Source organism: Brachycentrus maculatus, unplaced genomic scaffold, assembly GCF_059751285.1.
Source record: "Brachycentrus maculatus isolate JH-2025_06_01 unplaced genomic scaffold, ASM5975128v1 h1tg000357l, whole genome shotgun sequence".
NCBI lineage: Eukaryota > Metazoa > Arthropoda > Insecta > Trichoptera > Brachycentridae > Brachycentrus > Brachycentrus maculatus.
Window position 1 is genome coordinate 432,890 of NW_028281106.1, and position 121,685 is coordinate 554,574.

The 121,685-nt window shown below is 34.4% G+C and overlaps 7 protein-coding genes and 1 long non-coding RNA gene across 20 annotated transcripts; 5 read left to right on the forward strand and 3 right to left on the reverse strand.

The window, feature by feature from the left end:
- Positions 1 to 1,027: 1,027 nt before the first annotated feature.
- On the forward strand, positions 1,028 to 31,452 carry LOC148303684 (uncharacterized). The gene is made up of 5 exons (XM_088269566.1): positions 1,028 to 1,326; positions 3,580 to 3,703; positions 24,596 to 24,875; positions 27,513 to 27,638; positions 30,365 to 31,452. Exons 1-5 carry the CDS (start codon positions 1,209 to 1,211, stop codon positions 31,043 to 31,045), a joined length of 1,329 nt encoding a protein of 442 aa, XP_088125692.1. The 5' UTR covers positions 1,028 to 1,208; the 3' UTR covers positions 31,046 to 31,452.
- LOC148303685 (uncharacterized) lies at positions 4,171 to 5,322 on the forward strand. The gene is made up of 2 exons (XR_015838440.1): positions 4,171 to 5,047; positions 5,136 to 5,322. It is a non-coding gene; the product is annotated as an uncharacterized LOC148303685 (long non-coding RNA).
- Positions 31,453 to 32,932: 1,480 nt separating the features above from the next.
- Positions 32,933 to 37,310, reverse strand: LOC148303686 (solute carrier family 25 member 35-like). Of its 7 annotated transcripts, none has more exons than XM_088269574.1 (5): positions 36,478 to 37,310; positions 35,625 to 35,907; positions 34,952 to 35,278; positions 34,185 to 34,327; positions 32,933 to 33,562 (listed from the first exon to the last, which is right to left on the reverse strand). In XM_088269574.1, exons 2-5 carry the CDS (start codon positions 35,861 to 35,863, stop codon positions 33,363 to 33,365), a joined length of 909 nt encoding a protein of 302 aa, XP_088125700.1. In that variant the 5' UTR covers positions 35,864 to 35,907; positions 36,478 to 37,310; the 3' UTR covers positions 32,933 to 33,362. The 7 variants fall into 7 exon arrangements, with proteins under 7 accessions (XP_088125700.1, XP_088125699.1, XP_088125698.1 ...); XM_088269573.1 differs by having other exon boundaries at positions 36,439 to 37,310; XM_088269572.1 differs by having other exon boundaries at positions 36,293 to 37,310.
- Positions 37,311 to 44,430: 7,120 nt separating this feature from the next.
- On the reverse strand, positions 44,431 to 60,128 carry LOC148303687 (solute carrier family 25 member 35-like). 4 transcript variants are annotated; one of them, XM_088269564.1, is made up of 5 exons: positions 59,839 to 60,128; positions 48,706 to 48,955; positions 47,851 to 48,101; positions 46,996 to 47,214; positions 44,431 to 44,572 (listed from the first exon to the last, which is right to left on the reverse strand). In XM_088269564.1, exons 2-5 carry the CDS (start codon positions 48,942 to 48,944, stop codon positions 44,433 to 44,435), a joined length of 849 nt encoding a protein of 282 aa, XP_088125690.1. In that variant the 5' UTR covers positions 48,945 to 48,955; positions 59,839 to 60,128; the 3' UTR covers positions 44,431 to 44,432. The 4 variants fall into 4 exon arrangements, with proteins under 4 accessions (XP_088125690.1, XP_088125689.1, XP_088125688.1 ...); XM_088269563.1 differs by having other exon boundaries at positions 44,433 to 46,246; XM_088269562.1 differs by lacking the exons at positions 44,431 to 44,572; positions 46,996 to 47,214; positions 47,851 to 48,101; positions 48,706 to 48,955 and adding exons at positions 50,801 to 53,925; positions 55,445 to 55,587; positions 56,120 to 56,446; positions 57,705 to 57,957.
- A 1,707-nt stretch (positions 60,129 to 61,835) lies between these two features.
- LOC148303688 (solute carrier family 25 member 35-like) lies at positions 61,836 to 68,839 on the reverse strand. The gene is made up of 6 exons (XM_088269556.1): positions 68,703 to 68,839; positions 66,672 to 66,872; positions 63,338 to 63,616; positions 62,735 to 63,061; positions 62,500 to 62,636; positions 61,836 to 62,125 (listed from the first exon to the last, which is right to left on the reverse strand). The coding sequence occupies exons 3-6, from the start codon at positions 63,577 to 63,579 to the stop codon at positions 61,929 to 61,931; spliced, it is 903 nt and encodes a 300-aa protein (XP_088125682.1). The 5' UTR covers positions 63,580 to 63,616; positions 66,672 to 66,872; positions 68,703 to 68,839; the 3' UTR covers positions 61,836 to 61,928.
- Rad51D (Rad51 recombinase D) lies at positions 63,867 to 70,894 on the forward strand. Its single transcript, XM_088269558.1, has 5 exons — positions 63,867 to 64,334; positions 64,783 to 64,993; positions 66,858 to 67,035; positions 67,146 to 67,268; positions 68,481 to 70,894. Exons 1-5 carry the CDS (start codon positions 64,072 to 64,074, stop codon positions 68,675 to 68,677), a joined length of 972 nt encoding a protein of 323 aa, XP_088125684.1. The 5' UTR covers positions 63,867 to 64,071; the 3' UTR covers positions 68,678 to 70,894.
- On the forward strand, positions 69,682 to 70,894 carry LOC148303690 (uncharacterized). Its single transcript, XM_088269554.1, has one exon. It carries the CDS (start codon positions 69,682 to 69,684, stop codon positions 70,882 to 70,884), a length of 1,203 nt encoding a protein of 400 aa, XP_088125680.1. The 3' UTR covers positions 70,885 to 70,894.
- Positions 70,895 to 72,706: 1,812 nt separating this feature from the next.
- LOC148303691 (TRPL translocation defect protein 14-like) lies at positions 72,707 to 120,943 on the forward strand. Of its 4 annotated transcripts, XM_088269550.1 has the most exons (10): positions 72,707 to 72,927; positions 73,346 to 73,413; positions 73,662 to 73,699; positions 74,656 to 74,693; positions 92,985 to 93,053; positions 116,752 to 116,880; positions 117,906 to 118,042; positions 118,132 to 118,676; positions 119,054 to 119,241; positions 120,164 to 120,943. In XM_088269550.1, the coding sequence occupies exons 1-10, from the start codon at positions 72,879 to 72,881 to the stop codon at positions 120,394 to 120,396; spliced, it is 1,494 nt and encodes a 497-aa protein (XP_088125676.1). In that variant the 5' UTR covers positions 72,707 to 72,878; the 3' UTR covers positions 120,397 to 120,943. The 4 variants fall into 4 exon arrangements, with proteins under 4 accessions (XP_088125676.1, XP_088125677.1, XP_088125679.1 ...); XM_088269551.1 differs by lacking the exon at positions 92,985 to 93,053; XM_088269553.1 differs by lacking the exon at positions 73,662 to 73,699.
- Positions 120,944 to 121,685: the final 742 nt, after the last annotated feature.

The window sequence follows — 121,685 nt, forward strand, 5'->3', positions numbered from 1 at the left end:
GGAAGTGCATTTTCAATATGTTATTAGATTAAAACCAATATTTTTAGCTTTTCCACTTTATTTTTATTTGACCAGCGACCGGGTTTCGTCGTTACCGACATCATCAGACTGGTCTGTCACCACCAGTCTGATGATGTCGGTAACGACGAAACCCGGTCGCTGGTCAAATAAAAATAAAGTGGAAAAGCTAAAAATATTGGTTTTAATCTAATAACATATCAGATTCAGTGTGTTTGTGTCCGCAAAACTCAAAAAGTAGTCGATGGATTGAAATGTTTTTTTTTTACAAATGCGGCCTTATGTTGAATTAAATAAATGAATGTGGCCTTTAGAAATAAACGTTCTTTAACTTTGATCTGGGGGCGTCGGTAATCTACTAGAGAATATGGTATTATTATTTTGGCTATATGAGGGTAGGTTATAGGAAGTTCAAATCTATTTTTCTTTTCTTCGTTGCTATGTCAAATTTCAAAGAAAATTGTGATAAACGTTGTTATATAGCAAAAATGTAGGTATTCTGAATAATAATAATTTAAAAAATGACACGGAGTGGGGAAGACTTTTTAGTACATTTATTTTCATTTTTTTGAGTTTTAAAGTACTTTTAGGACTCCTTAGTAACGGAGGATTCATGCTCTTCTGTTTTCAAATATTAGAAAAATGGTCGGGATACCACTGTCACTACAATCAATGCATGTTACTTAAAATCAAGTACCTATTTAATAATTTAAAGTGGGTTAGGTAGGTAAGTACCTTACTACTTACAAAATGAAATCATAAATCAATGTGTGGTCTGTAAAGAATGTGTATAAAAAAATAATACACTTGAATATTTCGGTACCAATCTACATATTGAAAACCTCTTGTATTTACCGACGGCGCCTCTTTTCCGGCATCAGGTGTCGAAGGGTGTGATGAACGCCACTACCCCCACCCCGGGGGCGTGGCCTCGAGGGGGCGGAGCCTCGCCACGGAGGCTGTATAGTTCCGAAGGATTGTTTGTTTAACACAAACACTTGTCGCGCGCTCTTGGTCACTCGTTACCCATTTATCCTCGTAAAACCTAACGTAGTTATTTTTAAACCTCGAAATCTATAGTACCTAATAATTTGACAATATTAATCAGTGATTTGGACCGCAACAGTTTGGTGCACGATGGTGCTTTGATACTTGAACTTCAGTTTGTGTTTTTTTTTATTTGTTGTGAAATGAACATAGCGAAAATGAGTGCTTTCATGATGAGTGAACAAATGTTGATGCAGTCGCAGCATTTTAATGGATACCATCAGCAGATGCTGATGAATGCGGCAATGTGTAATTATCAAGGTAATTATTTAAACATCATGTATTCTGTATCCATATTTTGTAGATTATTGATTAATTGCAAATTTTTCTAGACGGTCAAGGCCAAATAACTAAAACAATTTGGATATTTATCTTAACATTCAATACTTAATTTCGGATAAAACTAAATACATTTTTAATTAAATAACATACTAATATTGTTTCAGCATGTACATATTTCTAATTAGGTAGAGATACACATACATTATTTTAGTACCTCTCAATTTAGTAAAGTACATTTTAAACAAAAATATCACTCTTGAAAAAAATATAATTATCGTAATATCGACGTTTAGATGTTCATTAAAACAAAACTTACATATAATAATATTTTATAGTTTGGTATGGTTCATAAAACTAAACAAGGATAGGATTTGAAGATGATAAAGCGATTTAACAGGATAATTGTCTCGTAAATTGGATTGGAATGTAATCAATTGAAGGAATTTACATAATTTAGTAACGATAAGTTACTAACCAGCTAGACTAACTTGTAACTAACGGATTAATTGTATGTATTATTTATTCAAAGCATGTGTTTATGTATGTTTATTTGTTTTATTAAAAATAAGTAAAACCATTTACTAATTTTACATATATATATATATATATATATATATATATATATATATATATATATATATATATATATATATATATATATATATATATTTATATATATATATATATATATATATATATATATTTATTTATATATATATATTTATTTATATATATATATATATATATATATATATATATATATATATATATATATATATATATATATATATATATATATATATATATATATATATATATATATATATATATATATATATATATATATATATATATATATATTTATATATATATATATATATATACATATATATATATATATATATATATATATATATATATATATATATATATATATATATATATATATATATATATATATACATATATATATATATATATATATATATATACATATATATATATATATATATATATATATATATATATATATATATATATATATATATATATATATATAATTAGTTTTGTGTCTTAATGACTAATAAGCTGGATTACTTTCTACGTAAAAATTATTTAACATAATATAATTCGAAATACCTATTTCAATTGATGATCTTCGTAAAGAATTGTAAATAACCAAAAATATTAAATACCGGTTTTTACCTAATTCCCGAAAAAAGTCAGAACGGCAAAACCTTTTGAAGATTGTTTGGCCTTGCATCCGGATATCCTGTAAAAATGATGTGTATTTTAACAATTTATCTTTACGAACAGTTTTTACGATCTCTACATAAAATCATTTTAAAATCGAACTAACCGTTTTTCACACGTAATAAACAGAAACACGGATATTTCAATGGCTTGCTTTTTTTCTTAGTTTAGACAAAATAAAACTTCCACTTGCTTAGAAAATATTTCAACGCGCGGTCGTATTGAAACCCATACAACACTACCCTTTAAAAAATGAATGATAAAATTAAAAAAATATATTGTTTAAACGACATGTTTTATATTGATTAATATTAATATATATTAAAATGAAAGAGTCAGGATGATCGCGGATTTATTACTAAGAAGAAAAACAAATATGAATAAATTGATCATGCTGTTTTCATTGCAGTCTTCGGCAATGAATATGTGTCAGGTTATATGAACTTAACAAATTTCAACCATGTACATATTTTGCGGATGAGATTATTCTTAAAATTACCGATGGTGTGTTTAATTGACGTTTACCATACATAAAACTTTAAATTTCCAAAATATGGTTGTCATAAATCATCAAAATCCAATATCCCAAAATCCATTTAAAATCGACCTATTTTTTACCTTCATTGTTTAATAACAAATTGTTTTATGTATTTATCGGATAATTTACATGGCACCTTATCGCGAGAAATCACCTCAAATGCACTTTATAATTTACAGTAATATTAACATTTAAAATCGACCTATTTTTTTACCTTCATTGTTTAATCACACAGTGTTTTTATTTATTTATCGGACAATTTATATGGCGCCTTTTTCGCGAGAGATCATCTCAAGTGCACTTTACCATATACAATAATTTTAACATTTAAAAACGACATATTTATAGATACTCGCGATACAATATTTTTCTTTAGGTGATACGTTTAGATAAAATGAGTCCTGTAAAAGAACTCTAGCTGAATGTCACGCTTATTTCAGAGCCTCAGGCCTCGATGCCGACCCCTCCCGAAGACTTGGAGTGCGAGATGGAACTCTTGAACGGTGATATGTGGAGGCAATTCCACGCTCTCGGGACGGAAATGATCATCACCAAGAATGGCAGGTTAGTGTGGATGCATCACCCCTTATTATACTTACCCAACAGGTGCAGAATGTAGCCCCCATTTTGCGGGCCTTTTAAAAAAAATACGAATTTTGCAATCGTTTGAAATGATTAATCAGTTTCTGCCTTGTATCAACATGTAATTTATTGCATTTATTTATTTACAAAAAACACTCAAAATCACAAGAACAAAGATGTACTATTATACGTTTTTTATTTTTTTTATTTTTTTATTTTTATTTTTTTTTTTTATTTATTGACTTGGCGTTTAATTTGTTAATAAAATACAACTTAGTAGACTCAAAAAATCTGTGTTTGATTTAAAATTAATACTATTATACGGCCTACCTTCGTAACGATTAGAAATATTTTGAAGTTCATACATCACACACATATGTATATATATATATATATATATATATATATATATATATATATATATATATATATATATATATATATATATATATATATATATATACAGTATCTACTCAATGAATTAGGGCCACCCATTATTTTTTTGAATACTCTGAAATCTTTTGGATTATTATATTTATTTTACATAAATACTTTAAGTTTTCTATTGACATCTAATGTCATGTGTATTACCTTCAATAATATGTAAAATATACCTGGATTTTTTAAGCCTTTACAAAATTTCAAACCCTTTTTCTGAGAAAGGTCCCTAATTAGCACAGGTAGACTGAGAGTTGAAAGTTCAAAAAATAGTCCTATCTCATTTATTAGTGAAGTTTCTTGAGTTCTGGTTGTTGTTTTGTTCAGAGAGGTTATATAGTTATCGTGTCTTGTGAAAAAAACTTAATTTTTAATTTTAGTTCATAAAGTATAAATTTTTTTTGCAAACACAAGTGTTTTTTTTGAAAAGGCAAAATGGGAAAAAGTAAAGACATTTCTGAGGAAAAAAAGTCTAGTGTTATAGTGATACTGAAATTAGGAATACTATCTAATAGAGAAATTTCAAAACAAGAAAACGTTTCTCGTCAAACAGTGGACAGAATTTCAAAATCAATAAAAAATCAGTCACCCGCCACCAGCAATCGGCGAAAGAACTGTCGTAGGATTAGAAAAACAACACCGAGGACTGATCGAAAAATCGTTCAAAGTGCCTTAGAAAACCGTAGTGCATCAGCAAAAACATTAAAAATAAAATTGGAAGAAGAGGGTTTAAATATATCGGTATCAACACTGAGGCGACGTCTTTGCGAAGTAAATCTGAAATGCAGGCGCCCTGTAAAAGTACCAAAATTGACACCACGAATGAAAGCGGATCGATTAAAATGGGCCAGGCTACATCGAAATTACTCGGTGGATGATTGGAAAAAGGTATTTATTTAAATTTAATTTTCAACATATCATTTTAGTAAATAAACTTATATATTTGAATTAAACTTAAATTTTCATTATTTTTCAGGTCATCTTTAGTGATGAGTGCCGGTTAGAAGCCGTGACAGAGAGCCGTCGATTCGTCAGGAGAACACCAATGGAACGTTACAATGAGGCATGTGTGGTAAAAGTTATCAAACACCCCCCTGCAACAATGATATGGTCATGTATTATTAACAATTTACCTGGGCCGTTGTTTTTCGTGGAAGGAACAATGAACCAAAATTCCCATAAGCAGGTCCTCGAACGAATTTTATTGCCCTTCTACCATACACTCGACCCAACAGAAGGTCCATACACCTTCATGCAGGATGGGGCACCTTGCCACCGGGCTAAATCAATAATAAAATTTTTGTCTAACAAAAATCTGCCTTTGCTCCCCTGACCTGGAAATTCTCCGGACCTTAATCCTATGGAAAACGTATGGAGCATGTTAAAAAATAAGGTATACTCATTTCCAAATCCGACAGAAGACTGTCTAAAAAAAAATATTCAAAAAATTTGGTCAGAAGACGAAGAAATAAAAAACATGATAAAACAGTGCATTTTAAGTATGCCAAAAAGAATTGAGGCAGTTATTTCTGCCAAAGGTGGAAATACTAAATACTAACTATATTTATATGAAAATATATGCATTATTTAAGCGTAATAAAGTGTTCATGTGTAAATAAAATTCAATGTTGTTTAATTCAAGGTTTTCTCTGAGTTATTCCTGATTGAATTGAGAAATTGCGCGAAATTCTGGGTGGCCCTAATTCATTGAGTAGATACTGTATATATATATATGTATATATATATATATATATATATATATATATATATATATATATATATATACATACATGATGAAGAATACGGAATTCTGGGCATTTACCACATAGGCTGTTTTAATCTATCATGGGCCAGTATAAATTTATCACTTTATCCAGCCTATGACAGGTCGTAAGCCCTGTAAATGACCAGATTCCCATATTTCTCAATATTTAAATATTAATAAAAAATCTTGTTTTAAATATGACTGGAGTGGAGCAAAATTCTGAAATTGCGGACTAAAATTTGGACACACTAAAAATGTTGTGAAAATAAATAGTTTGGACGTGTGGAACGAAAAAGTGAGGAATGAGCGATAAAATAATAAAATAAGATAATATGAGGTGACTGTTGACATGATCAAGAATCAGCGGGTATATTTGGGTAGATGCATGAATGTGGAACAGGCGAAAATGTTTGCAAAGATAGAGTAATGAGGCGTTCTATTTTCTCACCCTACTTCCGGAGGGAAACGGCGTTATTTTTAGTTTGATATACATACATAAGTCGTTCAAATATTTTGTGTGTTTCAACTATTATTTTATAAAATAATTTTCGGAACCTTGTACCTACAATATACGAGCACAGTAGGTACGTACGTAAATGGCGAATACCGAGAATTCCCCGTGGGTTTTACCTTCCTAAAACGATATATTGTTTAATAATAATAATATCTTACCTTCTGTAAAGTTACAAATGCATTAATCCCTCCGAGAAATAGCTCCCTAAAATGCGCTCACCGTTGATACATTAAATTTCATATAATAACCCGCAGAAATATATATATTTTTTTTAATATTCTATTTAGTATAGTTACAGAAAATAAAGCACAGGGAATTTTAGTTGATATGAATAACAAATTGGAAAAATGTGAATCGGTGTTAGGAAGAAAAACATAGTTTTTCAGGAGGGAAAGAAAGAGAGAACGTATCCAAAACGAATGGAATCGTATGATAAACTTGTGTGTATGTAGACTTAAATATATATGGTAAATGACATTATATGTCGCTCACTCCTTTCAAGAACGTCATAAATCAAAAAACTTGATTTTTCAGGAGAACGTTTTTAAAGTTTAAAAATATAATACAATGTATTAAAAATAAATATCAAGCCACTCACTGAACTTTTTACTATGCAACATATCTGTTTAAGTAAAACCTGAAGGTTTTTTCTCCATTTGAAAAATATTTAGTTTATTTAAAAAATAATTACACAATACCTTTTCTTCAAAATGCAAAAACAACACGTTTTGCCCTGCAGCGGGTAAATATTAAGTAAAAAATATGCGTCTTTTGCTGGGATATAGTACATTTTTTGGGCATTCCGAAAACATGCACACCTGAAAATTGACGATTTTTGATTTATCACGTTCTTGAAAGGAGTGAGCGATGTATCTTCAGTATGTACATCCCTTTTTATCGACAAAATTACAAATATATAGAACTCTAAACTTTTACTTTAGGTTTTTATGTCCGGATATCTAAATAAAACAAAAACTCTTCCAAACAATAAACAAAGAGTAAACTTTCATAATGTTATTATTATAGTCTGCGTCTGCCCGTAATGATTTTACAACCTGTTAAAAGCTCTAAGACGATAAAGATGAAGACGAAAATTGTATTGGTACTAAAACGCCAGACACCCATATTTTGTAGTCTTTTTTATCACTATTATTATGATATTTCAGTTTTAGGCACATATATGTATTTATTGTTTTCATCGTGTGTCTATACCATACAAATAATAATAGTAATATTTTACTTATTTATATAGCGCCATTTTTACAAAATTTTGTCTCAAGAGCGCTTTATATTTTTTTTATTTACTACATCTTATGCTCTGTTCTATAAACAACTTAATTAATTATAATTCATATATGAGATAGAAGAAAAAAATAGGAAAGAAATATTGCTTGCAGAAATAAGGCTTTGAATTTACAATAAGTACTGGAAATCGAATTTACAATAAGTACTTACTCACTTCTTTGGAAAATAATTTAAATCTCCATTAACTTTAATTAGCGTACTTAGAATTAGAATTAGAATTTTGGCGTTATTTTATAAATCTTGTTTTTTTCATGTCTTCTTTTTCCATCTTCTCTAATATATACGTAGACAATGTTTAAAAATAGAGGCTCTACTGTATTAAACTAAACTAAACTAAACATGTTTTAAAAATACATATAAATATGGCGTTGCCTTTCTGTATATTATTGTTTCGAAACCCACATTTTATAACATATTCGAATGTTGAATTAGGTAATCACCTAATGCAAGTTCCAATGCCTGATGGAGAAATTCTTAGTCAGGTTTCCCATTGTAAGACGAGATCCCATCATCCCCTGTATTGTATAGTTTGTGAGAGCACTTGTCTGCTCATTATCCCCCCTATACAAATGTTTATGTAGGGCTGTTGGCTGCGCGGCGCCTGCTCAAGTGCTTTGGGTAAAAAAACGACCTACAAATTTTACGACCCATAATGAATTGTCGTAAAAATTAGCCAACCTACTGTTGTTCTAGTTTCTCGCCCTCTTCATCATTCAACATCCAAGAGAAGAGTGAGGCATTTAAGTAAACATTAAGATAATATAAACCACACGCAGTTTCTCAGTTTGTCTCACACAATGAAATATATATATACATAATGAAAAATATCTGTGATTTCATTATGACATATGCTATTTTTTGTATAAAGGAAGGTTCCTTTTAAAACTATTGCCAAATTATTTTCTATACCTCCGCCCAAGCGCTGCATACCGTGCATATTTTAGTTTGAACATAATTCTCTACTATGATAATATGGGAATCTTTGCATTCTTTGGGACGGTGATATGAGTAAGACAGACTGCGGTCGAGGGACGAATCATGCGTTAGATCAATGAAGATAATATATCTCCGTGCATTACCGGCGCATGCGTAAACGTTTATTTGCAAAGGTTACTTTAAACCTTCGTTATGTAATCTATAATGCGTACGAAATGCATTATTGAATTTAATAAAAGTAATGTACACTGTTAGCTCTACTAACATGAACACTACACACCCACACGCATCAATGTAACAAGTTAAAGCGGCTATCTTAGGCAATACAAAAGTAAATGTGTGTGTGTGTTTTTTTAAGTGGAATTGATAATATTGCAAAAACGTTGATTTAAGTGTAAGAAAACATAATGAAGAGGAGCGTTCGATACATTTTGTTATTGAAATTGATTGATCTATGAAGAAACGTCTTTAGAAAGCAGCTGTTTTCGGAGAAGTTTCTAAGACAGTGCAAAATTATTGACTGGATGCAATTTTACATGTTCATCACGAGAGAATTTTAAAGTTAAATTTTTAATCAAACCTATTTCGTATACATATTATTATTTTTTAAACTGAAATACACAGCCGACAATTTCAGTCACTGGCAGCCTCTGGTACGGGTATTAATTACCATTGAAAATCTCGTTAAACATAACGAATGGCAACTACGTTCGCTGTCGGTTTTTGACACATGGTTCGGTAAATTACTAGAAATTTCTATAAATGTTCATTATTGTTTCATATTCTCTAGTAAACATGATGAGTATATGAGAAACTGGACAGGATAAAGTGGTAAATATGTTTATTGTAATATAGATTTTTCTTTACAAGCTCAATATTTAAAGTCAATTTTAAGTGCTGGCATCAGAGTGTTAATAACTATTTAGTGCCCACTTGTGCGAAAAGATTTTGTCCATGGTAAAAATGCATTACATTGAGGACATAAGCCATGTAAAATAAAATTATTATTTTACGGATTTTAAAGGATCCCGAAATACGGACAGTATAGATCCAACAGTAAATCAATTCTCAATGGAAAATATTTTTGCAGTATAATGGGTTTTGTCATTAAAATGTAAATGAAGGGCGTTATACAATGCTAGCCGCAAGGGTTTGGGCTGGGGTTAGGGCAATGTTTGTCCACTTTAAATTAGCGCTATACGACTTCTTGGAATGCGTCCGAAAATGTACTCTTACTCTGTAAAGGTTAATGGGATTATCTATTGCTACCCATAGTGTTTTCTTACACAGGTAGATTATTCAATTGTCATTTATTTATAGCCTTACTCGTCCTGAGAAATTATCGCTTTGGCTGGTAACAAATGACGTTCTAGGTTTTGTTTATTATCCCTTCTAAAGTTATCTAATTTCGACAACTATTATTACGTTTTTGAGTTTTTTTTAAAAATATGTTTGAGTTTATGTTATTATTTTATAAGTCTTGTACATACATACAAGGCTTTTTATGTTCAGTAAAATTATTTTAGAAAGCGGTCAAGCCAGAAGCCGAAATAATCGGCGGAAATGTATGAAGTGATTCATGAATGTGAAAGAGGCTAAGAATGTTTGCGAATACAGAGTGGTGTGGCATTCTATTATATCTGTCTGTCCCTATGGGGAGCGGCGTGATGGTTAGTTAGTTAATTTTACTAAAATTAACCAACTAAGTCTTTGCAAACATTCTTCGCCCCTTCTATTTAGATTTATGCATCTCCTCATACGTATCCGGCGATTATTCCGACTTCTGACTTGACCACTTTTAAGTATTTGACATACTTGATTATGACAAGTTTTTTCTCGGTCTCTTCTGCTGCTAATTCCAAGTACATTCGCCTCATAAATTTGTTTTTACCGTTCTTTCTTCACTCAGTCATTCCACATGCCTAAATCACCTAATATTTTCTTGAAAGTTTATCGCAGATACTTTGTGGCACATTTTATAAACTTTATAAAAACATTTTAAGCCCTGATGATAATAAGGTTCTTGTCAAAACCGGTTGGAGAAAAAATGTACCAATAATAAAGTGGTTAAAAACAAAGTTGGTTTATTTTATAAAGCACCTAATATTTGTTTTTAAATCGGATTAAAAAAAGTTTTATGGTTAGGCATATACAATTAACAATTGAGTCTACAAAAAATGATACGGGTAGATATCATGGATCATAATTACATTTCACTATGGATCGTGAGAGTCCCTTCCAGGACCCATTCCTTAGCCTGGGCGGCGGGGCGCTCTGCTGCTGCTCTGGGTCCGCAGTCTTGGGGAATCTGAGGAATGTATGACGTAATCCAATTGTAAGAATTCCCTCGGTGTGTTTCCGTGTACTGTGCAGAGGCGCCTGCGCCCCTCCAGGCAACCAGGGCTGGACTAACAATGTTTAAGATATTATTATAAGATTTTGAGAAATAAAAAGACTTTGTTTTTTGATCCACTCACATTTCTAGTTTCACTAGGCAACAACCTGTTGCCCTCTTCAGGGTTTATTTTATGACTATAAACCCTGAAGAGGGCAACAGGTTGTTACTGAAACTAGTTGGTTTTTAATAAAAATATGAGTGGATCAAAAAACAAAGTCTTTTTATATCTCAAAATAATATATCACTATGATCCACAAAGTTAATGCTTTCTGTATTCAAAATATAGATTAATTAACACTCATTTTTACTTACATTGTTTGTTTTGTCGTTAAATGCTAAAATTACTTACTGTAAATTGGAATTGTAAAGCGCTCTTGAGGTGATTTCTCACGTAAACATTTTTAATCATCGATTTTTTTTTCATCGAAACACGCGTCGCAATAGCTTTTAAGAAATATTAGTATTTGCCAAGTAAGAATTAAATCAAATAATATTTTTTTGCTTATTTTTTTTTACAAAAATGTTAATATAAGTAATATTAGTACTTATAGTACTTATATAAACACTCACAGGACATTTTTGTAAAAAAACATAACATTTTTGTAAAAAAAAAGTGTAAAAATGACTAACCACAAAGTAAATGGTTTAAATATTAATAATATTGAGAATATTTTTTTTTTCATAAATATATGTATAGTGAATATTTGTTATCTTGTTAATGAAGACCCCACATGGTCCCACCCTGTAGTGATCTACCGTTATCCCAGCTTGTGTCCGCGCTCACTTCTACTCGATGAAACAAGGGATTCAATTTGGACTCGAGGAAAAAAAGGCGGAAAAAATCGGCCTAACAAGACGTGAGCTTGTTTGTGTCTGGCGCTACCCGCTCCGGAGTGGGGCCCAGCCGGGACGCCCGATCTGCCTTTGTTTTATGGATCGTTTGTCGCCTTCACTGACAATAAGCCTTCAACCAGAACCACACAACAATGCTCACACTTCAGCTCCCACAATCGCAGTGAAAATCCACTCGAATCCGTATGATAGGGTTGAAAAACCCTTTACACCGCTGTTCTGTAATTCAAATCATTTTCACAAAATATATTTTAATGCTGGGAACAAAGTGAATGGTGCACTGAAATCAGTTATAGCAAATAAAAACCTATTAGCGGAAGCTAAACTGGCAGTGCACAACGGAGTCCTGGTTCCAACTCTAATGTATGGAAGTGAAACATGGAGTTGGCAAAAGAAGGATGAAAGTAGACTGAATGCAGTCAAAATGCGATCTCTCAGAAGAATGTGTGATAAAACGATGTATGATAGATGTGCGAATAGTGAAATAAGGAAGGAATGCAAAGCTGAGATAAGCATTATCGATAAAATTAAGAAAGGTGTGTTGAGATGGTTTGGACATGTAGAACGAATGAGTGAGGAAAGAACGGTAAAACAAATTTATGAGGCGAACGTTAGCGGGAAAAGAAGCAGAGGAAGACCGAGAAAAACATGGCACGATCAAGTATGCCAAATACTTGAAAGTGGTCAGGTTAGGAGTCGTAACAATCGGCGGGTATGTATGAGGAGATGCATGAACGTGGAAGAGGCGAAGAATGTTTGCAAGGACAGAGTGGTGTGGCGCTCTATTCTCTCTGCCTACCCCTGCGGGGAAGCGGCGTGATGGTTAGTTAGTTAGTTAGTTTATATTTTTTCAAATGTACAGCTCTTTTGTTCATAAACGCTGTATTTTGCTCACTTCTTCTGCTCGTAGCATGTTTTTTAAGAGGCTGTTGCGAAGCTAACGTATACATTTATATCGAAATTTTTATTTTAACAGTTTTACTTTGCTAAAAACATTTTTGGTATTACTTCGTAAATACGTATGTATTTGTATAATTATTCATTTACTTGGTAAAAACTTTTTTGGTGTAACTTAAATACAATTAAAATATTTTTTAGAAGTGTATATATGGGTATATGGAAATCTAGATATTCGCAGGGCTAACTACCCGTCAATGGTTACTTCGAATGTTGTTAAGAGTATAAAATAATTTAGATAACTTATATAGCGCCATTTTCATGGGCGCTTCTATATTCCCATCTAAATAAAAGTTTCTTCATCTCTGTTAAGATATCTGTAAAAAATCTTAACAAATCATTTACTTTTCTCTTTTGATGTCGCCACAAGCCTTGAACAAATACGAGTTCTATATAACAATTGATTGCTGATTTATTAAATGTAAAAACTGAAGATGTTTAACGATTTGAACATTTTTGTGAAGTGCCCTAATTATTCGAATAAAATATTGTAATAAACATAAAAAGTAATCAGGCGCCGCGCGCTTGGACGGAACATTACGAGTGATCTCGTTAAGATAGCCTCCCTTAATAAAAAGATCGACGCCATCCTTAGATCCGAAAGCTCCGAAATACTAGATATTGAATCTTTTCTACTACTTCCTACTGTTGTAGAAAAAAAGAGAATGTAGATGAATAGTTACCTCGTCTGGGAATCTTCACCGCGGGGAGTCTTTTGTTTTATGGTCGGTTTGTCGCCTCGGTATAGAAGATAAGTTAACATGGCTCTGGGCTTCTAGGGTCGGGTCCCTTGAATCGGTGTATTCCCATACTAAATGGAGACTGGGAGCATTCAGGAATTCGATACGGCTACGAATACCGACCTTATACACACACACGAGAATTAATTAATACTCGTATAGCCAAATTTATTTCTGTCTTTCTGGCGATACGAATCTCCGAGAGAGACTCGTATTAGTTTAAGCTTCGGTTTTGTAATTTGAAAAAGGTCGACATCAATTTGCCCGCAATAATCGTAAAAAATAATATTCACCCCAATAAAGCGGCTTTTGTGTACAGTGACATAAAAGAAATCCCTCAAAATGATATTAAAAATAACCTCCATTAAAAACTTAATTAAAAACGAAACGTAGAATACGTCGGTCGTATTTACTTAAGTCAACAAAGAACAATTCTTCAGATTCTTTTTCGAAATGTTAATTACTTTACTGTGATTTATTATAATGTATGTTATATTGTTGTTTGATATATATTCAAGTTATTAAAAAATGTATATACTTATACAAAAATTAGATAGTTAAAAATATTAAGAAAAGTTCTGTAAGGTGATATAAACATGTGGAGCGAATGGATAGGGGGAGAAAGTTTATTTGAGAAATGTGAACGGAAGAACAGAACGAGGATGGCCAAAAAAGACTTGGCACGACCAGATCAATCAGAACCTAAAATCTGGTGGTGTCAAAAGTCTACGTAATCAGAGGGCATGTATGACTAGATGTATGGACGTAAATGTATTTGAAAGTGCATTCAATTCACAATTTGATAGTTACTGAAAAAAAGTGCCATGCTAATATTTTTAATTTAATTTAATTAAAGTACCAATATTTTTTACTTGCTAGTAATAGCTTATGAATGATTTCTTAAAAAATCATTTAATACTATAAAAGTCTTCAAGTTTCACATTTTACATTTTTAATAAACATTTCACTTGGTAAACGCTTTTATTTTTGAAAATCTATTTTGAGTTTCAATACTTTCCGTACCATTTTCAAGCACTATTTGAAAAATGACGCTGAGTGCACAGAAACACATGTCACAATAGATTTAAGAAAAAGTGGTATTTCCAAGTGAAATTTAATTCGAAAATGGATAGATATTATTACCACAAAGTGACCGCCGAAGATTAATGAAGTAATTTTTTACGTTCATATTTATGGACAACGTTCAAACGAATTAGCAGCCTCATAGATTGAATATGTAACGGACACATGTTTTAAAATATTCTCACTACGACATCGATAAAAAAATTATCAAAATATATGAACAAACTTACGACACGCAACAAAATTATTTTGGATTCCTTCTAGCAACCTTAAGGTTGTGTTCAAGTTATTGTCCAGCGATATGTATCTCATCCCTTCGTTGTTTATTTTATAATTAGTTTATACGATGGCACCAATTTATTTTCTTTTTTTATAATTTACGAAATAACTTTATGAAAATACAAAAAACCATAAATCATCACATAATTTGGTACAAATATTTCCTTTAACATTCAGGGTTGAACACTCCCCATTCTAAATCAGACGAAATTAAGTTTTTTGATACAAATAAGCATTTTATTAAAACATCGTGGAATAAATAGAAAATATATTTTCAATGTTAGGTTTTTGAATTACAGGAATATTTACAGTTTATAAAATATATTATTTGTTAAATCATTTTTTTTTAAATAATATGAAAATAGCTCTTGTAATTGGAGATAATCCAGATTTTGTGAACAAGTATTTGGACACACTCAAAATGTTGTTAAATCACGTTAAATTAAACGTCAAATTTTATTATACGTAAAGCTTAATTAAATTGAGTTAAGGTAGATTTTTTGTAAAATCTATCCCTTTTTAATTACATTTTATGCATTCACATGCATCGTTATTTTTAAAAATTATTACTTAAGTAAAAATATACCTAAATGGAAAATAAAAATTCGTAAAAAATAATTGTTAGAATTGTAAAAATTTAAAGAATAAATACGTGTAAAATTTTTTTGAAGTTTGATTTTATTTTATGTTTACAAGGATAAATATATGTGTTTTTATTATATATTCAAATATTTCAATTTCATACTATTTTTCGTAGACCTGTCATTAAAAATATGTATCAAGTTGTAATAGAATCGGATTCGAACCCAGAAACTCTGACTTCGAGTCCGCGACACTAACCACTGCTATCAATCCACTATTGCTTCGTTTAAATATTTCCGATAATCTACGATAAGGTTTCTAAAAATAATTAAAAAGTCAGGCAATCTAAATAATATATACATGACATGACAACCCTTAGATTGGAACGCCAAAGGGTATACCACGCCCCTCTGGCTGTAGACAACCCTCCCTCCCCCCAGTGACGCCTCTGCCAATTATCTAACCACCCAGAACGACGTCGATAAAAAATCTTTAAAATGTTTTAACAAATTTACGGCACGTAACAAAATTATGTTGGATTTCTTCTAGCATCATTAAGGTTGTGTTTAAGTGAATCTTCCCTTTTTATAAATGAACACAAAGAAACCTGCGAGACACTTACGATCCTGAAGTAGAAAATTTATTAAGTAGTATAGGTTGATGAGTCAGAAACGAACAGGAAGACCGTTTAAAAATATCGGTTCGAGACGTCCTTTTTACACCAACCCGTTAAAATGCTCGATATTTTACGAAACAGGACACAGCTTTAAAGCTCACAATAGAAACAATCTATAATAAAGCTTTTACAAGATTTTGGTAGACAGATTAGCATGCGCACAAAAAAAACCTCGTTAGGCCTTTGTTATTGAGTTAAATGGATATACATTTTAGATAACCGAGTAACACTTAGCTCTTTGTGTCTGGCATTTTTTCTCCTTTTGCCATTTGTTGTTTGTGTTATTTGAACAGAATATAGAAGGCCTACCGAGAGTTTTATGATGTGTTTCAACAACTAGCTACGCTTAATTTATGACATAAAACATTTATACTTATTATTATCAATTCATCATAATATAAAGATTTTTTTTAATGAGTGGTTGTGATATTTTGTAGTTACGAAACTAAAGTTTTTCCGTACGCAACTACAGACGTTTGCAATAATATATTTTTTTTAATATTGATTTATTTTATTGTAAAAATATATAAATAAATGACTGAAATAATATATTTTTGCAAAGGTCAGTAGTAGCGTACGGAAAAAACTTAATTATCATAAAAATAATTTATAAAGAATAAAATTTCAACGCTTTCTAAAATAGATTTGAACGCGTGGATAAGACAAAATGAACCATTTTTAACGTTTTTAATAAATAAAAATAAACCCCCCGCGGTGTCGAAACTATTCGCATTTAAATCGATTATAATTTCCGAAATCTTTTTTGCCCAAACCATCCGAAATAATGGAAAAACTATAAAATCGTCAAAACGTAAAATATGATAATGAATTCACGGCCGTCGTCAGATTTCTAATATGCCCGTGTCCGAGTCGAGGTTTTTGATTATTTTCATTTGACGTGTCTAATATTTCAGAGGATAGAACGCAGCGGGCAGCAGGTTGCCCCCGGGCCCGGCACTGGGGGCTGGCGCCATCTCCGAATAAAACAAACATCATTAATCTACCGCAACTACCTTGTTTGGTTTTTTAATGCCTTCGGCCACCGCGGCCCGGATTTAATGAACGACCCGGCCCTTTCACGGCTGGCTGTCTGTACTCTGTATCGGAGATCACTCGTGGTGTTTGTTTTGTTCTTGTAGTGTCCGTGTGAAAATTGGATGATTTACTAGTCGGGCGCTAGGGATGCCCGTACGCGCTGGACCGCCTTCTGCCTCGGTCTCCGATATTATTATCCACTCTCCTATATTATAAGGTACCACATCACTCGTCTTATCTCCTACGATCTGACGCACGTTAAAAATCTTTGTTTCATCGCCAGTGTTACTACATTTTATGCTGTCTACAAATCGGATCTTTTAAAACTCGGCTACTAAATAGGCAAACGAATAATAATTTAATATTAACTTTTGATAAATTTTATAGCTCCGTTGTCATAAAATACTATCTCTAGAGAGCTTATATCGCTCATTTACGAATAGAATCTCATAATTCATAACTCAGAGATTTTTTTGGGTCTTATTAAAATTATTATTAAATCATATATTACATAAATGGATATTTTTTTTGCATTGCGAATCGAAAGTAATGCTACAGAGTATCGATTACATAGTTAAGTTATGATTTTATCTATATAGTGTAGATACATAATTTTAACTTTACTTCTGGACTTTAAATTCTAGTATTTTTTTAAACCAGTTATCGGTTTGATTAATATTGATAAATATTGTTCAATTAGCCGAAAGAATAAGAAACAAACAACATAGAAGTAATTTTAATGTTATCTTCCCTACGTGCTTAACACGGTAACTTATGTATATAATCGATTCCCTGGTATTTTTATTTAACGATTAAGCTTGGAAAAAATATTATCAAATTTAACCAACTAATTTCCTTTACAGACACATTTCCGACAACCTGTAATAAATTTTCGTCGCGTTCAAATCAGTTACGGTGATTGATGAACTACAAATACGTAACTAACACTCACAAATAGTTACATCGAACAAAAATAGTAGCAGATCAAAAGGTCGGTCGTAAAACACTCGATGGTGACACATCTTGATCGGATCGTTTAATACCCCGACAATCGTGTTGTCCCTATTAACAGCAGTGGGACAAGTGTCATCGTGTTCATGGCGGCCCTTTGATAATTAAAATCTTTTAAAGACTTGTTTAGCTTTTTCACTGTGAACGGAGAACGGCTACTTGTTGTTTTATTACACCAGTTGGTGTTCCGAGTTCATCAAGTTAATTAAGTGCATTTAAATTAACTGCAAGACTCGCTAATCGAGAGAATGGGCTATTTATAATTTGGGTGCATTTCTCGGGATTCGGTATTAATGGTACTAATTAAGTGATTGCCGACTTTGTAAGACCATCATTTAGCTTCTTTAAATATGCACAGCTATACCGATTTCTATTATTTATTGATTTGGCATTAATTTCGCGGAAAAACAGGATGACAAAAGTATAAATACACTCGAATAACACTACATTTTGATTTTATGCGATAATCCCCAACCTTATTTTCTTTAAATCTACGTAACATTTAGCGTAATGGATTTTTTTGATAAAAAGATAAGTTCTTCTTCGAAATAAATATACCTATGGTTTTGAATAGAAAAGACTTATTGAGAGGTAAGGAGTTAAAAAATATACAAAGAATATTTATTCCCCAAATTCCAATATACATATATTCTTTGTCATTTCAAGCCTAGACTTGATACTGAAAAATATCATAAAAAATGAACGAACAAGCTTTCCTTTCCCATAATTATAAAAATGAATACTACCGCAACAAAAACCCAACTTTAAGATTTGATACTAAATTATTTCAAATACATTTTTTGCGTTTCGTATCCATATTCCCAGCGCGGTGAGGGTGTTTCAGCTTCGTTGCCTATAAAGATACGAATCTCCTTAGCGGCTTTGTATCACAATAACCTGGCGACAAGTTTAGTGGACCCCGATAGCGTCACATCTCGGCGGGCGGTCCCGGGTCCTGGGTCTACTCTCCTCGGGCCCTCTGCTACCCTGGTGCTCCGCCCCCGACTGTTTGCACTAAGGGGCTCACGCATATACGATAATTGGTCCCAAAAGTGTTATCAAAGCAAAATATTTATCCAGCTCGCTAAACTGTACCTATTTCAGCCTGTGCACTCAAATCTACGCGAGACTTCGTCCTTTTTAATATGAACCATATTTTGCCGCGTCTTTTCCGACACTGTCTGAATTTTTCCGTATTATGTATTCAGTTGTTATACAACTTCCCCGGTGTTCAATTTTTTTTAGACGTGGAATTTTTAGCTCTTCTGGTGTTTGTTTTGCTCGTTTGTGTGAGAAAAAACCCATATATAATAATTTGATCCATAAACATGATGCCTCTCAAACATAAATATGTGAATTTATTATTATTTATTATGTCAGACACTGGATTATTCACCCTGCAGAAGATATATCGATATTTTAGGTGTCTCAACTCGAAATGAAACAACTATCGTTTTTATACGAAAGAATATAGAAGTCTGAGGATCCCAGGGTGTTCAACTTAGAATTTGTCTGGCTATGTGTGACGATCACTTTATAACTTGTGTAACCTTCACCATCCAGCCCATTATTGGACAGCCATATTGCATTATTTTTTAACGAATCATACCTTCATATCTTCAATTGGAATAAGTTATATGCTTCACAAGTTTCTCACTTGAAGGCGCCACCATCAGCCAAAACTTCCAAATCTATCGAAAAACAACTCACATACAAAATTAATACAGCTGCAGTACTAATACTATATTTTACGTCTTAAAAATGCAATATGGATGTTCAATAATGGGCAGAATGGCTAACGTTACACAAGCGATTACTTAAACCAGCCAAATGCCAGGTCGTAAGCCCTGAGATGCACAGACTTCGGTCTTCTTACGTATAAGAACGATAGATGTTTCATCTCAAGCGAAGACACCTATAATATAAATAAAATAATGTAATTTCTTTCTTTATCTATCTTCTCCTTTTCTGGTTCTCTAAATAAGATTTTATATTATATTAGCGAATTTTGCATTCCTTGGAAAAAATTGTCCATATTTCTATTATCTATTCTCATGTTTTAATCTATATAAATACGTATCTAAAAAGGCTTTTAGGCTTTTAACTCTATGTGTAAGTACCTTTATATATAAAAACAAATATGGCCATTACCTCTGTGTCCGTTCATTCATCCATCAGGATATTGTTTTAACATTCTTTAAAATGCCCCGAGTGCTTTTGGCCTTTTTAACTTTAGAATTATTTTACATTTCCATACGACGTCCTTGCGATTTCCGTTAGGACACTAATGCTTTTTAGTGGTCAATATTTTAGGCTCGGGGCCATTATCACTTTAGAAACAATGGACAAAACTCGGCAGATAACCATTATTTTCTTATGAGTAACGCGTCTACCCGAAATATTTTAAAATAACCTCAAATATGGTATTCCAGGCGTGCTTAAAGTTATACTAAAACGAACCCTTTTCGAAAACAAAATTTAAAAAAATATTTAATACACATTTTAACAAGAGAAAATGGCTGAAGTATATTAGGTAGGAAAAGGAGAATACCGCATTCGTATTTGTATGTTTGTATGGATCTGAAGCACGGAGTTGGCAAAAGAAGGATGAAAGTCGACTGAGTGCAGTTGAAGTGAGTTCTCTCAGACGAATGTCAGGCAAAACGTCCGTATGTTAGATATTCGAATGGCGATATAAGGAAAGTATGCAAGGCTGAGATAAGCACTATCGATAAAATTAAGAAAGATGTGTTAAGATGGTTTGGACATGTGGAACGAATGAGTGAAGAAATCACAGAAAAAACATATGAGGCGAATGTAGATGGATGTAGCAGCAGAGGAAGACCAAGAAACAATTGACATGATCAAGTGTTTAAAATACTTGAATGTGGTCAGGTCAGGAGTCGAAATAATCGGCGAGTATGTGTGAGGTGATGCATGAATATGGAAGAGGCGAGATTGTTTGCAAAGACAGATTAGTGTAACTTTTCAATTCAATTTCAATTCAATTCAATTTGTTTATTTTAATTAATATATACATTACAAACTTTAAATCTTTAAATCGGATACATTAATAATAATAATAATAATAAAACCCTTATCCGCACCCCAATGGTGCATCGGGCACTGCGTCATATAAACGCAGTGTTATCTTGATCGTTTACACATGAAGGAAAGGTGATCAGACCTCCGCTTCAGGTACCAGTCCAGGGTAATATTGAATAAATATGACAGTGAAAAAATCACTTATATTTATTTTACCCCCCTTGGGAATCGAACCCGGGACCTCCAGAACGGTAGCCGAACGTGCTGACCATTACACTACTACTTAAAATACATTAAAATAAAATATATGCAAGAACTATTGCTAAAGGTGTAGAAGAATCCCGCTTCGGAAAACTCCTTCAGACACATGGAACAGATCGATATCCAATGAGATTTTTATTCTCTCTGCCTACCCCTGCGTGAACACACTTAATACACCCATAAAAATTGCAAAACTTCATAATGCATTTGTGAATGAGAATCCACAAGGTATTGTTTATCTTGTCACATTGAAGTGGGCCCGTAAAATTAGCCGGCAGAATGAGCGAGGCCGAGTCTGGCGCGCTGGTCGCCGCTCGCATTAGTCCGTCTGCGGCGATATCTCATCTTCCCCGTGCATTCCGTCGCCCGGATGTCAAGTCGGCAGAGTCAACAATGTCGTTCGGTCGCTGCACAGGTCTGGAGAGGGATCTAATAGTTTTATTGGTGTCGGCGGTCCGCCCCGACAGGTGGATAGGCCCTATTTGTTTAGCTGTTCACACGGAATGCGGTGACCATCGCTCTACTATTGGCACAACTCTGCGATCAATAAATGCGAGCTAATCGAGTACCAAATGTCGTGGATCATATCGTAGTCGTACAGGAGAAAGTGACCAACTAACGAAATATAAATAATTCAGGAGGACCATTTAAGTCACATTTGTTTGGCAAGAAAATAAACATCAATGCAGTTTGTCATTTTGAACAAGTCAATATATTATACTTACTTCCAAGATTAAAATCGCTTTGGGATTTTTTCAGGGCAATATTAAGCTAGTAAGATGTCAAATAGTCAATGATCACGTTTTTGTAAACAAATGCACTTGGTCACTTTCTCCTGTACGACTACGATATAATTCATTCATTCGAACCCTTATCCGCACCCCAATGGTGCATAGGGCACTGCATCATATAAACGCAGAGTTATCTTGATCGTTAACATACGAAGGAAAGGCGATCAGCCCTCCGCTTCAGGTACCAGTCCAGGGTAATATTGAATAAATATTAGAGTGAAAAAATCATTTATATTTATTAGACCCCCCTCTGGTAATCGAACCCGGGTCCTCCGGAACGGAAGCCGAGCGTGCTGACCATTACACTACGGAGGCGGACAAGGATCATATAATAATATGATAAAATATTATCATAAAAATAATGGTAATAAATGCAAGCTAATCAAGTACCTAATTTCATGAACATTAAAATAATGGGATTTACATTTTATTACGCAGACAAGCTAGTAAATATAATTCTTTTTTTAACCCTTATCCGCACCAATGGTACATAGGGCACTGCATCGTATTGACACGAAGGCAAGGTGATCACTCCTGCGCTTCAGGGATCAGTCCAGGGTAATATTAAATAAATACTACAGTGAAAAAGCAGCAATAAAATAATTAGAATTGATTTGGGTTATTTATATAATGCCATTTTCGTAAAAAAAAAATACGTCAAGTGCACTTCACTGTGATTTAATTGGGGAAAAGGAGATAGTGGAGATGATTAACAAACAAATGAGTTTTTTTTCTTCTATAGATTATCTCACTCACTACCAAAAAAAAGTATAATACCAGTATCTATTCTAAATTAAAGAAAACAATATTTTAAAATATACGTAAATGGATTTAAAAAAATGTTTAACTTAGTAAATACCACTCTTTCTTAAAACCTACCGTGACACGTGATTCTTGGTGGATTCGGATCGAATCCCAGAAGCCCGCCGAGCTTTGGTCGCAGCAATTTCACAAAAAGCAAACATGGTCTTTTTTCTGCCAGCTATTACGGAAGGATTCCTCGGCCACTTGTGAAGTGAGGTCTAATTGCTCGTATTTCACTGGTCCGCAATCAATCATCCTCCAGCCACCATCGGCGAGCCCCGATACTTAGCGGGCCAGAGTACCTACCCGGAGTACCTACCCGGGATACCTACGCGGCCAGATAGGTGGCCCGGGACAGGTGGAAGGTTATTCTGCTATCTCCCCATCCCTAAATACTAAACAGGCATCAAGTAATTGGAAAGCGTTTACAAACTCAAACAGATTAAATTTTGATGGGCTTGAATTTATGATCAATGATCACTCTGAGGATTAAGGGGATAAAAATAGGTTTTTTTAAAAATATTTTCTTAGATTTTGATTAGGATCTTAGTTTTTTACGAACTTACATCTTTTTAATTGGTTTTATATACCTTTCTGATCGTGTACTATATTTTAAATTTTTTCATGCAAGAATACTTTCCATACCTCCGTAATTCCTGTTTTGTCTAAGCGACCACGTTAAGGCATGATCTGTCCTTAGTATCTTCCCTTTATCGGATTCTCCTCTTCTCACCCGATCCTAGTTCCTTTGTCATCCTTATTCTCAGTTGTATATACAATAGTATTTTAATTATGTCGGGTTGTGGTCCCGTGGTTAGTGTCGCGGACTCTTAAGTCAGAGTTTCTCGGTTCGAACCCACTCTACTACAATTTGATATCTATTTCTAATAATGAGCCGCTTAGGCTCACAGAAATACTATAAAATTGAAATATTTGCGTAAGTAATAAAAACAAAATAAATATTTATTTTTAAAAAAAAATATAATATTTGATCATTCACACTGCACACACCTCCTTATATTTTTTCCGTGTTCACTTATATGAGTATGTGCTACATACTTATACGAGTATGTACTACATCTGCCTACTCATTTATTATATTAACGAATTGTAACTGTAACATTTAAGTACAGGAATTAAGAAAATAAAATAAAATAAAACTTTCAAAAGCATTCGAATTCATAAACATATGAAAGAAAATTCAAAATTTGAAAGAAAATTTGAAAGAAAACATTCGAATTCAAATACATCCGAAAGGTATGGTATATCTATGAAATGCTTTCATAGATATACCATAGATAGACATACATCGACAAAACATTATACTGTATATAGATATACCATAGACACACCTACTTCGATTTTATATGGAGCTTTCAGTAAAAAAAAACTTTTTTTCTAGACGCATGTTCCCGTCGCTGAGCGTGTCGGTGAAGGGCCTCCGACCAGGCGAGCAATACGCCGTGGCGGTGGAGCTGTGGCCCGTGGGCGGCGCGCGCTGGCGCAGGGCGGGCGGCGTGTGGACGGCGGGCGCGGGGGGCGCGCAGGCGGGAGGCGCGGGGGGCGCGCCGCACGGCCTGGCGCTGCACCCCGACGGGCCCGCGCCCGCCTCGCGCTGGGCGCAGCCCGTCAACTTCAACAGGCTGAAGCTCACCAACAACGTGCACGACGCCGCGGGAAACGTAAGTGAAACCTTCAACCAACTTTAAACAGGATTTCAAACCTCCAGTAATCTAATTCATATCTTACATATCGTAGTCATACAGGAGAAGTGACCAAGTGCGTTGTTTTTCAAAAACGTGATCATTGACTATTTGATATCTTACTAGCTTAATATTACCTTGAAAAAATCCCAAAGGATTTTAAACTTGGAAGTATAACATATTGACTTGGTAAAAATGACTAACTGCATTGATGTTTATTGTCTTGCCAAGCAAAAGTGACTTAAATGGCCCTCCTGAACATTTTACGTTTTGGTAGTTGGTCACTTTCTCCTGTACGACTACGATATATTGTAGCAATATGGCACTTGTCTTTGCAAACAATCTTCGCTTCCTTTCTATATTCATGCAACTCCTCATACATATCCGCCAATTATTCCGACTCCTGACTCTTCTTCACTCATTCGTTCCACATGTCCAAACCATCTCAACAAAACTTTCGTAATTTTGCGATAATGCCTTGCATTCTTTCCTTATATCACCATTCGTACATCTACCATGCATCGTTTTATCGTTCATATGATAATACATAACAAATATACAATTACAATATATCTGTTACTTTCAAAGGGATCGACAACCTGTTAAAAAATGCCAAAGCCATTACAAATAAAAGTTCAAATGTAGAATTAAAGTTATCTTTACTAAGTCGTCAAACCATTATTGTACGTAAATAATTCCAGTCTGGAAATTCTAAACGCGAGTTTGTTGAGGTGTATAGTACTAAATCAATGAGATTTTATGCAACATCAACAAAAATGTTTCGATATAATAACAATTAAGATTTTTCAATGTAACGCAGAATACTCGTGTTTTAAATAGCTTAAGATTTCTATAATATGGTTTGTCTATTATACAAATTTTAATACACTAAACCTAATGGTATCCGTACAATTTTAACATGTGTCACTTATGGTCATGGAAATGCGAGCAAAATTGATAAAGCACGTTCGCCTGTGCCCGTGTCGGGTCTTGAATTTAATGCATAGTCTAATGGGTGTATGACGACCGCGGCAGTTCGTTGTCGGAGATAACATAAATAATTAAACTGGCGTCTGTCGCAGGAGCCGGATCGCCCAAATGTTCGCCAAACTTTTCAAAGACAGGGAGCAGACAGACGCACGTTACCGATTGCGCCATTGAAGGTTCAGAGGGTGTAACTAAACACTTGTAAGAGAATGGCGAGAGCAATAATTGGTGAGGCGCCAAACGGGGTCCGTCTCCGCCAAGATCAGGCGCCTCCCCTGGGCAGGCTGCGTGCTTGAAAACCCTGTCTTGCAATCTTCCACTGTCTGACAATTATCTCATCGCAAGCGGCGCGACTGTCACCCAAGCCATAGAAAAAACACCGAACATCTATTTAGTTCCTTTTGACGCTGGGGCGCGGCACTCGAGAACGAATCACAAATGTCTCGACGAGGCAAAGTGACTTATCTACAGAGAGTCCCAGATAAGGATAAGTAAACAAACCTGCCGCAATTAAACAGATTTTAGTTGGCGCCTTTCAAAGTACGATATACGACGGCATTTGTCTGCATTGTGACAAGTGTAAATAAAAAGGAGCCATTACCACGCAATAAACGTTGTGCACAGATCGTTCGGGAAGTCAATAATGAAAGGGATGCAAATTAAGGTTGAGGTCTCGAACGTTCAAATTCCAAACGCGAACGGCCACACTTTAGACGTCTTTCCGCGCACAATTGTTTTTTTTAGAACACATATATTTTTCTTCAAATATACGAGCAGGTATATTAAAAAAATAACTCTCTTCTTTTCGAACCCATACACATAGGTTAGAAGTAAATAAATATTTATTTGGAAGAAAAACTTATGTTTTCAATACAAAAACGGTGTTGTAAGGAAAAAAATTTAATTACGTCAAATGTCACAAGGATTTGAAGAAAATTAAATTGCGATTTACCGTATATTGGTCTTAAACCATTTTGAATATTGGCTTTGCGTTTATACTGAACCCAGTATAGACTGCCAAAATTTAGGGTTTGAATTACAGTGAAAAGACAATGAGTTACCTACGTATGTTAGATAACTTAATACGTTAGGTGCGGCGTACGCGTCAGGCACACACATTTAACATTTCTCCGGAAAACGCGCTAGGCGCGTATGGCTGATAATAATGAGTCAAATTGCTTAAAAGTATCATTGCGGTATTGAATATACACCCTTATAGTCGTGACAAGTGTTTTATTTTTATTTTTCAAAGTTGACAATTGAAGGAATACAAATTATACCATTTCGTTTATTGGCTTCACTTTTTTATATTCAACCAGCACTTGACTGACTGACTTACAAGAGTACGTTTTCTTCTTTCATTTTTTTTAATCATTTAAGATAAGACTGAAGAGCTTTGTGACATATTATGAGACATGTGTAGACGATCCAACCGATGATAAATAAATAATCAACGCGAAACCACTTGCTACCGAAGTGAAGAGATAAACGTTTTGCCCGATACATGCGCAGACACCGTCTGAAATATCGGAGCTTTAAAAGCTTTCGCGAGTTATTTGACACGTACTCCATTTTGAACATTTTAAATAAATATATTCTCGTTGCTCATATTTATTTTACTTGTTTCAGATTGTCTTAACGTCAATGTGCAAGTACCAGCCCAGGATACGCGTCATGCGAGTGGGCGGGGGATGGCCAGCTGAAAAATGTTTCACGTTTCCTGAAACTGAATTTATAGCTGTGACAGCGTATCAGGTATGCAGAATTACTTTATATTAAAACTAATTATATCGATATTCCTATTTGTAAATAAGGTTTTAGTTTTCTACGGCTCTTTTTACACAAATATGTAACTAATCAAAATATTATAACACAACGTCTATGATTTGTTTCTATGTCGTCTATGTTTGAAATTATAGTAACTTTAAACATAAAGAGTAAATCCACTCACGAGTAGGCATAGGCTATGAAACTTATAAAGTTGAAGCCTGAGTAGGGACACGATAAACGGTGTTGCATCTGCCGTAGCTAGATTTCAGAGTCACTTGGACGATAGGTAAAAAAAAAAAAAAAATTTTTGCAATAACTTGCCATTTCAAATTACCCTCGAAATCGTGCGATCGGTTAAGTATTTCAAATAATTGATATTATAGTTTCATTATTTTTCGCACTTTTTACTGTGTATATCAGAAATATAAAACACCTGTTCTCTACTTGAATTCATACAAATAAGGTCTTCTGTATAAGAATATATATTACACTATCCAACTTTATTCGTAGAATAGGTTGATATGACGGTATATAATCTTATAATTCAAATAGTGTGGGTGTATAGGATATGTAGGTACTAGTACACGATCGTAAATAAATATAATAAAAAAATAAAAGCCTGTGGTAGACGAAATTAGCCGGAGCGTGAAATCTCAACAACAGTAGCCTCATTGTCGGCACAATTTGCAGTCTAGGTGTTGCCAAAAAGCACTCGATGCGAGATCGGTTCCCATGGCCGGCGCGCTCAAAGAGCGCCGAATAAATTATTCCGCCGGTGGTTTCCTTAGCGTCTCTTCAGGATGCGAGGGAGTACAAAGGGTCCCCGTTAGCGAGAGGGGATTATCCTGGTCGGCGCGTTACACTTTACACAGGAGTGAATTTTGCGCATGAGATGATCCTGTCTCGGCCCTGGGCGGCCTGTTGCGCCTGCAAAGACAGGGGCGCAGAACAATCGCCTACAAATGCGTTTGTTACTATAACAAACATGGATATGTCTTATGTTTTGATTGTCACAACTTTTTAATAAGCAGAGCGAGAGTTATTTATCGAAAGAGCAATGCAGACTGATAAAAATTGTAATATACGGAAGTAAAGTGTGATGTTAGCAAAAGAAGGATGAATTAGAATGAATACAAACGAATGTGCGGCAAAATGATGTTCAAATCCTAAATTATATGGAATAAATTATAAAGCTGAGTTAAGCTTTAAGGGTGTGTTGTAAGATGGTTTGGATATAAGGAAAAACGACATACGACAGTTAGACATAAAAGTGAAAGATGAAAATTTGGCATTATCAACTACTTTTAATACAGATCAGAATAATTTATACGTATGAGTAGATGTGTGGATGTGGAGATGGCAGAGTGTAAAATGTGTTAATTAGTTTTTTTTTTCAAATATACCTTTAGGATACTACGAATTCTGATCAATGATGTTGAAAAAAAGGGCAGGTTTTGTGAAACTAATTCTCTTATTTTAATACTACTCTGTTCCATTCAAGTTAAAGGTTTATTTTTTTATGATTAAAAAATTTCATTTAGAACTATTGAGAAGACATTGTAAGTTCTTTTAATTAGATTATATCAATCAAATTTGATTTCTCCCTAATTTTGGTCAAGACAATTTATAAGATAAGAATTAGAGATACTTATATATTTCTGAGCCACTGATATTTGCATATAGTAGAATGTATAGTAGAGACCTATTTTTTTTGTACCAGTCAGTCAAATGATGGCGCCATCAATGGGACATGGATAACAAAAATTCGTAATATATATGTTCGAACTTACTATCACAATGAATGGATAGTAAGATTTAGTTCAATCAGAAAACAACGATCGACTTCCTGTTCATTTTGGCACATAATAATACTATATTACTATTATCAGCTTTTAAGATAACATTGTAAATCTCTTCATAAAAAGTCATTGTGCGTAATATTTACAACGGTAAGAGTATTTATGGCTCTCAAGGAGTGAATGAAATTGTAGATTGTAGTACCTGGTTTACGACTCCTGCGAGCGCCGGCGACAGTATGCCACGGCGCCGTCCCCCTTGGTAAATGGTCCTGCAAAAAATCCACACTTGTTTTAAGCCAACATAGTTCCACAAGTCGCAGTCGGCCGGGAACATGAAAGCATTACACCGTTTTAGTTTTAATTGCCTCGGCTGGGCCCTTTGTTTTCTCTGTTGTCTGTTGTCTGTTCCGTTCGCCAGACGTCGCGCCCTCAATGAAACCTGACACTCTCTTCCTTCATTTGTATGACGGAAATCTTTTTTACTATTTCACGTTACTTTTACACATTTAATGGTAATTTGAAAAGTATGCATTATATAGTTACTTTGAACCAGTGCTTAATAGGGATTTTTATTAATTTTATTTTAACCCTTACTGACACTCTTTTCCTTCATTTGTATGGCGAAAATTTAATATTTCACGTTACTTTTACACATTTAATGGTAATTTAAAAAGTACGCATTATAAAGTAACTTTGAACCAGTGCTTACTGGGGATTTTCATTTATTTTATTTATTATTTATCATTTATTTTATATATTATTTTATTAATTAGTTAGTTAGTCAAGATTATTCTTAAAGCATTTGCCCATTTCGTTTACAAACTTACATGTCGTTGAAAAATCATAAAATTTAACTAACGCTAGTAACTTTTTTCAATGTATACTAATGACTTATTTTTATTTTGTCCACAGAACGAAGAGATCACCCAACTCAAAATCAACAACAACCCGTTTGCCAAGGGATTCAGGAAATGCGGCCAGGGAAAGTGCAAAAGGAAGTTGAGGTCCTTGTCTCCAGATTCTGAGAACGGATCCGACGGACAGTCGTCGCCGAAGCTCAGGGTGACAGAATCCCCCAACAGAACCCGCGATTCTTGCGACAGGACAGTCACGAGTTCTCCGTCGTCACAAAAATCAGACGAAAGCATAAGTATAAGTATAGAAGATGAATCTCGCGTCCTAGACTTGGCTAGAAGAACGTCAGTAGAAGATGGGAAAGTGATGAGTTTCGAAGAAGCCCCAAACGAAGGGTCATCTGTTCAGTCTCCGCTAAGATCTCCCTGCTCCAGCGAGTCCTCGTTCCATCAAAGTACCAGCTCTCGGCTTGAAGAGACGCGCTTTGTGAGTCAAGATATGAGATACGCCCAGCTAGCCGAATGGGCTCATTACCTGATGTACAGCAATCCGATGTGGATGGGTCACAGTTACGCGGTGCATCCCCAACTGATGACCCAGACGTGGCACCAACCCTTGTCGTCCTCACCCCTCTACCCTTCCCCGCCGCCTCGAGTACCTCCTCCACCAGCCTGCCGCCCTAGAGATCAGCCGAAGGGTAGTTCCTTTACAATACGCGCGTTGATTGGAGAACATTAACAATGAAACTGTAAAAAATACGACGAACCTTCTTCTTTGTACACTACTTGCACCCACATGGTACATAAAACACTTTATCAAATTTTCGTTAACACTGCATCGATCTACTGCAGTGCCCTATGCACCATTTGGGGGCGGATGGGGGCCAGATTTAGATACTTATAAGTAAGCTTTAGCCCATTTCCAGAATCATCTACCTCTGATTTATATATTTTGTAAAAAAATACAAGTAAAGTATTACGCGTTTACCAAACATTGTTATATGTAATGAATTTATAGATTTAAATATGACACAGAAATTAAATGAATATATTATGTAGATATTAGATTTATTTTTATATCGGATGAGGTGAAGAATGTGTATATTTTGAGAGTACATAATAATGTACCGTCTGTTATAAAACGGGTGTCTTCTGGTGATAAATGATTTTTAAAAATTATGAAGTTGTTAGTAAATATGTACATACATATATTTGTGTGTATATATATATATATATATATATATATATATATATATATATATATATATATATATATATATATATATATATATATATATATATATATATATATATATATATATATATATATATATATATATATATATATAATTGATACTACTTATAAAAATACTCAACTTACGTAGATTTTAAATATATGTAAAAGAATAAGATATCAAATATTTAATAAAAATTATTCAATTAAATTTCCATCGATTCTTCTTCATAAAATATTTGTTTGTTTGTTTATTGAACTCACATAAAACGCAAGAATTTAACTTTTTTATCGATGAAAGAAACACAGTAAAATATAATATAGAGCCTTTATCAAAATGCCGTCATGTTTTACTCATGTGAACTATAATATACATTTTATTTGATTTTTAATGGATACTTGCTGTACTCAGACAAGCGTTGATATGGCTCAGTCTGGTTTGTTGGAAAAGAAAAAAAATATTCTCTTTTACACACATTTCTCGTATGTTTAATTTCACAATGCTTGTGGGGATACAATATTTAAGCAGCAGTCAAGAAACGCGCTGTCCGCCACAAGCAAAGTTTGGTATTGTGAGTGTTGCTGTTACGTTTAAAAATTGCTGTTGTGGTAAAAAACTGTTTTTTTTTTTTTAAAAATTTTAAACATGAAAAAAAAACAATATTAAAACACACATTTTAGTACAACATTGTTTTTAAAAAAAATCAAAGTAATCGGTGAATAACTTTAGAATGTTCATGATTTTGAACAAATGAACGTTTTATTGATTAGATAACAATAATGCGGAGCATACAAAAAGTAAGCTCGCTGATAATTTTTTTTCAATATTTTGCATTTTTTAAATGATTTGTAGATTAACACTGATATTTTTAATCAGTAAAGATGCCATGAAATGTAAATATTTTTTTTAGATAAATTTTTATTTTTATTAGGTCAGGCAATATTTTCAGTAGGTACCTAATAACTGAAAATAAGAAAAAGTGCAAATATAGGTGTATCTATTTATTTTAAGATGTAAATAATATTATATAAGTATGAATAAAAATTATATCGAAGTTCCTAGATCTTGTGACTGCTCATTTTATATGTTTATATGTTAAATGACAATTAAAACATTTGTAAAAATAAATCATTATTTTCATTTTTACTTCCTCTGAAAACCCTTATCCTGTTTATTATATCGCTCACTCCTTTCAACAACGTTATATATCAAAAATCGCCAATTTTCAGTTGTGCATGTTTTCGGAATGCCCAGAAAATGTAGTATATCCCAGCAAAAGCGGCATATTTTAAACTTAATATTTACCCGCTACAGGGCAGAAAGTGTTGTCTTTGCATCTCGAAGAAAAGGTATTGTTTAATTTTTTTTTTAATATTCTAAATATTTTTTAAATGGAGAAAAAACATTCAGGTTTTACCTAAAAAGATCTGTTGCACAGTAAAAAGTTCAATAAGTGGCTTGATATTTATTTTTAATACATTTTATCATATTCTTAAACTTTAAAAACGATTTTCTGAAAAATTAGTTTTTTTTATATTTGACGTTGTTGAAAGGAGTGAGCAATATGTGAGATTTTTAAAAATAATATCTTATACTAGAAAAAGCCAAAGATTTTTTAATTGTATGCAGTATTATTTGAAAATATATTTAAATTGCATAAATTTTGTCTAGCCTCCCACCAGTATGATGATATCGATAACGACGAAACGCTGTCTCTCGTCAAATAAAATAAATGTGTAAATATTTTACATAGTTGTTATTTTATTAAATCAACAAATATTCATTGTAATTGATAAATTATGTCGGTAAATAGATTAGGATTCATTTACTACTTAAGAAATAATTGTGCAAGTCTTTGAGGGTATCCCAAAATACAAGCAGGAGGACAGAATGTGGCCCTTGTCGCAGAAAAGACGGCCCAAAACCTTTATAGAAAGCTAGCAGCCCTTCAGCTTGTGTGATCTTCCATCCGCAGTCCACTAGACCCTTGTAAAGTAGCCCTTCTCCCTTTTTATTAACTCCTGAAATATGAAAACAACGAACATTACTCTAAACCTAAACCACTTTAAAAAAAATGAATTCCAAATTCTGTTCTGCCCTTGTAAAAGGGGTCTGATACAATCACACGAAGCGCTGTACGGTCGACGTCACGTCCGTCCGATAAATACGATAAAACGCAGGGTCAAAGTTCAGGGATTTCCCTAATAATACTGACAGAAAAATTGTTGCCATATGAATAAATATTTCATGAAGTTATTTGAGATGCAATAAAAATAAAATAATTTGCACTAAATAAATTTTGCATAAGAAAAAATCATCATTTGCCATAGATCAAAAATACGGCATTGGACAGTCCTACTCTAAACTATAAAGAGCATTTTGAGAAGTATATGATAGAAGGACCTACAAACTGAGAATGAGGAAAGCTGACCCCGATAGTCTACAAAGACGATAAGTTGGGATGGAGCAAGGAAGAAGACGAGTTTTTGATTATCACGAAAAATGTAAATGTCATTATGAAGTATGAATAATGGACGTATGACGGTTTTAACAGAGGGGAGTGCAAAGTTGATAACAAATGAAAGGCGAATGAAAAATTAAACAAAAATATTGGTGATGGGTAAATATTACATATAAATTAACCTTGATTGTAAAGTCGTGTAACTATAACATCCAAGGGAGTCATCACAAGAGCTTTAACAAAGCCGCTTAGCAAACTGGCTATAAAAACCAATGTCAGTGGATTTTCGGAGAGCCACCCATGTTCCTTTAACAATTCTTTGGATCTGTTAACAAAAATACAATTTGATCAACTATGACAACAAATATAAAGGCGGTTTCCAACTACGTATGTTTTAGAAAAAAATCGTTCTAAAAAAAGTCACTTCTCAATGTTTGAAACGGTTTTTAAATAGTTTTAATACCACTTTTGTATGTTTTAAAAAGCTTCAAATCACTTTCGGTCTTCGTTGCACTGATGGTGCAACTATGATAATCGCATGCATATGCAGAAGCTTCTAAGACCATTGGACATGTACATATTTCAAAAATTAATGCAATATGAATGTTCAATAATGGACAGAATGGTGAACGTTACAGAAGTGTATAAAGATCGGTTAAGCGAGCCAAATGCTAGGTTGTGAGCCCTGAGATGCTCAACTTCCATCTTCTTTCATATAACGAAGAACGATAGATATTTCATATCGAGTTGAAACACCTATTAAAAGATGTATAATATTTCATTAAGGCAGCAGCAGCACCTCGGTGGTTGGAGCGCTACGTGCAGCGCAGTCAAGGGATAACTGGAGAAGAGTCATTGCTTCCACAAGGGTCACAACCCTCAAAAATGAGGAATAAGACGGAGAAGAATATTTAAATATTAAATAAATACGATAAAAAATATAAATGACCTGCTAAAAGTTACGATCTGTGCCGGAGATCCGAACGCGTTTCTGATCATGGTAGAAGTACATCCTCTCCAAAGTCCCTTCAACCCATGCTTCTCGTATATACTCCTGAGGGCTCTTAAGCTTCCATCATGGCCATGTTGGTGCCCAACCGCAATACTGATGTGGGAATAGGACATGAGCTGTGTCTTAACCAACATGAAGGGGCTTCCAACTGCTGCGCCGGCAGCACCAGATAGTGCACCGAAAAAGATGCTGCTTAAAATGTTGGCACTACCGTCTTCATTTCTTAGTAACTTATAATCGTCCGCTGCCTGATAAATGCCAAGTCTAAAAATGGTAATATAACTTCAAAGTGTCATTAATTGATCGTCAGTCACTTTGACGTAGTATCTATCCATTTTTAATTTTAGTTTTACTTGGTAAATACCACTATTTCTTAAAATCTATTGTGACGCGTGTTTCGATGCATTCCGCATCATTTTCAAATACCGTACGTTGTTTGAAAATGATGCCAATTATCCAAACAATATTCTCATTTAGTGGACTTCTTCATCCAAGACAAAACATCAATAAAATAAAATCTTATTATTTTTTCAGGTTCACATCGAATTTTCGATGACGGGTGGTCTGATCTACCCTTAATATAAATTTAAAAAATAAAATTAAAACTTACCTCGCTCCATTAGCGACAAACTGAAACAACAATGCCGGTACAAGGCCTTTCTGGAGGGCTGTCAACCCGTCAGCTTTGATTATAGCGAATGTTGCGTGCACTACATTTCTGTAATGTATGGCGTGCTTTCCGCGAGCTTTAAGTTCACCTTGCAGCTGCATCCTAGTTCGTATGACGTCGAAAGGATTGCTGAAAAACCCCGCGCCTACACCGGCTACTCCGCCTATCAAGCAGTCCATTATCCGGGCACGATAAATGCGGCCACAAAATTAAATTCATTCATCTATTTTGTATTTTAAAAAGCACTGTTAACTTTGTGGTATGGTAATGTACTACTCTCATTATCATTCATCGTTCACTTTGAGTAGTACCACTTCTACTTCACGACTACCGGATTCGGAATAGCCATTCCATCATCAGTCTACAGTTGACCTGATTATGAAATGGTAGTCGTGAAGTAGTTTTTAATTGGTATTATTAAATTTAAGTTTTGTACTGACATTTCTTGGTCGAACTGCATTTTCGGTTCTGGTTCGATTAACATGTATAAAAGGTATATAATTTATTTTTTAGAATTTATATATGTTTTCTTTATATACTTATCTGTAGGAAATTTATTTAAAAATTTGGGAACCAAATATTTCAATAAATGTGAAAAAAATATATACTTGTTATTTTATTATACTCGTGTAAGTGGCATTACACAAAGTAAAGATGAATTGACAAGGAGTGTTTTCATTTATTCGTCTAAATTTTCGTAGATTTGTCACTGAATTCAAAAATTAAAAAAATCTTCCATGACAATTGTACACACTTCAGATTATTTTATAGGTTTTTGAGGGCTATTATCTACTTATTTCGCAATATGCCCTCGTAAACCACGAATTTGTGGTGAATCCAACAAGGCGCAGGATAAAATGATACTCGATTTGGCTCGATTTTGACATTTCGACACGTCAAAATTCAGCCGAAAATCAACACTGTCACAGTAAAAAAAAAGGTTCGTTTTTTTTAATTGTTTATAAAAATCTAGCTTCCAAATATCGCATGTATTTTTTTTTCAAATGAGCAAATGGTACTTCCGTAATAGAATAATATCGGCCAAATAAATTTTTGGACACACTCCTGTGAATAAACTGTCAAAATATAGGTTTGATACAAATTTGAAATGATGTTTTCAAGAGTTTCCTAGTGTGTAAAATAATTCGGAAAAATTCTTTCGTACATAGAGGTCTCTGCTAATCAAAAAACTTGCTGAACTCAACCATAGATGGTGCGGATAAGTAGAAAATAAGCATAAATATTGCTTCCGAAATTTGGATAGAGTGGTTATCAATCGTAGGTAGAATGGTGAATGTTACGCATGTATATGAAGTGATTATTTAAACCAGCCTATGGCAGATCGTAAGCCCTGTAAATAACCAGACATCGTTCATGTATGTTGAGATATCAGTACTCTCATGAATAATATCTCTCTTATGAATAATTAGAGTGCGCTATAGACCTCTATTGTATAATAATGAAAGTTCCTTTGACATGTGGTATTTGTTTGGTATGTTTCTGAATTAATATTTCACAATAAATTATATAACTTTAAAATTGAAGTTTTATTTTGACTGATGAATTTTAATGAAGATTTAATTTGGAAAAGGGAAGATTTTCTATTATTTTATATCTGATGATGAAATACGCAATATTGTAAGGCATTAAATAAAAATATTTTAACATTTTTATGATTTTTAATGAATGTTGAAACTAAGATTTTTTAACTACTTTTAAAACTGATTTAGTTAAACAAAGGTCTAGTATTTCTAGCCCATAACTCCATTAAAGTCTACTATTACCACCGTGACTATGTTAAAATCAGTTTAAGCTACTTCATACGGACAAACCCGCAAAGATCTAATTTTTTTACATTTATGTGGCAGGGAAAAATTGGGTAAAGGGCTAAAGTCATCTTTGCTAATTGGCCTTTTAAGTGAATTAAAGTCATCTCTCATAATTGGCCTGTTACTTTTCAGACATATACACTTACTTGCGTAATCTGAGTTGTCTGTCTCGGCCTGGATTGCGATTGTGAGCGGCATGTATCCCCACAGCTCTGTACTTACCCACAGCCAAATGATACAAAATGATACAAGTCTACTAGAAAGCGCCAGAGTAGCTAAGTCAACCTCACTAGCCCTTTTAAAAGGCTTTTTAACACCCCTTGTTGGTTCAGCAAGACAAAGAGTAGTTAGAGCAGCAAAACAGGGTAGTTAGAGTAGATCAGGGTGGAGAAATGAAATACACAAATGTCTTGATGATGCTAATTTATTAAACCACAAGGCGCCCACTATATAGTATGTCACCATACCTACGTCTTCTCTTCACTGGGGACAGTTGACTTGTCCCCTGTGATAAGTCAACTGTCCGTAGTGAAGGACAGTTGACTTATCACAGCCCGCAAGAACGAGACAGTGCTATTTCTGTCTCGCTCTAGACACCTTAAACAGTTTCGTACTGTACCGTAGACACACAAAGAATTATGGAGTTTATCCAGTAAAATATAAAATACATGGCCCTGTTTATAAATTATATTGCAAAAGCTGATCCCATATGTGGAAGATCATTCTTTCATTGGGGAAACAGTCCTTCGTTTACATAAGTATTAACATTCGTAAAGTATTATTTAATCCGGCATAATCTCTGAAGCAACTGAAATGTAGTCTCTGAAGCAGGTGCTATCTAGTAAATTTATTCACTATTATTAATATACTAATGCATTACCTGGTCTAAATTAAAAATTAAGAATAATTTCCAACATTTAACAAATACATACCAATTTTCACAATTCAGTTTAAAAATATAAACAATGGTGTAACCGGCGTGGGTTACGTGCGATGACTCTCAAAAATGTACACGCCTGGCCTTCTTCGGAATCTCCCAACTATGCCACCGTTGTAAGGGGTGACGTTCCAGACGGCCCCGCCGTACCGAGTTACCGAGTAAGCTGGATACGGACGGAGGTGAATGGATGTATGAGCCGGGAAGAGCGGCACTGGACCGACAAGTCAACCTCAATAGCCCTGATAAGGGCTTTCCGAAACTGGTCCGTGAATCGGTATAATGAGGCGAAGCGGTCCAGGCTGGCGGCGCGGCGAGTAGTCCAAGGAGCGGGAGCGGAGAAATGAAACACAGGTTTCAACAGTCACACCAGAACTAGTTTATTCTCTCAAAATGCGCCCTCTATATACCCGGCCGTGATCGCGTACCGCCCGACAGTGGGAAAGTACAGCCAATCAGCGGCCGGGGGAGAGAGACAGCCATATCTCTGTCTCTCTCTAATGGGCACCGGACGGGCTACACTTTTATACCGTACCGGTGCCGTTCCAACAGTTCAACAATTACAAGTCATATTTATGCTATATAATATCCGTAATATCTATTTATTCTACATATTTATTTACTCATCCTTACTTATATCTAATACATTCCTAAAATACATGTAAAATCGGTAGAATCCATAGAGGCCCTTCTTCGGGCCGCATTCCGACGGGCGACCGTTTCGCTCGCCGCCAGGCGCCTGGAATTCTTTTTCAGGGCCGCCGCACGGGGTGTGCGATCTGTCCGTAACACTCCCCCCGTGCAGCTAGTCTGCACCAAATTTCCTGGGACGGATTGCACGTTCTTCTCCCTTATCACGCCGATGGTGATGATTGTGGCCCGTTCAGCGTGGTCTCTCGGCAGCATCCTCGCGTCACCAGAGACACCAGGCCGCGACTCGCCCTGATGGAGTCGCCTTCCGGGTCACAACGCCAGACTGGAGAAGTCTGGGCTTGAGGTGATGCTTCGCGTCACGTCCAGTGATCAGCATCCTTGTCATCCTTCCAGAGTCATCCGGCCGCATCCATACTCGGGCGGAGACATCTGGCTGCGACTTGTCATCTAAGTCGCCTTGGTTTCCATATTACATTTGCCAGGCTGGCATCGCCTGGGCTTGAGTTGATGCTCCGCGTCACATCATGTGATCACCCGGCAGCATCCTTGTACGGCCAAAGTCATCCGGCCACATCCATAATCGGGCGGAGACGTTTGGCTGCGACTCGTCCTTCGTGAAGTCGCCTTGATTCCCCAGCATCCTTACCAGAGTCATCCGGCCGCAACCTTGTTCGGGCGGAGACGTCCGGCTACGACTTGTCCTAAGTCGCCTAAGTTCCGGAATTCTCACCGGAACCGCATGTGCCAGGCTGGCGTCGCCTGGGCTTCAATTGATGCTCCGCGTCACATCCTTGTGATCACCCGGCAGCATCTTCGTACGACCAGAGTCGTCCAGCCGCAATCGTTCGGGTGGAGACGTCTGGCTGCGACTTATCCTGAGTTTCCTAAGTCGCCTAAGCTCCGGTATTCCCACCGGAACCGCAGGGGCCAGGCTGGCGTCGCCTGGACTTTGAAGTGATGCTCCGCGTCACGTACATATAGTGATCGCCCGGCAGCATCCATGCCAGAGTCATCCGGCCGCAACCTCGTTTGGGCGGAGACGTCTGGCTGCGACTTATCTTAGTTTCCTAAGTCGCCTAAGTTCCAGAATCCTCACCGGAACCGCGAGTGCCAGGCAAGCGTCACCTGGGCTTGAATTGATGCTCCGCGTCACATCCTTGTGATCACCCGGCAGCATCCTTGTACTGCCAGAGTCATCCAGCCGCAATCATTCGGGTGGAGACGTCTGGCTGCGACTTATCCTGAGTTTCCTAAGTCGCCTAAGCTCCGGTATTCTCACCAGAACCGCAGGTGCCAAGCAAGCGTCGCTTGGGCTTGAAATGATGCTCCGCGTCACGTGCATAGTGATCACCCGGCAGCATCCTTGTTCGGCCAGAGTTGCCAGCCGCAATCGTTCGGGTGGAGACGTCTGGCTGCGACTTATCTTAGTTTCCTAAGTCGCCTAAGTTCCGGAATCCTCACCGGAACCGCAAGTGCCAGGCAAGCGTCGCCTGGGCTTGAATTGATGCTCCGCGTCACATCCTTGTGATCACCCGGCAGCATCCTTGCCAGAGTCATCCGGCCGCAACCATTCGGGCGGAGACATCTGGCTGCGACTTGTCTTAAGTTTCCTAAGTCGCCTAAATTCCGCATCGGAACCGCGTCAATTGCCAGGCAAGCGTCGCCTGGGCTTGAGTTGATGCTCCGCGTCACATCCTGTGATCACCCGGCAGCATCCATGTACGACCAGAGTCGTCCAGCCGCAATCGTTCGGGTGGAGACGTCTGGCTGCGACTTATCTTAGTTTCCTAAGTCGCCTAAGTTCCGGAACTCTCATCGGAACCGCGTCAATTGCCAGGCAAGCGTCGCCTGGGCTTGAGTTGATGCTCCGTGTCACATCCTGTGATCACCCGGCAGCATCCATGTACGACCAGAGTCGTCCAGCCGCAATCATTCGGGCGGAGACATCTGGCTGCGACTTGTCTTGAGTTTCCTAAGTCGCCTAAGCTCCGAACTTCCCGTCGGAACCGCATTACATATGCCAGGCTAGAATCGCCTGGGCTTGAAGTGATGCTCCGCGTCACGTGCTTATGATCACCCGGCAGCATCCATGTGTGGCCATGAGTCATCCAGCCACAATCATTCAGGTGGAGACGTCTGGCCGCGACTTTCCCTTAATGTCGCCTTGGTTCCGAATTTCCCATCGGAACCGCATTAAGCGGGCTACAAGGCCGCGACTCTTCCGAGAGTCGCATTGGTTCCAAACTACCTGTTGGAACCGCATAAGTTTCCTGGCCGTCAGGCCACGACCCCTCTGTGAGTCGCCTTAGTTCCGAACTTTCCGTCGGAACCGTATGAATTTCCGGGCCCTCAGGCCGCGACCCCTCCGTGAGTCGCCTTAGTTCCGGATTTTCCGTCGGAACCGTATGAAGTGTGCTACCGGGCCGCGACTTGTCCGAGAGTCGCTCCGGATTTCCCATCGGAACCGCATCAGGCGGCAAATCGTCTCGGGCCCGCAGCGTCCCCGCCTTCCCATGATTAGGCGGTCGCTGCGTGGTAGCCTTCGCTGTTCTTGCACGCGTATTCGCCGCGCGGCTTCTTTCCTTTGATACTCCCAAGGAGTCGATTGCGCACATTTGCGCCTGTAGTACTCCGCTCGCGGAGTCATTCCCCTTCACTTTGGGGCGTCCGTACGTGACCGGTCCCAGTGCGGTCACTATAGTCAGCTGACCGTCCCTTTGAAGCACTGGGGTGTCGATCGGGAACATTAGAGACGCGTTGTCGAGGCCGATAAGCAACTGCGGCTTGATAACGCCTCCGGTCTGCGCGAGCGCGCCACCTTCACGAACAAGATCCAAGTCCTTAATGGTCCTCGCCCTGATCTCGAATTCCCCGTTTTGTTCATTTTCCAAAGTCACCGTTACACGCTGTGACCTGTATGTGTTGCCTCGTCCACACGCGCCTTTGATCGTCAGATTCCTTGCTATCCCCGTAGCACCTATCGCGCGGGCGACACCCTCCTCGAGGAGGGTCACAGACGCAGCCTCGTCCAACAAGGCGAACACTTTTGCGGTCCCCCGCGGTCCCTTCAAAGTAACCGGCAGCACTTTGAATGTGACCGGGACCTCACAGTCATTTGTCCACAGCACCTGCGCACTGTCCACAGCGTCCTCACTTTCATCTTCCACAACACTGTCCGTGCGGAAGGAGTGCAGGATCCTATTGTGGTGTTTTCCGCATACATCACAACTTCTCGCTTCACAATTTGGCACCTTGTGCCCTGATTCCAAACACTGGTAACACAGTTTGGACGACCGCACAAAGTCCCAGCGGTCATCCACGGTTTTCTTCTCGAACCGTTTGCATCGGCGTATGTTATGCCCGTTGGCCTTACAAAATACGCATTCCTTATCACTTGTTGTGTCGCGCGTCGCAAACACGTGATACCTCGGCTCGACGCGTCGAGCGTTCTCGCGGCGGGCGGGCTCGGCGCACTTGTCGCGCTGACCCGCGCGCTCCTTGTCTCTGTTCCTCGCCACCATTCTGAACAGACCTCCGTGGCGCGTGATGCCGGCGGTGATCTCGTCAAGCCAAGCGGCGAGATCGTAGATACTGCTCCTCGTCTCGCGGCGGCGATCGCGGAACCAATCCCACCGGAGTTGCGTCGGCATCTTGGCAACCATCTCCGCTAGCAGCTGCGGGTTGTCGAGATAGCAAGCGTCCATCCCGTCCACGGTGGTGATGACGTTGCGTATCGAAACCGCAAAATTCACGACTGCTTCGTCCGCGGGGTGGTCGGCGAGACTCGGCATCCTCCGGGCGTCTTCCAGTATCTGCGCGATGATGAGTGTCGGGCTGCCGAAGGCGTCCTCCAGCGTCCGCAATATTTCCGACACGTTGCGCGGATACAGTAGCAGGCCTGCTACCATGTGACGCGCACGCCCTTCCAGTGCGCGCGCCAATCTTCCGATGTTGTCAGCGTCCCCTATCCCCCATCTCTCAGTAGATTGGAGATATGCCGCGTTGAAGCGGCGCCATTCCCTCGGGTCTCCGCTGAACTTAGGCAACTCCGGCGGCTGCCCCGACCATCGAAAGTAGTCCCCGCCTCGGGGTGAGGGCTCCGCGTAGATTCCTCTTCCGTCATCTCTGCGGTGCCGTTCGTCCGGTCGAGCTCTGTCGACCCATTCGCGTACCGGGTAGCGATCGCGTTCGTCCGGTGCGCGCCAACGCAAGCCAGAGGTTTCCATACGCCTCGGCTCCGCGTTGCCAGTAGGCGCCGGGCCATGTCCCCCGGGCGCTTCTCCTCTGTGGCCGGTCAGTTCGTCCCGCGATTCCCCAGCGAATCGCGTAGGTTCCGGATCCAACACCGGAACCGGTAGAGCTGCGGCCGATGTCCTGAATCCTGTTCTGGGCTGATTGGCGGCGTCGTCCTGCCGCGTTCGTAGGTGGGTGGATTGTTCGACACCCGGTATAACCTCCCCCCCTGGGGAGCTTACGTTAGCTGCTGTCCACTGTGACAGGAGCTCACGGAGTTGCTGGAACTGCCTCTCGCTGCTAGCGGCTAGCTCCGCCATCTGGCGGCGCAAGTCGCTACTCGCATCAGTTCAGACTGAACTGACCGAGTCCCGACCCTCCTCACGGCGCTGCTCTTCGGGCTCCATGGCGACGTTGCGTCCCGACCTCAGGGATGCAGGCATCGTAGCTGGAGACTGCGTTGAAGGATCCGGCTCGAAGGACCAAAATGTAACCGGCGTGGGTTACGTGCGATGACTCTCAAAAATGTACACGCCTGGCCTTCTTCGGAATCTCCCAACTATGCCACCGTTGTAAGGGGTGACGTTCCAGACGGCCCCGCCGTACCGAGTTACCGAGTAAGCTGGATACGGACGGAGGTGAATGGATGTATGAGCCGGGAAGAGCGGCACTGGACCGACAAGTCAACCTCAATAGCCCTGATAAGGGCTTTCCGAAACTGGTCCGTGAATCGGTATAATGAGGCGAAGCGGTCCAGGCTGGCGGCGCGGCGAGTAGTCCAAGGAGCGGGAGCGGAGAAATGAAACACAGGTTTCAACAGTCACACCAGAACTAGTTTATTCTCTCAAAATGCGCCCTCTATATACCCGGCCGTGATCGCGTACCGCCCGACAGTGGGAAAGTACAGCCAATCAGCGGCCGGGGGAGAGAGACAGCCATATCTCTGTCTCTCTCTAATGGGCACCGGACGGGCTACACTTTTATACCGTACCGGTGCCGTTCCAACAGTTCAACAATTACAAGTCATATTTATGCTATATAATATCCGTAATATCTATTTATTCTACATATTTATTTACTCATCCTTACTTATATCTAATACATTCCTAAAATACATGTAAAATCGGTAGAATCCATAGAGGCCCTTCTTCGGGCCGCATTCCGACGGGCGACCGTTTCGCTCGCCGCCAGGCGCCTGGAATTCTTTTTCAGGGCCGCCGCACGGGGTGTGCGATCTGTCCGTAACAAATGGAATTATTATTGCTATACACAATAAATAACAATGGAACTATTATTATTAGTATACACAATATTTAACAATTATAAAATATTAACTAATAAAAAAATTCAACTATAAAATAAATTACATCACACAAACTCTCTCAATAATATTATTTAATCAATAAACTTTGAGCGACAATTTAAGTGCAAACAAATATTCTAACACACCCAAAATATTGTTTTTATCTGTTATGTTGGAGTCTGGACTCTAGACTTTTTTAATAACAAACCCATTTGTAAAATAGAGGCTCACTCGCACTAAAGTGCAGTCGATAAGTGCGAGTGAGAACTTCACCTGTCTCACAATGTCTCCTTTTCACATTTATCAATTCGCAATTTGTAAGGTCTGAATTGTAAAATAAGTGTTCAAATAATACTGCAAATCAAAAATCTTTGGCTTTTTCTAGTCTAAGAAATTATTTTTAAAAAATCTCACATATGTATGTAACTTAGAAGCACTGAAATTTTACCTATGTGAAAATGTGAAATATTTCTGTCAAATGGAAAGTATTATCATATGTACACAAGTCTCAAAATGTATTCAGTATTATAATTGTTAGATCACAGGAATGGAGGATATATACGTAGCGTATAAAGTAACCAAGTAAATAAACTCTCGACAGGTTGTAAGCCCTGTTAACACTTCAGACTTGCATATTCCCACACCAATTACTTATTCGTTCCTGTCAAGATATTTATTAAAATCTTAATAAACCTTTTTCTTTACATGTGATCAAATGATCAATTCTATATATATATATATATTGTGGGTTTGCGCCATTTTCGTAAAATACTACCTCAAAGGTACTTTTATTTTACATGGTAAATAGTGGTATTCACCAAGTAAAACTTGAATAAAAAAATCCCAGTGAGCACTGGTTCAAAGTTACTATATCGTTGTTATACTGGCAAAAAACATTAACTCTAAAATCTGTTTGAATAATTCCTGTTATTTAAAGCTTTTAGCCTGAATAAAATACCGGCTATTAAACACAAAGTTGAAATTACTTTTGAAACCACATGTGTATGACATTTCAAACTACTTAGTGTATTTTGCCAGTTTATAAAACGTTGAAAACTTTATAATATGCATCATTAAGTCAAAAATGCATATTTTGAGTTAACATTTTTTGCCAGTACACTCACAATATGTAGGTACTTTGTATAACTATATTTGTATAAAGTAAACTCGTAAACTAAATCTCAGCAGGTTGTAAGCCCTGTAAAAATACCCAGACTTCCATAATCCCATCTCAATTACTTTTGCGTTCCTGTTAAGATATCTATTAAAATCTCAATAAACTTTTTTTTAAATGAGGTCAAATGTATTGAGGTATTGTTTCTATATATTAATACTTTGTATTTTACAATTACATATGATGATATAAAATTATTCTTGCCTATACTCTTTGGTGATCAATAAGATAATCAGACTTCATTTTTAATATAATCTCGGAGTGCTTTTAACTGATCCCAAAACACGAGAACGAGGACTGTATGCGGTCCGAGTCTGAGGTAGGAAGGGCCAATCCCTTTATAGAATCCTAAGAAGCCTTCTGTTCTGCCCATCTTGATGAAACAATCGATCACACCGTTGTAGAGAAGACCTTTCCCTTTTGCATCAGTGCCTTAAAAATAATGAAGGTAATTAGGTAAACGATGTTGTAGAAAAGGTCTAAAGTTTAAGTGCTTCCAGGTTTGATTAGTCAATCCTAGGAGAGACTTAATCAGTCAGTCAATGTTCAAATTTCAGGACTTAAATGATACCGGGCTTTGACTAGTGAGATCAGTTTTCCTTTTTGGATAGGTGCCCTAACAGAGAAAAACTTTTTTAAAACGATTTTAAAGTAATTTCTCAGCTACACAACCGATTTGACCATGTGTAGCAACTGCTTGAATCACTTTAAAAACACTCTTTCATTTTAAAAATAACAACGTAGGTGTAGGTTATCTCAAAAACAATTTTTTCCCATTGTTAACGGCTTTGTTAGTACATACTTAAATACTATACACACACACACTTCTTCCTGGCTCCATCCCAACTTATCATCTTTGTAAACTGTCGGGGTCAGCTCTCCTCGTCCTCAGCTTGTAGGTCCTTCTATCATTGACAACATCACCTAGGCCATGCCTTCGAATCATGTTATATTTCTGTAGCGTCTATGAATACTTTGGTCTCCCTCTAGATGTCTTTTGAGGATGATCCGTGGCAATTTATTTACACACATACAAAAATCATCCATAATAACATTTGGACTGACTTATATTGGCAATCATTTACAAGTAATTAGAAAAACCATTACTCATCTTAAAAAACAACACAAAGGTTATACCAAACAGAGAGTTACACCATTAAATTAAGTATGACATTTTATACCTTGGTTATACAATCTTGTAGCCACAACATCAAAGGGGGTCATGCATAGTGTCATGACAACGCCACCCAAGTTAGCCGCCACAAAGGTTGTCAAAAGAGGAGAGTTGGGAAAAACATTGTTATCCAATAGATATTCTTTACATCGAGTAAAAGATGCCATTTGGGATGCCGACCCGACTGCCGCACGCGGAATTGACGAAGACACACCCCTGTACAATCCTAAAGAGTGAAAAAAAACATATTGAAAAGAGCTAAATTTATGAGATGCACAAATGGAACCAATTTTAACTAAATACTTCACTGAACATTCCTTTTAAATGTTTGCAAAATAAGCACACTGCCTTTGCAGCGTAGAGTAAGCGCATTTGGCTTCCATGCTGAAGGTCCTGGGATCCATAAAATGCAATTTCTGTTATTTTAACTACTAACACTAATATCACAATTTTTTAAAATATAATAGCTCCACAAAACGAAAAAATATGGTCCCAAAAAGTGGGAGTATCCTTGGAGAACCATCATAAATGAAGGATAACGACTGACTGTCCCAAAAAATATTAGCGTATGACACATATTCTATCACCCAAAATGATAATTTATTTTTCCTAGATTATATCTAAGTAATGGAAGGTTTTATTGAAAAAATGTTGGTTAATTCAATATGTTGCGATGATTAACCGCATTTATCTCAAATATTTTTTGGTAGAATATACTTGGGTGATAGAAAAATCAATGATTAAACTTATACCTGTGCTGGACCAGACATTGTGGCTGACGGAGCTGCCTACTAGAATCACACTGGCTAGAATGTCTGGCCTACAGAGTGGTAAGACTTAATGTAAACTTTTTACAACACACCTTTGATTCCGTCACTTTTGAATATCTTGACTAAGGCATTAGTCATGCCAGCGTGCTTGTGCTGGTATCCCACTGCTATCTCAGAGGCGCCTTGAGCTTGCATTTGCGTTTTTATCAAATAAAATGGGCTTCCTGATGCAGCTCCCAGGGTGCCACCTAAAGCGCCAAAAAACAGACTAGGGAGGACCATAGTTTCGCCGGTCGATTTTCTTATCAGTCCACAGTTATCGGCCACTTGATAAGTACCCAGTCTGCAAAAAAAATATTTATGTGTTAAAATTTTATAAAGTCATTAAAACAAATGTTGATGCTAAAAGATTTGAATTTATTGTTATACATTTGTGTATACTTTTTTTTTTTATACAAACATGAGTTAAAATAATTAGCAGTCTTATTGTGAATGAAAGAAGTAATATTTTACATGTTTTAGTATATTATAAGCAACGTACCCTTTTGCAGTATGTAAGTTGAATGTATATGAATTTAGATTCATATACATTCAACTTCATTGAGTGAAGAATGAATAGTACAACAAATTTACGAGGGGAATGAATAAATGGTAATAGAAGCGAAGGAAGACCAAGGAAAACTTGGCATGATCAAGTATTTCAAATACTTGAGTGTGATCAAGTAAGGAGTCGGAATAATTGGCGGGTATGTAAGAAGAGATGCATGAATGTTGAAGAGGCGAAATTTGTTTGCAAAGCCGTCACACCCGTGTGTGGCATTCAGTTCTCTTGCAGAGAAGTGGTGTAATCGTTAGTTAGTTAGTTAATACTATGATGGATAGCATGATGATATGATGGATAGCATGGAAAGAAAAGAAAAATTTACAAAATTATTTCGAATCCTTACCGGAAGCCGTTGAGGAAAAGTTGGAACCACAAAGCAGGTATTAGTCCCTTCTGAAGTGCCAATATACCATCGGAACGAGCTACGGCCCAGATAGCATGAGGTACATTCCGGTAGTGCACTGTGTACTGTCCCCGGGCTTCCAGCTCACCTTGAAGTTGCATTCTAGTCTTCACAACTTCCAAGGGATTTGTGAACACACAGGCGCACATGGCAGCTCCCCCTCCGATTGCGAAATCCATTATGCTCTAATCTACAATACAAATTAATACATAGATTTGATAATTTATCTATGCTTATAATCCGTCCATCGTATATTGTATCAGAGATGGACAGTGACTGAAATTATAAGCAGTTCATTTCATTTAAAAAATGATAGTACAGTTCTATCTCGCTAATTCAAACGCTCCGTAATACGAAACGCGCAGTAATACAAACGATGCCAGTTACACCATTAAAAATGCCACCTTCTGAAGCCGTGACAGCTTTTAATATAGCTATCAAGTGGGTTCAAGAAACGTCAGAACACAGATGAATTTATGGTTTTGAGACATGATTTAGCCCTTGAACACCACATAGGTTCGATGGTTTAAAAGAAAATATCTGATTTTTTCGCGCTAAATAAAAAAGTTTTAAATTATTCATTCAGTACCACAAATTATTATTTTTTTAAATAATGAGCATTTTCGTAAACTGAAATTTACTTTTTTTCTCAAAATACACAGTAATCCGAACAACCCACGATTTACATTCAGATTAGCAAGCTGGCACTGTATATAAAATAGGTCTGCTTCAAATTTTCACTATACAATTCTCTCATTACAAACATTTAAACTTGCATTCAATTGAAAAAAACTGAAATTATTTGTGAAGTAGAACATGGCCCGAAAAATGTTGAAAAAGTTTTCATCATTCTGAGTGTCAATATTGTATTTTTATCTGCATTTTAAAAGAACATCACGGATTCGAAAAAAAATAGGGACTGTGATCGTACGAATTTTGATGAAACTGCTACAATGGTTTTGTACTCAAGCAGCACAGGATTTTCCAACTTTTTTAGGAAAACAGATTTTTTTTTTTAGATTTACAGAAAAATATGACATGTCGCTCACTCCTTTCAAGAACGTCATAAATCAAAATACTTGATTTCTCAGGAGAACGATTTTAAAGTTTAAAAATATAACACAATGTATTAAAAATAAATATCAAGCCACTTATTGAACTTTTTACTGTACAACAAATCTTTTTAGGTAAAACCTGAAGGTTTTTTCTACATTTAAAATTTTTTAATTTATTTATAAAAATAATTAAACATAACATTTTCTTCAAAATGCAAAAACAACATTTTCTGCCCTGTAGCGGGTAAATATTAAGTTAAAAATATGCCTCTTTTGCTGGGATATAGTACATTTTCTGGGCATTCTGAAAACATGCACAACTGAAAATTGACGATTTTTGATTTATGACGTTCTTGAAAGGAGTGAGCGATGTGTGTAATGGGTGAATTGTATGAATTTTATTTCAATTGCGACATATTGTGTTATGTGACCATTCCAGATAACATACTTCATGTGATAGGTATGTTTTTAAAAAATATCGATTCTCGAATATAATGAGTAACGGTTATAACGAGAAAATTCAGTCGGTCCCTTCATCCTCGCTATAACCGAGTTTGAGTTTATTTATTTATTATCACATTTTAAAAGGTATTTGTCAATTTTTCACTGGGTGGGCATCAATTACGCTAATCTAAGTATTTACTTTATTGCATTTTAAATATTTATATAAGTATGTAAAATGTAACTACTGTAAGTAGTGGTGAATAAACTACAGAAAATATATGGAAACTGGCTGTGGAAATTATCACCCTCCTATCTATTCTCTTATGTTTTTTTTAAGCAGTACTTTGAAAAAAAAAATAATGCAGTTATTTTTCAAGATTTATTTTACTATAAAATGGTTCATAACAAATGTTACAATAAATATTGTAAACCCAAATTATATGTTTAAAACCCAAATCATATGTTTCAAGATGTATTGTAACATTCAGTTGTATTGTATGACTACAACTACGATATTAATAAATAAAAGAAATTTACTATTTCACGAACAAAATGATTTATTTATATAAATACAAATTAACTTAATACAAGTAATTTAATTTGAACATTCAAAATATTTTTAAAACATTAGGTATATAGGAAAATGAGTATTGACTACTAGGGGGAGAATTGCACAAAGTAAAAATATAATATCTTCATAGCCTAAAATATTTTAAAAATAAAATCGGAAATTCACTGGAGAACAAAAGGAAATAAATAAAGGAACCATAATTATACTATTTTATTGCCTGCGGTATGAGTGATCAATTTTTTTTTAAAATCTTTATGAGGAACAAAAAATAAAATATGCATGAAAATCTCATCCACCAAATAAAATACTTCATAGTGAAAAAAAAACATGATACATTTACAAGATTTAGTTATGGACACACATTACTTCAACAATTATTATGATTATATAATTCAATATTAGATCTTAATACAATACTACGAGTACACAAATACATTCGAGAAGGAATGAATATAAAAATGAAAAATTTCGCACACATACAACTTCAAACTTCCATACACATTGTCAATTGGTAAAAATCTTAGTAAGACTTTAGTTACTAATAATACTAAAAATTTCATATTAATGGCATTTTTTTTTCTCTCAAAATATCACATATTGCGTTATGATTGTCTGAAATAAAAAATTTCTGGCCAAGTATTTCAAATACCAAATACTTAAAAGTGGTCAGACCGAGATCGGAATAATAAACGGGTATATAAAAGAAGACGCATGAATGTGAAAGATGCGAAGAATGTTCGCAAAGACAGATTAGTGTGGCATTTTATTATCTTTGTCTACTCCTTTGGAGAAGCAGCTTGACGGTTAGTTAGTTAGTACACATTAAGATTATAATACCGTATTTTAAAACATTTTTTATTTATCAAAATAGCAGAATAAATTATGGTGTTGACGATGGTGACAATCCGGTCAGCGGGAGACGGGATGATCCCCTAAGGGATATTAGGGGATAGGCGGGCTACAATTTATGTATATTTATGTTTTTATTAATAAAAACATAATTTTTTTACATTTACTCAGTTTTCTTCTCAAACTTCAGTTTTTCGGACATATCGCAAGAAGAAATAGCTTTAGTTAATGGTCATGAGATGGTTCGAAGGTAGTAGAAGAGGAAGACCGCCCCACTAGAAAGATAGGGAAAATCAAGGATTCCGTAAGTTCACAGTGGTTGGAATGATTTGGATGGAGAATGTTATGAAAACAAGGAGAGAGGATAGTGACTATACGCTTAGTAAAGTGGACAACAATGCAGAAGAAGAAGTAACATTAAAATCGAAATGATATGTAAAATATTCAACATTAAAACCTGATTATGTATTTGAAAGACCCCATTGATATAAACTTTTTTCATTACTTCAAAATTTGAACATATTTCATGGTCATTTTTATGAACGATTTTTACAATGGAATGGAGACTAGCATAAAAGCGCTAGTTTACTAAATATTATTTGAAATTAAAATAACATTACACTGAATTAATTAACTCTAGTTTTATCAACTCCATTGTGCGCATTCTACGGTTTGTAAGGCACCTCTGTATATTGCTTAAGTATTAGGCACATATCGCATATTTTTGTCTATGGGAATACATGATATATTGCGGCTTCTTTGGCCTAAAAAAATTGTAAAGCAAGAAATCACAAAAGACAAAATAAATAAATAAACTTTTTGGCGGTTTAATTGCTCACTTGTGGCATAAAAAATCTTTGGTTTCTAGCAACAATTGCGTAATGGTGGGGACTGACGTTACGATGCAAGCATTTGCAGTCAGTACAGCGAGCCGAGCTCGTTTCGAGTACTCTATGCCATGTTCAGATGCTCGCCGCAAATGTTACGTTGTAACGAAATGCTCCGGTCAGTCCCTAGCTTTAGATATTATTTTTTAACCAGATATATTATTCGAGTTATGTAGGGATATACATTTAAGTACTTATCGTTGACTTAATGTCCAACTTAGGGGCAAGGAACCTGTGACCTTTTGGCTACTCTAATACAGCCTTTTGATAAGGCCAATTAAAAAAAAAACTGAATATCTTTATATTATATATATTTTTAAAAAATCAGCTTCCGTATGTTTGTGTCAGCAAAACTTAAAAAGTACTCAATTGATTGTACATATGTATAATGTACATTTACATATTCTTTTTTTTTAACAATAAATATTAAATTTCATTTGCAAACATGTATTTATTCTTAACACATTTTTTTTTTAAATTTGGTTTTGACTAATTTACATTGTGAATTAAAAATATTTGGTTTGTGGGGGAAAGTCGAGGTTTTCTTTACTGCAGCTCAGCCATATGTTGAATCAGATAAATGAATGTGGCCTTTAAAAATGAAAAGGTTCCCACCCCTGGTCTAACTTCATCAGGGCATACTTTACAGAAAACTGTAAAAACATCATAATGTAAAATATAGAATGTATATACATATTTGTGTAAGAATACAATAATGTAGAATATTTGATGGTTGAATCTCTATTGAACATAAAAATTAGGTTAAAAGATATGTATTGAATTTATTGTTTGATTCAACTAATAAGAATTTTAAGGGGTTTATATTTGAAAAATGAAATAATACAATTAATACATAAAATTTAAAAAAAAAACAGGAACAAATCATATACCTATATAATTACATATACATATATAGTCTATTGTAAAAAAAATATTGCAACTAAATAATTCTACATAAAAAGTTAAAATGTAGTTTTTATATAATAATTTATAATTTGTAATATCATAGCCAGTAAAATAAACTGAAACAAATAATTTAATCTACTACATATCACAAGCAAAAAAAATATAACACAATAAAGTACACTAACTAAAATTAATAATCTCTATCAGATAATGCAATAAATAATTTTCTCCTAAAATCACGATTGTTTTGATTTAATATCCAGGTAATAATCCTGCAGATCTTTGAGGGCGTCCCAAAACACGAGTAGAAGTACAGAATGCGGTCCTTGACGAAGAAAAGATGGCCCAAAACCTTTATAGAAAGCCAATAAGCCTTCAGCTTTCGTTATTTTCCATCCGCAATCCACTAACCCTTTATATAATAGACCTTGGCCTTGTGCGTCAATTTCTGGAATAATAAAATAATGGCTATCAATAAATAAATCATACCTTTAATAAGAACAAAATGCTATCATGCGAATTGAAGTATTTACAAAAATCTTTGTTGAGATGTCAAAATGATAAAATAATTACTTTATCGATAATTATAACATGTCACGTTTAATAATTTATTTTTTATTTTTAAAAGAGTAATATTTGTGTTTTTTATTTTATTTACAAAAATAATTCAAATTCATACTATTTCTGTGAGCCTTAGCGGCTCGTTATTTCGAAATAGGTATCAAATTGTGGTGGAGTAGGTTCAAACCGAGAAACTCTGATTCGAGAGTCTGCGACACTAACCACGGGACCCAACCTGACACATATCGCTCACTCCTTTCAAGAACGTCATATTTTTAACTTAATATTTACCCGCTACAAGGCAGAAAGTGTTCTTTTTGCATTTTGAAGAAAAGGTATTGTTTAATTATTTTTTGAAATATACTAAATATTTTTCAAATGGAGAAAGAACCTTCAGTTTTTGCCTAAAAAGATCTGTTGCACAGTAAAAAGTTCAATAAATGGCTTCATATTTATTTTTACATTGTATTATATTTTTAAACTTTAAAAACCTTCTCCTGAAAAATCAAGTTTTTTGATTTATGACGTTCTTGAAAGGAGTGAGCGATATGATATATATGATAAAATATAATGTTTTAATATATTCATATTAGAACATTACAGAAATAACTAGAGCCAAAATGTCAATTTGTATTTCACATTAAGATTAAAAATCTCCAAGTACTTGAGAGATTTTTGATCTCGTATTTTTAAAACAACTTAAAATTGACATAATATTTGAAAAATAAAGCGCCTTACAGAAAATAAACAAAATTTAATGATGCTTATTGATGCCACAAATTAATGGACTTCAAACGTACTAAATATCTTTAAGTATTAATATAATAAATCTATGTTACAAATGATACATGTATAGTTTATTATTCTATTGGATGTCTACATGTAAAGTTGTCAGTATACAATAAGAACGTACTAAGTCAAGAAAACATTGATTGCTTCTAAAATAATTTATTTAGTAGGCAGAGTTAAAAAAAATTGTATTAAGGTGGAGACTGACCAGAGCATTTTGTCGCAACGTAAAACGTTATGAAGCGAGCATTCGTATAGTCAGTACAGCGAGCCGAGCGCTCCATCCATAGTTTCAGATGCTCACTGATGCTCGCCGTGAGCGATTTTACGACATTATGTTACGACAAAATGATCCGGTCAGTCTCCACCTTTAATTTCTATGTTCTGCTAAAACATAGAACTCGAATCTTTATACGGGGAAAAAATAATAAGCGCATTCTGGCTGTGCACTGACAATATTTTGTACACATTTCTATTTAAAACAAAACAACAAACACATTGAAAAACCAAGCATTATTACAACAAAACAAAAAATCTAAGTTAGTTACTCAAACTATAAGGAAAGAAAGGAGAATGAAAGACACATATGAATGGAAAAGAGAAATATTAAAGTAAACCTTGATTGTAAAGTCGTGTAACTATAACATCTAAAGGAGTCATGACGAGAGCTTTGACGAAGCCACCTAGCAAACTGGCAACAAAAACCAGAGTCAAAGGAGACTCAGAAAACCATCCATTTTCCTTTAATAATTCTTTGGATCTGTTAACAAACATAATTGTAAGATAAACAACCATCTATTTTCATTGTTGTAATAGAGACAATTCATTATTATTTAATCCTATCACACACTGGATTATTCACCCAACAGATGATATTCTCTTACCCTTACCTGCACCCAATGGTGCATAGGGCACTGTATCATATTGATAAAGTGTTATCTTGATCGTTACTTACACAAAGGTAAGGTGATCACTCCTGCGCTTCAGGGATCAGTCCGGGGTAATATTAAATCAATATTAGAGTGTAAAATCACTAATATTTATTTTCACCCCCCCTGGGACTCAAACCCAGGACCTCCAGCACGGTAGCTAAACACGCTAACCATTACACCACGGAGGCGGATTAAAATCTAATAATTAATAACTTCATTAATTGATTCGGCAGTCACTTTGTGGTAAAATCTATCCATTTTTAATTACAAATAAATACCACTATTTCTTAAAATCTACTGTATGTAAAATCTTAAAATCACAGTAGAATTAATAACTTATAATCAAAATGTATAAAATACCTGCTAAAGGTTACAATCTGTGCCGGAGAACCGATAGAGTTTCTGATCATGGTCGAAGTTGATCCTCTCCACAGTCCCTTCAATCCGTGCTTCTCATATATACCCCTGAGGGCCCTGAAACTCCCGTGATGGCCGTGTTGGTGCCCAACCGCAATACTGATGTGGGAATAGGACATGAGCTGGGTCTTAACCAACATGAAGGGGCTTCCGACTGCCGCGCCGGCAGCGCCAGATAGTGCGCCGAAGAAAATACTGCTTAAAACATTTGTACTGCCATTTTCGTTACGTATTAGACTATAGTTGTCGGCTGTCTGGTAAATGCCAAGTCTGAAAAAGACAAACAATTCAATAGAGTAAGAAATTTGAGTACATACCATGTTTACCTTATATAAGAATATGACCGAGATTTTTTTTCAGTAAAATATCAGTAAATTGTTAAAAAGGCATTATAATTCAAATAAAAAGTGAATATCCGAATAGTCCGCCTCCGTGGTGTAATGGTCAGCACGCTCGGCTACCGTACTGGAGGTCCCGGGTTTGATTCCCAGGGGGGTAAAATAAATATAAGTGATTTTTTCACCCTAATACTTATTCAATATTACCCTGGACTGGTACCTGAAGCGGAGGGCTGATCACCTTTCCTTCGTGTGTTAACGATCAAGATAACACTGCGTTTATATAATGCAGTGCCCTATGCACCATTGGGGAGCGGATAAGGGTTTGAATGAATATATAATTCATCATTTGTGGATGATATACTGTGTATATGTATGTTTAATACTTATCATTTCTTTAGAATGGTAAGGTACTTCGGCCTATATTTATTTTATAAAGACAGTTTTTCAACAGAAATATTTATTTACATTGCTCAAGTTGGTAATTGAAATAAATTTAAAAAATTAAAACATATTTAAAATTAAATTACAACCCAAAAAAGACGTTTGATGTTATTAAAAGTTGATATGGTAAAATATTTATCAGTTATATTTAATTATTTATATTAAAGTTTTAGATAAAATGTATATTTAATTATTTTTTAACCAAACATCTGCCCGTAAAGTTAACTTTCCTGGTTCTTAAAATACAGTTCAGAAAAAAAATCGACGCTATGACAAATATAAGATATCATGGTGTTAATTCACATATGCAAAATCAACACACTTCGGACGGGAAAGGTATTTCTACCCGTTCGGCCATTGATGCTTAAGGACGGGAAGGGTATTTCTACCTTCTGCGCCAGCCTCATTTCGAAAGAAGGAATTATATTTTTAATGTTTTTATAAAGATATTATGTACCAACCTTTTTGTTAAGGTCTCAAGGTGGAGACTGACCGGAGCATTTCGTCGTAACATCGCTCGCGGCGAGCATCACCGAGCATCCGAAACTATGGATGGAGCGCTCGGCTCGGTGTACTGACTGCCTGAATGCTCGCATCGTAACGTGTTACGTTACGACGAAATGCTCCGGTCAGTCTCCACCTTTAACTATATGAACATAATTGTCGAATCCTGTCGCCAGCGGTCCGCAGGCTTAAAAGACACCCGTCCGAAATGTGTTAATATTATGATAATAATTCAATCTTACCTTGTTCCATTGACAACAAGTTGAAACCACAACGCCGGCACGAGACCTTTCTGAAGTGCGGTTATTCCGTCAGCTTTGACTATGGCATATGTTGCGTGAATCACATTTCTGTAATGTATGGCGTGCTTTCCGCGAGCTTTTAATTCCCCTTGCAATTGCATTCTAGTTCGTATAACATCGAAAGGATTGCTAAAGAATCCCGCGCCCACTCCAGCTATCCCGCCTATCAAGCAGTCCATTATCCGGGATACCGCTAATATGCCAACAAAAATCAAGTTATATAAATTTATCAATCTAAACATTGATAGTTTTAAAATGAGACGCTGATGTTAGCATATGTGAATATTAGTAAACAAATATATATATAAACTAACGATTAAAAAGCGTGAATACCATGCAAAACTATAAATATTGGCATTGAACATTTCTTTCAATTTAACAATAATAATAAAATCGGTTCTATTATCAAAAACGTATTAACCTTTAGACGTTCATGTACCATGTGCAAGACGGGTAGCACTCTCCCAAGCATTTATGTGAAATATTCGCGCGACTTGCTACCTACGCGTAGCTGTTATAAAAATAATTATACCTCTAAAATTAGTCACCCTATTTAGGTTAAATAGATTGTTTATAATCTACCGTAATAAAGCAGCTTTGTTATATTACGGTCTGTTTAATAAAACACAACGCATCTCCCAAGAGTCAATCTCGTAATGCAGGTATAAACACTAATATAATATTAAGCATCATGACTAAAATATTTATCAGAACCAAAAATAAAATGATGGATCGGTATCTCAGACATTATTTACGTGAGTTAATATTAATATTTTGAATACTTTTGTCATAAATCAGTGTAATCCAATAGCGAAATGCATCACATCCTGTATGGAACCGGTGGGCATAGAACGACTCAAATCCACGGTCCCTTAAAGGACCACTGGGCGGATAAAGGTTAATAAAAATTAATATTGTTTAAAACAATAAAATAGTTTACCGCACTAATTATTTGTTTCTGTTAGTTGGTCACAATAAATTCGAGAAATACATCTTACTTTGTTACCCTTTTTTACTACTGAATGTATGATTTTGATCATTCTATATTGATCATTCTTCGCCACCAAAATTTCAACCTTTATTGCATGAGTCTTAAGTTATTTTAAGGGTAACAGGGAAACAGAGACACGAAGATGACATCTGCAGCGGAGATCGCATAGATATGTAAGTTACTAAAATAGAATTATCAAAAACTCAGACCTAACAAACGGACAAACTAAATTATGCAAAGTTACTTATGTTGGAGTACTTGTTTGTGCATTCTAATATGGGCACAAAATCAGTGCCTACCATGGATTATTGGCGTTCTATGTAGGAACATGACCAGTGCCTACAATGCCTTATCCTTACCCAACCCTACTGGCTACCCTGATTAAAAGTTCTGTGCACGCCACTGATTTACAGTATTATCCGGACAATGAGACGCATTGTAATATAAGACGCATCCCAAAATATATCAACTTTTTTTTAAAAATATTTTTTGGACTACACACTTCATTCCGTGATACACCCCAATTTTTCGTTGAATATTTACAGCAAAAAAGTGCATTTTATGATCTGAAATTTTACAGTATAAGTTATATCCATAGATAGGCTTATCAGACATCCCGGTTTGACTGGAACATTCCCGGTTTTCAGACGAAATCCCGGTATCCCTGAAATTTTACTTTACGTCCCGGTAAAAATTAATTTGACTTTAGAAGACAAAAAAGTCTAAAAATAATTAATTGCGAAGAATAATTACTTCATCATTTATTTCACTGTACTGTACGCTGGGGGCATTCCGGTGTCCCGGTTGAACATTTCAGAAATCTGGCAACCCTACCTATAGAATATAAAGTGTGTGGTCCATTGATGTGCAAATTGTCATGTCATTCTAGATATAATAAAGCATGCAGTGTCGCGGTAGGTATTATATTACATAATATTCAAGGGTATATAATGGTTTTAATAATCTAAACCAAAACTAATATTGTTAATTAATATTATAATTCATTGTAATGGATAAAGGTACTTTCAGGGAGTTGACGGAAAATCTTATTACGCATACATTAATTAAAGAAATTATACATACCTTCGGTGTATCTAAAAAAGAAATAAGTCCGGGACCAAATTCAAAGGAATTTATGAAATTCACTTATTTCTTCCGGGTGATTTACTCAATAAAAGATCAACCATTACAACATATAATTATAATGTCTCTTATTGGAGTCATATTTTAAATGGCACTTAATACTGTATGAATATCTATAACATTTATAGATGACATTGAAATGAAAATATTATAAAATAAATACAAAATACACATAACCTAGACGTGTCATATGATTTTCCGGGTTTTTCCACGGTTTGACGTAAAATTGACCATAGACCATGATAACTTATTATTTTGACTAGATGATTTGTCTGTGGGTTTCTTAACCGGTTTGGTACCACGAGCGCGTTAACGCGCTCTCCATTAGGGTATTATCACTCGGGAGGAATATATAATTTAACATACTCAACCTATAAAGGACTGTGCAATACTTGTTTTGTGTTTATAACAGCCGATATAATCAATATTTTCATTCATCATTTTCTTTTACAAAATTCACCTTCGTAAAAACATTGTTTTCGTATGTTGGTAACGGATGACGTCACAGAAACGAATCCACACTTCTACTATTACAGCTCTATAAAGCAGATACATAAAGGGATACGCCCCATAACAGACCCGATGACGTAAAATTTGATGACGTATAGTGGTGTCCGTTTTTCGTTTTATTCAAATATCTTAAGTTTAAACCTTCACATCTCCCTTAGTTCTCTATAGATTTCAATAAGAACGTTACCGATAGTCTTGTGATTTATTAATTTATTATTGATTTACTAGCCAATGATCATAAGGATGATCTATTCCGACCAGACAAAATGAGCGCGTCAACCCACTCTCGTTTGAGCTTGTCGCAAGCCAATATATAATACGATTGCAATATTTTTTAAATTAGATTATATAAGAAAGATTAAGAAATACTAATTCATCGATATTATCAAATTACAGTCATCATTCTAAAAAAGCTTTCACATTTTTGTTGAAAAAATCACGACCTGCTGGGTACAGCCATATTAATACCTTCCGACATCAAAAGAGTAAAATGGATACCTAATAACAACTACATCTATTGCCCTCTCGAAGACGAGTATAGTGGAACACCTCTTATAACGAACATAATTCGTTCCAGCATCTTACTCAGTTGAAGTTAAAGAATGCTCAATTTTTTATGTTTTTATTAAGATTTTTTTTAATACTTTATTTGATCATTTTATTAATTGTTAAGGGGTGTAACAACTTGGATGTTAAAAACAATTTGGATTTGAAAAAAAAAACTTAATAAAAATATGAATTTGTGATAATCAATCCTTTTAAACTAGAAAACTGTCTTAAGACATTCGTTTTTGACGACGCTTCAAAATTGGGTGTAAATGTGTCACAGCATTATCATTAAATAAAATTGTAGCACGAATAGCCACCCCCTTATTATGGTGATGTACGATGCAACAATTTCCCACGCTTTCAGTATTTCTCTTATTGTGCTATAATATTGTTGATCTACTACTTTCTCTTCCTCCATTAACATGCTCTCCTGCATATTTTTTTGCTGTGAAACACGATGCAACTCCAAAAGGTCTTCGGTTTTTCATTCGACAACTCTCTCTGGCCAAAGTTTTTTCCAAGCAGAAGTGAAGGTTCTCTTGATAACTCCTTCCTAAAAAGCTACGGAAGTACTGGCTTATATGAGAATGTCGTGAAAAAGAGACTTGTCCTTTCTCTGTAACTCGTTATGCGAAATAAACGCTAGTTAAAGGAGCAACTTTTAACCTTTTTTCTCGCTATGCGAATCACTCGTTATAAGAGGTTCCACTGTATCTATGTTCCTAGTTACAAAAAAAGCATGTTGTTCTTATCGAATACATCACATTCATCAAATAAGATATATCGCATTTAGGACAATAAATCATGACATTGCTTGGAAGTCTATTTTTTAAATTCCTATTTTAGAAATAACAAATTACAATAAATACAAATTCATATCTGCTATAAATTTTATTCTAAAAACATACCATTACTATGCAATAATATAATGGAATATTCCTTAATACTAACGATTATAGTAAATCTGTTTACTATAAGGCAATTTTAAAGTCTACATAATTTTTGAGAGTGTCGAAAAAATAAAAACATAAAATACTATGTGGAAACGCTCTTAAATAATAAGGAACAACTCCTTTGTAAATTGCGAAAAATCCTTCAGTTTTAACTATTTTCACACCGCAGTCTCTAATTCCACTGTAATTTTTTCCTTTTCCGTATTCGTCGATTTCTATAAGAAAAATAAATAAATTTTTAACTCCATTTTTCAAATCAATATTTTAAATAAAGTCTTAAAATGTATTTTTACGTATGGTTTTCAAAATTGAACAAAAAATTTAAAACCTACTTAAGGCTCATCGACAAAATTAAAAATGAAATATTTTTAAATGAAAAATTCTTTGATATGCATCAAGGGATGCTTAAGATGTTATGATTTAATAATCCTCTAAATTTATCCTGAATAAATATGATGATATTAATAGTAAACTTTAAGAATTATGCACCAGTATCGTTTGAGTATTATTACTAAAATGAAGTAAATATATGGTACATAATAAATAACATAAGTACTTTTCATAAAAATAAGTATTGGCAAAAGTTTACCTTGATTGTACAGTCTAGTTGAAATTACATCGAATGGACACATAAATACAGCAAGTAGCAGCGCACTGATATTACTAGCTACAAATGCTGACGCCAAATATTTATCCGTAAGTACATCATTTGCTTTCATAACTTCTCTGGAAAACTGTTAGCACGTTAGGCAAAATATAAAACAACATTCCATTAATATTTTCCACAAAAAAGGGAAAAATTACTAAAAAGAATATCACACTACCTCACAAATGTAGCTATCTGAATAGAGCTCCCGAAACCAACCCTCGTTGCAGCGCTTTCCCACCCTCTCCATAAGCCCCTAATTCCTCCTTTTGAATAAATTTCTCGAAAGGCGTGCATCGTTCCATTATAATGATATTGGTATCCAACGGCAATATTTTCAGTTGTACTGGACTGAATATGGGTTTTTACTAAATAAAATGGGCTTGCTACAAAAGCGCCAACCATCCCTGATATCGCACCGAAAAATATAGAATTAATTACATTTGGCTTCCCATTTTCATTAATAGTCAACATCCGGTTTTCAGCCATTTCATAAAGACCTAACCTTGAAAAAAAACGATTGTTAATGTTTATGTGCTATGGGATGAACTATAAAAAGCGGACCAATAATATTATTATGTAATAAAGTTTCGTAAATTCTATTCTTGAATGCCAACAGAACAGGAATCATTATGTCCGGTAGGCAAATAGGTTGCGATATGCAAATAAATAAATATATCTTCGAATTATTTTAGATAATATGTCACTATAATAAAACTGAACATAATATAAACTGTTGAATCTACATATGTTATGTGATAAAATAAATAGATTTAGTTACCTTGCGCTGTTGAATATTACATGAAACCCCAATGCAGGAACAAGCCCTTTCTGAAGACCAGCTAAGCCATCAGTCTTGATTATCAAATATATGGCGTGAGAGACACTTCGATATACATCTTTAACGTCATTTTTTAATTCTCCTTGAAGTTGCATGCGAGTTTTAATGACGTCTAATGGATTACTAAAAATTGACGCACATCCCGCTGCAACTCCCCCAATTAGAAAATCAATGTTGAGCATGTTAATTTCACTTCCAATACAAATTTACTCCTGAAATCTATACACGAAAAATGTAAGCAATTAACTTAATTGGCAAGGTAATGAAATAGATAGATATAAGAACAATGTAATAAATGATAAAGACATATTTTTTTCCATTATTAATTACTTATTAATTATCATACATATTTTAAGATAACTTTTCGCTCAAGATGTTTGAGGATATCTGTTCAATGTGCAAGTACCTAAATAATATTTGTTGCCAGACTTTAAAAAAAAAACGACAGATTTTATTCGTTTGCTTTTGTACAACGATCTGCAAGTGTTACCAATCGAACCGAGTTGAATTTTGAATTCTAAAAAAACAAACGTCAAGTGGGACCGCGCGAAATGTACATTTTGAGTTAATTTTGATAATATTCTTACTTGAAAACCATTACATACTTTATTATTTGAATACCATGATTACATTTGTAGCTGTACCAAGAGTCATCGATTAGAATTTTACACACAATGTCACTTCTTAGTTCAGTAGGAAATAATTTACTTGATGATGTGGTAGTGAAAACGTTAAAAAATAACAATATATTTAATACTTTGGACTTTTTGAAAGAAGATTCTGCAAGATTAGTAAATATAACAAAACTATCCTATAAAAATGTGTTCCATATACGTCGGCAAATATTTGAAAAATATGGGGCTCATCTTATCAATGGAGCCAATTATCATAAGAAACTTATTAGTTCTTTTGCAATACTTCCAACCAGTATCACCAAGTTAGTAAAGTGATTTTTTTATTATTATTTCTTCAGTTAGCTTATATTACATTTAATACAAACTATTTTTCACACTTAATTTACATCTTACAGTAAACAAAACATTAATTTTTAAATTCTTTCAGACTCTTTTCATTCTTCATACATTCAGGCATTTCATCATATATTTTGAAACCCTTATACATTTTACAATTTTGCGACTCTTTTTTCAAAATTGGCAGCTTTATTTAATGCTTATTTCTAGTGCTATGTTTATGAAAGATAAGCATATTATATATTACTCTTTTTTTTATAGGAAACCATTTATAAATCTCTTTTTATATCTATTTTTCTCAAATACTATTCCCATAGCTTTATGTTATTTTTTGTACTTATGAGACGTTAATAACATTATTCATTTTATTTAAAAGGTAACTAATATACCAATATTTTTTGTTATCTTTTACAGCTTAGATGAAATTCTGCAAGGTGGTTTAAGATGTGGAAGAATAACAGAAATTTGTGGACTACCTGATTCGGGCAAGACGCAACTGGGACTCAGTATAGCGTCAAATGTGTCGTGTGAATTGAAACAAAGTGTACTCTATATAGACACAAAATGTGATTTTTGTCCGAAAAGGGCACATCAGATAATATCGGAGAAGTGCAGTAAGGATGATGTGTGTAAACTTTTAATTAATATTTTGCACTAGTACTTCTCTGTTAACCTTCCCTTCCCGGTGTTGTGTATCTAGTACACATTGCTTCTAATAACCATAATATCTCTATAAATATCATAAATACAAGGCTAACATTTTAGGTATTCCTCCATAACTTGTTTACGCATTGATTTAAAAAATAATATTAATAATAATCAGAATTTGTCAGGTACATCGGAAGTATTTTGTGAATATCAGGAACAAATTTGCGTATAAACAGTGCGTGAAGAGTGTACGGGAACTGCGACACTATATTCGCATCTCACTCTTGCATACTTGCACTGTGTAAGCGTGAGAAGCTCAAAGCTCAATGTTCTCTGGTTAGCGGCCATTAGCTCTTGAGCTTCCGATAAGAGTAGACCTATGTTTGTTCCGTGAGCGTTGCCAGGTGGTAATTTTTAATGTTTTCAGCAAATAAATCTTAATGATTGTAATTTTTTACTTCATTTATAATTAATTAAGGGGATTAGCTATGAATGTCCGCATTTTTCCCATTTAAAATCGCTAATTTTTTTTATTGTGTATTGACTACCTAACACCGGGACGTGCGTTTTATTTTAGCACTGGAAGGGAAAGGTATAATCTTAACTAAAAAATAAACCGTCACAATACATTCAACATTTTGCGCTATTTAGAACTCCCATGTGTGTAGCTTGTTTTTTTTTTGTTTGTTTGACACGCATGAATGAAACTAGTGTTGCGGGTTCAATTCCCATCAATTATAAAATGAATTCAAGAATGTATTTTCAATTAGTCTGGTTATTTGTGATGTATTTTTTATATCTACCTTCCCTCGTCTTATTATCCTACCAGCAGATAAAACTCTTATATAGGGTTTAATATAGGGTAATAAATGGATTATTCATGTAATAATAGAAAATTCCTGTATAATAATTTAAACACAAAAGCTGTGGAAAATTATTGCAAAATATGGCACTGTAATATGCAATATAATTATTGCCATGGCTGGGCTATTTGCCAAATAATTTTATTAAAATAATAGATTTAGTATATTTTACATGACTAGAAAACCTATATAACACTTATGATAAAAAAGATATTGGCAAATTCTTAACAATCATCAAACCTTTAAAAATTCCAAACCAAAGTAGTAATTTAGAAAGGGCTTGGTAATATTTTTATTCACTAAAATCTAAGAAGTTTGAAACTAAATATTTAGAAAGAAAAGACAATTATGCTATATTTATGCATTCTTAAACCTTACATTAGTTTTTCTAATAAATAAAAAATCTTGTAATTTGTTAGAGGTACACTATGACAACTACTTCTAAATAATAATAATAATAAAACCCTTATCTGCACCCCAATGGTGCATAGGGCACTGCTTCATATAAACGCAGTGTTATCTTGATCGTTTACATATGAAGGAAAGGTGATCAGCTGTCCGCTTCAGGTACCAGTCCAGGGTATTATTAAATAAATATTAGAGTGAAAAAATCACTTCTATTTATTTGACCACCCCTGGGAATCAAACCCGGGACCTCCAGAACGGTAGCCGAGCATGCTGACCATTACACTACGGAGGCGGACTATAATATAAATAATAACATAAAGTATTTATTTAATCTCTAGGTTGCTAGCAAATAAATAATATTTGTTAATAATAATATCTTCTAACCTTTATAAATAATAAGCCTGGCATTTACATCCCCCGCTTAAACTCCAAGTTTATTTATTGATCATGGGATTCCACATTTCTCATAGCTAATTTGTTAATATCATATATTTATTGTTATCTCTGTAGATTCATGTAAAATTTCATTATTTTTTTTTAATTTTGTGACAATATTTTGCTCTTTTGTAGGAAATAGCTGTAAATCTGGAAAGATTAAAAGTGGTAAGATTATTTGATATGCACCATCTCATATCATTTCTGCATGAGCTTCAATCAAATGAAAGTTTTATGGACACTATCAGACTCATAGTTGTAGACTCTCTACCGGCGCTGATGCTCCAGTTCCAAGGAGATACATCCAAAGATAGTAAGGGCCTGCTTCATATTATGAGTTTAAAAAAAAAACAATAAAAATATATAAAATTTGGAGTTTAGCGATGCGAGAATATCTAATTTTAATTTTTTTTTTTTTTTTAGGTTTAGGACTTCTAAATCATTTTGTAAATATTGTTCGATGTATTGGTGTTGAATTTAACATTCCAATCATAGTTATAAATCTTTTAACCCGTTGGGTCGATGTAACAACGATTGAAATAGATGGTAAGCAATTGTGTTTAAATATTATTTATTTGATCGAAATCAAATTTAATTTCATTAAACGTTTTCAGATTTGAATCTTCGTAAATACCGTATATAATCTAGAGCAAGTTTAGAGGTATAAGTGTATTAACTGTGATTTTCAAGTGATGTTATTGGTCCATGTAAGATCCACAGACTTATCTTAGTAGTAGATAGTTATCCCGGATTTAATTTTGGGATTCATAAACATCACTTTAATATATTATTAGACTGGTCAGTCAGTCTGATGATGTCGGTAACGACGAAACCCGGTCGCTGGTCAAATAAAAATAAAGTGGAAAAGCTAAAAATATTGGTTTTAATCTAATAATATATTAAAAATGCAATTCCATCACGAAGTGTCAGTGGATAATATAAATCTTTTATAAACATCACTCTTAACTCTTTAATTTTAAAATTGCTCAACATAGCCAAAAGTGGAGCTAGGATGTTTTTGTTTATGTTCTTTTCAACTTTTGTATAGAATATAATAAATTTGCTTGCAAAATTTGTTTTCAATGATCAGTCACCAATGTTACAAGAAAAGTCAATTCAAATTATTGTAGAAACTTGCATTATGTATAGACAAATTCTCTTTCTTTATAACTAACTAACTAACTAACTAACCATCACGCCGCTTAGGCAGAGAGAATCGAACGCCACATCACTCTGTCTTTGCAAACATTCTTTGCCTCTTCTACATTCATGCATCTCCTCATACATACCCGACGATTATTACGACTCCTGACCCGGCCGCTTTCAAGTATTTGACATACCTGATTGTGCCAAGTTTTCCTCGGTCACCCTCTGCTTCTTTTTCCAACTACATTCGCCTCATAAATTTGTTTAACCGTTCTTTCTTCACTCATACGCTCCACATGTCCAAACCATCTCAACACACCTTTCTTAATTTTATCGATAATGCTTACTTTTGCCACACATTCGTCTGAGGGATCGCATTTTGACTGCATTCAGTCTGCTTTCATCCTTCTTTTGTCCAACTCCATGCTTCGCTTCCATACATAAGGGTTGGAACCAGAACTCCATTGTGTACTGCCAGTTTAGCTTCCGCTGATAGATTTTTATTTGCTAAAACTGATTTTAGTGCCCCATTCACTCTGTTCCCAGCATTCACTCTCCTTTCTATGTCTTTATCAATCTTTCCGTTGTTATTAAATGTTTTTGAAATTTCAGGTGAATCCGTAGCTTCTCAAACTATAGAAGTGAAGCCTTCTTTAGGAAAGTATTGGAAACACATTCCTTACACAAGTATTCATATTGAAAAATCAACTATCCATCCTCAAGATGTTCACATTTCCGTAAAAGTGTTCAACATTTTACCTAATATTAAAACTACCACGCTCAAACTGACTTCAAAAGGAATTACTTAAAATAAAGATTTATTTATTAACTTACACAGTTCAAGATACTCAAGATACGCCCTTGAGGTAGTATTTTAAGAAAGTGGTGCTCTATGAACCCAAAATTATTATTATTTACTAATGACGATGTGCCATGTAAAGAAATAAAATCCGTTATGTATACAAATAGGATAAGAATCAGTTAGGTCTGAGAAAATAGTTCCCCCCTGGCCAATGTACATCTGTTGGTCCTTTTAAATACCTGTTGTGTTATTCTTAAACCTTTAACGGTCTCTTACAGCCTCAAGTGACTAAAAAAAAATTACTGCGTACGTAATACCTTCGGCTGACAAATTACTCATAATAAATGAATTGACATTTGTTTGGCAATCGTTTAAAAAAAATGTTCTTATTGTGTTTCTTATATGAAGTACCTTACTTACTTACTTATAACCCTTATCCGCACCCAATGGTGCATAGGGCTCTGCATCGAATTGACGCAGTGTTATCTTGATCACGAAGGCAAGGTGATCACTCTTGCGCTTCAGGAACCAGTCCGTGGTAATATTAAATAAATATTACAGTGTATGAAGTACCTACACAGTATAAACTGTTTTTGTTAAGTACCGACTAGTTATTTCGACCCTTACGTGAGCTATTTCAAACCACAACTTGCAATTTAAAGAATATGTAATTTGATGCTAGCTACCTTCAAAAATCATCAAATATTTTTGAGAAAACTCAATACTTGTGGATTACTATAGTTTACGTAGCAGGGGTAATTTTTTTGTTATTACAATTTAATTATTTTGATTTATTTGCCATTTTAAACAGAGCCAAAATAAAATGTATTGTAATTTATTTAATGCACATACATTTAACGTTTTTTTTCGTTATGTCAATGGCTTTTTATGAAGAATTATGTATATTTTGATTTGAAAGAAGGAACTTGTTTTATTTGTATTGGTTCCGAATTTTGAAATTCCATAAAAGTAGTTAAAAATTTTTTTTATCCTAAACTTAAATCTAAAATTATGATTCAAATTCATTTTATTTTTTTAACCATTACCTTATTTATAGAAAGTTCGCAGTGCCTAAAGTATTGTTTCAACGAAGAAAGAATGGCAATGTCCAGTATGATTATTGAGACCTTACTCAATACTAGAATAGTGCTTCAGTGTAGCTCTTGCAGTACAAGTTACGCATCCTTTAAGACGCATTGGTTTAGAAAAGTCATGTTTAACAATTCCATTGTTGAAATATCCCCTAATTACAATGATACTAATTTATATGTCAACATTTGGAACGAAATAGTAATAGAAAAGGTGCAAGTTTCGGATGGCGGATTTTATTTCTGCCAAAAAGAAGAAAATAGTGCAGAAGAGAAACGTGTTGTGTATTTTATTGATGTTGTGGACAGCATACAGTTTGAAAATGGTAATTCAACTGTCTGGTTTGATTATCATAGCAGTATCCAAAAAATAAATGAGAAGTTTGGAGACATGGGAAATTACTTTGAAGCCTTTTACAAGTGGAATACATGGTCTCTGTGTGCACATTTAGTTGGCTATGGTAGTATCCGCACAATACAAGGGTATTGTTATGTAAAATTAAAGCAGTCATATGCATCAATGGATATAACAAACCCATATAAAAACATTCAGCTGTTTTTTCAACCCTACACCTTACGGCTACCTTGTCGTTCAGTAATCTTAAAAACTCATTTTCCAGTCATCTCAAAGGTTGTTATCAATATTCCAAATTTTAACTTATCCGAAAGTTGTAATATTACAAGTAGAGGTTACAATAGTAATGACAGTAATGTTTATAGTAATAATTTCACGTTAAATGTACATGATAACATAGAAATTGGCTGTTTGGGTGCATCTTTGAATTCAAATATAACATGGTTAAAAGATCGCAAAATTATTTCGCACGTAAAAAAACAACATAGCAGTCATCAAAATCATTACATTGATCTTTTTAAGTCTCTGCATCTCTCAAATGTAATGCTGAGTGATGAAGGCATGTATTACTGCTTTGTCAATGGGCACAAGACTCAGATTACAACCATATATGTGTTACCTGACATTAGAATCTTCATACATGATCTAATTACCCATTTGATATATTTAAGTTTTGTTTTCTTCCTGTGCTTTGTTAGTTACTGTTGTGGATTATTTGTAACATGGCGAAAACGAGAGTTACTTAGAATTATTGATCATCAAATAAACTAATAGTTATAAAGTGTGAAGCTTTTAATTTCTGTAAAATATTATCAACTCTTATACAAATTGATTTCATTCGCATCCATCTTCTTCAACTTCCTTTGAAGGATTGCATTTAAGAGTAAATTTTCCCATATCTTTTGTAGAGGTGTTCCTAGTATATCAGTCACAGGCACAAATACTATGATACATCAAGAGATCATTATATCATGATACTTGTATGGAGCCGTAATATGTACAATATACTAGCCACTAGCCACTAGTCAAATCTCACAAATCTGTTTCAAACGAATATAACCAGCGATAACATTGTCACTCATAAAACAAAAAAATAATTTTAGCTTTTCAATGAATTGCCGGTCAGACATTTTGCATTGTATAGTTATCTCTTTCTTAGTTTATTATATTATTAGATATGAATGATGAAAAGAGACAAATATACATGTCGATGTCAGTCATGTCATGTCATGTTAAATATAGCTCGGCTCAGAACTCACTGGGTTCGGAAATACGCGAAGATACGAAGTATCACAGATATTCCGATATCGTTTAGTAAACAGATATATTTTTTAACATTTTTCTTATTTTCCGCTATGTCAAAATGAAACGCTTACAAGTGAAGTTTGGAGATATTGTTATGTGCTTTCTGAAGCAAACAAATTAGCAGCGCGCAAATAATATGCAAACGAAACTATCCTTCAAAACAAGTGTTTCTAATTTAAAGAAACATTTGAAATGTAAGTGTACCGCGCACCGCGGCGGCGCATAGTACGAGATACGAGGAGTATAGTTACCCGACTAGTAACAGGTAGCGTATCCTAGTATGTTGACATGGTAATAGCGATATCGCTAAGTAGCAGTCTAAACACACTACTAATCCCTTTTTAGTGGTGGTATCAATAACGCCATATGGAAACTCAATATGAATGAGTCAATAATAATCCCATTGTTCTTGTGCAAAACATGGTGAGTAATCTTAACGAGTATTTGAGAGGAAAAAAAGAGTCACCATGGAAAGCAGCACGATTTAAAAAACTTGGAGATTCAAATGTATTGAGTAGTGGCAGAACAAAAGAAGAGGGAGCAGGTGTCCAGGGCGTGTAGAATTCTTTCAATGTACAAAAAAGAAAACAAGAGAAAAGTTATTTAAAAAATCTTATAGTCATGAAACAGTGATAATTCAGTTTTAAGTGCCAGTGTTTTAGAAATTAGTATTATTGCCATTTTTTATGCTCTAAGCCACGGGTTGCCAAAACTTGGTCTAGCGCCTCCACCAAAATTCTCGTTAATGAACGAGACCGGGGTTGGGGGGGGGGGGGGGGTAGGAAATTACCAAAATACCCTTATACTGAGAATACTTATTTTGCTGGCTGGCTACCAAAGCATTTGGTTCCGCCTTTGGTATAAAGGATTTATTTTATTCAGGATTTGGGTTATTTTTCAGAAGCTCATGATGAAATAAAACAAAAATTTCAGTACAATATTGTAAATCTTGATTAAAAATGTAACATAATCCAGAAAGACGAAAAACTGGTGAAAACTTACATCTTCAACCAGCTTAGGGTTTATTTAGCCTCCCCACAAACGTGCATGAAATATTTATATACGGAATATTTACCAATATCCAGTACCTACCTTTATTTAAAGAGTAGGTAGGTACTATTCGGGTATAAAATATTGGTAAATTATGTAAGAAATTCTATAACCATGGCAATGAAAACTGGGATACCACACTTTCTTGAAGATAGCTACAAATGTGTGGACCGGTGCCAACAATAAGAAAATAAATAATTTTAAGTCGGGATACGAGACGGAGATCCGAAAATAAATCATTTAGAAATATGCTGTTGGGTAGTGTTGTTTTGTCGTGTGGTGTGCATTAGCGGATATGTCTATTTTTGTTATTTGTTTATGATATTTGATCCTTATTATGAATAAATTAAAAGTGATCTGGTGTTGTTAATAGATTATAAAAATTACAAGTAAATTAGTTTACATTCGCAATGGATCCTAAAGCTGAAAAGCGCGTTCACAAAATCGTTTTGACTGGCGGTGAGTTCGTTTAAAAGCACATGGTTTTCTTCAGGATTTATGGGCTTTCAGTGACATCGTTTGAAACATTTAATTCTTTACATTTTAATGTCAATTTATATACAAATAATCGAGTAGTCTCGTTGCATTTTTGCATCTTTGGTATGAATTTGCTTTATCTTATGCCTCCAAAATAATTATTTTTCTCTAAACTGATATTGGATTTCAAATTTGCCACATGCTTTTCATCATTGTAGGTACATGAATAAAAATTAGGGGCATGATAAATAATATTATACCATAGGTCTTTGTTTTCATTTAGACTTTTTGTCAGTTTGACGTTTGGTACCATTTTTTGAGATGATTATTTCACTTTTTATGTTTCATCAAATTGAATTTCACATTTTTCATGGCAACAGTATTTCCTCTAAAATTACAGGACCTTGCGGCGGTAAAACGACGGGACAATCTCGATTATGTACTTTCTTTGAAAATTTGGGATGGAAGGTAATTTGAATTTGAAATATATTAATAATTTATTATGTATGAAATATGTAACTTGTTAAATGTGTGCCCTGAATATTAAATCTCACTTTATCTACAAATTAATATTTTAAAAAAAATTCTCAAGTTATTCCTTTTTTAAAATTATTATCAACAGTGGCATACAGTTTGGTATTTTGATTATTTGTGTATGGGATGCCTCAGAAGGTGTTCCCGGGATGAGTATGGCTCCACAATGCGTTTATTTGCAGGTTTTCCGTGTGCCAGAAACTGCCACCGTTCTTCTAAGGTACGCTTGATTCACCCAAGCCGACATGTATACATTTCATTATACTAATTATTTTTTTAATATTTATCGCTCAATCAGAATCCATCTTTAGAATTCTGAACTCTAAACGCTAAACTTCATTTAGCAGGTTCATATAATTCTCGTGCCCATTGCAAGAATGAGATATCTCTCACAAATTATGTTTTGAGACATGACTTTGAACTTCCATATAACGAACTTCTATTTACAAAAGTTTTCCTAATATCGAACTTTTTATTAAAAATATAATTTTGAAGGATATTGTTCACGCATTTATTTTTATTATTTTTTTAAAAGAGAAATATTTGTGTTTTTATTATTTGCACAAATATTACAATTTCACACTATTTCTGTGAGACTAAGTGGCTCATTATTAGAAATAGGTATCAAATTGTGGTAGAGTGGATTCGAACCGAGAAACTCTGACTTAAGAGTCCGCGACACTAACCACGGGACTACGACCCGACACAAATTTTACCTTCTGTATAGCAAAAATCAATTTTACTAACTTTTTTTTTCTGAATTTTGTCTCCTTTGATGGAATTAGGATTTCATCGAACATAAAAAATAAATAAAATGTATTTATATGCACCTGTGCGTAATTTAAAATAACAAAAAGACGGTTAACTTTTTTACTGTAATTTACCAATTTTGCAATATGGAAGTTTGACTTTATCGTGGGAATTACACTTTTACGTAAATCTTGCTTCAATAAAGAGATATCTGATTTTCAGAATGGCATATGGAATTATTAATTATTTTTGATATTAGCTCCTCACTTAACTAAGTTTTTTTTTAATGATATTATTTTAATTTCATATTTACGTTTTCTAAGTAGCTCATTTTAAATTTGATTTGCACCTGACTTTAAAAAAATACGATATGCAATTAAAAGCACTATTTTTTATTACAATTATTTTGTGATTTTTTTATTACAGTGGTGGTATCAAGTTTTCCGACCTCAGTGCAGATGAAGGTAAGTCCATTTTGTAATATTTCATAATTTTAATGATAACGATATTTAATTTGCAGAAAATGGGACATGTTGGACTGACTGAGAAGTTAAACGACTTAGTTTCTAGTCAATAACTGTTACTATGTAATCGAAGTGGATAATTTTTTCTCTCATATCGCTCACTCCTTTCAAGAACGTCATAAATCAAAATACTTGATTTTTCAGGAGAATGTTTATAAAGTTTAAAAATATATCACAATGTATTAAAAATAAATATCAAGCCACTTATTAAACTTTTTACTGTGCAACAAAACTTTTTAGGTAAAACCTAAAGGTTTTTTCTCCATTTAAAAAATATTTAGTTTATTTTAAAAAATAAGTAAACAATATCTTTTCTTCAAAATGCAAAAACAACATTTTCTGCCCTGTAGCGGGTAAATATTAAGTTAAAAATATGCCGCTTTTGCTGGGATATAGTACATTTTCTGGGTAGGTATTCTGAAAATATGCACAACTGAAAATTGACGATTTTTGAATTATGACGTTCTTGAAAGGAGTGGGCGATATATTATCCATACATTTTAAAATATTTTTTTTCTATTAATAACCGGGAGAATATTCTGCGAAAATGTTGTTATTCTTATCAATTAAATCAATCATTCTTATGTGGTTTAAGATATTTCATCTTCTGTGATTAAATTATAAAAATATGTTAGTTCTTAAAAAATTTAAGTATTATGTAAGAAAATGCATTTGTTTCAAAAAAAATTCTTAATTATATATTTTTTTCAATTTTTTCATATTCCAATATCTTCAATTATTATATTTTATCTGAAATAATTACAGTAATTTTGCAATATAATTCAATCAAGTTAAAATCAATAATCGATTTTAAGTTACTTAAATGGATTTATCATTTGTTCCCATTTTGAGTATATACATATATCGCTCACTCCTTTCAAGAACGTCATAAATCAAAAATCGTCAATTTTCTGTTGTGCATGTTTTCGGAATGCCCAGAAAATGTACTATATCCCAGCAAAAGTGGCATATTTTAAACTTAATATTTACCCGCTACAGGGCAGAAAGTGTTGTTTTTGCATTTTGAAGAAAAGATACTATTTAATTATATTTTTAAATAAACTAAATATTTTTCAAATGGAGAAAAAACCTTCATGTTTTACCTAAAAAGATTGGTTGCACAATAAAAAGTTCAATAAGTGGCTTGATATTTATTTTTAATACATTGTATTATATTATTAAACTTTAAAAACGTTCTCCTGAAAAATCAAGTTTTTTGATTTATGACGTTCTTGAAAGGAGTGAGCGATATCGTAGTCGTACAGGAGAAAGTGACCAACTAACAAAACGTAAAATGTTCAGGAGGGCCATTTAAGTCACTTTTGCTTGGCAAAAAATAAACATCAATGCAGTTAGTAATTTTTAACAAGTCAATATGTTATACTTCCAAGTTTAAAATGCTTTGGGATTTTTTCAGGGCAATATTAAGCTAGTAAGATATTAAATAGTCGATGATCACGGTTTTGTAAAAAATGAACTTGGTCATTTACTCCTGTATGACTACGATATATATTTTAAACTCGAGTATCTAATTCGTATAAAAAAATTATACAGCAAAATGCTAAACTAGTATGTATATTATATTTTTGATCAATTATTATATGTGAACGAAGTTTGTTGATGTCAGTTATCGGCAACATTTTTGGTCTGCAGGCCAATATCAGTATTAAATTGGTGTTAGCAAAATAAAAATTAATGTAGCACGTACTTGCTAGTTTGATCATAATAATATAATAGCAATATTATTTACTCCATTGTTAATAGTAACCAAGGGAGTTATGAAATATTTGTTTGAAAATTATTATTCATTTAAAAAATTATGTAATTAATTTTTAAAACTCGTCAGCGGAGTAATATAAATATAAATTTTATCCTAAAAAATCCTGCGGGCCATTGGTTGCCCATGACTGATGTTGAATCATAATTGGTGTATTATATCGATGGCTCAGAGTGTAAACTGCCAACTCCTTGAAGGATATGCGGTTTTACACTCTCAAGCCAGCGATATTATCTTTCATTAATATATTTAGTTAAAAAGTAGTCTGAATAAAATACGCAGTAGTTGTACACCGCATTATTTCAATAAGTTTTAATTTTTATTATATTTTATTGTACAATGTATACAATGCTTGCTATACGAAAAGTTGTCACTAGACTATATTTGTGTCGCCTACTTTCAAAATACGCCAGATTCAATTTTATAAGATTTTAAAATACATATATGCTATCGAAATGCCAATTATGGGTTTTATTGTTTAAAATAATTATATACTTGAAAACCCTGCTGAAAAATACTTAAAAACAGCGTTGTATTTCAAATTTCGCAATATTCATGGAACTTGCCTTCTGACCCATATCGGCTAATCAGAGAGCGGGGATAAGTAAAAAATTAACATGACGTCATTATCGGTTTGAATCTTGTGTTTTTTTTAAATGCTGAATAATTTTCTAAAAAAGTGGTAAAATTCTCTATTTCATAATATTTTATCTAAAGATAGACAAATCTTTTCAACATAAATGTTACCCGGAGAATTTCGCATTTTTTTTGTAAAATCGACTTACATGGATCTGGCGGATTTCGAAAGTAGGCGACACATTTGTATTAAATCAAATACGTAATTTACTTACGTCATACGTTTTAAATATCATTAATTAGTTTTCGATTAAGTATATATAATTTGAAAAAGAAAAAAACACGTTTTAAGGTGACTGAATATTATGAAAATATATTTCGAAAAACATTGTATCATTAGTATGTTGTATTTTCTTATCCGATTGAAATAAAATCCGGAGTGTATGGTTTCTGTTATTTTCATATAAAATCGTAATTTATACGTTGTATATTTTTTCTTTGAAGATTATGAGAAAAATGGGGTGCGTTTGGGAAACGGTTGCGCGATCGAAATCCTACAATTGTAATTCTTTGCTTAACCCGTTGGGTGCGGCGTACGCGCCAGGCGCGTATGTCTGATAACAATGAGTCAAATGGCTTAAAAGTATCATCATAGTTAAAAGCATACTCTTTACAGTCTTCACACAATATTGTTTGTTAGTGTGTAGTGACTATTAATTACACATTAACATAACATAGATCAAGTCCTTTCGACGACTCATGTATATACTCGCTAGTCTTAAAGCGAGGATAAAAATGAGCCGCGCATGAATGCTACACACAAAGGGAACAGTGTATACCATACAAATGTATATATTTTTTTTTCATGTTTTTGACACATCGACTGCCAAATTAGAAAAAATGCAGTGAATGTATTAACGTTTTCGTAATTTAGTTTTTTTTACATCATTTTGAGTGTGTCCAAATACTTGTTCACGGGTCAGGATTATCTCCAATTAGGAGTTATTTTTTACATAATTTTTTGACATCTCAAAATATGATTCGGACCTCACATACAAATGGAAGAGTTTTTGTTTGACAAAAAGCTTGCCTCATCCCACCATAAATGTCTCTAGTGAAGTCTATTGAATTCAAGGACTGTGTTTAGAGTTTAATCGATATATCTCTATCGGGTAGAATTGGTGAATATTACACGTGTGTAAAGTGATCACTTAAACCAGCCTATGACGGTCGTGATCCCTGTAAATGCCCAGACTTCCATAGTTTTATTTTATAATAGGAACGAAAGACTTATTATCAGTGGGAGTTATTATTGTCCGTTTATTTCGGGAACGTATTCGCGGCCACCGATCCGACAAAACACCGTTATTGGATTTACACGATACAACGAATGCAAATAATGTGATCCAATTGCTACATTTACGCTACGCTGGCTTTCAAATGGCTTCCTCTAGCCTCAAATGCGCCTCACGGAATCCCAAGGCGAAGGCTTATGTACAGTAATAGAATCCATGTTAAATCACGATCCTATAATAATGATAAAAAATAAAACGTTGGCATAAATGGCGACATTTTGGTTATATTTTATCGGAGGGAACCGTTTAATGTTAAATATTGGTTTTTTCAGCGAGTGTTTTAGTCTAGATTTTTTCACTTAAGGCTGAGATCTCAAACCGTCTCGAACTTTCAAATTCAGAACTCGAACGGTGGCGCTAGGAGCCGATCGTATCTACGCACGATTTAAAAAATATATATTTTGCGATTTGATTTAAAAAAATATATATAAGTACATATATAATAATAAATAATAAAACCCTTATCCGCACCCCAATGGTGCATAGGGCACTGCTTCATATAAACGCAGTGTTATCTTGATCGTTTACAGATGGAGGAAAGGTGATCAGCCCTCCGCTTCAGGTACCAGTCCAGGGTAACATTGAATAAATATTACAGTGAAAAAAATCACTTGTATTTATTTGACCCCCCCGGGGAATCGAACCCGGGACCTCCAGAACGGTAGCCGAGCGTGCTGACCATTACACTACGGAGGCAGACATATACTGAAAAATATTTTTTATATATTTTTTTAATCTTCTTACCTTTCAATATCTGTTTTCTTTTCAAAACCATATATTTATTTCGAAGAAAAACTTTTTTTTAAATACATAAACTGTATTTAAGCAAATGATTCAATCACCTCAAGTAAAACCCGGGTTTGAAGAAAATGTCGTTGTGATTTATCTTATATGGGGCCTTAAAGAGTAAAATCAGTCACAATTAGGAATAGGCTGTAAAGTTTATAAAGTTGGATGCTAAGTAGGAACATGATAAACAGTATTGCATAAGCCGTAGCTTCACTCAGAGTCACAAGTCAGAGTTAAAACTGATTGAACCAGCCTATGACAGGTCGTAAGCCCTGTAGATACTCCATATTCTTCTTCGTCTGCGTTGAGATGTCAAAATGTAAAAATGCATTCTATTTAAGTGCAGCAGACGATTTGTCACATTCTCGTTTAACGACGTTGATTACGCATAGCTGTTACACGAGAACGCAGCCATTTCTCGGTCGCCGATTGTCGATTCGACATTCTGAGAATCGCTAAAGAATGGAATTCGACGACAATCGACTTATCAAGTTCGTGTTTACCTTTTACAAATCGCGCATACCTTTTTTTTAACCGTTTGGCTACTAAAATCCTTTATGTCGGCCTTTGGTATACTAGCGGGAGATACCGGATCCGTCGGATCTGACGTCATGATATATGACGTTGTATACATTTAGTTGACTAAACTCAGAAATATTTTTGTCACGCCGAAGCTGAAATTCAAAAACTGATTTGTTTCAACAATGCCACAGAATGTTTAGAAATTATCGGAAACATTTTACTTTTGAATTATTTATGATTAAATCGCAGTATTTCTAGCATTGTAACCCTCAAAGTCCCGGTAGCCAAAGGGTTAAATTAATGAAACAATTTGATCGACGGGGTAATACGAGAATCAAGAGTAGTAACGATTTATTTGATAAGCTGTCTATGTTTTGGTCAGATCCAATACAAGCTTTATTAAACCGGGTCTCTTCTTGCCTTCAGTCGTTTGCGAGTGATTTTGGTTGGTTATTAGTCTGCGAATCTCTCCTATACGCGCATGTGCAGGCTTGACTTTCCACATTTGTTTGGAATAAAAGGTAAAAAAAAATATGAGGCGAATGTAGTTGGAAAAAGGTGCAGAGAAAGACTGAGGAAAACTTGGCATGATCAGGTATGTCAAATACATGAAAGCGGCCGGGTCAGGAGTCTAAATAATCGGCAGGTGTGTTTGAGGAGATGCATGAATGTGTAAGAGGCAAAAAATGTTTGCAAATATAGTGTAGTATGGCGTTCTATTCTCTCTACTTACCCCTGCGGGGAAGCGGCGTTTTGTTAGAAAATTAGTTCATGTATGGAGTGAAGCATGGATCTGGCAAAAGAAGGATTGCTATTTCACAGACATTTAATATTTTCATTGCTTCACAACCATTGTAAGATTATACATATTAGAAATAATGTGATCTTTCTATTTTCTTTGTTTGATCAGACTGAACCATAGCAACGCGTGTGTGGTACAGCTAGTATGTAATAAATCAACCGATTCTCACAGTTTTCAGATTTTTTTTGAGTTTGTTATGCATTTTTTACATTTACCTTCCCTATACTTACTATCCTACCTACAGACAAGCCTGTAAATGTATAGTCTTTGCGGGTTCATCTTTTAGGAGTGACCTTCACTCGTTTACGAGTGATTTGAGAATTAGCCTGTAAATTTATTAGCGATCTTGTTATTCTCACGCGGAAGAACTGTAGACGTGTACCCGAGTAGTCACTTAGTTACCTTCGCATTTCCCTTGTATCGCCTGGGTTACCGGAGTCTTAGGTCACGGGGGAGGGGGGTCAAGGGCACGGGGAGAGCGTATTAGCGACCCCCACGCCCGCGGACACCCCCGTTCGACCCCTGGGCCCCCCGACCGCGCCTCACGCGGACGCGCGGTTTCACAGTGATCCTCGATGATTTCAGTCGAGGGTTTACGCACATGGCGGATATTGATGAAAAATACAATTGGACCGTGTTATCAAGAAACCATCCAACCCACAAATTGGCATGCTGAGATGATTGCGTTAGAACGTTTTCAGAATTTATAAACTGTTTTTGTTTTGTGTTTTTTTTTTACTTCCATATTTTTCTTCATCTTTGATGAGATGTCCAAAAATAATATGAAAATTAACTCCTATAATTGGAGATAATGCAGATTTGTGAACAAGTATTTGGACACACTCAAAATGTGGTTCATAAAATATGTACATATAAAACATCACTGTTTATTGTTTTGGCATTTAATTTGTAGAACTACGTAATTTATATTTAAAATGTTAAAATCAAACACTGATTTTTAGGGTCTACTAATGTGTATATTTTATTTTTATAAATAATAATCGAAAAATCGTGACAATTGTTTCGCCTTGTTAAGGCATTATCAAACTTCTGTCAGTAGGTCACCATGTAAAATGGTAGAATTAAGTTTTCATAGATTAATTCAACCATCCGATCGCTGGTCGTAAGCTCCTGCTAATTTACAGATTTCCATATTCTCACAAACCTACAAACTCGGTAACTATTTCGAAATGGAGGCGGACTAAATTCCGTATCAATAACATTAAAATTAATGAATATAAATTAAATTCAATCATCACACGATAAAATCAGTCAGAAATCTCATTCGAATCTATATATGTTAATGTTTACGAAAATATTGGAGATTATAGACTATTCACTCAGACTTAATCACCGAACGATTTTCCACTGATTGAAGGCGATGATACGATGTAAGTTTTAAAATGACTCGTTATTTATTAGAATTTGTTACCAAATTCTGCGAAGCTCGATAAGATAACCGACTTTTTAATCAGACGGTGTTTTCACGCGCCTGAAATCCACCGCAATATCAATGTATTGTGTCCCATGAATTGCGTTATGTATTTCATCACTGGTTCTCAATTAGTTTGCGCACCACTTCAAGGAATACCCCAAACTCGAGCGTCCCTTTATATTAAAAAAATACACATATTTATTAGTTGCCTTAATTTGCAAGAAGATTCTCCATGCCTATTATGTACAAGGATTTGTAGTATATTCTTTTGTATCTTAAAAATTACAGTAAAGTGTATAGTATCTAATAAATTAATGAGGTTGATCTCTAGAAACAGTGCAATAGAAACAATGGATTCAATATCTAATATCAATCAAGATTTGTCACTAGTTCATTTATTTGTCCTAGTCGTCTTGTCATATTTCTAAATAAGACACCACTAAACCTGATGGATCTTTATGCCCTATTGCCTCGTCTATTTTTTTCAACCACATACCTTCTTTGGCACATTCTGTTTCAAGTTTTAATATTCCTTTTTCGTACTCAAATAAATATTTTTTTTTTCAATTCGACATCTCAGCATAGGTGAAGAAGAATATGAAGGTCTTGATATTAACAGGGGCTATGACCTGTCATAGGCTGGTTTAGTGATCGATTTATACACGTGTAAAATACACCATTCTACCACACTACTATTTTTTTTGGAACTGATACATATCTCACAAGTCTTATGTTTGAGTTACGGCAGCATCTATGGTTAGTTTGAGAAAGCTTTTATTTAGTAGAGACCATTTTATTCAGATGTATGCAAGATCCTAACCGGATTATTTTACATACTGGTAGGCGCCTGAAAACATAATTGAAATTTTTATGCAGCTTATAATTTTAACCGTTATTTTATTCACGGCATTTCGGGTGTGTCCAAATGCTTATTTACAAATCTGGGTTTCTCCACTCAAGAGTAATTTTTACATTTTAACATCTTAACACAATGTTGCGAAGTCAAAATGTAAACAAAAATAAGTGGAGAAACATAGTTTTGTGAACAAGGATTTGGACACTTCCGAAACGTTGTGAAATCAGTTTTTTTAAACATTTATTACCATCAAGATACAGTCGTAATTACGGTGAAAATCAGTTAAATGTGACAATTGTTTTTTCTTTACACAACTCTGATACAATGATAACACCGATCGATTAAATATATTTCGGCAATTCGTCTGCGTAATTATTTTTTACTGATTAAATTATCTTAGTCGAGAGATTGCCGCGCGAACCACTGATTGGGAAACACTGTGTTATATGATACGTATACTTCACGGGATTAACAAATAATTCGTACTCATACGCGTCGTTTGCTTTCGATATTTAATATTTAGACAGATGTTTAGAGGCTTTTCAAATACATACCCCTGAAACATATCAAAGAAAACGTACATATGTACATAATATATATGTACCTATATACAATGTACGACGTTACATATAAAAATATTTTTTCTCTATAGAAAGACAGTGAGTAAGAGGGGGAGAGGGGGGGGTGGGAAGCGAGCTGTGTGTGTTTTTTTTTAATATATAAATTTTTATATTTTAGTGATCTTTTTGAAAATTCACTGTACTTAACTGTTTTTCAAGTAGCAGATTATATTATGTATAATGTATGGGAGTGAAGCATGGAGTTGGCAAAAGAAGTATGAAAATAGACTGAATGCATTCGATATGCGATCCCACAAACGAATGTGCGACAAAACGATGTATGACGTTCGAATGGTGAAATAAGGAAAGAATGCAATAGGCAAGTATTTTCAAAATTAATTATCAATAAAATTGAGAAAATTAAGAAAGGTGTGTTGAGATGGTTTGGACACGTGGAACAAATGAGCGTGGAAAGAACTGTAAAGAAAATTTATGAGGCGAATGTAGTTGGAAAAAAGGAGCATAGGAAGACCGGGGAAAACATGGCATGATTAGGAATGTCAAATACTCGAAAGCGGTCGGGTCAGGTCAAATACACTCGGTCGAAATATTCGACGGGTGTGTATTAGATGTAGGAATGTGGAAGAGACGAAGAATGATTGCAAAAAGAGAGGAGTGTGGCGTTCTATTATCTCCGCCTACTCCTGGGGAAAACGGCGTGATGGTTAATAAGTAGTTAAATTAGATCATTTTATATATTTAAATACAGTTATTTTGGTATTGTAGGTACGTGAGGTGTGCAGGGCAAGATGGCCTCATTTTTATACAGTTTAATCCACAATTACGTGTCTCATGACACGGGAGACCTTTCTAAGCAATTGCCAATCGGAAAACGAATCTCATTTGTATAGAAACATCCCCCCGTGGATAACGCTCACCCTCTGTCCTCCCTCGTAATTCCGCCCAGCGTCATTTCCCGTGAGTCGAGGCGAAGGTCAGTGCGAACATGTGTGCATATTATGCAGGTTTGTCACTGCTACCGGAGCGATTTCAGTTTCCAATACCGTGTCAGCCAGGGTTGCATTCCGCTTGCGGAAAGTGCCGATATTAATTGTATTACGGAGCAAGCCTGTAGGAGCAATTCACTCCAAAGTCAGTTCGTGTCTGTCGTTTTGTGTTTTGGCTGTCAATATTTGATGTAATGAGATGATACTATGAAAATTGTAAATTAGTTTTTATTTTTAATTATTTCTTTCTCTTTTTGTGTGTATGTTAAATAATAATGAAAAAAAAACGTATGTAAAACGACTCCACCGACAATACACATAAGGTGGCTTGGTGGGTCTCTGCAAAAAAATGATAATTATATTTATCAATGTATATATTTACATAGTTAAAAAAAGGTATTTTCATATAATATTCGACAAGAATCAAAAACGGTTAAATAAATTAAAGTAAATGTACGATCACGTGCAGTGGGTCGTTCGGATTACTGAGTGTTTTGAGAAAAATTAGAGAAGAAGAAGAAAATTTAGTTTATGAAAATGCTCTTTATTTAGGTACTGAATAAATGATTTTAAAATGTAACATTTTTTTTATTTTAGCCTGATAAAAATCTGATGTTCAAGGGCTAAATCACGCATTCGTCTCAAAACCATAAATTCCTCAGTGTTCTATTGTTATTGGAAATCTCGCTTAACACAACGAATTGCGACTGCGTTCGCTATCGGTTTTCGACACGTGAGAGTTGAGCACCTGTAATTTTCTCGAGAATCTGAAGATTTTAACAGAATAAAGGTGCGGACCGCCGTAATATGTTTTTCCTATGGGTTTTTCTTCACAAGGTTGAATTTTAAAAGGCGATTGTGAATACGCGCATGAGTTAATTCATTGTATCGTGAAACTTAGTACTTAGACAATACTGTCAACATTACTCTCTTAAACATTGCTTGAAAAGGGTGTTTTATGGAGTATTTTAACGATAATATGATTGCGGACTTTGGTGCTTTGTTTTTAGTACCCACTTATTATTTTTCATTCTTATCTTATTAACACGTGGAGGGTAACGCTCGCTGTCAATATTTAATTTCACCGTTTTCTGATTCTACGTTACCCACACAAGTATTCAAACAGTTTCTTCAAATATCAATAATAGGTAACGTACACCTTATCAACTCTTGTTTATGATCATGTCTTGGTTGTCTTACAAATATAATACAAATATTGTAATGATGTTCGCATGGTGAAATAAGGACTTACATCAGTAAAAACGGTGTTAGAAATCTAATACAAATATTGTAATGATGTTCGAACGGTGAAATAAGGACTTACTTCAGTAAAAATGGTGTTAGAAATATAATACAAATATTGTAATGATGTTCGAACGGTGAAATAAGGACTTACTTCAGTAAAAATGGCGTTGGAAATATAATACAAATATTGTAATGATGTTCGAACGATGAAATAAGGACTTACTTCAGTAAAAATGGTGTTGGAAATATAATACAAATATTGTAATGATGTTCGAACGGTGAAATAAGAATTTTTGGGTAATATATCCAAAACAAAACAAGGTTTTTGTTGGATTGAATTCTACATTTATTTATGTATATCTTAATACGTGACGCGTTTCGTCTTCTTAGGACATTATCAAACACTATTTGTATTGAGTGTTTGATAATGTCCTAAGAAGACGAAACGCGTCACGTATTAAGATATACATAAATAATGTAGAATTCAATCCAACAAAAACCTTGTTTTATTTTGGATATATTACCCAACAATTCAATATGGAATTCTACCAACTGTCTGCAGTTACAATAAATAGGTGAAATAAGAACTTACATAAGTAAAAACGGTGTTAGAAATATAATACAAATATTGTAATGATGTTCGCATGGTGAAATAAGGACTTACATCAGTAAAAACGGTATTAGAAATATAATACAAATATTGCAATTTGTAATGTAATAAGTTCTGATTGATCTGATCGTGCCAAGTCTTTTTCGGCAGTCCTCGTTCTGTTTTCCCGCTCACATTCGCCACATATATTTTCTTAGTCATTCTCTCCTCATCCATTCGCTGCACATGTCCATACCACCTTAAAGCACTCTTCCTTATATATAATACAGTTAATCGCAGATATTTTAGATTCGTGGCAAGATACAGTTAGTAAATACATATCAAAATGCGCACGTTTTCTAAATTACGTAAATCGTATTGTAGAAAATGTCAAAATGCGTTAGTAAATAGATTTTGTAAATAGTATTGTAAAATCAGTATTAAACGACAAAAAATACACATTTCTCAATAGCGAATCGGATCAGTAATTGATTTTCTTTTGAGAATTCCAATAAACCTAACGTGGCAATAATGTAATACCTGTGCTATACAGGTATATCATATAAAACAGTCTTTACAGCTCTATTAGTGCGGTGTCGGGGAGATCCACGTGGGTTTAGCGTTCGTTGACATGTGTTGCTTACGAGTGATTTTTTTCACCGAGATGTCGTCATAGTCTGGTATTTACATTTGCCATTTAGGAAATTTGATGTGATCGCATTTTATGTACTCGTAATTCCGAATTTCGCAAATTTGATATCTATTTGTCTAAAATTCAACAATATCTTTTTCTTCTAACCCTGGTCTGCACCTAATGGTGCATAAGGCACTGCATCATATAAATGCAGTGTTATCTTGATCGTTAAAACGTGAAGGAAAGGTGAGCCCTCCGCTTCAAGTACCAGTCAGGGGAAATATTGAATAAATATTAGAGTGAAAAAATCACTTATATTTATTCCCCCCCCCTTTGGGAATCGAACCCGGGACCTCTAGTACGGTAGCCGAGCGTGCTGATTCAACAATATAGTGCCGGAAATTTGGCTGATTCTCACATTGTTGCCGATTATTTTTATCTCTTGTGTTCAAAAGATAATAATAGTGAAAAAAAGCTTATTTTCGTCGGCAAATTTATCGCGCTGCGTAAATAATGAGGTCTGGCTCTCCGAGCGGACTTCGGTCCAGCGATTTTTAAAGCTCGTTTTCAAAAATTGAATCTCTGCCAATGTTCGCTTTCCTCGTGACTTCGTACGTAATGGCAGTCTCCTCCGCTGACGTGATTCGTTTCGGGGGCACCATGCCTTCCGCTCATTACACCGGGTCGAGCATTATGAAGATATCTGTATGAATTCAAACGGGCGAGGGCCGGCAACATGCCAGCCGGTGGGCTGCAGGGGGCTCGGAGGGGCTCGCGCGAGCCCCTTGTTAAATTTGAATTGGGCCGGCGAGGCCCTTTTAATATGAAAATAAATCAATTTTCTCTGATTACATCAGCACATGAATGCAATTTCAGTGGTTGGTTTGAATGATCTATGTAACAAAACTTTGTTGCCTTTTGAAATTTCTCGAGAAATATATTTCTTCTTCTTCTTCTTCTTCTTATTGTAGGCCTTGCGGCCTGTTTTTAAGAGGGATTAGCCTCCTGCGCTGTCGATTCCCAGCCATCGACCCATTTCTTTGGTGGTCTGCCTGGGAGTCGTCTACCATAGAGTTAGCCGTACGTGCGATGTGGGGGAGTCTGGATGGTTCCATTCTACTCACATGCGTATACCATTGTCTCCTTCGTTGCCTTCCCCACCTAACGACATCTTCGATGTCGCATATTTCCCTGATCCTGGCATTTCTTATTGTATCTCGAAGACTCTTGCCTGATATGCTTCATTTCTGACACTCTAAGCGCGTTTTTTGTGGCAACTGTGTCTGCTCTACTTTCGATTCCATACGTCATGATGGGTCGGATACAAGTTTTTTAGATCTTGATTTTGCTGCCGGGAAATATATTTACTAGGGGTAAATAATATAGACATATCTGTTTTTTTTTCATTTTTTGAATCAAAGAATTCTATCATAAAAAAATAAGTCATATTTATATTTAGTCGTTTGATGTGCATATTAAGTTTTTTTTTAAAAAATATTATGGATTTTGGATAGTTATAACAAAATTAAACACCTCCCTCCTCCACCCGCGAGCCCCTTGGTAAAAAATTGGCAGCCCACCCCTACAACATGCCATTCGTTCCTACAATCTATTATCTGGGAAATATTTGCGAAATTATAACTCGTCTCGTAAAATGTATTATGGTTTTTAGCTGTAGACTATCGTAAACCGTAATGATTATAGTTTCAGAACCCAAACGAGTGGAGGTTTATTTCTTGTACTGTATAAACAGCCTTGTTTTTTGTACATTAAAGGTTAATATAGTTTTACGTGGATTGACAGCAAAAAACCTTCAAAAACGAGCGAATAAAATGTATAAGGAAAAGGAAACGTTTTTATTACGCAAAACGTTAAAAATTAAGAAAAAAACTCAGTTTTACGTATCATTTTTTTGTTGTTGTTACAATGCCGTCTGTTATTAGATATTGCAGGTGATTGGTTAGTTTTCTGTCGTTCTTTATGATCCGTTCACATACATTGATCCGAGTTACCGAATCCCTAATTTCAGTGTCTCGTGTACCCGTTCACTTTGTTACTGAATTGCAGATTCATCTATTCACCGATACACTGATTATTTCACGATAGCAAAAAGTCTTGAACATATTTTTTTTGGTTTTTGTCGTTGAGATCGTCACAATTTGCCACAAAAACCTCCCCTTCGCTGAGGGCAGAACATTCTGAGCGAAAAGCTAAACAACGTAAGATGTCATGATAAGATTTGTGATTAGCTCACTCCCCTCGCTGGGGTGATTTGTCCGAAGAGAGAGAGATCCATCGTTCAATTGAACCGGTCTTAGTGAACGGATCACATAAGTGATAAAGATCCGCTGATGCGGATCTTCTGAATGACCGGATCTTGCCAACTCTAGACGATCAGATCATATGCCGAGCTGCGTCGCGGTTCGAAACATCGCCAATATACGAGTATAGTAACCAAATACCCATAAAATGCTATCACCATCTGATCAGCCGACAAAATGGAAGACATTTTTTGTTTGTTTTTCCATTTCTTCCTCTGTCCTGACTGTGTCCCTTGGGGTTGGCAGTACGAGCCGGTACTGCTACCCCAGCTACCCTGCCTACTCACGCGATGCTTTCCGTGATCCACGACAAATTACTATCAGTTTAATGGACCGAGGTATTTAAATTCCGATACATAATTTATATTCGTTCTAATCAAATTACTTCTAGTTGCGTGTCGACTACCCACTTCAATTTTGCATATCGATCTATGATTCCTAGATTGAAGACGCACATCTAGAGAGAAAAAAACAATTTTAATACTAACTGAAATAAAACCTCCATGGTAGTTAAGAACTTCTATTTGTTATTTGTAATAAATTCCCTGTAATTTGTAATATTTTTTTTAACGTTTCAAATTAGTCACGATAAGTTTTGTACCGACATTTCTTGGTGAAACTGCTTTTATATAATAAAATAACTATGTATAACATAAATATAAAATAGTTTTTTTTCTACATTTATTTTATTTGGCCAATGACCGGGTTCCTTAAATTCATTCAATTCAAATTCATGTCATAAAAATTATAAAAAATCTTATTTTTTAATCCCTGCTTTTATTTATTCAATGACTTATTTGTGACATAGGATAGTGATGAGTGTTTTTTTTGCCTAGAATTTTCACTCATGAATTACAAGAAATTATAGTAACTAAACATAGACAATAAATCCATTGATGAGTATGCACAGACTATAAAACTTAAAATAAAGTTAAGACTAAGTAGGGCCATGATAAGCGGTGTCGCATAAGTCGTAGCTAGATTTCAGAGTCACTTGGACTTTTGGTAATTTTAAAAATGACTTGGGATAGTCGTGCATTCGGCTGACGAGTTTATTGATCTTCGGCCCGCCTCGGCCCAACATTCTGCTGTCGTGTACGCGTCAAGTGTTTCGCAACACAATTATTGTGATTGATAATAATAATAACGTATTGTTGGCCAATATATATTTGGTATTGCTAAATAGTCGCGGCGAAGCGCGGATAATTGTGCCGCCCACAGCAGGCGAGTGTTTATTTCGCGAGTAACATGGAGTGTTTTTTTAGAGATTTGTTTTTTAAACTGGGAACATATTTTTTTTGTTAAAAAAATATATTTCTCTGAGCCTAAGCGGCTCATTAGAAATAGGTATCAAATTGTGGTAGAGTGGGTTCGAACCGAGAAACTCTGACTTTTGAGTCTGCGACACTAACCACGGGACCACAACCCGACACAACACATTGTTTCTACGGACTGTCAATTTGACAGTTGACTGTTGATTTGTAGTCAGTACGTTTTGCCATTTCACCATGAATGGACTGAATGACCATTATGCGCGTCGTAGGTTCGGTGAATGGGCCGAAAACAAAATTCAGCTTGATCCTCTTTTTCAACGCAAAATTTTGTTCACCGATGAGGCACATTTTCGGTTAATTGGCTATGTCGATTAGCAGAGTATCCGAATTTGGAGTGGAGAAAACCCAGAAGCCTTTGTTGAGACGCCCTTACATCCGTTAAAAGTCACCGTTTGCTGTGCTTTATGGGCAGGTGGAATGATTGGCCTATATTTTTTTAAGAGACGATGCCGGCCAGAATGTTACGGTCAATGGAGAGCGCTATAGAATTATGATTACTAATTTCTTCGTACCTCAGTTGAATAGCATTGATGTAATAGAACTGTGGTTTCAACAGGATGGCGCAACATGCCATACGGCGGGTGCCACCATCCATTGATTACGGGAAATTTGAATTTGTATACCTCTAAAAAAAAACACCCTTTACATCGCCGGCTTGGAAATCCACCCAAATATTCTAACTCGTTCTAAACACAGTGTATCGGGTGCTTATTTTTATCTCGTTTGTATTTTTCACATTCTCAGATAAAAGCTTATGTTGGGACGTAATTATGCATAACATTCCTGTCGTTTTAAAATATTTTTTTTTCCCTCTTGTCGCATTTTAAAATGTCCGCTGAATGTCGAACGGTGAGGTTTGTTCTCAAAGGACGACCGGCACTTTGTCTATTTTTTAATATTAAATCAAATATATTCGAGTAAATACAATACCTGTGCTCCGTATTTAGTATTTGTCCGCCTCCGTAGCGTAATGGTCAGCACGCTCGGCTACCGTACTGGAGGTCCCGGGTTCGATTCCCAGGGGGGGTCAAATAAATATAAGTGATTTTTTCACTTTTATATTTATTCAATATTACCTTGGACTGGTACCGGAAGCGGAGGGCTGATCATCTTTCCTTCATGTGTTAACGATCGAGATAACACTGCGTTTATATGATGCAGTGCCCTATGCACCATTGGGGTGCGGATAAGGGTTTGAATGAAAATGAAATGAAGTATTAAGTATTTTGCTGAACATAAATTCTAAGCTGTCAGCAGTTTAAAGTTTTTGGAGAAATATTTCATAATGGCGGTAAACAACTTGTCATACTATTGATATGGTATGACGACTATCTTCAATCTGCGACAAGGCACGCCAAACTCTTACTAAAGTTATATTATTATTTATTATAATTTTTTACTGCCTGTGCCCGCGTTGCCGTGTTGCTTGTTGGGTATATTTAAGCATTTTCATTGATTGATTCGGCAGTCACTTTGTGGTGAAACCTATCCATTTTTATGAAAACGATGCGGAATGCATCGAAACACGTGTCACAGTAGATTTTAAGAAACAGTGGTATTTACTAAGTAAAACATTAATTAAAAATATTTAAGCAGCTGGCATGAAACACGCTGTCCGCCATGCGCAATGTTAAGTATTGCGTATGTTGCTGTTACGTTCAACAGATGGCGCTGCCATTGCAAAACCCCCCCCGAAAAATAAACAACAAATTTTCAGTCAATAAAAGAATTACATTTTTTGTAAACAATTTTTTCTGCACTTTAAATATTCATCAAATTTGAAATGGAACTATTTTTTGCCAAAAATTCTCAGCATTAAAATGGGTTTATTCTAGATGACCTTCTATGATGATCTTCTAGAGAGAAAGAGAGAGAGAGAGAGCATGCATCTAGGCTTCCTGACAGATCTGCTCTTGCTAAGCAATTTCTTTTTAACTAAGTTGCGAAATTTATTGAAAATGTGAAACAATATAAAATTGTATCCCGATTTTACTGTGAATTTCCATTTAAAAGCTTTCAATATACCTGTCACTGCCAATCTAAATAAATACAAGATTGTAAGATTGTAAGTTATAGGGGGTTAATTATTTTAAATTGAATTAATTTTCAGTGACTCACTTCAGTCATTTCCGCTGGTTAAAATGTAAAATTACAATCCTCCGATAACACGGTACCTATCTCAACGTTATAGGGGGGTTTACTGTACATGGACCAAATTATCTCCGACACGCGCTGTAGCGGGTACGCCGAGTCGAAGAGACGAGCGGAGGATAGAGCCGGGTGGAGACCGACCACGAATGAAGCAAACCAATCATCGCGCAGATTGAAGAAGAGTGTCAAAAAAAGAAGAGTTATTTTTGATATTTTTTTTTGTTTGTGTATGGGTGTTGACATGTCCAGGCAGGGAGATACGGTGTGTGATGTTACAGGGCGGGGGAGGCCGGCGGGGCGGGAGGAGCTGTGCGCTAACTGCGCCTCCAGGGCCTACTCCAGCGAGGGTGAGTCGCAGCGGGGTGGGGGTGGTCCCCACACAGTACACCCAACACGTGTTGCTTTGTCTGGTCGCTCCGCTTACTCTCGTAGGCCGGTCGCTGTGCACCATACATATTACACGAAATAGCATTGATCAAAGGCTTCAATTTTTCTTCGTCATTCGTTTTTTGCTGTTGTCTAAATTCAGATTTTTTACGACTTCAACCCTGTTATGTTAGCCGCCATTTTGAACTGTGCCTATTTTCAATGTAAGGTTAAAATTTGTAATGTTTATTAAACATGTAATTTTTTGGTAAGAAGCAATAACTACCATCCAACTGAAAATAGATAACGATATAGGTCTGCATACAGATTTTTTAGGACTCCAACCCTGTTATATTAGCCGCCATTTTTAATTGTTCCTATTTTTAATGTAAGGCTAAAATTTGTAATGTTTATTAGACTTGTAATTTTTTTGGTAAGAAGCAATATCTACCAACCAACAGAAAACAGATAGCGATATATATAGGTTAAAGTTTAAAAATAATTGAAACAAGAAACCTTTTTTTGTAGTTTATTTGGCTGTTTGAAATTAATATCTTATCTTGTGGAAAATTTAGTTCTCCGCGACTTATAAATTTTCATCTAAGATTAGTATTTAGGTTGGTTGAAAGATATTGTCTTTTAGCTATACGCCCGCCATGGTACACACATTCTGTACAAGACGTGTAATAAGTAAATAAATATTAGATTTAGAACTGAAAAATACTAAAAAAAATAGAATCATCTATTTTTTAAGACCTAAGAGAAAAAAAATAGTGATCAAAGATGTAACGATGTCCTTCCCGCTAAATATCAAGCACTTTCTACCGTTAAGTTCTCCAATGATCAATAAAATATTTGAAAAAATATAACAAAAATAATTGAATATAATTTATACTTGAAGCACTAACTTTGTGATTTTCTATTTTATAATTAAAATGTAACTTTGTTTTAAAATAAATATTTATAGTGATTTTAAAATAAAGTTACATTTTAATTATTAAAAAAATAACTGAGTATCAGAGATCATTAAATAGCGTTAATTTACATCATAATGACAAACAAAAAAAAGACACAATTCAAAGAAAATGTTGCAGAATACATCGAAACACGTGTCACAATAGATTTAATGAAATAGTGGTATTTATCGAGTAAATTTTAAATTAATAAAAATATACAGTCCCTGCCAGTTTGGATTTTACAATTTTCAGTTTAAAGCTTTGATAATACGCTCCGCCAATGTGGCGTCTAACGCAACAGGGTTGAGGTCCCAAAATGGGCTTAGACATCGAATGACCCCAGACGATTACAAAAGAAAATTGACGAAACTTGATCAATGCCATTTCGCCAATTTACACTGTGAACAGCAACTGGTCTACTGGTATTGTGTACCCTACTAATCCACTATTCTATCCCATTTCTTCCGGTTCTTCCGTTTCGTCCGTTGTCGTCCGGTTTGGGTAGAGCCTCCCCCGCCCGCCCGCCCCCGCCCCGGCAGATTTGAGAATAATAATGATGTCATTCCGTGCTGTCGCCAAACCGGAGTAAACTGGCTTCCTCATTTCCATTCGCCATGTGTAGACGGCCATCCATCTCTATACGGATTCATTACACTAGTCATCATCGATCATTCTGTTATTGGAGAAGCCGTTGTGGACATCGTTGTTGGCGTGTTTCAATTGGCTTCGTAGAAATTTTAATATCATTTCACGCTGTGCAATTGTCAATAAACGCTAATGTCACTATCCCCTTTTAGTTGTCGTAGCATTTGGCGAATAGGTAACCGTTCAATATTTAATTTTTTTTACAGTCATCTGCGTATGGAGAAATTCTTAAAAATGACAAGCTTTTTACGCGAATATATTTTAATACTTGAGCGTACACAGGTTAGGTGTCGGAATAATCGGCAGATATGTATGAGCAGGCATGGATGTGGAAGAGGCGAAGATTGTTCGCAAAGACAGATCGGTGTGGCGTTGTATTCTTTCTGTCTATACCTGCAGAGAAGCGGCGCGATGGTTAGTTAGTCGGTCGAGTAATGAGTCCCAGATTATACCGTTACTTTTTCGCAGAAGTACATATTTCGTATTGTTGTAATTATTTTCTTCTACATAAAAAAAAATGTACGCAAAAGGTTAATTAAGCATTTCAAATATGTGAAATTCGATATTCTTTTCACCCTTATCCGTACCCAATGGTGCATAGGACACTTCATCGTATAGATGCAGTGTTATTTTAATCGTCAAATACACCAAGGCAAGGTGATCAGCCCTGCGGTTCAGGTACCAGTCCAGGGTAATATAAAATAAATATCATAGTTTAAAATGACTAATATTTATTTTGACCCCCCTGGGAATCGAACCCGGGACCACCAGCGCGGTAGCGTAACGCGCTAATCACTACGCTATGGAGTCAGACAGATACGATATAATATGTGAAATATAGAAATATTGATAAAATTACAGATTTGATATTACTGAAAAGTTCTACCACCATCTATGGGCACTTGGACGATTCACGTATCCGATATATAGTAAAAAATACATTAGATGTATTGGAAGAGATTACACTCGATAGGATTATGATAGATGTTTTTAATTTAACAGACTGCTGACGGTAGTAAGGTAATAATAATAAATATTAATACGGGCCAATCTATATACGTAAAAAAACATAACTTCAAGGGCGCCTTACAATTTACGTATTTTCTCGTTTTTGCGGTTTTACATTCGCACAATTGGAAGAATCAAAAGTAAAGTTAGACCATTAGCCGGATTTGTATGTTTTTTTCTTTCTTTTCTTTTAAAAGTAGCACAACAGACGAGCTACTATATTTGGATAACAATAACTTCAGTGTGTGGAGTATTTATTTTGTTGTATTAACATTTATCGCTGTTTTTTCGACTAACATCAAATTTCAAACAAAGGACCCTTGTCTGTAAGTTTTTCTTTGTTATTCGTTTGCACGTATAGCGGAATTCAAACGGACGAGAGAACATGGCGTCGGTTTTTGGGAAATGGTTTTTATGAATGTAATCTCGAAATTAATATTTACTACCTTTGATGTGTAAATATGGTGCGATGATGGTAAATTGATTACGTTCAAAATATTTCAAATTCAATCCACATTACTTATGTTTAGATTATGAATAATACGATTTTTTTTCCCATCCTTACGAAGGATATGGCGGCCTATCTATTAGTTGAGTTTTATGTAATACTCTCCTTATCTTTCAGCGTTCACTTTATATAAAACTGTTTGAAAACACTACTTTCTGACTACCGGTTTCGGAATAACCGTTCCATCGTCAGGTCAAATGTAGACTACATTTGACCTGATGATGCAATGGTTATTCTGAAACCGATAGTCGTGAAGTAGTGTTTTTAAGCGGTATTACACAAAGTGAACGACGAATGTTATTTTTTTTTTTATTTAAAGAGAAACGTTTGTGTATTTATTATTTACACAAATATTTCAATGTCATACTATTTCTGTGAGCCTAAGCGGCTCATTATTAGAAAAAGGTATCAAATTGTGGTAGAGTGAGTTCCAACCGAGAAACTCCGACTTAAGAATCCGCGACACTAACCACCGGACCACAACCCGACAGCATATTTCATTTTTTTTTTACCGTGCACAATATTATAAAAATAGATTGTAAAACGTGTTTTTAGATCGCTTGTCAATTTACAATACTAAAAAAAATCGCATTCTCCAGTTTTCCAAGGTGAGGATGAATAGTCAATTTAAACCTGTTTTATAAAAAAAGATGAATGAAATTGGTGGTTTTTCTATTTTTGGTGGTTTTACCACATTTTTTCAAATTTGACGTCATTCGCTCGGGTTTATCGGCTGAATTACAAAGGCGTCACTATATATTTTTTAAAAAATCAACCTTAAAATTGTAAAAATTTTCACATTGTAATAGTGGCTCTCCCATGTCTGTGTACATTGGTGAGCTTTTCTTTATGCACAGATATCTGCCTTAAAAAATGTCTTATTTATTTGTTTTAATTATTGGGCAGATAGTGCTTACGCACATAAGTGGGGAAAATATAGTACGAATAATTATAATAAGAAAAGTATTGTAAGTAATCACGATTCTGTACATTGATGATAGCAAGGCATAGGGAGTAGGATCGGGTAAGGAGTTGAGGAAGAGAGGATGAGAAAAGTAAGGCATATTATAATAGACAGTTAGGATTCTACGGATAAATAGTGATAAAGGTTACCAGAGCTTTTCGTGTGGATATGAAATTAGTAGAGATTAAAATGATTTTTTCCTTCAAATTGGACGTTGTACAAGAAATTGGACGGATTCCTTACAAATCAAATTTGACGTTTAACAAACAAAATTTGACGTTTTGCTATGTATTTTATAATAGTTTTTTTTAAACATATTTAAAGTAGTGCCCGTGATTCAGAGTAGTATTAAAAATCTTGTCTGAAAACTTCACAGTACACATCACGCGCACATACTATGACAGCGCGCCGCGCTGGCTTGCCATCTTGACGACTAACGCACTTGCTAGTCTTAAGAATAAAATATGTGGGGAGGTATTTACACTGATGGTATATGTAAGTATAACTTACTAATATAAATATATTTTTTTTTATAAAATACAGTTTAACGTCCAATTTTATTTGAAAGGCGTCTAATTTGGTTTGTAAAACGTCTATTTTGACGTGAAAAACCTCTAGATATCCAGTGGATAATCCGAATGCCCACCGATGTGTGCGTCAATGCGCAATTCACGTTTTGGTTCTAAAAAACACATTCTAAATATTATACAAACGTTTCATTCGTACCTACTTATGTATCAAAGACGTTGTTTACTTACGTATCAAAGAATACAACACAAGTATGAAGATATTGCATTCTTCTCTGACATTGAAACAACTGTTGTTAAAAATAGGTAATCTCACTTCAAACAGCGTGAAAACTTGAGCAAATATTGTAATTTCAAGCCGAAGGACAACTCTTCCTCAAAATGTAATATTATCAGTATCGTGAGATCGGAAAATAACATATGTCTGCCTATCAATGTTGCCCGCACCTTATTGCCATCAAATAAACACTTGAAACTTGCAACATGTTGGGCGTGTCCAAATTCTTGTTCATAAATCATGGTTTCGCCACTTAGATTTTTTTTAAAGAAATAACCCGCAAAGCCTTTATTAGAGGCTTGTCTGCAGGTAGGATAATAAGGATAGGGAAGGTAAATGTGAACTAGGGATAATTGAAAAGATTAAGAAAAGTTCCTTAAGGTGGTGTGGACATGTGGAGCGAATGGACAACGAGATAATGACTATGAAAGTATATTTGGCGAATGTGAACGGGAGACAGAACGAGGACGAACGAAAAAGACTTGGCACGACCAGATCAATCAGAGCCTAAAATCTGGCGGTGTCAAAAGTCTACGTAATCGGAGGTCATGTATGACTAGATGTAGTGACGGAAGCTAGGAGTGTATGTCAGGACAGATGAGTGTGGCGTTCCATCCCTACCCCTGCAGTGAAAAGGCGTGAAGACAGTACTAGCAGTAGTGCATCTGAAAATAAAATTAGCGTTGTCTGATAGATGTTCTCTATGAATTTCTTAACTACAGTAAAATGTATTATGTATGTACGGTAATAAGAATGCTATTGTGTATAACGCCATATTTTCTTTAAATTTAGTTGGCAAGTCGAGTAACCCGTAATTAATGATTCAATAAATATTATTAATTGCATAATTTAATAAAACACTTGCCCTCGCCGAATGGTGCCAAATATTTTCTCTATGATATAACAAAAACAATACGTATAGGGGTATGAAAATTATTTTATTTCGTCCCAAATAGTGATTTATGATTTGCATAAAAATCGATGTTTTTTCGTTTTTTTTTCGATCAAATATAATTATTAACTGTGTTCGATTAGTATTCGTCATTCGTTTCTAATATACTGACGAATGATGCAAATTTATTCGTAATAATATTCGCCTCGCGACATCGACGTAGGTATCAACAATTTTGTAAATTAATAATAAAATTTAGAAATAAATTTTTCCTTCAGTGTCAATTTTTTTCGCTCCATTTAAGAGTATTTTTTTCATATCAGTATTTCATTGATATCTCAACATAGATAAATATGTTTATTGATATCGCTCACTTCTTTCAAGAACGTCATAAATCCAAAATCGTCAATTTTCAGTTGTGCATGTTTTCGGAATGCCCAGAAAATGTACTATATCCCAGCGAAAGCGGCATATTTTTAACATAATATTTACCCGCTACAGGGCAGAAAGTATTATTTTAGCATTTTGAAGGAAAGGTATTGTTTAATTATTTTTTTAAATAAACTAAAAATTTTTAAATGGAGAAAAAACCTTCAGGTTTTACCTGATAAAATCTGTTGCACAGTAAAAAGTTCAATAAGTGGCTTGATATTTATTTTTAATACATTGTATTACATTTTAAAACTTTAAAAACGTTCTCCTGTAAAATCAAGTTTTTTGATTAGTGACGTTCTTGAAAGGAGTGAGCGATATATTCACGGCCATTTTCTACAAATTTACACGAAGCAGTTTTAAAAATATGGTAAACATTGCACAAGTAGTAAAAACATATAAAGTTAATAAAGTAGTATGTGCATAGTAAATACAAATATAGTATTTTTTTTTGTTTAAATTGATATGTAAAAATAGTAATAAAAAAAACAGATTAAGATAGTAAAACTCATATTATTTTTTGACATCTCATCAAAGATGAAGAAGAATATGGAAGTCTGGGCATTTACGGGGCTGACGACCGTCAAAGGCTGGTTTAAGTGATCACTTTACACACGTGTAACATTCACCAATTCTACCCATTATAGACAACCACACTACTCAAATTACGTGTGTAAAGTGACTTAAACCAGCCTTTGACGGTCGTCAGCCCCGTAAATGCCCAGACTTCCATATTCTTCTTCATATTTGATGAGATGTCAAAAAATAATATGAAAATAACTCCTGTAATTGGAGATAATCCAGATTTTGTGAACAAGTATTTGGATACACTCAAAATGTTGTATAGTAAAACTCAATTTAAAATAGTGAAAAAAGTGAGTGATTTAAAAAAAGAGTATGGTAATTTCTTTGGTAGTAACTAGGTGTAGATTAAATTTTTCTGCCTCCGTAGTGTGGTTAGCGCATTCGGATACCGTACCGGAGGTCACAGGTTCGATTCCCGGAATGGTCAAATAAATATAGGTGATTTAATTTTTTTAATAACACAACTCATAATAAAAGCGTAGGACTGAACACCTTGTCTTAATATAATCAACGATCAGGATAATACTAAATCAATCCGTTGCACTCTCCTATGGACCGCTAGGTGCAGGGAAGAACAATATTTTTTGATCGAATTTGCTCGATTTAAGTTACTTAAGAGATCTTGCCTCAAAATTTCAATTACCAAAAAATATTCGATTTCCTCGACTTACGTAATTTACGAGCCCCCCTTGTTTTAAAATTAATTCTTAGATTTGAATAAAACTTAGACAAACAGGAAAAAAACTCGTTTTATCACAATCAATTTGAAATTTAAAAAAAAATCGTATTTATAAATAATAAGCTGTTTTTCTGCTTAAACGTAAATGGAAATAAAATATTTACAACATTTGAGTAGTGTGGTTGTCAATAATGGTAGAATTGGTGAATGTTACACTGTGTAAAGTGATCACTTAAACCAGCCTATGACGGTCGTCAGCCCCGTAAATGCCAAGACTTCCATGTTGTTCTTCATCTTTTATGAGATGTCAAAAAATAATATGGGAAATAAAACGAATTATTTTATAAATATGTGTGACTTAGAATTTCCGATTGTTTGTGTGAGACGAAGCACAGTGTTACGGTTATTTTCCGTGACTCATCGATTACGGTTTCCCCTAGAAAATACCGACCCTTCGAGGCTTTGTGAGAAATATATTCCAGACGAACTACAGGCTACAATGTTATTTATTTTCTTTTTATTTTGTATCGAAATTACTCGTACATTTGCGTTCTCGCTGTATGCGTATTCAAATATTTGTTTTCGTAGCATTGTTTACTCATGAAGTTAGTTACATAGTTAGTAAATTAATTGAAAATCCATAAATATGAACTGAAACATTTTGGGAAATGTATTTTGTAAATTAAAAGCATTGTTAACTTTGTGGTGCACTAATATAACGCCCCAGTAATGTCTGCCTCCGTGGAGTAATGGCTAGCGTGTTATCTACCGTGCTGGAGGTCCTGGGATCGATTCCCAGGAGGGGGGGTGAAAATAAATTAAAGTGATTTCACACTAGTATTTTTTTATATTATCCTGGGCTGGTACTAGAAGAGGGAGAGTGATCACCTTGCCTACAAGTACGTTTTGATCAAGATAACACTGCGTCAATACGATTCAGTGCTCTATGCACCATCGGGTGAGGATAATGGTTAGAACAAGAAGAAGAATATAACGCTCTCCTTATCATTCATCATTCGCTTTGTATAATACCACTTTTAAAAAAAACACTACTTCATGATTACCGATTTCGGAATAATAATATCCACGGGACCACAACCCGACACAATTTTTTAAAAATATTTTACTAGAAATGTTTGTTTTCATCTTGTTTAGTTTTCCGGGGTTCTACATTTATTTATATTTTAAATTTTACTGTATTGAAATTTATATATATATATATATATATATATATATATATATATATATACATATATACATATATATATATATATATATATATATATATATATATATATATATATATATATATATATATGTAATAAAATAACTAGGTACCTACCTATACATTTTATTAAGTACTTACAAAAAGTACCTACATAAAACAGTTCTACCACCAGATGCCGCATGCGTCGCTCAGAATTAAACAAAAGACTTCCGATAATATTATTAACTGTCAGAATCAGATAGATAGATAGATAGATAGATATAAAAATTATTATAAAGATAAATTAAGAATAAACTTTAATTACAAAGCAACACATTGTTTATTTTATTATTATACACCCACTTTACATATTATTTACACTTAATTTTCAAAAGGAAAATATTACCACGTTATAAAACGACAATTTTGTTAATTGGAAATGGATTATGAAACATTAGATGTATTAAAACAATTACTACAATATGTTCGGAGTGAGAGAGAAAAATTAGAAGATGATCAAAGAAAACGATTAGAAGATAAACAAAGAAGACGTGGAAATCTAAGAACTAGTGATAAAATTAAAGATAAAAGTCCATGTAAGATTTGTGAAAATTTAAATAAGGGAACTCGATATCACTCTAAAGCAACGTGCTGGTTTAAAACAAAGCAGGATGATAAGATTAATAATAAAAATGAAGATTTACAAATTACACAGAAACAGTGCTTGAAGAATGAAAATAAAAATAATGTGGAAAAAATTTCTACAAAATATAAAATAAAATATACTCCAGAAAAGAAGAATTTCGAAGCAGATTGTATGAGCAGGAATCCAGTATTAGAATCGAAGGAAAATGCAAATGAACAATTAAAAGTTGTAAATTTGGTTAAATTAGAAGATATTTTAAAAGATCAGAATAAAAATGAAGACATACAAATAACACAGAAACAGTGCTTGAAAAATGAAAATAAAAATAAAGTAGAAAAAACTTCTACGAAAGATAAAATAAAATATACTCCAGGAAAGAAGAATTTAGAAGTAGATTGTCTAAGCAGGAATCCAGTATTAAAATCGAATGAAAATGCAGATGAACAATTAAAAGCTGTAAATTTGGTTAAATTAGAAGATAATTTAAAAGATCAGAATAAAAATAAAGACATACAAATAACACAGAAACAGTGCTTGAAAAATGAAAATAAAAATAAAGTAGAAAAAACTTCTACGAAAGATAAAATAAAATATACTCCAGGAAAGAAGAATTTAGAAGTAGATTGTCTAAGCAGGAATCCAGTTTTAGAATCGAATGAAAATGCAGATGAACAATTAAAAGTTGTACATTTGGTTATATTAGAAGATACTTTAAGAGATCTGAATAAAAATGAAGGAATTCAAAAGAAAAAAACAAATGGATTAAAAAAAAACTGTGTCTACTTTAAAAGGGTCAAGAAAAAAAAAATACAAAAAAAGAGAGAAAGAAAAAAGAACGGAAAAAAAAAAAAAAAAAACAAGAAAGAAAAAAAAAAGAAAAAAAGAAGGAAAAAAAAGAAAGAAAGAAAAAAAAAAAAAAAAAAAAACTTTATCAAATCAATAAACTTATACCAGTCCCTTCACTTCAAGGAGATGATCCGGAGGACGAGTGAAAATTTTACTATGAATTTTCTTCCCCAAGGGGGGAGATGTAATAAAATAACTAGGTACCTACCTATACATTTTATTAAGTACTTACAAAAAGTACCTACATAAAACAGTTCTACCACCAGATGCCGCATGCGTCGCTCAGAATTAAACAAAAGACTTCCGATAATATTATTAACTGTCAGAATCAGATAGATAGATAGATAGATAGATATAAAAATTATTATAAAGATAAATTAAGAATAAACTTTAATTACAAAGCAACACATTGTTTATTTTATTATTATACACCCACTTTACATATTATTTACACTTAATTTTCAAAAGGAAAATATTACCACGTTATATATATATATATATATATATATATATATATATATATATATATATATATATATATATATATATATATATATATATATATATATATATATATATATATTTATGTAATATAATACCTAGGTACCTACCCATACATTTTATTAAGTACTTACAAATAGTACCTACATAAAACAGTTCTACCACCAGATGTCGCATGCATCGCACAGAATAAAACAAAAGACATCCGATAGAAAAAATATAATATTCTGGACTGTCAGAATCAGATAGATAGAAAATTATTATAAAGATAGATTAACTATAAACTTTAATTACAAAGCAACACATTGTTTATTTTATTATTATACACCCACTTTACATATTATTTACACCCAATTTATATATATATATATATAATATAAACGCAGTGTTATCTTGATTGTTTAGCACATGAAAGAAAGGCGATCAGCCCTCCGCTTCAGGTACCAGTCCAGGGTAATATTGAATTAATAGTAGAGTGAAAAAAAAATATTATTTGACCCTCCTGGGAATCGTACCCGGGACCTCCAGTACGGTAGCCCAGCGTGCTTACCATTACACTACGGAGGCGGATATAATTTATTAGGTACTGAGAATTGAATTACTTTTGGCTGTAATTTATGTCCGAGTATACGTTTTGTCGCAGCATCACGTGCGTAAGTTAGCAGCCTTATCTTATCAAGCGGTTTCACTTTATCTGAATTTTGTTTTTATGTATTTTAGGACGCAATTGGTTTAGGACGCAAATTACAAAAACAACAAAATATCGTGTCGATACCAAATGTAATGATTCGTTTGTTCTAAATCTTACATCTCCCAATGTGATTCGCCGATCGCTTTGAAATTTCCACATGGCGTTAATTTTTTTGTTGTATATAAAAGGGCACTCTTTAATGTTTGTTTTTTTGTTGTGTGAACCTTTCAGAATTTTGAAAAAATTTTATTTTTTGATAATATCCCATGAGCTCCCAAATGTGGTTTAGGACCGACTTCAGCGCCAACATGGTAAATGTTTTTTCTTCTGTTTTACACACGTTTAATAGAAATTTCAAATGACCGTGTCTCGCGATGACATTACAATTTAAACTCTTTTTTTTTAAACTTCCTAACGTCCAAGTGACTCTGAAACCTAGCTACGGCTTATGCAACACCGCTTATCATGTCCCTACTCAGGCTTCAACTTTTTAAGTTTTATAGCCTACGCCTACTCGTGAGTGGATTTACTCTTTATGTTTAAAGTTACTTTAATTTCATGTAATTCATTAGTGAAAATTCTAGGCAAAAACACTCGCTGACATGGCTTTCATTCGAATACTCTCGTGTTTCTATTTACACCTGTGAAAGGTGTTTTTATCTGTGACAGGTAAAAACATTTTGAGAAATACAACTTAAAGCTGTTGTTCGCAATGGCAGCGTCTGTTAAACGTCACAGCCACCCACTCAGTATTAAACATTGCATCATGGCGGTCATCGTGCTTCTTGACAGCTGATTTCACTTGACGTTTTGTCAATGTTTTCAATTGGATTGACGTTTTATAGTTTTTTTTTATTCACAAGGATTGTGAAATTTAACATTTTAGGAACGTGTGCTTTCAATTTTTTTCTTTTCCATTTTATCTGACTGGGCCACGGTGACGCGTTACGGGGTAAAGCTAGTTTCAAATAATTTCATTAATTGATTCGGCAGTCACATTGTGGTAAAATGTATCCATTTTTTATTTATGTTTTACTTAGTAAATGCCACTATTCCTTAAATCTACTATGACACGTGTTTCATAGTAGATTTAAAAAAAAACACGTGTCATAGTAGATTTTAAGAAATAGTGGTATTTACTAAGTAAAAATTAAATTTTAAAAAAGCTAGTTTCAAATAATAAAAAATACATAATAATAAGACAAATGCGTTGAAACATTAACAGGTTCTTTGTTTTCCTTCATTTAAGTTTTAGATTCCTTAAATGTTCTATACAAGTTATGCAATTAAATTAACTCAACATAAACCGAAAATTTAAGTCCTGAATAATCTTGATAACTAATTACAAATTCGAGGAAAATCTTTCTCCGCATCGACAAGAAAAAAACCTCTGTCCTGAAACCTGAAAATAAGTTCTGAAAACCTGTCATGTATTTTTTTATTTATTAGAAGCACCCGCCTATAAGTTCTAACGACGTCTTAAAAAATATGTCAACATCTAAGGTCTCAAATCTGCGTTTGAGCAGCTTTGAAATATGTGGAAATGTTTTGTACAATTGATGAATATATTTTTTACATTAAAGTATACGTTTTTGTTGCTAAAAAGCGTCGCCATCTTTTCTTAAAACGAAGTTCATGAACTTCGTTTTAAGAAAAGATGGCGACGCTTTTTAGCAATGAAATGAATGGTATTACGTAAATTAGAGAGTACATCTTTGAAGGCGTCGACGTTTTTAACGTATAAAAAATAGTAAATTTTTACGTAGGCTGTAATTTTGTTTTGGCTTTAAATTTGACGGGTTCCTTCTGTAGATTTTTGACAGGAAATTAAGCTAACTACGAGTAGGTACTATATCTTTCACTGCATACACTGGGACACTTCTAGATACTTACTATTTATTTAGATTGACAGTGATATTTAAAACCATTAAATGTAAATTAACAGTAAAATCGGGAAATACTTTTGTTTCTCATTTCCAATAATTTTCGCTACTTAAGGCGGGAAAATCAATAGCCTGCAATTTAATTTTCTTTCAATCCAGCTAACATTTAAAGTGATTGATTTTATGTGTTTAAACATCGTTTTTGTATTGAAAAAAAAACTTTTTCTTTGAAATAAATATGTGGCGTTGAAAAGAAAAGAGTTATTGAAAGGTAAGTAATTGAAAAAATTGTTTTTTTCTATAAACGTTCTTTAAAGAAATCAAATTCCAATATACTTTTAAAATGTGTGCAGACAACACGTGTGGTTTCTTGCGCAGTGTCGGTATTTTTATCGGTCGGGTACTGAGTTTGTACGTTTGAGAGTACACCCTTAATTCACAAAAAAATGCTTAGCAAGAGCGGTCTGTCAGGAAGCCTAGATGCTTCTGTATCAGATCCGAGAATGCGGTTGGGAGCTTTCAATACAGATTTTGGACTATAAGACGCACATTTTTACAAAGAAAAATCGACTTACCACTGCGTTGCGTTTTACGCTTTTAAAAAATGTTCACGCATTGAGGTAATGGAATTTTTAGTGCGGAACCTATTATTGTAGACAGGTGTAGACAATATAGAAATGAGTGTCAAATCAATAAAGATAAATGTTGATCGTGCAAGTGCGGTAGTTATTAATACCAATCGACCAGAGGCGTGCATTCTATATAGGCATAAAAGCAGTGCCTACCCTGGATTACTAAAAATATTAAGATCCATATAGAAACACGACCAGTGCCTGCTATGCCTTATCCTTGCCCAATTTCAATAAATTTCGCAACTTAGTTCATTACAAAAATGCTTTGCAAGAGGTTTGTCAGGAAGCCTAGATGCTTCTGTATCAGATCTGGGACAGCTTTCAATATCCTTACCCAACCCTACTGCCTATCCTGATCAAAAACTCTGCACGCCACTGCCAATCGACATTAGTTTGTGGGAAATCAGTCATCGGGTGACGGTGCTATTACTGCTAGTTAGCGAGTCATGAGACACGAGTCCATTCTTGTTGTTTTCATTATTCGCGAGCTATTCGCGCGTCATGCGGAATCGCTTTATTCTGATATTCGTTGTACCACGTGACCTCCCACGTGACCATCTCGCGCAGACGACTATACAGATGCTAAAAATCCAATAAATTAGCATTCAGAACCCGCGATTACCTTTTTATGTGTATCTTTTTACGTATGTCGCGAGATCACGTTTCATTTTACGCATTTAACTTTAAAATTATCGTGTATTATTGTAATATCAATAAACATCTTTGTAGTATGATCATAAGGGTGTACTCGCAAACATACGATTCAGTACGCGGCCGGCTGCGCGAGGAGCTACACGATTTTATAAGGCGAATGCGGTTGGTATTAGAAGCAGAGGAAGACAGAGGAAAACTTGGCATGATCGAGCGTTTCAAATACTTGAAAGCGGTCGGAAAATCTTCGGGTATGTGATGAGGTGCATGAATGTTGAAGAGGCGAAGGTGGTTTTCAAAGATAGATTGGTGTGACGTTCTAATCCTTCTACCTACATTCTATTCTCCTGCGGGGAAGCAGCTTGATGGTTAGTTAGTTATTTATAGCAAATTATGCATTAAAAAATTCTTATGTAGATTCTTGTCAAATATCAAATGTAAAAAAAAACGTTGGTATGTAACCACTCATCGAAGTTTTTGTCTACCGACGAGTTTCGAGACATACCTGACGAAGAGACGGGTACGTCTCGAACCAGTAGACAAAAATCTCGGTAAGTTTTATACTAACTATATCATTTTTGCACAAAAAAAGTAGGAATTAAAAGCTTTAAATATTAGAAATATGCAAATCCAAAATTAAATTTGATATCGCATTGTATGGTTATCAATTCGTAGATTTTTACTCATAATTTTTTTTTATAACGTTTTGATTTCGCAGCCAATGACGTCAAGTGAAAAATTACCATGCACTTGGATGACGATATTATGTATCATACACGCTCCCTCGAGTGAAGGGAAAAAACGTGAATGTCTTAAGACCCAACATACGCAACTTAATTTTCTTTAAACCCAGGTAACATTTGACGTAATTGTTTTTTTTAAACACCGTTTTTGTATTGAAAAAAAAGTTTTGCTGCGAAATAAATATGTAAATGGTTTTGAAAAGAAAGGAGTTATTGAAAGATAAGGAGTTGTAAAAATATATATAAAAATATTTTTTATGTATGTATTCTTGTCCACCTCCGTAGCGCAGTGGTCAGCGCGTTCGGCTGCCGTGCTGGAGGTCCCGGGTTCGATTCCCAGGAGGGTCAAAATAAATATGGCCGATTTTCTCTCTCATGTTTATTTAATATCACCCTGGACTGGTACAAGAAGCGCAGGGCTGATCACCTTGCCTTCATACAATTTACGATCAAGATAACACTGCATCGCTACGATGCAGTGCCCTATGCACCATTGGGTGCGGATAAGGGTAAGAAGATGTATTCTTAAAAAAATATATTTGGAAAAAAAATCGGGCGTGGTGTGACGACCGGCTCTGAGTGCAGCCGGACGCTATTGAATTTTATTATTGCAAGTAAAGCCTTAAATAACGTGGTGAATATGACAGTTAATCTATTTAAATATTGTATAAATCAGTTTTTAAAAAAATGCCAAAAATTATACATTTGGTATACCATATAATAAAATAAAAACTGTTTTTTTTTTGTAGTAGAGATTATTGATTAATTTTTAAATAGTACGCACATAATAATAAATTTGTTATTGAAGTACGTTTATTTGTATTTTACCTGTACACAAAGGCTGACGGCACTATACATTTTATTACACGTTTTGTTTGTTCTACGTATGGATGGTTCACATTACCTACTATGATTGATTATTCACTATGTAATAATTTCGTCGTAATACCTTTCTATGGAACTTTCCTCACGAGCGAGTGTATCAATTGTTATTTTAATATTTCCTTAGCGTTCTTGATATTTTCATAGATATAGTATACCGAGGTTATTCGGATCACTTTATTATGATTCGTTTTCACCCTAGATAACTAAACTATATTTGTAGATACATAGTAACTAAACATTCGTCAGGCGGACTACGCAATTAAAAACGTGAAAATTATCAAAAGTATTTATTAAAAATAGTAACTGGTTACATGACACTTAAGTTTGGTTTATTAGGAATGTATGTAAGAGACATTTAACAATAAATCAGTATTCCGTAAACAAAGCCTGGCGGGTGCGGGGTGCAGGGAAGTAAGTGCACTTGACTTTTTCGTAGAAGGGCGTCGTCGCGTGGACGAATGTTTAGTTATCTAGGCTTAAAATATGGTTCATATTACTAAGAGTGATCATTAACCATCTAATAATTTCGTCGTAATACTTTTATCGGGGTTTTCAGGATGCAATAAAACATTAGTTGTCTTCTCTTTTTTTTTTAATCATCTGTTTATTTTTTCAGACAAGTATAGTGTTGTACCTGCATAGATACGATTCTGCTAATCATATATCACTTGCCAATAATTCGCAATTACGACTGATTGCAAGTAATTGTTTAATCGGCACATCAATCACATAGTTACTTCTACATTGACGTGACTTTTACCTTTATTTCCGCAATTTGTGTCGTATCCGTGGAAAATTAAAATTGACAGATTCAACAGACAGTCGAGTATATATATTGTTCGCATTTCGCCAACTCGTTTATCTTAAAATAACACGTGTTTTGTGTGTTACATAAGCTATAGACAGAACGCAAATTTTATATACGACAAGTGTGTATTTATACACATTTTATTTTGCGTGTTTGCGTGTAATTCAATTCAACCGAGCACCTCACTTCACCGCGGACTGATAATAATAAGTCCATCCGGTATTTCTATTCTCATATCATTATTTATGCGGCTTGCATAATACCTCGTGAGAGATAGCGTATGCGTATACATTATTTTGCTTAGTTTTTTTTCTCATTAATATTTTTTTCTTACGACGCACGTTTCGATAAAATATTGATATAGTACGTTCACCAGATGCCGTAATGACTAAAGTGACCATACGTCCCGTTTTGAACGGGACCGTTACGTAGCTATCTCGTTGTCCCCGGGCAGAGCTTCGGGACGTCGGAATGTCCCGTTTTCAAAAATAGTAAAAAATTAAAAATGATCTTATTATGAATACACATATTTTTACGTAAAAATTGATAGATGTCCCGTTTTGAGGACAAAAATAAATGTTCACATTATGAGTACACGTATTCATTGATTCAGCATTTTAACTTTGTGGAATGATATGGTTATTTTGTAACGAAACACTTGTATAATACCACATAATGATTTATATTATCCACTGACACTTCGTGATGGAATTGCATTTTTAATATATTATTAGATTAAAACCAATATTTTTAGCTTTTCCACTTTATTTTTATTTGACCAGCGACCGGGTTTCGTCGTTACCGACATCATCAGACTGGTGATGTCGGTAACGACGAAACCCAGTCGCTGGTCAAATAAAAATAAAGTGGAAAAGCTAAAAATATTGGTTTTAATCTAATAATATATTACCACATAATGAGTTTTATTTCATTACCCACGACTAGTTTGAACTGTAGATGTTTTCATCTACAGGTGAAAAGTAAAACTGTTTTTCTTTTCCCCCGTAGAAAAAAACATCTGTATTTTCGAAACATGATGAAATAAAACTCATTAAGGCCCAGCATTTGTTCAGTCGTAACTTTATTTTCTCTAAATCCAGGTAAACATTTTACGTAATTGATTTTTTCTTTTAAAACACCGCTATTGCATTGAAAACATAAGTTTTTCTTCGAAATAATTACAATATGGTTTTGAAAAGAAAAAAGTTATTGAAAGGTAAAAAATATATATTTTTTTAACTCCTTACCTTTCAATAACAAAAAAACAAAAAAATCTAATATACATTCTTTAAAAAAATCGGGCGAGAAAAAACATGTGACCGGTAGGAGGAATGCGACTTAACGAATGCTGGGCCTTAAATGGTTTTAAACAATATTTTTTCAATAACGAATACACATATTATTTCGTGTTTTTTTTTTAGATTTCCCGTTTTGAGGACAAAAATCAATGGTCACATTAGTAATGACACGGATTAGCACGTTGTCGGGTAATTAAACATGTCGCAGGTTGTCAATAGCACGTAGAGAGCATTTATAGCCTCCTCACGTGGATGGTTGGGCTGTGGGATTCGTCACTTTTGGCCGCCCTCAGATTGACATCGCCACAATGCGATCTAACGACGGTCACATTGAACTTGTTTACGAATTGTGCAATTGAATTGCATTGCGTGCGCACAATTTAACGAGCTGGTAACAATGTCTTAAACATCAATTTTATCATCGTACATATATTTTTATAGTTATTTATAAATATTAGAAGATAAAATATCTTGCAATATGTTATACCCCACAACATGGACCTCATTTTTTTTACGATAGAGATCTTGGGAGAACTAAACGCTCACTCCTTTCAAGAACGTCATATATAAAAAAATCGTTAATTTTTCAGTTGTGCATGTTTTCGGAATGCCCAAAAAATGTACTATATCCCAGCAAAAGCGGCATATTTTTAACTTAATATTTACCCGCTACAGGGCAGAAAGTGTTGTTTTTGCATTTTTAAGAAAAGGTGTTGTTTAATTATTTTTTTAAATAAACTAAATATTTTTCAAATGGAGAAAAAACCTTCAGGTTTTACCTAAAAATATCTGTTGCACAGTAAAAATATCAATAAGTGGCTTGATATTTATTTTTAATACGTTCTCCTGAAAAATCTAGTTTTTTTATTTATGACGTTCTTGAAAGGAGTGAGCGAAAAGAGGTGTCGGAAGACCCCTCGAAGAAAAGAGATGGTCCGACGACATAGTCGTTGTGGGGGGTAGAAACTGGCTGCAAGCAGCAACCAACCGGAGGAAATAGAAAGAAGGGGAAGAGGCCTAAATCCAGCAGTAGAGGACATGAAGAAGAAGAAAAAGATAAAATATTAAACGTTAATCTTTTAGTTAGCAAGTGATTAACTACCAAGATTCGATATAAAAATAAAACGCTGGTAAAAGATTACTTTTGAGTTTATCAATGTAAACACGACTAGTTTCGAGAGCTAAAAATGTCTTCGTCAGCGGGTGAAAATTCAAATAACCAATAAGTACATAAATTAACTATTTAAAAATTGCTTTGAAATTATTGTGCGTTAATCTTTTAGTTAGCAAGTGATCAAGATTTATTATAAAAATGAGACGCTTGTACAATATTACTTTTGAAGACTTTATTAAACTTCAATAAACACGACGAGTTTCGAGAACTAGAAATTCTCTCTTCAATAGGTGAAAATTCAAATAACAAGCAAAAAGTACATTAATTATGTATTTAGTTGCAAATTGTTTTGAAATTTGGAAGAACGTTGCATTCGAATACGCGCGCATTTTTATAGTCACAGGAGAAAAATGTTTGTTTTTTTTTAACATGTACATATTTTTATCGAAGTGGCAGCGCCTTCTGTTATTTATTAGTTCAAAGTTACAGCAACACACGCAATATTGTAAATTGCTCATGGCGGATAGTGTGCTTCCTGACACCTCCTGTCACTTATTATAGCATTTTTAGATGTTTTTGACTACATGGTTGTTTCATAGATTTAGAAATTTTTTGAATCTAAACAATAAAAATGAGTTTTTTTTTCTATTTAAACAGATGAGCCACAGCAACGCTTGGGCGAATACAGCTTCTTTCATATATATATATATATATATATGTAAAAAAACACATTTCTGTAAAACGTACAACGACAACAAAATGTGAAGCAAATGAAAATAACGTTTTAGCATTTAAAAAAAAACTGAAAAACATCCGGTTGAACACGTGCCACGTACTAATATTGGCAATGCTTCCTTTGTAATTTTATTTTATTTTTATTTTTTTTGTTTTAAAGACGAGATAAAAGTAAGATGTCACAATTTTGACGTTTAGTTCGGCTCGGGCGAAAATAGATACAGCGCCGCGCCCGGAGGACGGCGCGCGCGGCGGGTGAAGAGGGGGGAGGGGAGTGGAGGAGGGGGGCGGGGGAGGCGGCGGTGTTGCCTCGAGCTCCGTAGGTACCTAGTACCTACCTAGCGCAGGGCGCGGGAAATTTCCACCGGCCACCTAAGCGAAAAGGCTTCTGCGCAGAAACCTAGAAGAGTTCAAATATGTTTTTTCTCGAATGTTTTTCGCTCGTACTTTTTTATAAACTTTACAAAGTCAAACTCAAACTTTCTCTTCACCACTTTTATCTTTGGTACTTTTTCCAAAGGATAAACAAGCACCTTGTTTATCTTTGGGGCTGGATGTACTAAACTTAAAACTGAGAAATGTTCGTAGTTAGTACATGTCCATCCCGAAGATGGTTTCGACAAGCGCCTTGTCATTTACGGGGATGTATATGTACTAATATTGTCCGCCTCCGTAGTGTAATGGTCAGCACGCTCGGCTACCGTTCTGGAGGTCCCGGGTTCGATTCCCAAGTGGGGTAAAATAAATATAAGTGATTTTTTCACTGTAATATTTATTCAATATTACCCTGGACTTACCTGAAGCGGAGGGCTGATCACCTTACCTTCTTGTGTAAACGATCAAGATAACACTGCGTTTATATGACGCAGTGCCCTATGCACCATTGGGGTGCGGATAAGGGTTTTATTATTTTTATTTATATGTACTAAATTTAAAACTGAGAAATATTCATAGTTAATATATGTCCATCCCTGAAGATGACAAGGTAAAAAAAGAAGTTGGAGATTTATGTCATAAAGTTTATCAAATATATTTTTTACAAAGGGCCAACAGAAAATGACATGCCTGGCTGCGTTTGAATTCTGATTTAAAAAAAAAAAACTTAATGTCCATGTGGCTCTGAAATCTAGCTCCAACTTTGTAATTTTATAGCCTTTTCGTACTTGTGAGTGGGTTTACTCTTTACGTTTAATATAAAATTACTATAATTTCATGTAATTATTGAGTGGAAAATTCTAGGCAAACTCGCTATCTCGTTAAAGGTATAATTTTATACAATTCAATGATTCTATGTGACCAATGAAGCTACTAAGGTGTATGATTTTAGTTCTACGATTTAACTTGTGAGTTTACATAGGTTATGAGTTTTTTTTATGTAAAGGTATAAACTATTTTAGCTAACACTTAGAAAACAAAAATTATAATCATCTACCAAAAGAAATAATCTGGTATGAAGATTCAAAGAATCAGTTGGAATTTATGAAATCTATACTAGTGCCGTAGAGAAAAATAGCGCTTCTAGATAGTTCCATCAAAAACGTATAACACAAAAATGGTAAATGATATTCATTACATATAAACCTACTTAGATTTTATTAGATAATATGTAATACTTGAGTGCCGCTTTTTTATTTTTTATAATGTTGACTTAAAACGTAATCTCTGTTTACAATTTATCATTCATCCATAATCTGTTGTAAACAACATAATCTGCCATATGTTTTTTTTGTGTAAACCTCTCAGAATATTGAAAAATATTATTTTTTGAGAATATTCATGAACTCACAAATGTGGTTTAGGGCCGACTTCAGCGCCATTATGGTAAATGTTTTTTTTCTTCTGTTTTACACACGTTTAATAGAAATTTCAAATGCCCATGTCTCGCAATGAAATTATAATTTAAACTCTAAAGTACTTAAATACAAAATATACATCTGCTAAAAAAATGGTTAGGGTATTCCCAATAGCAGATTAAGCATTTTCCCCATCGAATCCCCAAGTATAAGTCGAAGTCCCCCTTTTCATTTTTATTCATCATACAAACTTTTGAGGTGAAATTGGAGCAAAAGAAGGCCGATAAAACTAAGAATGAAAAAATGAACCCAAAGATGAGATGAGCGTTATCGATAAAATTAGAAAGGTCCGTTGATATGGTTTGGGCATGTGAATTGGATGTGGGAAGAAAGAATGGTAAAACAAATTTATGAGGCGAATGTGATTGGTAATAGGAGCAAAATATGACCGAGGAAAACTTGGTATGATCAAGTATGGAAGTTACTTGAAAGTTGTCTGGTCTGGAGTCGTAATAATCGGCGGGTATGTATGAGGAGATGTACGAATGTGGTAGAGGCCAGGAATGTTTGCAATGACAGAGACAGAAGCGTCGTGATAGTAAGTTAGGAAAATAAAATGGTACATTCAATTTATTTAATAAACTTCTCTCTATCATGTGTGTTGAAATCATGCTTTTTTTTGTTTAATTTTGTCTTATCTATGTGTTTATAAAATAAAGCGTATCATTTAAATATGTTGTTGGCTAAATTTTCTCAATTTGTAGTTTTAGGATGACAATTTAAATAAAATATTTTATTTGCTGATGCTATAATAATAATCATAGCATCAGCAAACTGTGTTATCAAAATACTGCTATGAGGTAACCTCTATTTTCGTATTGTTAATTGATATATGTATTAAAAAATGTCTCATAAAGATTAATTAAATTTTTTAATATATTTGGTTTATGTATTGTAGATGACAAGGCAAACAATTTTAATTGTTATTATTTATTGTCTGAGAATTAGGTATACCAGCCAAGTCTATATGTCTTCAGTCGAATAATAGAGTGAAAATATAGATTTTTAATTTAAGTTTTACTAAGTAAATACCACTATTTCTTAAAATCTATTATGACACGTGTTTCGATGCATTCCGCATGTAAAACTTAAATTAAAAATGTATACATTTTACCACAAAGTGACTGCCGAATCAATTGATGAACATATAGAGGTGAAATAATAATGTACAAAAAATATTCACAACATTTTATTGTGTCCAAATCCTTGTTCACAAATCTGAGTTTCTCCATTTTTTGTTTGGAGATGTTTTTACATTTTGACATCTCAACAGAGGTGAAGAAGAATATGGAAGACAGGGTATTTACAGGCTTATAATCAGTTATAGGCTGGTTTAAGTGATTAAATTTACAATTTTTTTTTGAACTCGTGTGTATTTATGATGTGATTCTTACGTCGCATCATGTGCAAGTTAACGGTAGTATCTATAGTTGATTTTAGTAAGCTTTATTTAACAGAGATCCTTTTTAATTTATGCAAAACCTTTACTGAATTATTTTACATACTGCGAACACATGATTTTCTATTTTTATGACACATAATTTGACCAGTTATTTTATTTGTAAAATTTTGGCTGTGTCCTTATCCTTGTCCACAAATCTGGGTTTCTCCATATTCTTCATCTACGCTAAGGTGTCGAAATGAAAATAAAAATATTGATTACAAATAGTATTTTTTCCCAAGATTACTAATTATTTTAAAATTTTTTTTTAGCCTTTAAATTTCAAGAAAATCTTCTGCGGACCATGATCCAGATTGAAAATACCTTCTCCGAGCTAGGAAACTCCTGCGAGAGGAACTGCCTCATCATATGTGACCGTGGGGCGATGGACGCGAGCGCTTGTAAGTGATGATATAGCTCCCATACGATATTAATCTTTATTCCAACCCAATTGTTGATCAATTCGGATCCTGGCGTTGGACCCTCGGTCTTCTAGAATTATATGATGCCAAAATAAAGTGCGCAAAAGAGGCAAGTCGCTGTCTCAATTGTCTATGTCAGAGGTTAATTGCCGATGAAATAACGCTTATTCTCAATACATTATAAAAGAGTCCGGAGGAGGCAACGTTATTCTAGATTTGTTTTTTAAATAATAAATTTTGACAGATCGCTCACTCCTTTCAAGAACTTCATTAAAAAAATCGTCCATTTTCAGTTGTGCATGCTTTCAGAATGCCCAGAAAATGTACTATATCCCAGCAAAAGCGGCATATTTTTAACTTAATATTTACCCGCTACAGGGCAGAAAGTGTTGTTTTTGCATTTTGAAGAAAAGGTATTGTTTAATATATTTTTTTTTTAAATAAACTATTTATTTTTCAAATGGAGAAAAAATCTTCAGGTTAAACCTATTAAAATCTGTTGCACAGTAAAAGGTTCAATAAGTGGCTTGATATTTATTTTTGATAAATTTTATTATATTTTTATACTTTAAAAATGTTCTCCTGAAAAATCGTGTTTTTTGATTTATGACATTCTTGAAAGGAGTGAGAGATGTTTGCCCTATTATTTTTGGAAGTCATTTCTTTTTTTTCTTTTTGTTACGCGCAATTTCATAATGTTAAAACTGCTTTTGTAAAATGATAAGACTTTATCAAGTAGCACTATAAAAAAACTGAAACTAGTTATAAGTGCCATTTGAGAATATTTTTTTTTATCTTATTAGCCTTCATTGTTGAGGTCAATAATAATTTTATTTAACCTTGTATGCTAATAATTGTAGTACTAGAAAATGCAATCAATTTTCTATTCTTTCAAAGAGATCAATACCAACAGGTATTATGAATTATGAGTATACCAACGACGGATTTTATGATTATATAATACAATATAGAAAAATTTTAATGACACAATATTGACTTTTCAGTTATATCAAAGGAAAAATGGGAACAACTTATAGCGGCCAATAAATGGAACAACGTGGAGTTACGAGATAATCGTTACAATCACATAGTTCACATGGTATCAGCCGCTAACGGAGCGGAGCACTTCTATTCTACAGAGGTATTTTGCACATCATTACTCATAATCAACGAACTTTTCACGTCCATAATTTTTAATATGACATTTGAAATATCTGAATTTTTTTCTAGGATCATGCTTGTCGGTCAGAAGGAGTGGAGCTGGCTCGGGAACTAGATCATAAAGCTGCGGCCGCGTGGGTCGGACACCCTTACTTCGACGTGATCGACAACTCGACCGACTTCGAATCCAAGATGAAGCGGATGATCGCGAGCGTATGCCAAAAAATAGGGTTAGACATCGGCGACCGACTGCTGTGCAACTCCAGAAAGCTAAAGTTCCTGGTCCGCGGGCCGCTCCCCCCGGAAGAGGACTTCCCGCCCTTCCAGGACTTCGACGTCGTTCACAACTACCTGCAGAGCAACGGGCGCAAGACGCAGGCCCGGCTCCGCAAGCGCGGCCAGAAGGGCCACTGGTCCTACACCTACACCATCCGGAGGCCGCAGCTCTACGGGCAGTCCGTGGAGGTCAAGACGCAGCTCACGCACCGCGACTACATCAACATGCTCACGCAGAAGGACAACTCGCACTTCACCATCTTCAAGAAGAGGAGGTGTTTCATCATCAACAATCAGTACTACCAACTGGATATATACATGGAGCCTGGACACAAAAGGTATGTCACGCTTTACCCAACTGAGGCAGTTAACACATTGGTTACGGTGAAGATTGCTTCTCTTCTGTGGTCTCAACCTTGTGGATTGGTTTGCAGCAACAAATGACACCTCCTCATGAAGTTTGTTAAACAAATGTAATTTGACGCTGGCTTATTAGATAGGATCCAAATAATGTCAAAAAAAAATTATAATATATTTTATTATACACAACAAAGCAAACGTGACAAGAAATTAGACATTTAAGGTGTAATTTTGAATAATTATGAAGTTGAAGGTTACCAAAATGCATAAAAATGTGCACACCGTTGCAACATAATGTTTCCTTGGTTAAAGATCTCATACATTTTCATGTTTTTTTATTTATTTATTTTTATAGGTGCGAAGGTTTAATGCTGTTGGAAACCTACAGCGCTCATGAGAAAGCCCAACTTCTGGGTCTTCTTCCGCAGTTCCTGAACATTGAAAAGGAAGTTACCGGAAATCCTGATTATTCCATGTTTAATTTATCACTCAAAGAAGATTGGAATACATCCAAACAGTTCTGCAGAGGCCTCATGACTAATGGTGAGCTTGCATAACATCCAACAAAATATAATCATGTGTTCTTTTTCATATTTTCTTATCTTCTTCATATATTATGTAACATGTAATTTATGGCAAAAAGTGAGGTGATTTATTACTTTTTTTAACAACAGATAATTTTTAGAAAAACATATCATTGTCATTGCTTAGAATAGTGAATTTTTTTAGAAGCGGGCCAAAATACGCCTAATGGATATGAATGTATTCAGTTCTTATGATTTATTTTATTATGTAATACTCTTCAATTTATCTCATTTTTTCCTATATTTTTAAAAATTATGCATATTTTATGTGAATGAAAAATAAAACATTGATATTAAAATATGTTTACTTTTGTTTATAATCTGTGGCAAGCTGGAAGGAACCTTGAAATAAGCGGGATTTGGCCTACAGGCCTTAGTTTGCCCATCGCTGGTCTTGAACTTAGTAAAAGAAATTATATTATAGCAAATAATAAAAATATATTTAACGCAATGGGAAAAATATTTCTCTATTACTCGGTAGCGAATGTGAAAATCATGTTTCTTTGCTGGTATTCTTATTTACAATAAAATGCCAATATTGTAGTAAAAAAATTTCTGGTATATTCAATACTAAAAACTTATCATTGCTACTTATGCATCCATTTGTAATCAGATCTCACATAGATTTAGATCAGGTGTCTTAAAAAGTGGTCCTCACTTCAAATATAATTCATTGTCTTTATAACACTCTCCTTATCATTTATCGGTCAATTATAGACCTGATGATGAAATGGTTATTCCGAAACCAGTTGTCGTGAATTAGAGTTTTTAAGTGAAATAACCCAAAGTGATTGATGAACGATAAAGAGAGTGTTATATTACAATACCACAAATTAAACAATGCTTTTAAAATACAAAATACATTATCTTCATTATTACAGACAAAGAGGAGACTTCCGGTGCAGCCAAAATGACAAATGGAGTTTCGGAAATGAAGAAACAAATGGTTAACGGCGGATCTACAATGGACCAAAGCAACCACACGTGTAACAGCACCAACTGCGAGACTGGCAAGGCGCCGGCCAACTGCTCCCCGCGAGACGTCTCCAACCAACCTTCCATAAACGGCATCCATAAAAACGAGAGCCTGAGAGCCATCAATGGAAAAGTTTAACTATTTTGTGTGACAAATAATGTTCGGTGCAGTGAATTATGTTAAATGATATATATCATACAGATATTAATTTCACTGCAAAATAAATATTCCTATTAATTTGATTAAATTGTTCAAAACAAAAACGAAAAACTAAAAACATGAATTATTTTTCACACTATTACATATCAAAACATTATTTAATATATTTTCAAAATGCACGTCACTGTAAAATATAAACCCGTTTTCTCGATATATTTTGCAGCGTGTGTCAAAATTTTTAAGCATAAAATTTTAGCAAATATTATGAATTTATTATGTTTTTTTTTTCCACTTTATGCAAGTTTACATAACTATCGTATTTATATTTATTTATTTATTATGCCGATTTATCGTGCCAATGGATGAATCGGTTTATCTGAACAAAAATTAAATTCAACATAATAAAAAATAATTAAATTCAAAAAAATATACGGCCCATATTTACATCTCTTGTGTAGTTTTTTTTAAATGTTTTTGGGGCATGTATAATACCAACATAATCATTTGATTAGGAAACAAATAAAAATTGTAAAAATAAAACTCGTTCCTCAAATACGGCTTAGTTTACAAGAACTCACTCGCCGAAGATGCTGAAGATTTAAGCAAACAAAATGGTTTGCATGATTTTTACAACTTCTGACAATATTTTTTCTCCTAAATATGTTTATTTTTATTGAAGTTAAATGTTGTAGTGAATGTATAGCTTTAAAATATGTAATTGAAACTTTCTTTAAATCATGTAGTGTTATTATAGATCCAGTGCAACTCAATGCGAAATCTTACCATTATATATTTAATTTTCAAAGTTTTATACCCAACTCTTATTAAATTTAAAGGTCCAATCTCTAAATGTTGTTTACTTGTGTCAATGTTTTCTAAATATAATAATTCTACCCTTAAATAAACATACCTATATATTTTTAAACCATCAATATATTTTTTTCTAGTGAGTTTCGTTCATCTAGCTTGAGAATATTGAAGTTCATAATATTACAATTTAAATCAGAATTTAAAAAAAGTATTCTTGGAATTTGGATTGTTGGACATTATTCATTGTAGAATACATAAATTTTCATTTATAAAAAAGCGATACTTCATCATTCAACTAAAGTAAGTGTATAAATTGTGATTTAATTGGTTATAGCTTAAAATTGATCATCCTTAAATTAATTGGCACGTAATATTTTGTATGAATTAAGAGTTTTACTCGTGGCAAGTCATTTTATAAATTTATATTTGAAAATATGTATATCTATTAACTAACATAA

Coding starts and splice junctions, on each gene's coding strand:
- LOC148303684 (XM_088269566.1), top strand. CDS start 1,209: ATGAACATAGCGAAAATGAGTGCTTTCATGATGAGTGAACAAATGTTG. Junction 24,876..27,512: donor TGCACGACGCCGCGGGAAAC/GTAAGTGAAACC, acceptor TACTTGTTTCAG/ATTGTCTTAACGTCAATGTG. Junction 27,639..30,364: donor TAGCTGTGACAGCGTATCAG/GTATGCAGAATT, acceptor TTTTGTCCACAG/AACGAAGAGATCACCCAACT.
- LOC148303686 (XM_088269574.1), bottom strand. CDS start 35,863: ATGGACTGCTTGATAGGCGGAGTAGCCGGTGTAGGCGCGGGGTTTTTC. Junction 34,328..34,951: donor CAGATCGTAACTTTTAGCAG/GTCATTTATATT, acceptor TTTTGTTAACAG/ATCCAAAGAATTGTTAAAGG. Junction 33,563..34,184: donor TACACGACTTTACAATCAAG/GTTAATTTATAT, acceptor TTCATATTTCAG/GAGTTAATAAAAAGGGAGAA.
- LOC148303687 (XM_088269562.1), bottom strand. CDS start 57,943: ATGGACTGCTTGATAGGCGGGATAGCTGGAGTGGGCGCGGGATTCTTT. Junction 55,588..56,119: donor CAGATTGTAACCTTTAGCAG/GTATTTTATACA, acceptor GTTTGTTAACAG/ATCCAAAGAATTATTAAAGG. Junction 53,926..55,444: donor TACACGACTTTACAATCAAG/GTTTACTTTAAT, acceptor TTATTATTCCAG/AAATTGACGCACAAGGCCAA.
- LOC148303688 (XM_088269556.1), bottom strand. CDS start 63,579: ATGCTCAACATTGATTTTCTAATTGGGGGAGTTGCAGCGGGATGTGCG. Junction 63,062..63,337: donor GTAATATTCAACAGCGCAAG/GTAACTAAATCT, acceptor TTTTTTTTCAAG/GTTAGGTCTTTATGAAATGG. Junction 62,126..62,499: donor AACTAGACTGTACAATCAAG/GTAAACTTTTGC, acceptor TTTTTCTTATAG/AAATCGACGAATACGGAAAA.
- Rad51D (XM_088269558.1), top strand. CDS start 64,072: ATGTCACTTCTTAGTTCAGTAGGAAATAATTTACTTGATGATGTGGTA. Junction 64,335..64,782: donor CTTCCAACCAGTATCACCAA/GTTAGTAAAGTG, acceptor TATCTTTTACAG/CTTAGATGAAATTCTGCAAG. Junction 67,036..67,145: donor AGGAGATACATCCAAAGATA/GTAAGGGCCTGC, acceptor TTTTTTTTTTAG/GTTTAGGACTTCTAAATCAT.
- LOC148303690 (XM_088269554.1), top strand. CDS start 69,682: ATGATTCAAATTCATTTTATTTTTTTAACCATTACCTTATTTATAGAA.
- LOC148303691 (XM_088269550.1), top strand. CDS start 72,879: ATGGATCCTAAAGCTGAAAAGCGCGTTCACAAAATCGTTTTGACTGGC. Junction 72,928..73,345: donor CAAAATCGTTTTGACTGGCG/GTGAGTTCGTTT, acceptor CTAAAATTACAG/GACCTTGCGGCGGTAAAACG. Junction 73,414..73,661: donor TTGAAAATTTGGGATGGAAG/GTAATTTGAATT, acceptor GTTTATTTGCAG/GTTTTCCGTGTGCCAGAAAC.